This window comes from Ciconia boyciana, chromosome 8 (assembly GCF_034638445.1).
Source record: "Ciconia boyciana chromosome 8, ASM3463844v1, whole genome shotgun sequence".
Lineage (NCBI taxonomy): Eukaryota > Metazoa > Chordata > Aves > Ciconiiformes > Ciconiidae > Ciconia > Ciconia boyciana.
In genome coordinates, this window is record NC_132941.1 from 37,841,072 (window position 1) to 37,985,250 (window position 144,179).

Here is a 144,179-nt window from a genome sequence, read left to right on the forward strand (position 1 = left end):
CAGGATGCCATTGGCTTTCTTGGCCATTTGGGCACGCTGCTGGCTCATATTCAGCCAGCTGTCAACCAACACTTCCAGGTCCTTTTCTGCCAGGCAGCTTTCCAGCCATTCTTCCCCAAGCCTGTAGCGTTGCATGGGGTTGCTGTGGCCCAAGTGCAGGACCTTGCACTTGGCCTTGTTACACCTCATACAATTGGCCTCAGCCCATCCATCCAGCCTGTCCAGGTCCCTCTGCAGAGCCTTCCTACCCTCAAGCAGATTGACACTCCCGCCCAGTTAGGTGTCATCTGCAAACTTACTGAGGGTGCACTCGATCCCTTCATCCAGATCATTGATAAAGATATTAAACAGAACTGGCCCCAACACAGAGCCCTGGGGAACACCGCTTGTGACCGGCCACCAACTGGAGTAAACTCCATTCACCACCACTCTTTGGGCCCGGCCATCCAGCCAGTTCTTTACCCAGCAAAGAGTACACCCGTCCAAGCCATGAGCAGCCAGTTTCTCCAGGAGAATGCTGTGCGAAACCGTGTCAAAGGCTTTACTGAAGTCTAGATAGACAACATCCACAGCCTTTCCCTCATCTACTAGGCGGGTCACCTTGTCATAAAAGGAGATCAGGTTGGTCAAGCAGGACCTGCCTTTCCTGAACCCATGCTGGCTGGGCTTGATCCCTTGGTTATTCTCTACATGCCGTGTGATAGCACTCAGGATGATCTGCTCCATCCGCTTCCCCGGTACCGAGGTCAGGCTGACAGTCCTGTAGTTCCCTGGGTCCTCCTTCCGACCCTTCTTGAAGATGGGCGTCACATTAGCTAATCTCCAGTCAGCAGGGACCTCCCCAGTTAGCCAGGACTGCTGGTAAATGATGGAAAGGGGCTTGGTGAGCACTTCTGCCAGTTCCTTCAGTACTCTCGGGTGGGTGTCATCAGGCCCCATAGACTTGTGAGTGTCTAAGTGGTGCAGCAGGTCACTAACCATTTCCCCCTGGATTATGGGGGCTCCATTCTGGTCCCCGTCCCTATCTTCCGACTCTGGGGGCTCGGTACCCAGAGAACTATTGGCCCTGCTATTAAAGACTAAGGCAAAGGCGGCATTAAGTACCTCAGCCTTTTCCTCATCCTTGGTCACTGTGTTCCCTCCCCCATCTACTAGGGGCTGGAGATTCTCCTTAGCTCTCCTTTTGCTGCTAATGTATTTGAAGAAGTATTTTTTGTTGTCTTTTACAGCAGCAGCCAGATTGACCTCTAGCTCAGCTTTGGACCTTCTAATTTTCTCCCTGCACAGCCTTTGTAGTCCTCCCGAGTTGCCTGCCCCTTCTTCCAGAGGTCGTAGACTCTCCTCTTTTTCCTGAGTTCGAGCCAGAGCTCTCTATTCAGCCAGGCTGGTCTTCTTCCCCGCCGGCTCGTCTTTGGGCACCTGGGGACAGCCCGCTCTTGTGCCTTTAGGACTTCCTCCTTAAAGAGTGTCCAGCCTTCCTGGACTCCTTTGCCCATTAGGGCTGCCTCCCAGGGGACTCTCTCGACCAGTCTCCTAAACAGGCCAAAGTCTGCCCTCCGGAAGTCTAAAGTGGCAGTTTTGCTGACCCCCCTCGCTGCTTCTCCACGTATCAAGAACTCTATCATTTCGTGATCACTCTGCCTAAGACGGCCTCCAACCATCACATGGCTCACAAGTCCTTCTCTGTTCGTGAACAAGAGGTCCAGCGGGGCACCTTCCCTAGCTGGCTCACTCACCAGCTGTGTCAGGAAGTTATCTGCCACACACTCCAGGAACCTCCTAGACTGTTTCCTCTCTGCTGTGTTGTATTTCCAGCAGACATCCGGTAGGTTGAAGTCCCCCACAAGAACAAGGGCTAGCAATCATGAGGCTTCTCCCAGCTGCTTATAGAATAGTTCGTCAGTCTCCTCATCCTGGTTGGGTGGTCTATAACAGACTCCCACCATGACATCTGCCTTGTTGGCCTTCCCCCTGATTCTTACCCATAGACACTCCACCCTATCATCATCATCATCATCGAGCTCTAAAATATCTAGACACTCCCTGACATATAGGGCTACCCCACCACCTCTCTTGCCTCGCCTATCCCTCCTGAAGAGTTTATAGCCATCCATCGCCGCAGTCCAGTTGTGCGAGTCATCCCACCACGTTTCTGTGATGGCAACCATATCATAGTTGCGTGCATTGAATCAGATGAATTGTTGTCCATGCTGTGTGCATTGACTCAGTGAATCAGATGATAATGGACCTAAACAAGGTTCTACATTCAACTATGCCAGTTCTTCTAGGCTGCAAAATGGACTCTTTCATCTCTTCTTTGAAGTTTTTTTTTTTTGAGCATTAATGGCACAAAAGACAATGATTTCAACTCGCATTTAATTTTAAAAATGAAGAGAAGTTCAGAGACAAGAATAAAAGTGTAAAGTGACTTATACTGTTAGATTTTATTCTTCTCATAATGACATAAGTTAAGTGTAGATTGCTTGGCTTTTTTGCGCTAAAGTTAGATCTTTCATGTCATTTACCGATAGGGTGGATTATTTCTTTAGAGCGTCACCTGACCAGTTATGAATAGTATAAAATTGTACCTTAGGTCTTAACCACTGGACCCCTCTTTCTAGATGATGAGTTTATTTTTCTGTCAGATAAATCAAAACCCTGTTGCTGTACATAAGCACATCAATATAATTGGCTATAGTCTGGTACTGAAACATTTATCCTTCTCTCCAGTTAGTTTTAGGGTAACAGACTCAAGTAACAGCTTTTGAGTAAAAGGTCTGGGCTAATACAATTTGGGTAGATTGAAAAACAGGTCTCATAAATCAGTTTTCCAGTGGTGTTTATTTTTGTCATTGTTGCCGATTCTTGTCATGCAAACATTATTCTTGTAAGATATGTCAGCCTTTGCTACAGCTTTGATTTATTTCATATAAGAGAAAGTAACTTGTCATTGCATTAAAAGTTAATGGACTCTTAAAAAAAAATCTCTTTAAGTTTACTGTGCTATTTTCTGAAATTTGGGTCAATGAGGGCCCAAATCATCCTAGTCTGTATTGTATTACCATTTTTAAATATATATATAATTATATTCTCCATTAGTTAAAATATTAATTTAATAAGTTTTTCAGGTAAATGAAGTAGTTTTCAAAAGAGCTCAGATTAAACTACAATAAATGGTTGGAAGGAAGCTTGAATTGGAAGGAAGCTTGAAGGTGACACTGAATTTAGCTACCACAGAGATGAGAGACTACGAAAGGGCAAGAAAAGGCAGGGTTCCACTGAGTTCTGGGTGGCAGCAGAAAAAGACCTAAAGAGCCAAGCTTGATGGTGACCAATACTGCTGCAACTGGCAGTAGCAGTCAGATGTTGTAGTCAGTCTAAAACCTCGCTTACCCCATGGCAGTAGTAGCAGCAGCTTAACAGAAACAGTAGCAAGGCCCACTTCTCAAGGACTGGATGTAGGCAAAACGGACGGTGGTACCATTGCTGTTTCGTTTCTGAAAGTAATGTGCTACCTCAGGCAGCTGCTTCCTTGCTTCTGGCTAGGAACGGTTTCAGGACAGGTGAGTCTGTTTCTGGATGAAAACTGCCAGATGAACAGCTCTAGAACATGAATTCTTCATACATCTCAGGACAGGTGTAGCATATACAGTGGGAGTACAAGCTCCCTAAATGCTTGGAATGTAACCATGGAGAATCCTGGTTCTGTAAGTCTAATAGTTCTTAGTCCTATACCTTGTGCAGTGTCAGCTGTTCTGACTTGGTGGTTTTTTGCAATGGTTCAGATAGCTACTTCTGCATGGCATTCTGCCAAGGGCATGTGTGCTCTCAAGACAGAAGACCAGTGATCCTCTATAAATGTACATATTTGGGGTATACATCCAAAAACCATAATGACAAATTCACAAAACGTAAGGAATTTTTCTCTGGTCCTTCCTATTCCACAGTATTTATTTCTTACTATGGAAATTCTTATATCAGTAATACAAAAATACCATACAAGATTAAGTGATTCAAGTCAAGTTACCTGGCAAGGCTGTCTGAGAAATAGGAAAACCATATCAAATTCCAGCTTCCCAGTTAACTGAATAGACTTCTAGATTACTATAGATTCAGGTGTCGAGTATGCCAGGCTACCTTATACAACATCTAGATAAGCACATCTCATCCTGAGGAACTAATATTACAGATAGTATGTATGAGGAATGGACAAGTTCAAAGTCACATTTCTCAGCAGAATTCATTCGTACCTATCGTGTTTACTCTTCCTTCTAAATATTTACGTAAATCATTAGAAGTGCATTTTATAAATTACTTCAGTAATGTTAAATTTGAGGCCAACCAGCCAAAAGGAATAATATGCACAACAGAAAGGTACGTAGCCTCCAGGATTGAGCATACCCCTTCTGCATCTGGCTGTACATGAATTGTTTGTAACACCTCTGATTTAAGTTTGTATTAGTATCCTTGTTAGGTTTTCATGTCAAAATATTGATGTTATTTTAAAATACCATTGTCCTGAGGGCGTCCCTGAGAGTCCATAATACACAAAATTAAAAGGTCGATAACGACTTCCAGCAACACTATTGGCCTGATTCTCCAGGGCTGTTAATCTCCTATGTCTACTTAAATTTGTGCCAAGAGAATACAAAATGTTACAACAGGCATCAGCGAGTAGAGAATACTCACTGGGTCATGGACCATGAGCTCTTTGCGCAGGTGAATTACAGAGTTTTTGCATGCAATGACCCAAAGCGAAAGGGAGTAAAGAATAAGGCCTATTGCCTCTGATGAAGCAATTAAAAAGTGATCACGATATTTTATTTTGCTTTCCATCAATATCTGATTCTACTATTTAGCCTTGGAAAGTGGTAGCTGACCACCTTTCTGATTGCCCTATATAACTTGGACTTGCTCACCTAGGAAGCCCCAAAGGATATAAGGCCACTAATTCTGAAAGATCAAAGGCTCCCTCTATAATGAAAAAGCAAACACAAGAGTAATTTTACTGGCTGTCATTCTTGTTGGATTATCTTATACATTGAAGCCCTGCATTACTCTGTTTACACTGACAAGGCAACTTGTGATTAGATAGTAAATTTACTGTTTGAATAGGATGAGCATCAGAATGTCAGAAAATGCCATTGACTGCAGTTTCAAATTCCAGTAAAAAGTCTGGCACGCTCAGCTGCCGATGAGCATTTCTGAAGTAAAGCACTGTAGTTAAGCTTTCACCTTGCATGCTGGTCTAGAATTCATAGAAAGAACAGGAAAGAAATAATCATAAGAAGCCCTAGCTATTGTTCAAATTGTTACTCCTTTACTCTTGGTGAGACAACATATTTAGATGCTTCTCAGTATTCACTTTTTCACTCTGCTTCCTTTTCCTGACCCCTGCTCTTTTAAAAGTATTGTCTGCTGTGCAGCCTAGTAGGCAGTACTACGTGACCCTTCACACAGTACAGGGTGAAAATTTGTTCGGGTAAGAGGTTCAATGTCTTTGTCCAATTGAAACAAGCACAGTAGAAAGCAATCACAGCATACAAAACACCCTATTGCAGCAATTATAGTATAGAATAGTAAGAATCTTTAGTAGTTGGTAGTCACTGGAGAAGACAGTCACGTAAACACTATTATTTTGTGTTAAAATGTTAAGTAAGTGTGCATTCATGTTCTTCACATTTTCATATCTGGTGGCACGGTGGGGTCTGATGACCCCACACTGTCTTCAGGCTGATAAGGGGTGTCCTTCGTTGACCTCTGGTTTAGACCCAGAGATCTTGCTTCAGTTTCCATGGATAAAAAACAAACAAGCCAGGAAGTCATATAATAACTCCCTCCAAATCTCAACCCACCAGTATTTTAACTTTATTGAATTAGAATGTAGGCTGAAATGAGAACAGCTATGCAAAGTCACTGCTCATTAAGGTCAGATGGAAAAACATAATTTTCTTAATTATATTAAAAAAAGTTAACTATGAAATTAACTGATGGAAATTGTAGATGCCCCATGACAAGCACCTACAGTTATTTAAAGCATAAATTATACAGCTGAATAAAGAAAGCTCTGACATATCTTCTTGCATGCACTCTGCTTTTTCCAAGGTGACTATATGGTATTTCCCTCTGTTCTGGGATAGTAACTGGCTAGCAAAATATATTGGGTCCTGATACAAGGAGAGCAAAATATAACCTCCAGGTTAGAAGTTTGCATTTTAGAGTTATTTTACTTTCATTCAGGCTTCGGTTTCCTGGCATCCAATTCCATTAAGTCATTCTCCACTGAACAGCCTTTTCCTACAAAGTACGTTTTTATTTTGAAAATACTCATACATTGTAATGAATGCCCTCCCTCACTCTTCCCTGGTGGTCAACTAATCAGGCTGAGCTCTTTTGTGTCTCTCTATAAATAATAATCTCTAATTCATATACACAGGGGTTTTGTTTCTTTTCTGCACTGTCAGAAGATTTTCAATATTCTTTTGAAGAACATGAATACTGGAACTTTACAGAATTTCAGTGTCACTCTTACCTGTGGCAAGAGATGAAAGTCCTTCCCTTCTCACCAATCTCCACTGTAAAAAGCCAAGGACTCCCTTAAACCTCTTTCCATAGCTCTGTCTTGAAAGCTCATTTTTGTCTATCCACTCTGACATCTATGTTTCTTATACAATCTCACTTTTTTAGAGAAAATAAAAGACTCACATGGAGTTAATATTCACCATCCATACCTAAGAAACTGATCAAATAATTTTTCTGATCAGGGACAGAATAATCCGATGTAGTTCAGGTAATTACTAATCAAAAGGGCAGAAGTTGAGAGCTCTTAATATCCTTCAGTAATTTCTCTTTAGCACCATAAAATACTCTTGGCAGCGATGTCTTGTAAAAGTCAACATGTTAATAAGCCAGGGAAGGAGGAGGAAGGGAGGAAAGAAGGAAATGCTCTGCCATGAGGCTGCCAAGAGAAAGCTTTCCTACTTAAACATCTGCTTAGGCAATTTTTTTTTCATAGTCTCTGACCAAAACAGAATTTAGTGGGTTTCTACAAAGAGAGCTTAGAACTGGGTTGCACTGGGCAGAAAAACTGTGCCAGTAAAGAGAGGAACTCACATGGGTGAAGAAAACAGCCTGGGTAGCTTATTTCCCTGTAGAATAAGGAAAAAGTGAGTATCATATTGTAACAGCAACCATGTTTGCTTGCTACCTCTTTCTGAGACAACAAAACCTAGTATAATTTGGAGAGACCAAGGGTAAGAGTGAGTTTTGAATACTTTCAGTGATAGTGGTTTATTTAATTAAGAGACAACACCAGCATTTCTTAGCTCAATATAGCCTGTTGAATTCATCAAAAAAATTACTCTATAAGAGATGAAGAAACAACATCAGCTATCTTTTTGTATGTATTTCTCTTGTTCTGTATTCTTTTGAAAAACTTAGAATAGCAAGAAGGTTTCAGTATTCCTGCGTCTAAAAGGTCACATGGTCCCCCAAATCCATCACCTCTCTTAGTTAGTGTCTTCTAAATAAAGAAGCATAGGTTAGCTCCCTTTCATAACCTGTCACATGTTGGTGTCAAAGTTTCAAGAATTTAAGCCTTAATTTGAGCTCAGGGTGGAATCAATGTTTAAGTAGACCTCAACAGTTAAGTACTATGAACCAGGTGAACCAGCAGGGAAATATACTTCATGCACAGTGCTGTTGAGTTGCTGTTAAAGGTTGAAATGACTGAAGCATGGCATCAGAACCTAAGAAATATTTTTCTTTATTCTCTCTTTTTGTAAGAGTAGTTATTCTAAGAACACCTGTTTCAGAAACTTCCTAGCCAGTCATATTAATTCTATTGCTGCAGCTAATTGTCCAGATCTGCTACTTGTCCGTTTCTTCAGTAGCATGGACAGTTTGTGCTGTATGTGGCATGTATGAGGGCCATCTCCACATCATCTTACCTGCTGTTTTTCAATCAAATGGTTTTGCAGCTGCTGTACTAAGATCAACAGACCATTCTTCATTGAGCTGCTGAATACATAAATAAGTAGTGTCATGTTTGAACCTGTCAACTTTTTAGTCCCTCTAAGTTCTTTAGATGGTTGATGGTACAATAAATAGGGCCTGGATTGGACTCATCCTTTGACGTTTAACAAGTTATGTGGTAATGAAAAAATAAATAGAAATGATACTAATATTAATTCATTACAAACCAGGGATGATCAAGCAGGATAATCCTTTTATTATTCTGACATGACTAGACAACTTCATTGTTCTGGCAGACTCAGTTTTGTGACTGGAAATGGAGAAACAGTTTTTCCATATTTTCACCTGATATTTCTTTTCATTTTTCATTCTCCAAACAGCCTGAACGTATGTCTACTTTTTCATCAGACAGGGAAGAATAAAAGAACTATCTAAGCTTAAGCACTCATGGATCTTCAAATGTCCTTTTCAGCAGCCAAAAGAGAGGCAGTTTTTACGGAACTTCTTCCTCTGTGGTAGGAGGGCCAACAGGTATCTCGGCCAGGCATCACCCCTTTCTCAGTTCTTTGAATACAGTTGCAAATTGCACGTCAGCAAGTACAAGCCAGACATAAGAGAAAAATATTTGCATGGGAGGATGCCACAGCACTGGAACAGGTGACTAGAGAGGTTGAGGAATCTCCAGCTTTAGATCTTTTTTGAGACTCGGCTAGACAAAGCCTCAACTAGCCTGATCTACTGTTGGCCAAAGTCCTATTTTGAGCAGAAACTTGGACTTCATAATCACTAAAGATCCCTCCCAGCCAAAATTTCTATGATTCTGTGTAATTGCAGGCAAACCACAGGTCCAACAGAAATTCCTCCTTTGGCACATTCCCAAACCTTGGCTCTGACAGCTGTAGTGAAGCTGTAGTTTTCTGGTATAACCCAGATTTAGTATATTTAATCTACCAATTTGTGCCTCAGTTTCTCTGTGTGTAAATTGGGATTAATATATTGCCCAAGAGCAGCTGTCAGGATGACATGGCTAAAGAGTGTGAAGTGCTTTGATGTTTTGAGACTTTCTCCCAAAAGGAATTTGAAATCTCAACCTGCGTATGTTACAGCACTGCTATCATCATTACATTTTAATTGCTTGGGGAAAAAAAATATCCCATGAACAAAAGGATTTGAAGGTGGCAAACACCCTCTCCTCACTGACCATTGATAATACAGGAAAACGCAATTTCTGTTCTGAGGTTGGCAAACATCTCAGCATACCCACACAATCTGCCAAATTCCTGAGGCATGCATTGCACATACAAACATGCCCTAACACATTTTTTTGTTAAAGGCTTTTCTTAAAAGAAGATAAGTCACCCTCCCCCACAAAATAAAACCAAACCACAAAACAAAACAAAACAACAAAAATTGGACAATATAATTTGTTTTGAATTACCCCTTATTTATACTTGTTACAGTCTGTTTGCTAATTTACAGGCAGCCAATATAAAGAAGACAAAAGAGGTGTAATCTGCTCAGGATTGTTCAAAACCAGAGAGCAAATATGTCCCTGAACTCTGAGGAAGCATAAGCAGAGCACCTACTCTGTTGGAAGCCTGACTGAAGGGGAATTTCAATAAATGAAGCACTACGCTTATGAGGAGGATTTCTTGCAGTTGCAAGGTCAACATGGGACAAATAAGAGCACAGGATGACCAAAATGTACAGTTTGAGACATTTTCATACCATGTCCAGCAAACTGGGCTTGCCATAGAACAGATTTAGTTTGCAACAAGTGACAGGCAATTAGAAGAGGCTTGCTGCAATGACAGTCTTCACTAGTAAAATAAAGTAGGCACACTACTACATTCTTTACATACCTATAGCGTGACTACCATTTGCGTCAAGCAATTCTTGTGTCCTTGCAACACATTGTAAGCTTGTCTGGGCAGGGAACATGTGTTTATGGACATGTTGATAAAGACACCCTGAATGACCTCCCCTCAGCAGCCAGGCTAATGTTTTTATAAAACTAAGAACAAAATAATTTGTATGCATCCAGATGGCAGTGTCATGTAAGCAATTCTCCAGAGCAGAGACTAAACTCCACAGGGTACAAGATACACAGCTGTGCATTATGAGAGTGCTGATGTTATTCTATGCTATGTTAGGAAACAATTTTGTCTAGAGGCTTCACACGTCCTTTGAGCAACAAAGGTTTGGAGACAGATCCTTGAAACATGTCATGTTTCACACCTCTGGGCACCATCTCTGCAGTTTGATTATTTCTTACTGGTCTTAAGAGAGGATAAGTTCTGATATTCCAGTAGCACTTCTTAGTTGCTGAAGCAATTACCCATGATTAGTCGTATTGGATGTTGCTGAAACATCTGCTCTAAAATGCCTATATCTTTTGAATCTCCAGTTAGATGGAATACCTGCCTGAAAAGCTGCTAGTGTCTCAGAAGTGATGAGTAAAGAAACATACTCTCTTTTTCATGAACTGAAAAACCTAGGCAGTAACTGATAGCTCAACGGATGGTTTCTGAATAAAATATCAAGATCCTTGCTAAAAGCAGTCAGTATTACTCCAGCTCTCCATAATACATTTTTAATATATCATGACCACACCCATGTTTTCAAGCAGCTGAGGATAGACCACAATCAGAACTGCATGTACCATGTGTGTTAGTCACTTTCACTTCTTACTTGCCCATACAAAGTCAAGCAAAACTGAACACATAATAAGCAATGTGCTCTTGCTTTCTGTTACTGAGTATAGGAATATAGCTGACATTTGCAGAAAAAAGGTGTTAAAAATAATAAGTAAGATATCACAATATATGCACAGGAATAACTTGGACACAGCTGTGTTGTATTGTGTCATGGGCACAGTTTACACCAAAGTGGATGTGATATTCATAAAAAAGAGTGGAGGTAACCTTTGGGTGGAAATGCTGAACACAGACACATTTAATTGCCTTGTGGAGCCTATATCTTATTTGTGAAGTCTTATGCATATAAATGAGGATGTATGAAGAATGTTATTATTTACCTGCTAAGAATACTAGCATTCCAGTTGTAAGCATTTTCAAGTAACTGTCTTTCTTCTTTCTTTTTCCTCTTGAGTCTTAATGTAGAATATCTCCTACAAATTACACTGAGGAACTGTTTGCAGGGGTAATTATTCTTGGTTGTTATTCCTGATTCTTCGTATTCATCATCTGTCATTGGCCCTGCTCTTTTCAAGTAAAAAAAGTGCACAGATCTGAATTAGCTTACACTTCTTTTAAATAGAAGAACCTAATTCAGACAGTAGCCACACAAGAATGAATCAGGAATAATTAGCTCCTTTAAACCCAAACCTTGCTGTAATACAAATCAACTTTAGCAGATTAGACCTTCATTATGTTCAGTTTTACATCAATGACAACCCTAGGATCTCATAGCTTGTGAACCAGCAGGGGTGAAATGTGAGCATTCAACCATTGGAAATTGGTTTGACAGGTGCAGGGAAACTAAAAAAATGTAACTACAGTAACCACAATGTTCCTAGTCTTAAAAGTATTTCATACACTAGTACTTCCGCAGAATGACACCAAAAGTGTTGACAATATGTTGCTTGGGAGGCAACTACTTACAAGGCTGGGGCCAACATTCATAAAGACCACGCAGGTCCCCCCTGTAGGTTGTATTTTGCATCTGGAGCACAGGGCAAGGTGCTGAGAGGACTTTAGCCATCTTAGACTCTGTCCATAACTCTGTTTGTTGTACCATTACGTATTCTGTCAATATGCATGCAATTTCTTTCAACTAAGGAACAGAATTAGTCATTAAAAATATAATACAAATAGGCTCTACTCAGAATCAGAACGGTTTTTATTCAGGTAGCAGAAAGAAATGGACTTCCAGCATGAACAATGTGAGAAACCTTGTTGCCGTACAGTGTTTTTGCTGCCCTCGGCACTTAAAGTGGTACAACAACACCCTGACATGACCTGCCGTTTGAGACACATGCAGAATGCATCACCATGATATTAAAATAAAAGAATAATAATTAAAATTAAAAAAAAGCGGGGGGGAGGGAGAAATCGAGTGCGGAACCGGCTCTGCTAACATGGCAAGCTCAATAGTGCCACCTGCCGAGGGAAGGTTCGAGGCATGCGTGCCTCCGAGGCCGGGGCTCGTCCGCCGGTACCTCTCGTTTTACACCGCCTGCACTGCTCATGATCGGATCTGGTCACGGTCCTGCTTTGCATGACATACCGCTGTAAGGCTGCCTTCCCCTGGCCGGCTTTCGTCCTCTTTTAGAGGTGGACAAACACAAGCGAAGACAGCACCTGTCTGGCAATTGCCGAGAAATCAGTCTCAGTTGAGGGGCAAATGAGCTGTGGATTTAGAAGGTGGCATGTTATCCATCTGTCTCTTCCTCACGTTACAACAGCAGGTTTAAAGGATCTATCTTCAAATCATTCTTTATTTATTATTAATATGGTCTCCTTTCTTAGCTTCATCAGGCTTTGTCATCCTGTATCAGTAAATGCCAGCAGCTCAAGCAATAGAGGCTCTTTTCTTTGTTACACCTAAGGGACAAGGTATTTCAGAGAGAGATACAACCCCCATATGCATGAAGGTAAGGAAAGGAAAGGAAGGGAAGCAGACACAAAACATACAGTTTCCACTGTCAAGCTCATAAAAATGAAGAAACTACCAATCTCCTCCTGTAAGTGAATGCTTGTGTTTTCACATCAAAAGATCTCAATCTACATCAACACTGCTCAGCTTCTACACCAGTTAACACAACCTTTCTGTTAAACCTCAAAACAAAATTCTTACAGTTAAGGCCATGCACCAGCAAAGGGCAAATACTGAGCTGAAGATCTAAATCCTCTCTGGGGCTGGACTTATCTCACCATAGTGCTTTGGCCACTCAGAAAAAGGGAAGGATGTTTTCAAGCACCTGAAAGGAGTCCAAGCATCAGAAATCTTGCATACCTCCAGAAGACATGGACTACTGTTTGTAGGACATAGCCTGCTGTCCCTATATGCATATACTTAGCATTACCCTTGACATACATTGCCCTGGAACAGAGAGATAATTCAGGAGCCTGAAGTACATAAATTTTGCTTTTTCTTCCCTACAACATCTTCTTATGGTAAAGAGTAAAACAGGAGGGGAAAAACATAAACCACACATCTCCCTTCAAAGTAATGGAACCATAAAGAAGGAGGGCTAGTCTACAGACAGGGTGATCTCTTTCACAGTTTGTAAACTGTGCTTCCTAGTGTGGAAATGAAGCCTACATGAATAACCTGTTAGCAAGTCTAATTCAGGAAATGTTCTGAAGAGAAAAATCAAGTGCAGCTTGAACAGTTTGCAGTACAAAGCCTCTAGAGGTACAACAAGGAAGGACATCTTGACCCACACATTTTAAAATGAAACTGGTAAACTCAGTCAACTGCCAAGATCTATCATGTAATACAAACCAGCAGAAAGCACCCAGTTTCCACTGCACTGAACCCAGTAAATCAGATCTGAGGATTCTCCTTGAAGTCTTTGTAGGTACTTGGGAAAAAAGAAAAAAAAAAAAAAAAACGAAGGAAAAAAAAGAGAGAACATTCTGAACAATTAGAGGCTCAGGTTGCTAGGTTTACTTTGTCACTCATATTTCATTTCAAAAGGTATTAATTGGGCTCCATGCAAGAAATCTGCCATAATTTTAAATAATTTTAAATAATCATCAAATTACACAATGAAGTAGCCACAGGTGCTTTGATCTACCCTATTTGGTTTTGTCTGAATTTTCTATTCTAATCCCCACGATCTCTGAAAAAATGAAAACAGAATGCTACATCAAGCTTTCTAATAACAGCATTTCTGTGGGTTTTTTTGCTTTCAAATGCTGTGTTCCAGAAATCACATCACCAAAACTGGTAGGTCCCCTCCCCCACCATGGCACTTTTAAATTGGCATAGTTTACTACACCATTCAGAGAGAAAAAGTAGTTCTTTCCCATAAATATTCGAGTTCTTAAGTGGCAGTCATGTACATTGATGATGCCTATGAGTTCCTAAGTGACTTATCTATAGGAGGGCGCACTAAACTTGGCCATCTCTTCACTTACTAACAATTTACAGGAAAAAATAGAGTTCTCTTTTTTCCCTATGATGAAGAATGAATTACAGTCTGAATAGCAGATACCAGCAGTGTGTTAACTATTTATATCAACTCACAGGCAGACTATCATTGAGCTTCACAGTATTACCCTAGTCCTCCTTCCTATTTTTTTCCTTTGTGTAAATGTGACATTAACTTTCAGGGTACACACAGGAACACACGGTGTTCAAATGCTTTCAAATGTGACATGCAGAACTATTTTCATAAGTATTTTGAATTTTATTATCTCTAGTATGCCATATAAGATATCCTGTTCTACAAGCAAATTCTTCCAAAGGAGAAAAAGGTCCTGTTTTGCCATGGGTCTCCTGATTTCTTTCACCATATGCAAGGAAATGCAATGCTATTTTGGAGAAAGATGAATCTATTTGTCAGTTGCATGCACTTAATTTTCCCAGACATGTTTCAATCTGTACTAATTCTACCTTGATGACTATTCTGTCAAAATATAATTTCCCCTTTAGTTTCATATGATGAGGAAATTTTCTTATAATTATCACCAGGATGACAGTGTCAGCTGACTTCAATTTTGCTCGTGCAAATGTTAACGTACAAGTAAAAATGCAATATATGCACTGAAGTGACCAGCTAGGCAGGTAACCACTAATTTCTGTGGACTAATTTCTATAAGATGTTATCTCAAATAATAAACCAACATATCTATTCAGTTCCACACCAGAGGCAGCTAGAGCAAACTAGTGAATTCTATACCCTATAAATTGTGTGGTGGAGAGGTAAAGCTAGAACCCAGAGATCTACATTTCCCTGAGATTTAATACATCATATAAGCAGGCTGGTATGTGTAAAAGGTACCTGATATATGTCCTATCTAAAAAAAAAATTAAGCTCAAATTTTGGCTTACACTTCAAGTCAGTGTTGTTTTTCTTCAGGCTGTTTAGGCTTCTTCTGTAAGTCAGCTGCATTCCTAAGACAGTGGAATTGTGGTCTCATCAGTATACCTCAACTTGCTTTTTTATTCACTTTATAAAACCTTTAGAGTTGCATAGTACTATTCAGCCAGAAAAGGAGGAGAGGAAAAAGGGAATCATACCCAAAACAATGAGGACAGACAGAACAATCTCGAACAGATAATCATATAAAATAATTCCTCAATCACCTCTTCTACTCATTACTTTGTTTTCCCTTATACTTCTAAAGGGGACAATACGAATTTGCTTGAGTTCAACTTCATTTAAACTTCAGGCCTCATTAATTGCCAAAACGATGGCAGATTGAATGTTTTAAGCCTTTTGGTTTTGGAAAGATTTTTCTGCTGATAGGAATTTATGTGAAATTTTGCAAAGAAAAGCCTCACTCATTTTTCAAGATAACTTTTTTCTGCCTCTGGATGGTGCTGGCAGAAGGAATAAAAAGCTTCTCTCTATGGAATTTTAGCTCTCAGTGTTGGTGAGGCATGTGAGCAGCCTGATGAAAAGAGTCATGGAAGTGTCTGTTCTTATTAACAACTTTAACTTATTTAGATTTCCAAGAGAACACAAAAAAAACATAGTCAAGGGATGCCAGGGCTATCTATATAACAACATTGCCATGAAATGCAGATAGATGTTCTAATGCAGAACAGCAGTACCAATCATACAAACAGCCAGAAGGACCGTGCATAGGTGGGCATCCAGAGAGGGACTCAGTATCAGCTTCCTTGTCCTTTCACAACATGTGCTGCTACCTGTTAGTATTATTCCCACTTTACAAACAGAACCAAGCCATAGAACCTGAGTAATTTTCTAGAGGAATCAAACCTTTGATTACAACTCAAACAAAGGCTAAGCTTACTAAATTAGATTCCAGTTAGATTTCATCACCTCAGGTCTTACGCATTGCAGTTGGATATGGGGAAAGATACAGCTTTTGACAAAATTCTGTGCCTACTTTTCAGAAAGCTTCCCCTACCACCTGTCAGGGGATGGCTAATCCCCCCTTCACGTTCTTGGCTCAATGCAATTATGAGATAAAGTGTTCCAAAAGATTATTTTGGCCTGTGGTCCTTCATTATTATCCCAAATCAGGCCAAGACAATATAAATCATGGTTCTAAGGGCTAACCCACTTTCAAATGGAGCCTTTTTAAATAGCTGTCTATAACACTTTCCTCTGATCTGTTTCTGATCAGATAGTAATTTCATGGGCAACAACAACAAAACACTGTAATATTTAAATAATAATGGATGAAGGGACCAAAACTATCAAAGGCTCTGGAAAACAACAGCAAGTCAAGCTCTTTCTGGTATACATGTAAAGCCAGATACTCTTTACAAAAAAAAATCCAGATCCAACCCAAAACTCTTTACAGGAAGGAAACTCATTAAAGTTCTATTTCATGTCCTATTCTCAAGGCTGAAAGGCACATACACACTAAATATATATTGATCAGCAAAGTCACCCTGTGCAAAGAAAAGTGAACAGACCTTTAAAGATAGTAAGAATATTCATTTTGTTTGGTAATAAGAGCTTTTCAAATGTGAGGTTTCCCTGTAGAACTTTAATAGAGAATAGGATTCTATCTAAATGTTGTTTGACCTGTCCTCAGGATTTTAACTGAAACATTTATCCTTGTTATAAAATTCTATATGATTTTAAAACATCTTAATACATTTTGTCTAAGACCACAAGCACTGGCCTTACTGCTGTGTTTGGGATTTTGTCATTGCCTTCTGTAAGGACTGGCTTTACTCTAAATTTTATCAATAATTTTACAGCCATTTTTGTTCCATCACAATGAATACTGCAAGACTCCCTCATATTAAAATGTCCCAAATAATATTAGACTAGAATATAGATTTTAAAACTATGCTGGATACATGAAATGAATACGTGACTGGAAGAAGCCAGAATGTTCTCAGAAGAACTCATTAAGAAAGATGTGTCTCCGGAGCCTACACCCTGTGCACTAGGAAGGAGGCACGAATAGTAGTAGTTAAGAGTACTATTAGGTGTGGAGATCGAATGAGCCACGGTAAGAGCACCATGATACGTAGTCATGAATACTTGGTGTTTCTACTTACCCACTTACACTAAGGGGACAGAACAGCAATAACCCACTTCCTAGTTCATATGTCTTTCTAGATCAGGGTCTCCTGAGGAACCCGATCAGGAACACGCACCCACTAGGAATTTCACATGCATTCAACACACAATGTTCCCCCCACACATCCCAGTCTATATACTTCTGTTATAATAAGATTAACCATCAACATGGATTCCACTATTTCCACAGCTATCCAATCTATTATTTTGACAGACATGTAATCTGCCCAAATGTGCAAACAGGAGTCATTGCTCAACACCTTCGTAGTACAACTGCTTTGGCATTGTGTAAAGAAGACATTTACCCTACCAGTATTATGCTATGCCATACCACGCCATAAAACTATGGAACTCCTGCAAATACTAGAAAGGAACTAGAAACAGTATGAAATCACAACTACAAATAGTGATGCCTATGAAGGCAAGTATGCAATGATCAAAAGTTAACGTTACAAAATGGATTGTCCTTCACATAACTGGATGCAAGAAAAAGCTGCAATGTATCAGGGACATCTCATACAGTACAAGGTTTCATCTTACAAGTTCTTGTTGACTCTGCATTTGGGATTTCTTTGTTCTGAGTTTCCCCATGCTCGATGTCATCTTAGACCTTCATCAGTTTCCCAAATTTCTTTGGGAAGACTTTTTTCTAAATCTTAAGTCAAACTACCATGAAAGTTTAGGTTTTTTCCCCTGTATTGGTAACAGACATATGTTAATTGTTTGCTATATCTTTTTTTCAAGATTGTAACTGTGTTCTTGTTGAGCTGCTAAAATAAACAGCATTGTCCAACTGCTATTCAGACTGTTTTTTCTGTGTGCTTGCAAGGTGTCCACTGAAGTACAACAGTGATTACCTAAAATGCACAAGATTTTTCCTGATTTTCTTTCAGTTCTGTTGACCTCATTTTGCTGGGTGCCAACAGAAATTCTTGATGGTAAAAGCAGTAGAAAAGAGATTGCAAGAATTCTCTGTGGAAGGGCTCAGGGCAGCATGAAATCAGATACACAGGACTCCCACAGAATTGATTAAGGGTCTTGACCCTTAACCATGGGTATTAGAGCCAGATGAAATAGAGAAAAATAGCTTGATTACTCCACTCAAGTTCAAGTCCAGCAGAAGCAGCATGAAGCTATCTCTCCATATGGCAACTGTGTCACTGTAGTATGAACTTTATAACAGTTGCTTGTAAGCATGTGCTCCAAGAATATGGGAATGCAAATAGCCAGGTTCCACTACAAGTACTTGAAGTATCAACAGCTGCATGGCACTAGGAACTTCCTAGGAAGTTACCACTCATAACAACTTTAGTATATAAGAAAAAGATGCTGAGCTCCTTAAGGTATCCCCTTCTAAGTAACGTATGGTTTCATTCCAGTGCTTTAATGCCAGTTGAGCCAGCATAATTTATATTTTCAGTATTTTCATGGTGCATGTCTACAATTTCCCAATTCACTAACCAAAAAATTAACCAAAGGGCTCTTGAATGTTATTAGTCTATAGGTATCTTTCTGAATGATTACTCATTTGGCTCATACTGAATTAATGTTTAGCAAGGTGTAAGAAAAAAATCTAGCCTAGTTAGACTAACCTAAAGCATGGGACTCCTATTTTTATATTACAGTTGGGACTGTTGTACATACACGATTTCCTTTCTGTATTAACTACTAACACCATTCTCTAGGTTGAACATTCTCCCGTAATTGATTTTCTGAATAAGAGACACCAGTTTCATTTTGAGGTTTAGATAATGCACCTCTTTTAGAATAATGGAGGTTTCAGACTGAGAACAAGCAGAATTAATAATTCCACTTGCATGTCTCCAACACATGCCACAGTTGTCACTGCAGATTATACATGTTTACACACATGTTGTACAAGTACATGTGTGTATAAAACTAGAAATAAAAAAAGAAAGTGAGAGTGGTATATTCTAAACTCTAAACGGTGGTAACAGAAAATCTTGGTGCTCCATCAAATCACTGGGGATTAGAGAGTTTATTTATTTAGCTAGATGTACTCAATATGGTCCTCTCTGTCATAATGCTATTCCTTTTTAAGCTACTATTTGTGGTTTAAAACAATTCAAAACTACAGCAAGGGGAAAAAGTTACTTTGCAGTCATGTAAAAATTTGTATACATTTTGCTACAAGATGGAAAATTTGATACAGCTTTTCTGGAACCTCTCCTTTTTTTTCTCCTTCTTCATCCCACATACTTAGAAAAGTCAAAACCAATTTTTAATTTTTTTCAAAAAATCAAGGTTTTTGTTGGAAGCATCAAATAACCTTAAGAAGGCATGGCACTAATATCCACTTAGGGATAGTTAGATTCATATTATGAAAAATAAGTGAATAAGTAAAAAAGTTCTTAATAGTAATAGCAATTACAACAATAGGATGAAGAATTTTTGAAGTCCTTTTACAGTGCTAGGCCATCAAATCAGCCTCTAAAATGCACTGATAGCAAATCACTGAAATTAATGGAAGGACTCTTGAGACTTTGGTCGATTCAGACATAGATATTGCAGAAAAAATGGCACCAGCCCTTTTCAGCTTTCATTCTCTGTGTTGTTATGACGAGGGAGAAATAAGTCATGCCATAAAATTGTAGTCATGAGGTTTCTATTAGGAGCTAAAAAGAATGCATATAACAACATTCCCACATCTCCAGCATGAAGAAGGTCCTCTAGCAAACATGTGAAAATTAATGGTAATATTGATCTACCATCCCTAAAGCCATGTTAATGTTTCAGAGAACAGTAGGTTTTGACTTAACCTAAAAATTGAACACACGTGGCTTGTAACTTTTGATGTTACTAGAAAAAAACCCCAAAAAAGTGTTTTGTCTTCAGTACAACTATGCTCTTGCACCTATCCAGGCAAATCTTAGTAGAAGCACATTCAGTTTTACAAGAAACTTTAATTTCAAGGCCTAATGAACATGAAGAAGTCTCAGGCAATAAAACGTATCACAGCTTGAATGTGTTGTTCTTCTCTTTCAACGTATAAAAAGATGTTTGCTCCTCAGCTATCAGAAACATGAACTCCCATGGGCTAGAAGAACTACTTATTGTAGCTGTAGCCATTTATTCTATCAAAGAATTTCTGAAATGTTGGAAAGACTTTTCTCAAAGTTAACAGGGTGATGAAAGACCACGCATTGGGAGAATGGAATAGATTTTGGAATGAGGGAGTTGAAAAACATAGGCTTGGGAAAAAAATATTAAATACTCAAAACATTCTCTGCTTAGTATTAAAAACAGAAACAGAGCCTTTGGTGTAGAAATCAGTATTTATAATTAAAGTAGGAGGCTATTATTATCTTGCTTTCCTTTCTTAATTCAATCCTTTTGACTGAGCATTCTGAAAGAAAAATAACAACACATTATATCTGAACTACTAGTAAAAGGCATGATTATCCACTTTTAAGTTTGCTTTAATTGCTGCTTAATGTTCATTAATTATTTTCATGTTTAAAAGGCTTTTTCTCCCCTATAATGCTAAAGCTTAATTCCCAGATAAACTGTAGCTCCCAAAAAGGAAACCTGGCATGCCAATTTTGTTTATCTTACTGTCCATGCTTCTGTTGTTACAAGTCCATGGGAGAAATCCTCAGCTGGTGTACTCTGATACGATTCAACTTGATTCTACAGAAGCTGGGCAACTTGCATTGAAGGTCTGACATTTCATTATGAGAATTTGCAAAACTCTGTTATGTTGTGAAACTCCAACTGAGTTCTCAGTTTGGAATAGAGTATTGGCTACTTATAGATGCCTTGCTCCAAGCTGTATATTGATCACCTAATTGGTCATTCAGATTACTTCAAAATAAATCCTACTTTTAGAGTCTTTTGTCTAACCTTGTAGCAGTCTTAGCCTTCCACAAAGATTCTCACTGAAAGTGAGGCAATGCTCAGCAATATCTCAGGAAAAAAAAATACGTTGAGAGAGGTCTGCTCCATCCCCTTGCAACTGATACATTTCACCTGCAATAATCAAGTCACGGGGCTCTTGCCAGAGCTTCTTAAGGCCATACTTTCTTGCCATTCTGACATAATAATATTAACGAGTGTTACTCATAATTTCAGCACATTAAAAAAATCTCGATATTCAACTGTGTCAGCACATGAAAACATCAGGAACAGCGCTTTGAGATAGTAATCCTGGCTGAATGATGTCAATCTACTGTAGTGCTTCCTTGAGGTCTTATGCAAGACCTCTATTTGTAATTGTCCTTGCATGGAATTCAGAGATATGCTTTATATATCGACATCATATGCTTAACAGTTTTCCCCTGACCATCCCCGAGGACTTAGACATGCCCTGAATCATTTTCACCAAATCATTGCAGCAGGCTAAAATATACTGAACATTTTCTTATGCTTTTGCTTTCACTTTATTTGCTTGAACATATCCAGTGACAATGGCTGGGCTCTAACAATGCAGGCATTCTTGTTTCAATTCTTAAGTAAATACTAGCCAATAACAGAGCAAAGTTAGCTTTTGCAGTTGCTTAACTCATGCTTTATTATTTTGATACAATTTTCCACCATCTCATTAAATTGGGGACTTCCTGTAACATGTATTTCACTAAAAAAAAGAAATCTTAATTCACCCAGTAGATTGGGACCTATAATCAGACTACTAAATTATGGAACAGGCAAATAGTTGGTTGATTGTTGAGGGGGTTGGGGGAGTGTGTTTGCAGTTCCAAATTAATTTATACAAACTACACAAACTGTTTTAGTTTTGCTTAATAGTAAAAATCCTTCTATTACTGTAATTAGATAATTCAGGTTGGGACTATGGCTTTCCTGTGCTAACAGCTTCCAGTATTTTCTGCATGCTCTTATCCCAAGAAGGAGCTCTGGCTATCTGGTAGTCACAGTCATAGCTCACATTTTTCTGAGATACTTCTGTTCATTTCCTTCATAAGTTAGGATGTGGAAATGAAGAAAATAATTATCCAATGTTCTGTACCTTGCATGTTCACTTACATATTTGTATAATGTGGAACCTTAGCAAGTAATTCATCCATTTTACAGGGTACGAGTAAATTTCCATCTCTAATAACATTCCTTTATGTGTATTTTGAAAATACTGATATTGTGAGATAGTTTTTGAAAATCCTATATTGTTCTGTGGGCTCTATCCTGCTTTTTCTGAAGTCAGTTCTTTCATATAAAGATTTCTGGGAGTGTCTGAATATATGCATGCATGTGTATCTAGCTAGTGACAGCTAGGAGAGAAAAGCAACGAGCCTGCAAGGTGAATAAAATTACAGCTAGAAGGAGCTCCCCCAGAAACACAGGTGTATACACTTGTGCCTCAAGTTCAGAAACCAATCCTGATTTTTAGAGAAAAGTATTACTGAGATTGCAAAAGCAGAAGGGGAAAATAATACCTATTCTTAAAAGAGTAGAGGAGTACCTGAGAATCACAGATCACCCAGCCTTATCTGATACCCAGGAAGATCCTGGAAGACTTGCTAAGCATTCTGAGAATAGTGATAAGTAAATAAAATAACCTTCTCCATAATATATGGTCTTATCCAAAACATCTTACTAGAGCAGTTGAATTTCCTTCTAGCTAGCTTAATGAACAAGGTTAAGCAATAGATGTGCCACACCTCAACTTTACTGAGGTATTTAACACCGTGACATTGTAATAAACTGGAAATATTTGCAGAATAGCAAGCAAAATAATAATCTTAAAAACTAATAGTTTATAATTCATTATCAGACTAAGAGACTTTAAGTGAGGTCTTTCACAGGTCGGTCCTGAGATTATTTTTTTTTTTAATTATTCAAGCCATAATATCTGTAAATTATGCCCTGGTTTCAGCTGAGATAGAGTTAATTTTCTTTATAGTGGCTGGTATGGGGCTATGTTTTGGATTTGGGCTGAAAACAGTGTTGATAATACAGAGATGTTTTAGTCGTTGCTGCACTAGTCGAAGACTTTTCAGCTTCCCGTGCTCTGCCAGGTGCAGAAGAAGCTGGGAGGGGACACAGCCAGGATGGTTGATCCAAACTGCCCAAAGGGCTATTCCATACCACATGACGTCATGCTCAGTATATAAAGCTGAGGGAAGAAGAAGGAAGGGGGGGACGTTCGGAGTGATGGCATTTGTCTTCCCAAGTAACCATTAGGCGTGATGGAGCCCTGCTTTCCTGGAGATGGCTGAACACCTGCCTGCCCATGGGAAGGAGTGAATGAATTCCTTGTTTTGCTTTGCTTGCATGTGCAGCTTTTGCTTTCCCTATTAAACTGTCTTTATCTCAGCCCACAAGTTTTGTCACTTTTACTCTTCTGATTCTCTCCCCCATCTCACCAGGGGGGAGTGAGCAAGTGGCTGTGTGGTGCTTAGTTGCCGGCTGGGCGTAAACCACGACATTGAGTAATGAAATAAACACACAAAATTCGCACATGGCATTGTATTGGGAGAATTTGCAAGCATTTTGGAGGAGACTATCAGAATTTGAAATGACCCCCTGGTAAGTCAGAAAAATGATTTAAAGTCAATAAGATAAATTCAGTTAGTACCAGTGCAAAGCACTGCCCATAGGAAGGGGAAATAAAGAGCATAAATACAAAGAAGGGAAACAAACAATCAGATTATGTCAGGAAAGAGTCTGTTATTAAGATCAAACCTGAATAAGCATCAACCATACAGGGCACTTATTCTGAACTGTACTAACAGGAATACTGTAAATCTGAAATAGAGCAAATTGCTCTGCTTTTCGTCATCCTGGTGAGAGCTCAGCTAGAACACTGACTGCAGTTTGGCCAGTCTGCTTAAGGCAGACAAAAGCAAATTACTGAGTCCTGAAGAGAACATTAAGAGTAATAACAGGTTTTAAAAATGTGACCTAAAAGGAAAAGCTGCAGGAATTCAGAAGGGTTAGTCTAGAGAAGAGAAATCTTACAGGTAACATGACAACAGTTCTCTAATGTGAAGGTTGGTAAAAATACTATAGTGATAAATTGTTCTCCAGTCTCACTGGGAGAAGAAAAAACAGAAACAAACTTTGGTTGCAGCAGAGATTTCAGATAGATACTGGAAGAAATTTTCTAATTCAGAGTGTTTCTGTGTTTATCATTAGAGTGGCCAGGGAAGTTCTGTCACTGCTTAGACAATGAAGGACAAAACATCTGTCATTAATCCTATCTCACTGAAAGGAGATGAGCTAGATAAAAAGGTCTCTTTCTAATGTTACATTTCTAAGATTTGTATGCATTCTTTCACTAAAAGACACAAAACTAAATACTGAAAAATATTGTGCAATACTGGTATTTGCAGCTTTGTAGTCAACATATCAAGCAGTTGTTTCTCCATCTCAAAATAACTGAAAGCCCAGATGGTCCATGAAGTACTTAAATTGTATTGATCATCACGTGTTCTGCATACAGACTACGTGCTTTTGCACATTTAAACTGTGAACACTGTACACATTCATGCAGCTTTACAGTGTGAATGACAGGCAATAGTAATCTTTGACTGGTTAATGCATATGCCACTCCTGAATACAAATTTTGACCATAAGAAGCTTATTTGCTGGCTTTTTTAAGCTTATTTTTAAGTCATTGAAAGAGTTTAAGTAACAGCTAAGCCATTTTCTGCTATTCAAAACAAATAGCTTAAATCTGCCTGGTGTTTTGTAGGTGAATCTTGTAAAAAAGATACAAAATATTCACAGTAGACGTGTTCTTTTTTAAACCCTGATTCACAACGTCCATCGCTATCATACGTCTGGAACCCATGGAATCTAGTGCTGATACTGTTTTTTCCCTATTTAATTACTTGTATTATGAGGAAAAAAACCACTGTTTTTAATGTTGATTTCTCATGGAAATGTCAATACTGTATAATTTCTCTCTAATGATATTTGGGGGGAACAGTGCAATTTTCTTAATTAGTAAATGTGGTTAATAACGCTATGCTATTCAAGCCATTATGTCTGTAATTTAGCCTTGGCAGTGCTGTGGCGCACTAACATATTCCCAAAATTTAGGACTGCTTAGCAATCTTACTGTCTCTGCAAGTATTCGGTTAAGATATGCAAATAAGCATACAAACATATATACCTGCCTTCTCCTGATCACATGATAAATCACTTTTGTCACCCTCCATTGATAATTATCCTCCAGTTACTCCCTTGATTAACTTGATGAGCCCAGTTTTTCTCAGCTAGGAATCTCTTGCTCAAGTTGTGGGAGAAAGAAAGTCAGGAGAACATACCAAGAACAAACACGAAAAAGCCCCCCCAGAAACAACAAATCTATTTCTGATGTCTTAATCCAGTGTTGGTAGCACAGCCAGAAGGCTACAAGGTACATTAGGAAGATGAGTTGATTACACAAATTCAGTTTCTCTGACTACAGAAGTAAAGAAAAGCAAGGAAGGAACAGAGAAAAAGCTTTTATCCAAGATAGTCAAAAGCCTGCTAGTTATTAAAGTGGCAACCTGATGTAGGAGACTGAAATTCAAGTTCTTGTTTTAAGCCATCCCTCAATGGTCTTCAAATGGAGTTGACTATTTTCAATAGTCATCACAATTATGAAACTCTGGGTAATCTTCTTTCACATTTTTAATGAAACTTTCAAATACTAAAATGAATTTGAGATATCAAAAGAAAAATCATCTTTTTCATCCATCATAGTCTTCATGAAAAAAAGAAATAGGTTTCCTAATAATACTTACCTGGAGACCTTGAAAGCTTACATAGTTGAAAGGACAACTCTTTACAGTGATAATGTAGAAGAGAAGAAGCAGTAGCAACAGATCGTGAAAAAGGGACAAAAACTTTAGCCTGACTCCTAGATGAATTACTGCCTAGGGACTTGCTAGCAGGGATTGATTTTCTTTCCACTTCCTTTCACTCTGTGAGGCTTTTTACCTTGCACTGAAGTTTCCCATGCATTCCCATCAAAGGGGAGAGAGAATGAGGAGAGGTCCTAAATTTGCATTAACCAATTGAGATACCAATGGACTGGTGGAGCAAAATGGCACTCATCATCCCTCTCACCGGAGTACCAGGGGTCTAGAAGCTGTTATCCTCCAATTGCTTCACATCTACTGGAGGCTGAGTCAGCCAAAAGGGCTGCTGTATTTATTAGCATTCCTCTCCTTTGCAGGCAAACACTTTTCTGTTCCTGCACAAACAACCTCTTCTCTACACACCATTGGATCAGGAGCAGCATTTACTGTTCTGGCAACACATCCCCATATCTTCTCAAAAAGATGATGGTGCTCCAGATAGGAGCTAGAGTCTCTCTCTTGATTAGGCTGGCTTATAGCATTGCATCTGTGTGCTATATTTAACATATGTAAAAAGTATCCATCAAAATGGAGACCATCAATTGAGCATTCTTGTTGATAACCATATTCTGGACCCTTAATTTCCCTTAGAAGCTTTAATCAAGAACTGTTGAGAAGTGTTTTATCAAATAACAAGGAAAGAAAGATTGTTCAAAAATGACTAATGATTTTGGATGCCTCAATTTTTCGCCTGAGTTCCTTTGAAAGGATTTGTTCTGCAAAGCACTAGCAAATATAAAACCTTACAAAATGTCTCTAACTAACAAAACAAGACAATGCAAAAGCACTCATCACATTTGAAAAGTTGGGCTGTAGTATGTTCCCAACCAAGACTGTGCTTGAAATATACACGGAGATACAAATATATGAACTGCAGAGTGCTGTCTGCCAAGATGATCAGCCTTGTCTCTTATATTTCTTGGAAGAGCACATAATCATCCTAGTTCATAAATGGCTACTGTTTCTACACAAGTCAATTTTTGTCTTGTTCTCTTGCTTTAATTTCAAAGACATAACACCACATGCAAGTCAAAGTACCAAATACTATTAAAATATTTATTTTAAAAGAGCGTGCTGTCTGCTTGTCTCCCAAGTAGAAGGGTAATCAGAAAGTGAATTCACTGACATTTCAGTACTCAGGCCTTTTGCAGTGACAGTGACACACCAGCTAAGGAGGATTTTACACCTGTTTCAATTTTAGTGTGATCTGAAAAATTTTAAGTTGGCTGTGTCTGCCAAACTCTGAAAAGGGTTTAATTGTGAATGTCCAGACAAAACCAGAATGCAAGCTACTTTGACTCCATGCCTATCAAAACTACGCTTATTATATATTTATGATGAGTTATGCACCCTTGTCAAATCTTGGCAGACTATTGCAGCAGGAGGTTCCCTATCTTAGAAGAAGAAAGGCTCTATTCCAATATATGTATTTTACAAAACTAAGCCAGCTACAGTCACTCAAAAATCTCCTATTATACCAAGAACAAATGGGAAAAAAATTGATCTGACAGCCTAGTTCAATAAAATACTGTTTAGAAAGATGTGACAAGTAGCCAAAGTACTGGGATTGCATGAGTAGGACAATCCCACCCAATTCAGCAGGCTTGTCCTAGCGACTAAACCTCTTGAACATTTGAATTCATACTATCATACACAAAAATGTTTTTTAGAAGGCAGCTAAAACTTACAAGAAATATAGTAACAGAGAGTTGAAAATAATTATCACTGTTGAATTATGCAAGTTGAACAAAATCAAGTAGCATGTTGATGCACTTTAAAAAAAGGAAGAGAAAGTAAAATGGAACAACTCTGGCAAGATCTGTTTCCCCTTTCTTCCTTCTTCAACTTTGGCCCATTCGGAGTTTCCTGACTCCAGCATTACAAGTTATAGAAGATCATCAAGTTGAGCACAAAAACAATGAGCTAGGCTTAACAATTTGCACAGTGTCAGAGATGAGTTAATATATACTCACTTAGTTTAGGGTTTACTAGTTTGACTCAGCACTATGCTCACTGACTTCAGATCTCTGAGCATAGGAGGAATATATTCATGGCTGCTTGCAGCAGGAATATGCAAAGCAAAAGAGTTCACTCATATTTGCGTGAATAAGACTATTTAGACTATATTCTCATTTTCAGATTCTGTACACTAGGCTCAAAAGGAAAGAAGTTAGATATGCTGAGCTTCTGAGGGAGTCAGTTTTTCAAAGCCCTTCTCTTTACATCAGTTTTAATGAGGTTTTAATTACCTTTCTCTTCCTTGGGCAGTGCATACCTTTTCACAAACTTGATGTACTGTTTGTGTAACATCAAAAAAACCTTCTCAGCAAAGGAAACATTTGGCACCTAATATTTTGTATTGAAGTATTTAGTGTTTGGCTTGAAGTTGTTCCATCCTTAACTTATTGCTGTGGTGGACTTTCACTGGAATGCAGCCCATCATGTAGCAAACGCTCTTTCCAATTCTGTCTCCAGCCCACATCCAACTGCCTTGTTCTACAGGTTGTGGAAACACAGTTTTCATGGGAAGGCACCATTACAGTTTTCCCAGTATATCAACTCCCCCTGCACAGACTCTCAGGAGCTTCAAAACAGTACTTAAGATCTGTGTTGGCTGTGTGCCAGTCTTCTGAACAGGGCTGAATTTTTCTCTGGTAGGACAAGAGGACTAGACAATGTCAAGGAAAGAAAATAATCTAAATCCCCATGTAGAGAATGAATTGAAGCTGAGGATTATGTTCTTTAGAGTCATAATACCCAAGGCATAGACTATGGAAATGGCTTGACATGCATTTACTTGCTTTTACCTTAGAGGAGCTGTTGTGATGATCACCAAACCTTAAAGCCCCATTTTTACATCTTAAAGCTCTGCTTTCTACATCTTGAAGTGTGTCTAGATTATCCTCTGGAGCTTGCACGCTCTCTCTTCCTTTTGGATGGAGTTATTCAAGTAAGTTCAGCCCTCGCTGTTTCCATCTCTGCTCAAGTGTTGAATGAGGCATACCACTGCAATAGTCTAATCTATACCCCTAGCAGAAAGTGCTTTGAGATTCAACTGTGCAATCCACTAACTGTCAGCATTGCTGACTGCTCAATTATGGACCACGATTGGCAGTTTAGAAGGAAAAAGAAGCTGGAGAAAGAATCATTAAATACTTTCAGGAACCACAAGTTTGACAAAGAAAAGCTATGCAGGCAGTCCAGGCTTTAGTGAAGTAAACCAGAGGTCTACAAACTTTTATCATGAGCATGTGAGTAATATGCTATAAAAAAATAATATATATGTTTGAAACTTAGCTACTATTCATGAGTCTGATTTTAAAATGGTTTGGTATTTGAGAACAACTTTGACACACATTTGTGGCACTGTTTTACTCAGACTGGATCATTTCTGGAAGTCAAAGCTAGACAATTTTGATTCAAAAATTTGAGAGCTTTTTCCTTTCAAAAACATCTCTATTTGAAGACCTAGTACTGCATGTTACTGAAAGAATGTTTACTTGTAAGCAACAATATCTAAGGTGTAGCAGATGCATTCTACGAGATCATTTTCATTGTTATTCTTTTGGCAAAAAATTTACAGATCCACTTATCTCCTGGTAAACTTATTTTTTTACAAGTTGTATTTTATGAGCTCTCCTAATCCTTCACATATGATTGACTGGCTAGCAGCTTGCAACCAGATACCTAGACTTGCCCTTGTGAGTCATTTATTCAAGGACAGCTCAGTTCAGGCTGATGAGTTATAGAAGTTAATGTAAGATGAGCTGTCTTACGTTAATGGGATTCCCAGTAAACAGCTACCTAATCGCCAGTCAGAAAACCTCAGCAGGTAAGTCAAAAGCATAGAGTCTAATTCATGCTCCCAGTCTTAAAATCTACAGAACCATGATGAACTGTACAGGAACATGGTGCTGAAAGCCCAGCACTGCAGTTAAACAAGCCTGCACTCTTCAATCCAACACCAATGCGTATCGCTATGCTCACACTTTCTATCTTGAACATCACCACATTTTCTCTGACGGTATAAAATTTTCATAGTATTTTTTCTACTGACTTGTTTTCTTTCTCTGCTTCTCATATTGGTCTAACTCCTTTGCCAATGAAGTCAATGGGAATTTTACAGTTGACCTATATCAAAGAAATACTAGCTTTAGGCCTACTGAGTTACCATTTCCACACAAGTAACACTAAAGAGGTGGTTTTTTTCACTTCACACAAGACAGAGAGCTTTTAAGTAATATGTGTAAATGAATAAGGTAACTAAACATGTCAAAGACCAAAACCCTCAACAAGATTAATTTAGTGACATTCAAGCTAGCATTCAGAGCAAAGCAGTTTCATAAACAATAATAGACTCTTATTCAGAAAATTAATGGTATCTGAACACATACTAAAGGATTTTATATCTATTAAAGTGATGAAAGATGGGGAATTAAAAACATCTTTAAATGGTTTCATTTAAAACACTATTAAAATCAAAGTCCCTTGTCCAGCAGGAGTTCCTAAAACCTTTAGTCAAGTTCATTAGGTATGCAAAAAAACCAAAGATCCCTCTTGCATTAAACTGTATTTTGCTTGGTGCTGGTGGGACTGCTACAAGATAAAAGGTTTGTGAGGATATGGATTTAAAAGTATTACAATTGGCTTTTTACTGAATATCAGTGCCATTTTATTGATAATGAGGGATTTGCTGACTATTTACCACTGACATTTTGAGAAGTTGTTCTGTAATCCAAAATGATCTCCTACTGTACAGCATTCATTTTTAAGCTAGGATCCAGGGGGAAAAAAGTAGGCGCTCGGCACAGCATGACATTTTGATGTATTCTGAAGAGTTATTAAAGGACTTATCATCCGAAGTAGCAGGATAGATTAAAAAATACATAAGGACATTTTCATTAGAGATTGGCTGTTCTCAAAAAGTTCAGATGTTTTTATATGAAGCACAAGAGTTCAGACACTCATCTGAAATTGCTTCATGGAATTCAGGTCTTTGGGGTGCATTGGATTTATTCCTAGAAAGGTCTTCTTTTGAGACTTCCCATTCTTTATGTATCTTCTTGTATCAGATGTTTAACAAGTTGGAAAATGACGATGGAAGCAGACTTGCATGGATTTCCAGGAGTTTTGGATCAGGCAGGCACTAACAGAGGATCCTTTTAGCACTTAGTTCAAAACTAGTAAGAATCAGGAACTTAGGAGAGCCTAAGGGGAGACTGGAAGTGGAGGCACTGAGATTTTCTTAAACTTCAAGAGAGTTCTGGTATTGTTACGTATAAAACCAGAATTAATTCAGTTTGCCTGAAATTGTTTTCTTTTGTTTAACTACGTTGTTTATCTGAGTTTTTCTTCTCTACTTTTTCTACAATAACTATTCTGGCACAGTTGCCAAAGGAATGCTTCAAGCACACTTTAATGGTGCACTCCAGTGACTACAACTTACTGGCAAACACTAGACTGTTTAAAAAAAAAAAAAAAAAGGAGGAAGGAATGAGGAAGGGGAAGATATCTGTATCTCTGAAAAGAAGCAGGAGATCCTGGACCTGGAAAACTGAGCAACAAGAAGAATCAAGCAAAAACACTGAACCAGTTCATAGGCTGAGTTGTGCTGCAATTAGCTGTTTATTGTCCCAGAAAATGTGACCCATTGGCTCCTTTTATAGCCTTATGATTACTATTGATGAGGGACTCTCATGTGTGTCTAAATAGATTGACAAGAACTGTCAGAACTTTCTGTGCCTAGGCTCCAAATTTATTCTTTTGCATCTATATTGAATCATAATTTTTCCAATAACATGAACATACATTGTACATATAAAGTTATGTAGAATATCTGAGACTTTTCAGTTTGGCCACTTCTATTGTGGTGCCAAAATGTGAATTTTGGAGCCTAGCTCTGGATGTGCAACTAAGACTTTTTTTTTTTTTTAAATATAGTATAAGGTAATAATATGCATACTCCTTTAGGAAGTAAAAGAGTACAAGAAAAACAATAAACAAGATGTTCATTTCACACCACAAATTTACCGCCTGAAAGGAAAGATCTCCATCAAGGAAGTTAATAACACTGGTCTACTAGCCTTCCTGAGACAGGACATCACTCAGATGCTAATATAAATTCATTGGGTAGACATATATCTATTGCAATATTTATTCATTTTCCTGTTGTCAATAGTGACAAATTGTTTCCTTGCATTGTTTGGTTAGCAATGGGCTGCTTTTTTTTTTTCTTATATACCTCCCAACACCCCAGACACTCTCAGTCATATCCGTAGCTGTTAGAACTCATAGCAACAGCGTTTTACCAGACATGTAATGACAGCAGTCACTGTAAAATATCAAGCTTAAAGAAGAAACTCCAGCTGTCTAGGCTGAAATGAAGCCTTCAATAAATCCTGTGGTATCCCATCAAATAGTTTTTTAAACAAACAAAAAAACCAACACCAAAAATACCTCTATAGCTCTATTACATACATATTAAGAACTTCAATACTGCAAAAATGAAACATGAGCAAGAATTCCCAGCTGGCTTCTGTAAAATACTTTTCAACCTCTTTCAGTTGAACTTCTGCCCATATTCACACATAATGAATTCCAGCATCTCTGCTGTAATCTAAAACAAACAAACAAACAAAAGTGTTATGGCAAAAACTTTACTGAGAGATGAGCTCCACGAATGACAATCTAAAAGAAATTAATGACAATACAAGGACAGATCTGAAAATTTGTTGGTTGGACCAATAAATTAGTCAAACATGGTCCTCTACAGGGTGTGGTGACAAGGAAGGAAAAACAAAAAATGCCAGATGCTGAAAGATTAAAGAAAATTGAGCAAACTCCACACAAGTCCAGGGGAAGCAATCCTAAAATTTTAGTACAAACATTACTTCCAAAGACCCCCTAAACCCTCAAATTATTCTATGATTCTACAGTTCTCCCATTCCGAGTTAAAAGCAGCTTCCTTTCTTTCATGTCATGAAGTGGCTCTTTGACCCAGTGTTGTGCTGTGCAGAATGAGGGCAGGAGATTCTCCTTCAACTTTTACCTGCTGATTCTAATCAACTAAAATTACAGTATTGTATGTCTACATTTTATTTTCTCTGTTGGACTCCTTGGTTTGTTGAAAATTAAATTACCATGGAAAATACCCACAAATATTAAATAAGCATAAACATTTCATCTGAACTATTTAAGAAAACGTTAGCTTCATTTAGATGTTCTCTAGCTTGTTCTTCTGTAGTGAAAGGATGCATATTGAAATTACTTTAGAAAAAAGAAATCAAACCAAAGTAATTTCATTGTGAAAAACAGGCATCATTGTATTCTTGGTAGCTATTTACAGCGTTCCTTATTATGCAAAAGCTTTATTACATTACATTACTGAGCATTATTTCAGTATGTATTAAATAGTCCCAGTTTTTGAAATTTTATAAACTGTATCAAAGCACATCAGATCAACCAGAACATAGCTGTTTGCCACTCTACTTTCTCTACCACAACAACTCTATTTTAGACATTTCTTATTTTGACATTTTTAAGTCTTCAGACAGTTTTCCCTCCCCTGTATCTGAAATTGTGTTTAATGCTGTATGGAGAAAGGTGTTAGTGATAAAATTTAAGTTTACAATTTCAGAGACTGATACACTTTATTTCATTGAAAAGAAACAGTTCCATTAAGGGAAACACAGGCTGCCCTAATAATGTATGTTCCAGCTGTGACTGTGAAGGTGAGAAGGCAGACTTATCTTCTTTTGCATTCAAGGCTTGATCCAACACCTGTTGGAAACATTGGAAACCATTTACATTTTTGTAAATATCCTTGATACTGAACTAATATTTGTTTTTCTTTTAGTGATTCATGGAGATAGAAACATATTGGACAATTTTTTCCTTTAGATTCTTTCTAGATCAGACTTGAACTTTGGACTTGGTTAACAAATTGGGCCAATGAACACTAACCTCCTTAGCAATCACTGTGGGTTTTCCTATTTCAAAAATCAGCCAGTATCTTTCCTGCATTCCAGCACTGTTACCCTGGCAATTCTGGGAAGCTAAGCCAAAAAACAACAAAAAAATGCATCTTACCTACCAGTCCATCTCCATCAGGTGACTATTACTGGAGAAGAGGGCTCCTTCCCATTGTCTTTGGAGGCAATATGGCAGCTTCCTTCCTTACGGTTTTCCCATTTCTACTGTCCAGCCACAAGTAGCACAACTGAATAAGTCCTCTTCAGCAGATGAAGAGTCCTTAAACCAGGGTAGTTTGGCACTCCCCCATGTATTTCCTACTGCCATTTTTATCTTGTCAATCTGTAAATTATCTGCTATGTTCAGCCTGAGAGGAATCAACCCATGGAAAAAGTTTCTATCAGGCCTGCATTCTGGGCCCTGGTTCATAGGACTCAGTAGATAGGAGGCTTTTGGCAGATGAAAACTGCTATTGAAAGTTTCCTCCTGTAAAGCTGCAAAATTAAGCCCTCAAACTCTGAGCCTTCACTTTGGAGCACTGATGAGCAAACTAGGCCATGCCAGCTCCATCCCACATGCTCCTCCAGCCACCCCAGCAGTGCCACAGCACCTCTCATCCCCAAACCCACAGGGTGACAAGGCTGGGCTAGGGGACAGCTCCTCCATCCAGCTGCCGCACTGAGAGAGCGGGGCCAGGGGAGCAGGAGGGGAAAAACAGGGAAGTCTATCAAAACTAGTGACAAAAGGAAAGCCAGGCGATGAATGCAGATCAGTTCAGGTGAATTTAGATCAAGTAAATGAATTTTATCCAATGCAAAACAAGAAGTGTTGTTTGTTTGATACTTATCTCAATTTTTCTCTCATTTGCAAAGTTTCTTTTGTTTGTTTTTAGAATGGCTAAAAATTGCGAGATTTGAAGCATAACATCTAACAGTCTCATTTTGGAAAGGCCAAAACAAAGTGGCGTTTTTCAAAACGCACTTGTGGCACGGTGGCCGCTGCTTGCTGTGGGGCTCAGGGCCTGAGGGAGAGCCTGAGGGAGGGGACGGGCCGCAGCCTTGAGGCGTCCCGCCCTTTTCAGCAGACACGCCAGCAGCCGCGCGCAGGTGGGGCAGGGCGGGGCCATCAGGTGTGGCCGTTAGCGGCATCACGCACCAGATCGATAAGCTTTAACACCTGAAACCCAATTGTTCTAAAAAATGCGTGGGAGACTATAAACTACTGGAAGACTCGATTTGTGGGAAGGTTTAACTTTAAGGAACTCTCTAGAACAACTGATTGTCGTACCCACATCACGCTAAGGCCGCAGGCTGATTTTGCTTTCGTGTTTTATGCACTAAATTCCGCCCGTCTATGAGCCTGTGTCCAGTGCTGTGATCGCCTCTGTGATCTGCTTGTCGCTGGTGCCACCCAGCTTTACCAGGTGCACCCAAGGACAGACAACACGCAGCCTCGGCTCTAGCTATGCATGAAATTGCAGGCAACTTGCAGTACAAGCCTTGAGCAAAATTGTCAGAAAAAGGTTTATATTTCCTCCTAGTCTATTTAAGCTTGAGTGGAAGTAATTTTCTTTTGTCGTATGCTTTTTAGTCATCTATAGTAGTGAAAAATAATGTGAAATACCACATAATTAGTTCATATGGCTTTAGAGGACCACAAAGAAATCATTTCTACAAGGGCATAAAATAGTTCAATCTTTGCTGTGCTAATGGCTCCAAGACAACGTAAGAGTTGTTGGAGCTTCTCAAGATCTTTAAGTTTCTTAATTTGTGATAGACATAGCCTGGCAGGATTTATGCACTGAAAGCCCCAGTACTCTCTGTGCTGAGTTCACAGGCAAGACATCTGTACTTCACAGGCTGTTCTGAGGTGGGTGTAGCAGCTGATAATATTCCTGCAGTGCTGTGGGGTTATTCTGACAACCATACAGGCTCCTCCTGCAGTTTTGAAGAAGGGAACTCAATTCATGACCTTGTTGTACTTCCTTGTGCATGGTTAATTACTGTATTACCTTGGAGATTTTTAAACCACTTCAGATCCTCCCTGACTCCCCAGCTAGTATTCTAGGAGTTAGTGTGTTCCCTGCTACGTCTCTGTGGCATTTACATTTACAAGGACCCAGCCATCAGCTTCAAACCCCACATTTTTCCATTGTCTCTCACAGCACACTGCTAACGTTAAACTAAGTTAATTAATGCATTTAATCTTTATTACAGCTGATCACAAGGATGCCACCATTGTGCAGAAACAAAGTTATCAAAGAAAAAAATCTGAAAAACTATTATCCTTCTAAACTTTGAAAACTTCACTTGATATTGAAACAGGTAAAGCAACATTAATTCAGTCTCAAGTAGAGCACTCTGTTCCATTAAAATTTCATTGATTTGCTGCTGATACAAAATGAACCACCAAAGACATTGATAAAAAAGCTTTATAAAGGGATATGGCAAGTGATCATCAATTACTAAAGTGTAACTTGAAATGAATTTTAGCACCATGAGCAGGTGCAGACACGGTATTACAAACAGAATATTAGCCAGCAGGCAGGTTTCTCCTTGGTTGTTGTGAATATGGTTCATTATTAACAGGTCTGGGGGAGGAGGAGAGGAAAAAAAAAAAAAGCCCTGATGCCTCTTCATTTATCTGCAGACTGTGGCCCAAAGTAAAAGCATCCAGGGCTTTTCAAATCACCTTGACTGTCTCCTTGGCAGACAGAATATTTTTAGTCCATTGGATTTTGAACAACTTCCGAGAACAGATGGGTTAGCACTTCACGACTGTATGTGTGGTGCTGTAGAACACAATGAATAAAAAATGACCCAGCTGTGAAATCCTTATTCCCCACTTACTTCTTGTTGACTTCAACAAATTGTCTAAATGTCTACTCACCAACAGGAAAAAGATGTCTGTGGCAGTTTCACAAAGCCTCCTTTTTTTCCTTTGCAAACTGACTCTTATCTAGGGTGGGGAAGAGGAAGTATTTTTTTTTTTCTTATAATGGAAATATTTCAAGGTTTCAAAAGTTTTCACACTCTCTCCTGACCCCATGTCTCCTCAAAAAAACAGTGATCTTTGACAGAGGAGCTGATACCACACTGACCTGGAACTCTGGATGAAGTCAACATTTCTAGTCCAGCTTAAAGTGAACAACTGGAGTCCAAGCTATTCATTTTTGCTACATGACAATGGCTATTCTGTGGGATGTTTCCCATTTGCAGGAAACTGGTTCACTGCAAATGTTTCCATTTGGTATTTCAACATGTAGTCAGGACTTTGTATTTCTTAATCAGAGACCTTCATCCAGGAGGAGATTTCTGTTGTGATTAGTTACAATGACAACTTGGAATATTAGATCCTTTTTCCTGCAAAAGTTCATGAATAGGTTTAGTCTTTTACATAACCATAGGACTGATAGAATTAGCCTTTTTCAGAGAAACTGGAATAGCAGACAATTTCCATTATGTTATTTATTATTTCATTTAAATTAATTATTTTTCAGTGCTCACACTTTTTAGTACTGTATAAATGGAAATCATACCGTAAGGATCCAAGCATGTAACACAAAATATTCAAAATGTGAATAATATACATTGGTTCTTTTTTCTGAACTCACCCACCTTGCTAGCTTGATTTTTTCTGGAGAAAACATTATCTGGGGTCTTATTTAAACCTTCATAAATTTATTTTGGTTGTCAAATCAGATATTTAATGGGCTTGACATTTTGAATAACCGTTCCCTGTGTATTTCCATTCTCCCTTAAAAGGAAACTAGCATTAAGGGAGAGAATGGATACCTGATGAAATGTCAAAAACATTGAATATCTGTATTGACTTTGAAGCCTAATGCAGCACATTTTCTTTTAGGCAGGAATAAAAAATAGATTTTTTGCGTGTGTTAAATTTGTGCATATTTTTCATATTTTCTGCAGTTAAAAATGCCTTTAGATACTTTCAATCTTTTTTACTCTAAAAAATTGAAACAATTCATGAAGCTTTGCATTTTGAAAACAGAATGTTTCTCCATTAAAAAGTGTTAATGGAAGATCTTAGAGTAGCTCAATTTCTTTCTGGGGGAAGTGAAAAGTGATTCTGATGGGCAGTCCTTATAAATAATTCTCATATTTATCAACTAAGGATTGCCACATGAACTCCAGTGGATGTTGTGGGGGCTCAGCATTGGAATTGGGTGAACATTTTCATCCCATAGAACAGTTTGCTCACATGCACAGCTCTTCACTGTTTCGTTATTAAAAAATGTAGACAGGTTCCAATGTAGCACATGGCATACTGAAATTCAAAATGAATGAACCAGCATGCTGTGAGTACAGCACATAAAAGGTAACAAAATACTGTCTAGCAGTCAGACCAGAACTGTATGCATTTAGTCATCGCTCTTAGAAATTTTTTTTTTCTGGGATTCCCTGAGAAAAAATGTTAATAGTAAAAATGATAATGAAATATATACCTTAATACATCTTCCATAAAGTTGGATTTGAATGACTTACTAAAAACATATTTCTCATTAGCATCAGGCTACCACAAGCAAGACAAGTTTGAGAACCATGAACAAATATAAGTGCAACAGGCTGTCTTACTAATTGGAGAGCAGTGTTCAGTGTACAGATCTGAAATTATTTGCTATAATATTTAAGACCATTATTAAGCTTAAACTCCTAGATGAGAAGACATTTTCTTCTTTACAATATTGACAGCATTTCACAGGAGAGGAGTATAACCTAGGATAGCTTTATTCTTCGTTGACTTTTTAAGTGCCATAAAAATTACATTGAGAAGTTCATTATGCTTTATGTAGTAAGCAGTGTTTAGCTTCTACATTCTCATATCCTGATAGTGATGCATAATATATTTTAAAATTCTCTGCCCCAAATATCATACAATAATGCATATTAACTCCTGTCCAAGACAAGTATTTCTGATTTTCCTTTCAGGCAATCTATGTTCTATGAATTTGTGGAATAGGAAGTGCATTAAGATTGCCCATGTCTTCACATGCATTGACTATTAATGACAGTCATATAATTAAAAGAATTAACTTCTACCAAACAAGAATTTGCAATCACTCCTAGCTCTACACACCTATATACAAAATATGTCTTTACCATGTTCTTGATCTACACTACTTCTGTACCATTCCTGGGGCACTGTAATGTTACTCATTCAACTCCATTTGGGCCCTTTTCACACCCAGTATGAATTCCTTCCTGTTGCTGTTGTGTAAGGGAAAAGTAGTGACTATAGGTCTCAGTCTAGATCTTCTGAATGCTAAGGAGGAAAAACACTGCATCTCAGGAAATACTTAAATCAAGACTTTGCCTGCTGTTATATGTAAAATTATATGAAATAAGACAGTCCTACCTCCTCTCTTTTCTCTCCATTGCTCGTGAGCATATGACCTTCTCCCACATACAGTTCTCATTAAAACTGAGAACAGGGGAGAAATGGCAGCTGAACTTTAAAGGAGACATTAACATGCTAAGTATTTTCTTTGCACTTGGATCAAAAGAACACAATTAGGACCAAACTAAATGTCCAATCTCTTTTGAAGTTATTTCTCCTCCATAAGAAAAAAATCACTTATTGATGCTTAATAAAGATACCACAAAATGATGTTACCTTAATTTAAAACTACTGGAAGAAATTCCAAGAGAGAAGAAACCAAACTCACTGAAGGCTCCAGCCTAGTAGAAAATTTGCATTAGCTACAGGTCATAATGTAAATATACAAGCTACAGGACTAATTACTAGCAGTAAACAAATAGTTGAAGAAAGGGTTTCTCACAGCACTTGCATGGCAAAGAAATTAGCTACAAAAATCAGTTATGCATCATTATCATCAGACAGTATGTATCCAGAAGATTCATCTCAGGAAACACAAATCAAACATCTGGTCAAGTGCAAACATCTCATTCTGCAATTGATAGCCCAGCCAGGGACACATTATTACTTCTCAGAGGTCACTAACCGTATCCTCTTGGGAAGGGAAAAAGGAATCTTAAAGCAAAGTCATAATAAAACAGAAAAGAAAGTCAGTCCTTGAAAATCGTTGAAAAATAAACTCCAACCTGTAAATTATGCAAACAAATTTATTCATACAAAGGAAGAGAAAAATTTCTCCCACTGTGAATTACCACATTTCACCTGAGACCAGGTTTGTGTTGTGGCATTATATAAAGAGAAGAATTTAGAGTGCAGTGAAATGTGGTGTAACTCCACTAATGCTCTATATTCAGGTCTGTGGGAACTCAGGAAGAATGAGCAGAAGTGGATCCCTAGTCTGTACAAAACTGAATTGTTTTACTGTAATCAGTGTATTAATCTTGGCTCACCTCAGCAAATAAACAGGTTTTATTAATTTGGTTCAAAGTCATTAACATCTAGTGGAAATTCTCACTCTGAATCTGGTCTTTGGAAACAGTTTCTACTCAGTAAGTCTGAAAATAATCTCTGTTATAACTAAAATTTTTAGATTTACCTCTTTCTTGAGGCAGGAGCTATCTTCTTTTGTTCAGTACTTGTTCAGCACAATAGGGATTTAGTACTTAATAGTTGCCCTGGATTATTCTTTTATAAAACTAATATGTAAATACTCATACTACATAATTATTTCATTACAGTAATTATAAGAAGTAATAGACTGGCATCTACATTATTTGAGTAGCCTTGAAAATCTCATCCATGATTGCTGTCAATTTCTTTGCTTGGTTTTTGTTCTCTTTTAGAGAAGAGAGCAGTATTAAATTGGAGATGTCTATGTACAGTAACAGATGAAAACAAAATTAGAAAGAACGGATGCATCTGTGGATCCAGGAAGAAGCAAGAATAAATCCTTAAGAGCTGCTTTTTCAAAGACATGTACAAACAAGCTTGGGACCTTGTGTGCCATATTTTATTGCTGTGAAAGAGATACGAAAAAAAGTTCAATTAATTTAAAAGTTTAAAAGTTTTCCTTATTGCTGTAGCATTTTTTCTTATGAAACAGAATTACCATAATAGGTCTCTCAGTGCATTCCCGGTGGTCTCATTGACAAGAAATATTGACAGGATATCTTATAATGAAAATCCATAACACACACCTCTTATGACTCAACAATAGCTACCACTAGAAAAACAGATCAGAAAGCAAGACTTGAAGGTCACTGTGTAACAGAATAAAGCTAGCCATTCCAGACAATGAAACTGCAGCACTAAAAAGATTTTGTATACAGTGATGAACAGCTTCAGACAGCACTAAATGTAGAGGCAGACAGTGTGAAGCAGATGTAGCATTCAAGGCTGCAGTATGGATCAGCCCAACTCTTGCAGACTGAGAGTGTAAAATCTGGCTCCAAGGCAGATTTAGCTCAAAGCTGAAATCTTGGAGACTTGCAGAGCAAAAGGGAGGTAGCAGTGCCCAGTCTTCCTCCCAGAGTAGCAAAAATCCAAAATGCTTTCAAAACAATGGGATAAGCACATTTTCCCCTTTCTTATTTTCTTCATTTTCCATATTTACTCCTTCACTGTTTTCCCTTCTATTCTTCCTAACTGGTTACCTTTTCATAGTCCATTTATTTTCTGGAAGGCAACAAGAAGTATTTGTTAGCTTAGAAAACATCTCCATGCTTGTACTTCGCCCACAGCCCTCAAGTGTATTGGCAGCAGCTGCACATCTCTACCAAGGAAAGATTCTGTTACTCTTAATTTCTGTTTGCTATGATCTCCTTTTGTTTCCTTCAAAATTTATCTTCAGTTAAGTTGCACTGTATTTTATTGCTGCTGCTTCTGGTTATGCATTGTTGAGTTTTTCTTTCCTGGTAACTCTATGAATTGGCTGGCTATTTTTCATTATTTCTGTGGGAGTATGGAAAAAAAAAGTAATTCCTTTACTTGAGAATTCTGACATTTATTAGCATAATAAAACTCTCAGATGAAATTGCAGTTTTCCAAGTAATTTCATTTGCAGGGGAACTTACAAGGGTTTTATTTTAAAGCCAGGTAAAACCTAGAATGAGAAAAGGATGGAACACGGACAGAAAAATTTAGAAAATTAAAAGTAGGAAACGTGCTCCGAAGTGAAAATGATGATGCTGTTGTGATGTTAATTACATCACAAGAGGACACATAAGCTAAAAAGCTAATATTTCCAAGCCTTCTTACCGGCTAAACAAAATGCAAGCAGTTGCAGGGAAGTGTGTCACTAGAAATAAATAGCTGTATTATTATCAGTCTCTGAATGTGAATTCCTTATGGAACAAGTTCTTCAATAGTCTGTCTAGAAACATTCCCAAAATTGTGTACAATGGGTTGAGTAATCTTCTGAAAACTTTGGAAATTAAATCCCATGTCTTCTTTTCTAGCATGCCTAGCACCTTTTCCAAAGAGAAGGCAGCATTTTATGCCTTTTTTTTTTTTTTACAGTTCATAAAGGCAAAACACCAGTCCACAAAGATGTCTAGGTGTCTAAATACCACCTTAATTACTCAGTACCACCTTTAGACCCTCAGTCCTATGCAGCCAGCTGCTGCTCTCTGGCCACAGAGGTAAGTCTAGGGATATCTACATTTTTTAACTTTAAAATGTCCCTTTCCGTTCTCTAAAGTAGGGGTCCAGTTGTTCTATGATGGAACATGTGCAGCTGTAAATAACCTGAGGCTGAGGTGGTTCTTGAGATGCTTATATAGAGGGACCAAGTGCAGAGCTAGTTTCTCAGAAGAAACAGCTGGTAGATACCTGGGCTCTTTGGAGGAAGTAGATTGCGCTTAGTGAATGTTCTATTGGAAAAAAGCAACGTACTCTGTGATTATTTTACAGAGTCTGTATTTGAAGCACAGTGAATTACTCTGTGCTGAGCTCCACATTCTGTTAGCTGGATTCAATGTCTGTATATACCTGTACCAGGTGTATTCTGATCCTGGATCACACATACCACGCCTCTCATTTAATGGAGACTAGAGATCCTACTAGAGGCCTACATAAGTGCTACTATGTTCAGAATTGCAGAGCTGTGTTCCATTTCAAGAATCCAGCCCCTGGTGACCTGCAGAGGACCACACTTTAACAAAATTCCAAGACCACTTGGGTATCTTGACCTTTTATCTAGCTGCCAAGTCACTTTGTTTCTCCAAGTATCAGACACATAGCTAAAGAATGTCCTACCTCTGTAAGCCTACTTGCTGTGAAAAGCCCAGCTGTCATCTTATCTGAGCACTGTGCACTAAGAACAGCTGCCAGCTAATAAGCATTGCTTATTTGCTGTGTCCTGATTTGGTTTGTTATGAGGTGCTAATAGTAACTATTGAAAACCTCCTGGGCCAGTGTCCCAAGTGATTAATGCAGAAAATGTCCAGCTAAGTCTCCATGGAAAGTTCATTAGAATTTTCTTTTCATAGGTCACAAACATTGATGGATTAAACCACACAAAAAGCAATATTACAAAAGAAAATTTTCCTTAATGACAATGAAGTTTGTGTGCAAAAATCCATACTTTAATATGGGCTAACTGTAGAATTAATTGTGACTATTATTAGCACAGGTATTTACTATTATTGTAGCACCTTAAATGTATAGTGTGCTTTATAAGCTTGGACAAGACAAGTTTCTTTTCCTAGATGGGCTTATCATCTAGGTCAGACAAAGTATAGAAGGCAACAGTGAGTCAAGGGAAATGACTATTTGATGAGAGATGGATTTACATGGGGTTCGGGAGGGAAGTCTACACTGGGATTTGGAAGACAACCACATAAGAAATCAGAGACTGCCCAAAGCAGTAGCATATAGAAATATACTCAGTGTGCCTTTCCTATGTGTCCAGAGATTCCCAGGAAAAAAATAACCACGGAGGTGCAGTAACACATATGGATTACTCCACTTTACATCTCAAAATACACATCACATATGAAAAAAGTACTGAGAAACTGCCTATTAAAGGCATGACTAGGAGACTAACCCAACAGGTACACAACAACTTCCCTCATGTCCCACTTCACTCTTGAAAAAAATCAGTTGCATACAAAACCATCACAACCCTGTTATTTGAAATATTGCCCTGCAAAATTAATGTTTGGAGCTAAAAAAGAACACTTCTATACCCAGCAGTTTCTATCTGGTCATTCATCAGAATAGAGCAAGGAGCACAGGAAGGTAATAGTAACAGTTCTGCAACTCTTTCACTCCATTTCCTGAGTTGGTTGCCTCAGTAGTATCCAGCTTACCAGTGCAGGACTACATCTATACTGTGTGACAGCCCAGAGTGCAAGGACTGCTAAGACACAAATTTCAGGAGGGCAAATTAACTACTGTGATGAGATTTTTTTTATAGTCCAAACACTAAGCAACTGCTCCCATAGATCTAGGCTACCGGTCTGTTTTCATGGGGTTTAGGATGTATAACAAATGGATCAAGAACACATCGTGTGCATTTTTTTTTAAACATGAAATAGCCTGATGATAATGTAATTAGTTGTATCTTTTCTATGGATAAATAGACCACCCTCACCTTCATTCATAGCTCAGCTAAGGAAAATATCTTGTCCTATAGCAAAGTAAAGCTAGGAATCTCCAGCATGTATCTTGCACATCAGAAAGCAGAAAACATGACAAGGCCAGTGACAGGAGTTGTTGTTGCTGCAAATCAAACTGCTTTCATTAGAATAACTAGTTTAGAATAAACTGACCACTTCCTGTACAAGAATAAAATTTTTTCCAAGGCTGTTGGACTGCATGAAATTGTAAATAAAATGTGAATGACCTTATTCTGTCTCTGCTGTGGTGAACTTTGTAGGCCTGAATTCAAAAGCACAATGGCAAGTTTCCAGCTAAACGTAACCGTTTAAGCAATCACAAACTGCAAAAGGACATTTTAAGACTGCCTCCCTTGTTATCAAAAGTGCACCACTGAGTAATGAGATTGTCATCAGAAAGCGACAAACCTTGCTTTGGAAAAAAGAATCTGTTCACCAATGTTAGTACTTCATGCAATACTCTATGAATAGTTCCCACCCATACTTCTTGCTGCATTTTGCATTGTCAATCTCAGACATTAAGAAAATTAAGATAGGAACTTAGCTTTCAGTGCAATTCGCCACAGCCCCTTGAAAAATTTCTGGGAATAGTCCTCATTTGTAATTTGCCAGTAATTTCTCACCTTTAAAACGGTAGCAATATGAATAACGATGATAATTCAGATGCAAAACAGAAATATTCTGGGCCTTCTAATGAGGATACTTTTTGGCCACAAAACCAGTGGCTTTGGAAGTTTGTTGACTACTTTTCAGTGTTTACTTTTGTAGCTATCTATTACTACAGCTATCCAGAATGCATTCCTGTTAGTCCTGGATCACTTATTCAAATAAAGGGCTGTAGTCTGGTGGATTCTTCTGCTGTCCACATGGCTCCAGTAGTAGCTCCCCACCTGAGGATGTGATGATTTCTTCCTAGAAAGACAAAACCAATTAAAATATCATTCATAGATGTCTAAGCCTTTCCCTGTCTTCTAAGAAAAGTAACTGATAGCCATAAAGACCACCACTCCACTGTAACCGGTAACCAATTATGAATAAACGCTTGATAAAATAAGTACAGACCAGCAAAGGGATCCTATCAACTATTCAATTTCTTCATGCTTGTTTGTCTCATACTTACGCCAGTAGTAACTTGTGCTAGTATCAAATAGTGAAATCAAACGGTTGGTGTACAAAAAAGGCTGTGATTTGTACTACCTGTAAGCTGCTACGCTACTTAAGAAAAACAGCTACAGATGCCTATAAAGGATGTTCTCAAGCGTTAATTTAACAGACATATGTAAGTCCCACTATGCTACTTCCATAGTCATGGGGATGAAAGAAGCTTCTCCAGGCAGATTGAGCAAGAGCTCAATTTTGAGTGCTCACACACAACAGCAACTGCTTTCTGAGTGATAACAGAGAGGTGAAAGATGCTAACCTTGTTAGGATAAAGACAGTATTTACAAATAACACCTATTCTCATTAATTAAATACCCACATGCCAAGTCTGTCATTCCAGTAATTAATTACCAAGATTAATACAAAAAAACTTACAGGAAAAGTAGATAACTTGGTCTTTGCACTTATTCCTAGAGTAATGATAGTTCATTTTTATTTTTGTAGAAGCTTAAGATTTATAGATGCACCAAAATGATCCAGAATCCAGAATTGTATTGACTAAAATAGCAATCCTTCATCTGAAAGTTTAGATCCAAGTTATGGATCTATATATGGGCCTAACATTTTCAAAACTTATCTAGTTTCTATTGAAATTCAATGGAAATTTGGTGCCTGATTTCCTCAGAACATATGCAGGGTCCCAGTTGTGGTTCCTTCCCAATCACTACATCAGACTGAGGATAAGTTCGGAAAGTTACTACTCAAAGGCTTTTGAGAAGGTTATGAGGAAGTAAATACAAAGATTTAACAAAGATATTGGATATGTTATTGCTGCTTTCCACGCAGTATTTAAATGCAAATAGTAATAAGAGAAAATGCACACACACACCCTCTTCTGTAAGAAGTTTGTTCTTCCAGCTAATGGTTGCCACCCCCTTGTATCTGTGACCTGAGTTGCTTTAGTGACCTTTTCTTAATTTTTTTAAATCCAAATGAAGCAGGTTTAGATTAATAAGTATAAGCAACTAAAAAAGTAGTGATGCCAGTTATGCCAGCCCTGCTCATTTTGATTGAAAGTGAAAAGGACCCTCAAAGAGAAGTCCATGCAACTTTTGGGGTGAGGAAGTATACTCTTGCCAAAAATAGTCTTGAGGAAGCAGCAACTTTTCCAAACAATATAGCAATAGCCTCAAGAGACAGTGTGCCCTCAGCGCAACCATTTATATAAAGATTGCGTAGTTGGTTACCAGAAGGCTTTGGGACAATTGACAATGTACTTCACCACAAAGGGCAGAAAAGCTTCAAAGAAAACCATGTGAAAGACAGGATAAGATGCCTCCTGAAGTGATTGCCAAAGAGACCAGTTTTAATATAGCTATTAAGCTAGACAGTTAAAAGAGAATTGTGTGGTGACATTAAAGGTGAACCACTTTCTCTGATAGGCTTAATAGAGGGTGAGCTATTAACTATTATCGGGGGACACCTAAGAAAACTTTTTTTTTTTTTTTTAAAATGTCAGGAACTAAAAGCCATTCTGCTTCTGACAAGTGCCCTACTGCTGTCTGTAAATAGATGTGTTTCTAGTACAGTTATTGCCTAGGATGATCTGTGATGAAAATATAAGAACATAGCTGGAGTAGAGATGGTTGGAATTGGTTGTCACCATCACCCCTTTCCAGGAGCACAGGGGATATGATTTTCGCCAGAGCTCCTACATCCAATGCCTGATAATCTGCATTTGAGGTGGTGTATGTGTGCTTTTCTTTCCCTGACAAGGCCCTGGTTAGACTCTCCAGTTGTACTGGGTCTGGCTGGGATGGAGTTAACTTTCTTCACAGAAGTCTGTATGGTGGTGTGTTTTGAATTTGTGGCTAAAACAGTGTTGATAACACACTAATGTTTTGGCTATTGCTGATCAGGGCTTGCACAGCATCAAGGCTTTCTCTTTTTCCCACTCAGCCCCTGCTGGCAGTGAGTAGGCTGGGGATAAGCGAGAAGCTGGGAGGGGACACAGCCCAGATGATTGACCCAAACTGGCCAAAAGGATATTCCATACCATATAATGTTATGCTCGGCAATAAAAACTAGGATAGAGGAAGAAGGGTATAGGGGGTTTTGGCTTCCAAGGTCACCACTGAGAGAGAATTTAATCAAATTAGGGGAGGAGGTATTTTTTGGTCAAATGTGACACCTACTATCCTCCCATGTGGAAATATCATGTCATAGCAATCTGTGAGGGGACACTAAGGCAAACCTCATTTGTCTTAACTTTTTATTTGATCTTAAAATAAAGCCACCTCTGTGTGCACACATAGGAGCAGCTAAGATGGGAGAAAGAAGGTGAGGGAGAAGAGGCCAACCAAAATCTAACTTTCAGAACAAATTAATCATTTTCAGTGAACCTGAGTGAGTTTCAGATTTTCTGCTCTTGATTTATTTATTTTGTTTGGGCACTTAAAAATCCTATTTAGGAAGTGAACATCTATATTTTTATGAAGGATATCACATTATAATCTCTGTTCCTTCATGTAATGCAAATTCTGAGAAACTCAACTTCTTTTTGTTAAGCCAATAAAATCCAAAATAATTGACTTTTACTGTACTGCTAATAACAATTTAAATGTAAGGATTACAGCTGGAAGAAACAGTGTGCAGGTTTGACTGAAGAGATGTTGTAAACTAGCTGAAATAAGAGAAAGATTTAAAAGAGAAGGGAAATTAGAAGGAAAATAATCTCTGCTTAGTGTATGTGAGACTAAATACTGAAAAAATTAAAAGCTGTGAAGAAAAGGAGGAGCAAAAAATTAATAGAATTAGTTTGAGACAAGAGTGAGAAAAGGATAAAAAAGGAAAGGGAACTAGAAAAGAGAGGATGAAGAGAAATTGTACAGGATGCTAAGAAAAAAGCAGAATTAAAACTGATGAAGATGGGGAGAGATGCAAGGTGATTAAAACAACCTACACTATCAGAAACAGTAGTACTGTTTAGTCACAGCCTGGCAACAAGAAACACAAGTTAGAGGCAAGGTAATTCAAACCCATCTAAAGTCAAAGACGAGTAGTAAATTACTCTTGTAAGATTGTTTTGGATAATAAGGAATGACCCTTAGCACATCCCTAAAAGAGAACCCTTCTATGCTTCCTTGTTTACTGCAGGGCCCCACTCCTTTGCTTTTGCATGTTACAGCCCTCACATCAAAGGTCAAAAAATGCTGAAATTTCATTGAAAGCCCTTTCTATGGCATTTCCAATCCAATTTTGCACAGCAAAGAGGCTCAGAAGCTCAATAAGCTCTCTCAGCCCTTTTTAGTCCATTTTTAGCCCAGGAGAGCATGCATTGCATAAGAATCTGCTTAGAAGGGGACACAAATACATGTTGAAGCATTTGAAAGAAGGGGAAAAGCCTTCTGATTCACTGCAACAAAAGACACAAACTATAAATGTTACAACTAGGCTTACTGTAGAATATATACATATATTCTTTTCCCCACTATGGTTACTTCTACTTTCCCATGTGGTTTCAAATTACATGGTTTCTCTTTAAATTATTAATCCATTCCACTCAGCTATTGATTTTTACCTAGCAAGTGTTACCTTGTGAAAATCAATAAGATCTGTCAGTGTTGCATGTCGGTTTGGATCTACACCCAAGAAGCTGTAGAAATCCCCCGAAGCATCAACCAGGAAGTGTTTGAACCCACTTTGCTGGCGGTAAGACAACACATAGCCCCAGATTTTCTCACTGACTCGCACCAGGAATGTTCCTTCAGATTTATTCATCAACAACTCTTCTGCCTCTTGGCGGCTGATAATACCTGGCAAGAAAAAACCCTATGCTTATGCAGATAACAGGTCTGTCAGAGTAAATCAAATGCAACAAATACAGAGCAGAAGAGAAATTAAAATGACGTAACTTCTCAGGACTGAAATTTTTATAGGAGGAGTTAGAGCTATGGAGACAACGTTTATGCTGTTTGCTTCTGAAGGATAGCTATAAGAGTTTTGATGGACTCTGATGGGGTATGCTTTTTAATTAACAATTAAGAATTGCTTTTTCCCATCCTTACTGCTTTTTCAAAGGAAGTGCATAAACGCAACTGGCCTATCAGACCAGCAAATTCTGTACAAGTGATCATTTAGCAGACTAGCATGGTTTGGAATTGCAATTTGAATTTGCAATACATTGCTGATATTTGCAATTGTATTGCAGTACTTCTGACTGTGTTGCCTGACAACTATTTTATAGGTCCTAAAGAAGGAACATAAAGCACGTGCCGGGAGAAAAAGCATTTGTCTGCTTTTGTACATCCATACACACACACATCCATAGATGCATATAGATAAATTGGAGCACAAAGAAATCAAATCCTGCAACAGAGCTGCTAACAGAGATGGGTATGTTAGATTACTTATCCACAGGCTTGCATTTCTAGGGAACATTGTCACAGAGGAAAACAAGAAACCAAGATCATAGTCCTTTCCTTCTGGGACATATCAGGCTTAATATCAGAGTAATAGTCTCCTCTAGTTAAAACCTGTAGCCATGAACTAAACAAAGTACAAACACAACGAGAAGATTGAATACTGTATTTGTTGACTAGAAGTGAACTAGTCTTTCCAATTCATAATGAACAAAAATGAGCTATGCACCTTGCTTCAGGACAAGAAAAGACAAAATTAGTTGGGGCTTCTTGCAGTACATAACTGTCATCCTGTGGTCATTTTCTCTATGAGCCAATTTACCTCTCTGGACAAACTCTGGACAAACTCAACCAGGCAACAAACTCTCTCCCTGTATCCTGGTCACCAAGCAGTTGTTTTATAGGTGAATTCATTCCTTTGCTTATGACAAACTTATTTGTCAGGGCAAAAGAATCATAGAATCATAGAATTATTTAAGTTGGAAAAGACCTTTAAGATCAAGTCCAACCATTAACCTAGCACTGCGAAGTCCACCACTAAACCACGTACCTAATCACCACATCTACACATCTTTTCAATACCTCCAGGGATGCTGACTCAACCACTTCCCTGGGCAACCTGTTCTAATGCTTGACAACCCTTTCAGTGAAGAAATTTTTCCTAATATCCAGTCTAAACCTCCCCTGGCACAACTTGAGGCCATTTCCTCTCATCCTATCGCTTGTTACTTGGGAGAAGAGACCAACACCCACCTTGCTACAACCTCCTTTCAGGTAGTTGTAGAGAGCAACAAGGTCTCCCTTCAGCCTCCTTTTCTCCAGGCTAAACAACTCCAGTTCCCTCAGCCACTCCTCATAAGATTTGTTCTCCAGACCCTTCACCAGCTTCATTGCCCTTCTTTGGACACACTCCAGAACCTCAATGTCTTTCTTGTACTGAGGGGCCCAAAACTGAACACAGTATTCGAGGTGCAGCCTCACCAGTGCCAAGTACAAGGGGACAATCACTTCACTACTCCTGCTGGCCACACTATTCCTGATACAAGCCAGGATGCTCTTAGCCTTCTTGGCCACTTGGACACACTGCTGGCTCATATTCAGCCAGCTATCAACCAACACCCCCAGGTCCTTTCCCACCGGGCAGCTTTCCAGCCACTCTTCCCCAAGCCGGTAGCATTGCATGGGGTTGTTGTGACCCAAGTGCAGGACCCGGCATTTATCCTTGTTGAATCTCATACAATTGGCCTCAGCCCATCGATCCAGCCTGTCCAGATCCCTCTGTAAGAGACTTCCTACAAGAGACTTCCTAAAGATATTAAACAGAACTGGCCCCAAAACTGAGCCCTGGGGAACACCACTTGTGACCAGCTGTCAACTGGTTTTAACTCCATTCACCACAACTCTCTGGGCTTGGCCATCCAGCCAGGTTTTTACCCAGTGAAGAGTCCAAGCCATGAGCCACCAGCTTCTCCAGGGGAATGCTGTGGGAGACAGTGTCAAAGGCTTTACTAAAGTCCAGGTAGATAACATCCACAGCCTTTCCCTCATCCACTAAGCGGATCACCTTGTCACAGAAGGAGATGAGGTTAGTCAAGCAGAACCTGCCTTTCATAAACCCATACTGACTGGGCCTAATCACCTGGTCGTCTTGTATGTGCCATGTGATGGCACTCAAGATGATCTGCTCCATAACCTTCCCTGGCACCGAGGTCAGACTGACAGGCCTGTACTTCCCTGGATCCTCCTTCTGGCCCTTCTTGTGGATGGGCATCACATTTGCTAACCTCCAGTCAACTGGGACCTCCCTGGTTAGCCAGGACTGCTGATAAAAGATTGAAAGCAACTTGGTGAGCACTTCCACCAGCTCCCTTGGTGCTCCTTGGGTGGATCTCATCCGGCTCCATAGACTTGTATGTGTCTAAGTGGTGTAGCAGGTTGCTAACTATTTCCCCTTGGATTATGGGGGCTTCATTCTGCTCCCTGTCTCTGTCTTCCAGCTCAGGAGGCTGGGTACCCAGAGACAAGACTCAGTAAAGACAGAGTCTTACTATTAAAGACCGAGGCAAAGAAGGCATTAAGTACCTCAGCCTTCTCCTCATCCTTGGTCACTGTCTCCTCACCCCATGTCAAATAAAGGACAGAGATTCTCCTTGGCCCTCCTTTTGTTGCTAATGTATTTACAGAAACATTTTTTTATTGTCTTTTATGGCAGTAGTCAGATTAAGTTCTAGTTGGGTTTTGGCCCTTCTAATTTTCTCCCTGCATAACCTTGCTACACCTTTGTAGTCCTCCTGAGTTGCCCACCCCTTCTTCCAAAGGTCATAAACTCTCCTTTTTTTCCCCTGAGTTCCAGCCAAAGCTCTCTGTTCAGCCAAGCCAGTCGTCTTCCCCACCAGCTTGTCTTTCTGCACGTGGAACAGCCTGCTCTTGTGCCTTTAAGATTCCCTTCTTGAAGAATGTCCAGCCTTCCTGGACTTCTTTGCCCTTCAGGACTGCCTCCCAAGGGACTCTGTCGACCAGTCTCCAGAATTCCAAGGTAGCAGTTCTGCTGACCCCCCTCCTTACTTCTCCAAGAATCAAAAACTCTATCATTTTGTGATCGCCATGCCCAAGATGGCCTCCAACGGTCACACAGCTCACAAGTCCTTCTCTGTTCGTGAACAAGAGGTCCAGCAGGGCACCTTCCCTAGCTGGCTCACTCACCAGCTGTGTCAGGAAGTTATCTGCCACACACTCCAGGAACCTCCTAGACTGTTTCCTCTCTGCTGTGTTGTATTTCCAGCAGACATCTGGTAAGTTGAAGTCCCCCACGAGAACAAGGGCTAGTGATTGTGAGGCTTCTCCCAGCTGCTTATAGAATAGTTCATCTGTCTCCTTATCCTGGTTGGTTGGTCTATAACAGACTCCCACCATGACATCTGCCTTGTTGGCCTTCCCCCTGATTCTTACCTGTAAACTCAACCTTATTGTCACCATCATTAAGCTCTAGACAATCAAAACACTCCACAGGACTACCCCACCACCTCTCCTTCCTTGCCTATCCCTTCTGAAGAGTTTATAGCCATCCATTGCAACACTCCAGTTGTGTGAGTCATCCCACCGTGTTTCCATGATGGCAACTATATCGTCATTTTCCTGCTGCACAATGGCTTCCAGCTCCTCCTGTTTGTTGCCCATGCTGTGTGCGTCGGTGTAGATGCACTTCAGTTGGGCTAATGATCCTGTCACCTTTTTGGGGGGAGAAGCCCTCCTTCCTATGTGACCATTCTCAGATGCTTCCATGGTTTCTAACACACCCATAACCCTTTCATCTTTGCTGCTGCATGGATCTCCATCCCCTACCTCCACTGAGACAGCAGACCAAAGGACCTCGCTAGCACACCTTCCCTCAAACATTGGCATGCCGCCCACAGGCTTATCTCTAGCAAGCCTCTAGCAAGTTTTATCCCATTCCACCTTCAAATCTAGTTTCAAGCTCTTTCAATGAGCCCTGCTAACTCCTGTGCAAAGATCCTTTTCCTCTTTTGAGACAGGTGTACCCCATCTGTCGCTAGCAGGCCTGGTGTCATGTAGACCAACCCATGATCAAAAGGATCACAAATCCAGATTTTCAGAGTAAGCAAGGGATAAAGTTTAACAGGGGTAGAGCTTTCAAGAACTTTCCCATTTTATTCTTCTGTGTTGGAAAAATGTTCATCTCCCTTTTTTCTTTCTGATCCTAGGACACAACACTGAAGTTGCTTGTACTTCTGCTTGCAAACAGGGTATAACAGATAAACCCTATTCTGATCACAACCCACATGAAAGGTGTGATCAGAATTGTACCCAGCACTGAACCAGGTCTTACCATCCACCTAGAGAGCCTGGTTGCAATTTGTCTGGTAGGTTTAGAGGACAGTAAGCTCATGTCTCATAATTATCTGTGAAATACCAGATGCTTGCTTTAATCAGGAACAGATGTTGAATTAGGCCATCCTGAATGTGAACATGGCACAAATGTCAATAAATAATATATGTACATGTTCCAAAGTTACTCTCTGTGAAGCTAAACTTTCTCAAAAATTCTCATGTAATATTTAATGGAACTGCTTGTCATCGTAGAATCCTACACATGTCCTAGTGAGAGTTCCATGGAGTCCAAGTACTGAAAAGCCACATTGTTTTAGTGTAATAATAACCATAGCCCAGGGATTACCAATTCGTACAAAGAAGAGCCTACCTGAAAGACCAAAGTTTGGGATGCTCTAATTAAGCCCACAAGGAAAATTATGCCTCTGGGAGACATAGGAAGGGACTGAGGAGATCTGAGTCCAAAAAGCAAGCACTATGTGATGTTAGGAAAGAGAGACAAGCATCTCTCCTTTCACTTTTGTCTACTTTGAGGCAATTAATTTTTTGTACAGTTTTACTTGGTGCAATGATGAACATGACAAGGGCTCAATCTGATTGGGACTCAGAGGTCCCTACTGAAATATCCTCAGTACTAAGAAGAAACATACAGATATATACTCTGCTGAATGACGTATGGAACAATTCTCTTTTCTGGAGGATATTGCATCATCTTTGCACCAGACATGCAAACCAGGCAGTAAACATGCAAACATATGCATTTGTTTAGAAACAGCATGCAATTGCTCAGCCAACAGTGTCAATTACTGCACTTTGCAAAACTAAAAACAGTTTTATTGGAAGAATTCCAACATGAATTGTTAAAAATTCTTGAATTCTATTCAAATGAAAAGATAGTACTAATATGAATCCATATGATACAGCATATTATGTGAAGCTGTAACACTAGATCCCAATATCAGGTGCCCCGTGCCAAGAACTACACAAAAATTGATTCTGAAATCTCACTATTTGTTAAGGCAAATATCCAGTCTTCTCTCAAATTGCCCTAATTTAAATATACAATGAGATGTTTTATTAGTGATTATGATGCCTACTTCCTTGACAAATCTCTGCTAGAAACACAGGTAGATGAGCCACACTTACAAGCTCATAGCATTCAATACAGGAAAAGATCACCAGCAAATACTACCTTAATTCCAATAATCAATATTTATACTGTAATTCTAGATTGAAACCATGCTGGTAACTTTTGGGATAGGAACTGAGTGCTGTTACAACTACCTCTTTCTCTAAGCAGTGTCAGAACTGTTGTGCAGCCCTGCTAGGGAATGAGGTGGTCTAGACAATTTAGCACCTATAAAAATAGAGGGGTTGTAAAAAAAGAGGGTTTGTATTATATGGTGAACATTATTCTTAGGATATTTGTAGGGTTTGAATGACCATCACTATCAGGGATATAATATGAAATTCATTTAGCATTGATTAGTTTTATGCTAAACAATCTGTCCACCCGCTCTCAACTCCCACCAGTAGAGCTAAAACACTGCAGGCTTCCACATGATGTCATCTTCTTTGCCAGACCTTATTTTTGTTCTGGGCACTTTATATCATTGAGTAGGTGAGAAATGCTACATTGCTCAAGGCCAAATTCTTTTTTGTTTTAATTCTATTTTCTGCTAAAGATGGTGTAATAAATTGTCAGCCAGCTGCTTTCTTCCCTTTTTCTCTCCTGATTCTGTTAACAGCTCATGAGAAACCATCTCTCCCCCCCACCTCCTCCCTCTCTCTGCCTCCCAGTTATTTTATTTTTCTCTGGTTCAATTCTTCAGTGGGTGGTGATTGCAGCAATGAAAGTCTCCCTCCACCCTTTAAAAAACATTATACTGTTCTCAAGACAGCTAGAAAAAGAGTGGCACTGCTCACTCCTGAGACGGCTGTAGAGAAATAAACAACATCTGTGAAACCGCTACAGGAATATTTAAAATTGTTTGAACTGAAGTCAAGAAACTTTGGTTTCCCAAGGCTCTGGTAAGAGGTTTAGAATCACCAATGCTCTTATTTGTGCTAGTTAGGACATTAATTGGAAATATTATCTGGAAAAGAAACCACTGATGCTTTGAAAGCTAATTTTCCCCTCTCTCTCATTCTTGCTAATCTCTTAAAAAAAAAGAAAAAAAGGCAACGTCTTCACTTGGTGTAAAACACCACTGTCAAAAGCCGTAATCCTTTCACATAAGCACAACTTTGCAAATCAGTCATTTAAATAAATACCTCACAATTAATCAATCTATCATCAGTATCATCATTTTAACTCATCATGTGGCCAAATACACAATAGCGTATTTGGATAGCAGTTAGCAACCCCACTGAAACTCACATCTTCTACCTGTCATGCCAAATAATTTCCGAGTATACAAACTGCTGTTGTCTACAACAAACTGTAAAAGAGCAGTAGGGTTTTGACTGGGAGAGTATCAAAGGTGTAACTAACTCCTCTTGAAAGCATGAAACCCTATCAGCTGACTTGAGTTTTAGCCCCCCGCCAGGAAAATTTATTGCATGCATCTATGACATTACACGCATCTACCTGTCCACTTTAAACATTCTAGTTTTGCAATGCTTGTACATATTAACATTCTGGATTCTTAGCAAGAGAATAACATTTTGGAAGACAGTTATTTCAAATCATAGGACATTCATCATCAACTGACATGTTCCTAATTAACATCTTCATTTTTAAATACAATGTCTGTAATGAAAATTTGTAGATGATAGGCAAGTCTTAACATTTTTGTTATAATTATTTTATTTTTACTGCCACCAATCTTCCAAAAAGGAAAAACAACATCCTAACATTTAGAGTATATTAAGCTCACGTGGGAACTGAAGAGTCCATTATGAATTTAGTGGGCACAGCTAAGCAATGTTAATGCTGCCTTCCAAATTTACAGCAGCCTCAACAGCAGAAAATGCTATTCTGAAATATTATGCAATGACACTTCAGCTTCCCACTCTTCTCTCAGCATTATCCTACATACATCCTTGAGTGAAACTCAGGAGATGAAATACATAAATATTTGCTAAGAGAATGCCATAACAAGCATGAATCCAAACTAGAAAAGCTGATAAACTTTGCCAACAAGGCAAGACTATATACTAGAGGTCTCAAATTACTTTTTTTATTATACAGATAAAGTTACGTCATGTCCATTGTTGTAATCTACCCGTGGTCCAATGTACCACGCGTAATAGCAATGTCAATATATAAAGATAATTTGGCCTTTAATGATCAATATATTTTTAATATGCATATGTGCATTTATATATGCCAAGAGGTTGACTAACATTAGAGGGACAGCAGGTACAAACACAGCCCAGAAGCGTTCATTTACCCTTCTGCAATAGAAGCTATTTGGTTAGCTGATGTTTTCTGTTTTCATATTTTTTCATTAGCTTCATCTCAAACACTCTAGTGCATGAGGTTTTACTCACAGAGCAAAAGTGTCACAAACACTGGCATGAATAAATACTAATGAGAGCATTCATGCCAAAAGTGCTTTCATGACCATTATGAAAAGCCTTCTATTTCATGCAAAATTGGTTTGTTGAACAATTATGAATATTCACAGGTAATCAATGAAGAGGAAAGACACTCATCCTGTTTATACAACTTAAGACATCTAACCAGGGAAGTGTGTGATTTAGGTCACCGATCAAAATTAGGAGCAGGATCCAAAGCACAGAGAAGCCAATACCAGTATCTCTTGTTTTCAATGGGATTAGATCAAAGCCCATATGAATACGAATATTCCTGGCAATCACTACTTGAATAATTCACATGCTAAAGGTCATACAGACACATTACACCTAGAGCAAGTGTAAACAATAAATAAATGAGTAAACACAAGGAATTATGAGGAATTAGCAGATAACTCCCAAATAACGTAAAGGACTATATTTGTCCAATTATACAGGCAGATCTAAACAGTAATTTGAAAGATAGTGATAAAATGGCAGAAGGGTTAGAAGGATCAGTTTGCTAAGCACCAGCCAATCCCTTCCATTTTTTGGAACTGAAAAACTGAGCTAGACAGACATACTACTATAACTATACTATTTGGAATAAAATGTTTCCCAAAGGCAAATAAACAAGCAAATTTTCCAAAAATTTCCAAACAAATTTCCTCTCTCTGAGACTTCATTAGAGAGTCAAAAGTTGGATTACACCTCACCTTGCAAAAAAGCTGAAACAGATTTCGGAACAAACCACTATAAAAGCCTGAAAATAAATTTGTATAGAACAGATTTTAGGGTATTGGGTATTTTTAATCGAAACAGAAAAGTTCCAGTTTGAGGAGAGGAAAATACATCATAGGTTTTTCTGCCTACATCATTATAATAATAAAAATCATGTAGTTGGAAGTAAAGACCCAACTTACTTGGGACCAAAATATGAATAAAGACAATCAGTTTTGAAATAAATAATCATAGAATCATAGAAACATTTAGGTTGGAAAAGACCTCTAGGATCACCTAGTCCAACTGTCAACCCAACACCTCCATGCCTACTAAACCATGTCCTGAAGTGCGGCATCTACACGTTTTTTGAACTCCTCCAGGGATGGTGACTCAACCACTTCCCTGGGCAGCCTGTTCCAATGCTTGACCACCATTTCAGTAAAGAAATTTTTCCTAATATGCAATCTAAACCTCTCCTGATGCAACTTGAGGCCATTTCTTCTTGTCCTATCACTTGTTACCTGGGAGAAGAGACCGACCCCCACCTCACTACAACCTCCTTTCAGGTAGTTGTAGAGAGCGATAAGGTCTCCCCTCAGCCTCCTTTTCTCCAGGCTAAACAGCCCCAGTTCCCTCAGCCCCTCCTCATCAGACTTCTGCTCTAGACACTTCACCAGCTTCGTTGCCCTTCTCTGGACACACTCCAGCACCTCAGTGTCTCTCTTGTACTGAGGGGCCCAAAACTGAACACAGTATTTGAGGTGCAGCCTCACCAGTGCCGAGTACAGGGGCATGATCACTTCCCTACTCCTGCTGGCCACACTATTCCTGATACAAGCCAGGATGCTGTTGGCTTTCTTGGCCACCTGGGCACACTGCTGGCTCATGTTCAGCTGGCTATCGACCAGCACCCCCAGGTCCTTTTCTGCCAGGCAGCTTTCCAGCCATTCTTCCCCAAGCCTGTAACATTGCATGGGGTTGTTGTGACCCCAGTGCAGGACCCAGTGCTTGTCCTTGTTAAACCTCATACAATTGGCCTCAGCCCATCGATCCAGCCTGTCCAGATCCCTCTGCAGAGCCTTCCTACCCTCAAGCAGATCAACACTCCCGCCCAGTTTGGTGTCATCTGCAAACTTACTGAGGGCACACTCAATCCCTTCATCCAGATCATTGATAAAGATATTAAACAGAACTGGCCCCAAAACTGAGCCCTGGGGAACACCAGTTGTGACCGGCCGCCAACTGGTTTTAACTCCATTCACCACAACTCTCTGGGCTTGGCCATCCAGCCAGGTTTTTTACCCAGCAGAGAGTACACCCGCCTAAGCCATGAGCTGCCAGCTTCTCCAGGAGAATGCTGTGGGAGACAGTGTCAAAGGCTTTACTAAAGTCCAGGTAGATGACATCTACAGCCTTTCCCTCATCCACAAGATGGGTCACCTGGTGGTAGAAGGAGATCAGGTTGGTCAGGCAGGACCTGCCTTTCATGAACCCATGCTGTTTGGGCCTGATCCCCTGGCTGGCCTGCACATGCCTGTTGAGCGCACTCAAGATGAACTGCTCGATAATTTTACCCAGTACGAAGGTTAGGCTGACAGGCCTGTAGTTCCCCAGATCTTCCTTCCGGTCCTTCTTGTAGATGGGCGTTACATTGCAAGCCTCAATAATGAGAAAAGTAAACAGAAATTCAGAAGGGATTAATCCAGCTGCAGCCAGTATGGTTTAGGAAGAGCTGACAGGCTGTGCTAGCAAGCCAGCATTAATATAAACCACTGTCAGGAAGTGCAAGAACAGCTTGTAAGAACACTAGTCTATGAACCTAATGGAGGGGGTCATAGATTTCAGAGCCCACAGCAAAGCAAGATATACATGAGGAACAAACACAAGCTAAGATGAAAACTGAAGCTAGGGAACTAAGGTTTAGAATAAATCTGACCTTTTTTAGATCCCATAATAAGGTGGGACAGTAAAGGCTTGAAACAAATGTTCAAATGCATGACACTAGCAACCAGCTCTGGTCTATGAGAGGGTGAAAAATCCAGCTCCTTCAACCACTCAGAAAGATCAAAAGCATAAAAGCAGGGATGATGCAGTGATTGCTTCCCTGCAGTGCAAGAACTAGGGCAGCTATAGTTTATGCTCTCAAGGAAAAGCAGTCTCTACATCACTCAAAGCAATAGTTTCCTCAGGTTGACTTTTTCAATTCTCTCCCACAGGTGCAAGTCTATATGTGGACTCTTAAGGTGACTGAACATACTTATGGTTGTTCATTAGGAAGGACACAATCAATCTACAAAACTGTGATGTCTAGAATGAATACTTTATGTTATCCTTGAGACTATCAATGTCACATATAATTTAAAGAACACTGTTGTCAGTTATGGTGGTTTATGGACTGATCTGCAACTGAAATAGCCAAAAGATAATGTACATATCTAGGTCATACCTTGTAATTTCTCTGGCATTTACAGAGGGAGTAGCATGCACAATTAAATAAATGCACAAATATTTGCAGTAATAGGATCTTACAGTGTGCTACTCTATTAAAAAGGTTTCATCCTCTTCCTCTCCTTCCTTTTAGTCACAATACTTTTTTGGATAGTGCAACAAAACAAATAGTGAAAGAAGAGATCAATACTATTGTGTGAGAAAAGCTATGGCTGAGAGATAACAATAGCTCTGCCTCTGCTATTTCAGAATAGAAGCAATAAAGACTGAAAAGCAAAGCGAGGGAGTAAATCAAAGATGGCTGGTAATAGAAACAAAGCTGTTGAAGCTATTCACCATCTGCTGTTAATGCAGGATAAACTCACATGGAAGTAGGTTTTCAAAAGAGTTCTGTTCCCATTTAGGTATCAAAATAAATGGCCAGGTTTAAAAAAAAAAACAAACCCAAAACAACAAAAAAACCCAAAACAACAAAAAACCCAAAACCAAACAGCACAATGACTGGTTTTTTTTTCAAAACCTGGCCACAAGTGTCATGGCAAGAGCCCAAGAGCCAAGGGGTGTGCTGAGTTCCTATGAAATGCTTTTCCTACTTACAGCTGGTGAGAATGCAGATATTTCATGCTGTGCTGCAAGTTGGTAATCTGGTTTAAGTCCTAGTAAACAGCACAGTATCCATAAATGTTACTAAGGAGCTACAGGCCTCTGTGCTGATAATAGAGAAAAGACGTGCAACAAAACACAAAAAGCAAAACCTAAAATATGGGTAGATAAACTAAAACCTTCCCGTCTACATAGAACTGCAATGGGAGGCAAAGCGGGGCGTATTTAGAAATCAACAGGTTAAATGCGCATTTGAATGTGGATAAATGTGCATAAACACACTGGCTGTGTCACAGATAGATTATCTGAGTACTCAGTGGTCAGTACAGGGGCAGCCTCCTTTCTGAGCTACATAGGCAAAGTGAAGTGACATTGGTCAGGGAGCCTCTGGAGCAACCTTTCTTTGTTCCACATTCACCACCTTTTCTTCTGTGCAAGCTCAGGAGCCATGCATGCAGTAACATACCTAAGATAGAGATAAATCTGTGCTGTTGAAAAGCGAGCAGAAGTCCATTACCTATTGTTCACCATTCCTCTCCTTTATAACCATCCTGGTACATTTAAGATATATGCAGAATTGGGAAACAACACATCAGTGAATCTCAGCTACCTCCTCCGTGGGCCTTGCTCCGTACAGAAAGTATGCTCTGGGCTACGTACAGACATGTATAGAAAACCAAGGCCCAGAGGAATAATGTTTTTCTGATAGCAAGAGATCCCTTCAGGCAAGGATGAGGCATATTGATAATGCACCATGCCCTAAACCAGCTCTCCTCGAAGACTTATGTGGTGCATAGGACTATCTTGAGCCTCCATACACAGGACAAATACCAAGGAAAAGTATCATATGTAAAAATATATAGGCTTCTTTTGTTGGGTTCCCCTCCCCCCCCCCTTTTTTTTTTAAATAATATGGATTAATCTCTCTGTTCTGTCAGGATAAAGCAGTTCTTAGAATAAAGAAAACTCAGACCTCAGAAGCTTTCTTAATTCCCTAAGGCTGAGATTCTTTAAAGCAATTAAAAACCTACTGAAATTCTGAAGGAAATGGGTGCCTTACTCCCCTGGGAATCTTTGAAAATCCTATCTAAATGAGTAATGCAGTTATAATGGGTATTTTTCTTAAGGTTTACAGAAAATCAGATGTGCTACATCCATTGTTGCCAGTGTGGCTCACAGTTAATTCCCTATGCACGCTGCAGAAAATACACCTTAATTGTCTCCCTTAAAGTTCATTCTATATCCAAACTATCAAATACTGTAAAAACCCTTCATACTCACTGTCAAAATATTTACACCATATTCACTAACAAGCAGCGCAGCACATAAAAGATAGGCGTTTGCATTACGTTTCTGGATACACCACTGGTATAATAGAGCTATAAATTTTTCTGTTAATGTTTCCTCAAAGCATAGTCTTGGCTTCTTTCTTTCCTTTCTTTCATATCAGCCTATAGAATGCATTAGCCAGGAGGAAAACAAAGGTTTCAAACTCTCTCTTCTCCTTGTACATTATTAATTGTCACCTATCAGAGGAGAAAAGGTAGCACAAAAGACCTTTAACCTTTTATCTCATATATATATTTCTTGATTTTTTTCTTTAGAGATGGGCTCTTCTGACCTGAAATCCCTGCATTAAACTTCTGCTATTACCTTTTAACTTTTGTGAGTTTTCTCTTCTCATCTGAACAGCTTCTGAAAAGAAGCTCATTTAAAAAAATGGAACAGTTAACCATTCAATTTTCAGTGGTTTCTCAAACTACATTCTCTGTGTGTAGTTTACCATGTATGATCAGTAAGTTGACAGAAATTTAGGGGCAAGAATATTTAATTTTGTATTGCTTTCACTGACTATTGGAAGCCTCTATGTTCTAGTAACATAGGATGCCTTACATAAACAGTACAAATATTCTTGATAATGATGCTTTTTTCTTTGCTGATAGGATGACTAGAAAATAAGAAAGTGATTTGTTTAAAAACAAACAAACAAACCAGTAAATACTTCCAGGCCTAGATAAGCAACTGTTATAGATAGTTGACATTTCCTGCAAATAGCATGGAAAATAAGCATATTCATGAGGATGTCTGCAAACTCCACATACGAAACAAACATGCTTTGAGAAAATATCAGTACACTAATCCAAATAGAGAACTTTGTTACAAATATTATTCCTGTAGGATGTGTTCACCTCCTTACAATACAGATGAGATTGAATTTTTATTTCTATTATGTGTGAAAAAGATAGCCAACTATAATAGACTATCAATAAACTTCTGTGATAAGTGCATGATGTGACACATGCAAAGTAGACATTAAGACCTTACTGCACCTTCTGAAACATTAAAAATTGCTTAATCAGTAAAGCACACAGAAATATCTCACTAGAGCAGCCTGACAGGGCTAGAAATAGTACAGTGGTGTAATACAAACACATTGTAGAGCAAAGAAGCTGATTTAAGCTCTGATCCTGGTCCAGCAAAGAGAAGCACATCTGTTCTGGTACAATAGTCACTGATATTGTGTTTTGTGTGAAAACTGAAAAATGTAGCATTTTTTTATAAAGCTAGTGGCCAGTATTCACTATCCTTTCTCTAGGCAGACAAAATATTTGCATTCATTCAGTCTTGGTCTTGCAAGCAACACAGGAAAAAGAAAGGGAACTTCTAGCTTGTGGGCATCATTTGCAAGGACTTCTTAACCACTTCACTTGTTTACATTTCTCACCTTGTTACTTCTCATTTAAATCCTCAAATTTTGCTGAATTTGAAAATGAGAGAGAAAATCTTCTGGTATGCAAATGAGACCTAAATCAAGGAAAAAGATGAGAAAGCTGATCTGTGAGAGGAGAGGATGAGAAAGCAAAAGCCCTCCTGGGATCCATTTATGTTCTCATAACTCCAGCCATCGTAAGTCCTTGTTCCTCCTAAATACTTCTGAGGGCAGCACGGACATGAAAAAACATGGAAGACTGAGCTTTTACCAAACCAATTGCACAAAACAAAATAAAGCCCTTTAGATTTCTGTAAAAAGGCAAACTAGAAGAATTAGTTAAAGGTAGTCTCTTTGTAGCCCCTTCCTGGCTTTGTACAACGAATTCTGAGGCAACATTGCCAGATGACACTCCAGGGGGCACAGACGGACCAAAGACAAGAATAGTGCATGGAATAGCACTACTACTAAATAGTCTTGGCTGGGATGACATTCCTGCAGAGGCATGGTTTCAAAGAGCCCATTACTGGCTGATGGATAGTTGCTAAAGGAGACTTGGGAGGTACAGTTCTGAACACACAGAAACTGAGAAAAGTTTGTGAGGTTGGGGGCAATTCTTTCTTGAATCAAAGGCTCCTTTAAAAAAGAATTTAAAGAAACAGTCATATAAAAGTAGCAATTATTTGCAATTCAAAATCATCAATCACTGGACACTTTAAACACTGAAGGCATTAGACGCAGAATTGAGCGCAAGTTCTCTGATTTGCCATGCAAGCTGCATTTGGAACTTAAAACTCTACACACCTGCTCACTTAGTGCGTGTAAATGTTACCATTTCCCACTTTCTGCAAGTGAAAGATGAGCATGAAGAATTGCGAGCGTTAAAACTACTGTTAGTCTCAGAGAGCGCTTTTGAAAAAAAATCTCATCAGATTTTTATCTGCTTGCCACTTCTCCCTTCACCCAAGTATATATGTACATTTAACCACCAAGATTTTCTTTAAAAACCAGTGCCAGAAGAAATGCTCGTACTTGCAAATCAACAGGTGTTTAATCTCAACAAGAAATACAAGTCAAGCGCAAAACTTCTACCTAGAAGGATAAACTATGCAATCCTTTAAAACAGCATACATATTTTACTAGCTCCAAAATAAGCATTACTGACTGGAGTGTGGAATACTATACAAAACATGTAATTCCATAAGCACTATTTAAAAAATTAAATGCTAAAAATGTACAATATATTTATTTTAGCACCAAGTTCTGCATCTGCACTACACATTTTAATATACTGATGTTTCTTAAGGAGTAAGATGCTTCTTTCTGTCCTCAAATAATTTTGACATAAGAAAAACACAATATGCTAAAACCACTTATATATGGTTTCGCTTACAGTCTTACAGTATTGATATGTAAATCATTTTTGATGGTTCTGAATTGTGAATACATGGATGCTTAGGCAAACAATCACTTATGTTTGCAAATGCAGACTTGATCCTTTGTGTAACCAGCCCCTCTTCTATAAACGTGGCCACACTTAAGGATGTATAGAACAATAATGCACGTTCATTAAAAAAGCCCACTGTGGTTACCCCACCATTTGCATGCTCTATCATGAATATACCACTTCTAGAGGAAAACAGGGGCTTTAATTCAGTGCCCATGGAATTCCTAATGTCTAGGCTATGACTATGACATCATACTGAATAAATAATGTAATAAATCAATATAAACTCTGGCAGAACAGTTAGGGCCTGATTTGCTTTTGCCTTGTATGTTGTGCAGTCATTTATTCTGGGGCGGTTTTGTGACCCATTATAGCCATTTCTCCATCATGTAATTGAGAACAGAAAATACAGAGAAATTAAAAACTCAGGCCCTTGTCCACACAGACTGGACCGAGACAACCAGCTGCCAAAAAGCTTTCTAATAATAATAGTAATAAATTACTGAGAATTGTAATATGCTATGATTTCATATCAAAAGGAATAAGTAAGATGCCAATATTAAGTCTTAGTGCAGTTTTCCTATGCCACTACTGCCATAGCTGTAAATACCTATGAAACATAGCTACTGGATTTACTAAATGAAGAAAAGGAACAAATTACTTAGATAATAGGAAGCTACTGGCAAATCTCATCAAGCCAATGAGAAGTAGCAAAATGAACAAGAAGAAGATTCTTAAGTCATGAGTTAATTGCACTGGAGGCTGCATGATGCAGAGATTGACTATAAAAAGACAAACAAAAGCAAAGCAGCCCTATCTATATCACCACATTTTATGGGTACTCCTGCCTTTATCAGGGCATCTCCAAGAACCGTACAAAAAACCCAGGAGGGAAAAACAGCACATTCAGTCATGAGCTAAATTATAAAAAGCCTGCAAGTTTTAATGGTTAAAACTCAGGAAAAATCAGCGGGGTCACTTTCTCAAGCTCATCCCTACCAAAAAAAAAAAAAAAAAAAAGAAAGGAGTCATTCTCAGGCATTCTTTTCTTCTCCACATTGCCATAAAACTCGACAATATGTCTTGTATAAAAGCAATATAATTTCTTCATTACAAAAGCAAAGTCCATTTAAGAATATTTTCAATACATACTTAAGTTTTTCACAATTTTGGTGAATTAAGATAAAGCCCAACAATTCAAATTTGGACTTAGAAACTGAACTTACTGTCTTTATTAGAGGGCTGACGTATTTTATTTGGGTGCTATAAAGCAACCAAAAATATAGATTACAGCTTCAGGCAAACAGGAAATATACCGTAATCCTATTTAGAATAGAACTTAAAAAAAGAAATGAGATATACTGAATGAAAGCACATTTTAAGAACATCTGAAGAACAATGATCATGCTAGTGGTATAAAAAGGAAGAAAACTGGATTGGCTTTAGACTAGCAGACGTTACTGATACTTCTATACTTCAGTTTTCTATATGATGCATCTCTGCAGCAGAAATAATATTGAATAAATACTTAAATTACTTTCCATAAAGGTAATTAATTTGTAGTTCTACCTAAAACAAACAAGCTTCAAAATTACTACTGTGAAACAGAGAAGTAAGATTTTGGCATGAGTAAGGACTATTAGATATTCAAAATCTGCTTGTATGTAAACTGAAAGCCAAATCTCTCCATATACATCCATACTTAGTAAGTTTTATGCAAACGTCAAATTTCTGTGAACAAACATCTTGAATAGTGTAATACAAAATGCACAGCTGTGTGGGAAAGGGTTTGTAATTCTACTGGTTAACGACGGAGAGGTGATATCTAGGCTGACCATGTTTTTGAGCATTAGGAATGTTCAGAGCCTTCTTTGGGAGTCTTCCTGGTATATTGCTAGTTTAAATGGCTTTATTTTATGCTAGTATTGATTTGTCATTCAGTACACTGGGAATGCATTATGAATACAACTTCATTAATTTAGTGGTCTCACTGTAAGAGCATTTGCCCAGTGAATGGACACCGAAATGTCTAGAAGTTAATTGAGTTACATGGTAGTAAACAAGATATCACATTACAGCCTCTGTCAAGCTGCTAATTTGCTAGAGTTGCTAATGTTTTCCACTGGCCTTTTTATATTGATACTGATTTGTATTGATGTACCTATGCTATTTTAATTTTAATTTGCTTTTTATCTGAGTATTTGGAAGTTAGATTTTCATTCTTCATTGCATCCAACAAGACTCATTAAACCTCTTGTTAGACCTCCAGCTCCATAAGCAACAACAGTTGACTTTTTGATTCTGGGGTCCATTCTACTTCAGCCCTAGGAAGGCAGCCCAAGGCTCATTCAGGTGGGTAGAGACCAGAATGGCATCGTCACTAGGGTGCAGTAAGCTCCAGCTTCTCTCTTCCCATGGTATGTTTCCTTGTACTTTATGACATAGCTGAGGGTTGGTCTATGCTCCCAGCATGAAACTATTAGTTTCAGGAAGAACCTAGACTATTGTTATAAATTTGGCCCACAGTTTATAGGCAATTTGACACACTATCATGAATACACTGACTAGGTATCAGCTGATTATGGCAATTATATAGCACAACTGGCTCTGCAATCACCACAACAATTTGTGAGTATAAGGTATAAAAACTTTTCAGGAGGCTTTAATGATAACATTCTTGATTGTGAATTAGACGGAAGAAAAGCAGTTGAATGGATTCTCAATTTGTTTTTAAATAATAAAAAACCCCTTGGTTATCAACAAAAATACATCCCACACTCAAAAATAACCTATCAACCCTTCTCCTTTTTATAATGAAATTAATAGATCCAAAATGTAGGAAAACTTTACATGTATACAAATACATGCACGTGCCCATCATGGTCTTCAAAAGCATATATATCTTACAGCTTACGTAGAACACTATAGTCTCATAGGTGTTGAAGATGCCATCAAGATCCATTTTCTATAAACCCAAATGACAACTGTAATAGTGAATCACAGTGTCAGCAGAGCTCACTCAATAGAAGGAGAAAAATAAAAGTCACAGTTAACATGGAGCCCTGGAATTCGAATTTTACAGCTGGTGTTACAACAGATAACTAAGCAGAAAAATATACTGTGTTCTTTGCTTTTCATGTTTTTTTCATAGGTGAAGGAAAATGTTTTTGCCTCAAATATATTCAAGTTGTGTAAGGTTTAAGAATGCATACTTTATTAGGTACATTAGCGGTCAAATATGGAATCTATTTACATCTGTGTGAATCTTCCAGATGACATCACTGAGCTTAGAAGAAATCTTTCTACATGTTTTCTAATCAAGTAATCATTAGAACTTTTATTGCTAAAAGGGATACAAATTTAAATCATGCTATATCTGGAGTATTTTCCCATATTCAAATTAAAATAGCAGTTCCAGATAGATTTCTACAAAGCAGTTTGTTGTATTTTCTGTAAGTACTTAAGAAACTATTCTTCTTTACACAACTCGAAGAAAAGTAAATCTAGGGATAATATTGATAACTAATTTTTCTTCTCACACACTTGGCTAGATTTGGGAACTTTAAGCTAACTTTGTTAATTACAGTGCTTTCTAGCTGCTTGCCACATTCTTGCATATTGATTTAGTGTACTGTTCCTCAGGGGAAAAAGTTACCTTTAGTCACTCAATAAAGTGAACAAGACAGTGAAGCGCTGTTGAAAGTCAAATGAGAATAACATTGGGATAGTAAAAACTTCACGCCTAATGAGCAGCAGTATAATAAACACAAGCAGGTCTTACAATGATCCAGTTCTGGACATCCTCTGGGGTTTGACCCAGTTCTCAGTTAAGCCACTAAAAACCAGCCACTAAATAGCCTCATTTCCTACCAGCACTGGAATTAAGGTGAGCTAGCAGCTAAGCTCAAACTCACAGCAGGATAATCTGAATTAGGTGTTTGAAGCCACTACTTAGTAAGCAGAAATGGCTTCAATGGAGGGACCAACTTCATGTGAGGTTCTGAAAAAGTTACAAACAGAAGCAAACAGAATTTTTTATTTAATTTCTAATACAAAGTCTAGAATTAAGAGTCTTTCATTTATACTAAATTTCATCAATGGAACTATTCCAGTTTACATGATAAGAGGATCTGGACACAGACAGCAAGTGTGCAGAATCATTTGTTGCTACCACCATCTTAGCTCCCAAAGCTTCCGTCCCCACCCTGTAAACCGTAGCAGAGTTAAGAGAGAAAATAGGAGAGGGAGCTCTGTCCCATGACTAATGAACTATTACTTTCTTGTATCTTGAATTGAAATATCTATAAATGTTTGCAGCTCACTTCAAGTACAAAAGATTCTTTTTATCAAGCATACTGGAATGAATTTACAACAGCCACATGCACTCATGAAAGATCCATGCTGTGTTTAATTGTGAGAAGCAGTGGTAACAGCAGTGGCAGAATCTTCCATGGAATTATATATAATTTAGATCTGAGTCCTCCCTATCATGGATTAAGAACTATTGTTGTGCTGGTTTTGACTGGGATACAGTTAATTTTCTTCATAGTAGCTAGTATGGGGCTATGGTTTGGGTTTGTGCTGGAAACAGTGTTGATAACACAGGGATGTTTTAGTGACTGCTGAGCAGCGCTCACACAGAGTCAAGGCCTTTTCTGCTCCTCACCCCACCCCACCAGCGAGGAGGCTGGGGCTGCACAAGAAGCTGGGAGGGGACACGGCTGGGACAGCTGACCCCAACTGCCCAAAGGGATATTCCATACCATATGGCATCATGCTCAGCATATACAGCTCGGGGAAGAAGAAGGAAGGGGGGGATGTTCAGAGTGATGACATTGGTCTTCCCAAGTAACCGTTACGCGTGATGGAGCCCTGCTTTCCTGGAGATGGCTGAACACCTGCCTGCCCATGGGAAGGAGTGAATGAATTCCTTGTTTTGCTTTGTTTGCGTGCACAGCTTTTGCTTTCCCTATTAAACTGTCTTTATCTCAACCCACGAGTTTTCTCACTTTTACCCTTCTGATTCTCTCCCCCATCCCACCCAGGGGGAGTGAGCGAGCAGCTGTGTGGTGCTTAGTTGCCGGCTGGGGTTAAACCACGACAATTGTGTATTATATTACAGATGCTAGTCTTGGGTAGAAAGGTAAGGTATGATCCAGTCAGAGCCAATGCTAATCAGCGTGCTAATCTGCATAGCTCTTTTGGAGTTTTACCTCTTAAAAAGATTCATGAGTTTGTGATTTGACAGACCCATTCACTGAAAGGCCAGGAGAAGGAAGAACTGACCTTTCTGAAATCCAAGAGAGAAGAAAGGGAGCTGTCGTTCCCTTAACTTTTGCAGGGGAAGGGCAAATTTATGTTTCCCACACTCCACCTCATTCTGCCTCCATGCCAGCGTCACATGGTGAAGTTGCACATACAGGTTAGTTGCCTACAGAGTTGCAGAAATCTCTTCCCTTTGTTTTCGTATCGTCTCTTACTGTTTATCTCCTGTGGTGAAAGCAGTTTAAGTGTCACAATCTGCTCCTAACTGGATGAACTGGAATTAAGCTAAACCAACAACATAATTTTGTACAGTCGCGTGCTTTTCCCCTCTGCGTGACTACACACCATACCTGCTGATACCCTGTTTGAGAAAGTTGTGTTTGCTTAGCAGGAAAACAGCGTTATTTCAAAGGAGCTGTCAAACTAATAACCTGTAATCTTTTGCCTTGAGGCTGGATCAATAGGACTGCCGTTTCAATACTTTGCGTAGCAAGACAGAAGGACCAGTAACAAGGCCATCTGCTGAGAAACCAGTACAATTTTCTGACCTTCAGTCTGCAAGTATTTGCTGTGCTTTAAATAGAAAATACTGCAGATAAAATAATAAATATAACTTAGTCTAGCATAAGCTGAAGAAAATATATGGAAGCCTGTAAAATAGAAGGCATGTTATTGTAAGTGTGCAGGCAAAGGAACGAGAGCTGGAGGCATGGCTGATAAACAGTTAGATATGGACTAACAATAAGCAGAATATCATTAATTCATACCCAAGACTAACAAGGTTCTACACAGGACACCTGTGGTATGCTGGGGGGGTGATCAGGAAGCATCCAGATACAGCATTTAATACAGCGTATGCAGTATGAGCTGAACGTCTTGTGCATCTAACTGACATCTAAGTGCACCTTGTGCATGGATAAACTAAGTAACCAATTAACACACATAGAATTGACACAGAAAGGAGAAAGCATGATCCAGCGCATAAGGAACACACTACAATATATGTGAAAGGGAACCATAGCTCAGATTCAGGCTGCTGGACAGATGAACAAGGCCTTCTTGCGTTCGCTTTGGTCACCATAAACAGTCATTGTAATTTCTTCCAATCTTAGCATAAACAATCTTTGTAGATGACAGGGCTTTTTACTTGAATATAACGTTCCTTTTCTTTAAAATGGGTAAGTTTTAAGTCTTTATGTATGATTTCTTCCAAATAACTCATGCTCTTATATCACTTGGTTTTATAAATGATTATTCATTTCCAAACACTAACAGCAAGCTTTCCATTCAGGAACACCTCTCCTGTTTGTTTTATGTAATTTGATAAAGAAAGCCTGACTGAAGGAGCTGCAGTAATAAAGAAATATACTCACACACAGTCCAGTTCAATAAGGAGACAGAACACAGAACTGTAATGTAAAACTACAGGTAAATACATTAAGCTACCACGATGGCTCACTAAATTAAATCATAATTGCTCACTATATCATACTCTAATAGTAGCACATGGAGAAGAAAATCTTGAAGTGTTTTAAATAAAGGGAGCAGGAAGTCTTCAGAATGTAATTTTCAATAGCAAAATATTTTTTCATTAAGAGATTAGTAAATTCATCTGGAAGTAAACTATGAAAAAGCTGGTGCATATTCTTCACAAATGCAAAGAATTGTCTGGCAAAAACTTGAACTTGAAAGGGTTCTTCTTTTTCTTTTCTTTTTTTTTTTTTTAAATCTTTGACTAGCAGTGCACTGTATGGGCAATGCACCTGACCTGTTTGTATGCATTAAACCATTAACACTTCATCAAACTTGTTTCCCCTTTGTGGTCACATGCTCTTTAGTATCTCTCATTTTTAGTTTCTACAATACCTGTTCAGAAAAATTGCTGCCTTCTATCTTTAGAACATGCCTAATCTTTAGAATATAGCTTCCAGTTAAAAAGCAGTCAAGAAGGACAATGTATTGTAAAAGAATAAGAAAGCTCATTTCACATTAGCAATTAGCCTATTTACATTAATTATTCAATTGCCTCATTCTACAATTTCCCTGTTGTTCTTTTGTGCTTCCTTTCTCCTTGGAGCATGTTACAGCTCACATTACTTCACTTTGATACTTTGCTCCCTTCTAAGGGGAGCCATGAGTCTAAAACATTTATTTTGTTTGCTAATAACCTGTCTGTGTAGACACTTTGGAACTGTAATGGCACTAGAAAAACAATTCCAAAGCCTTCAAAAGAACTGACAGACTGAAACAATCATTATGACCTAAGTGGAATGACTTAGTATATGAAGGATAATCTTATTTCTCAGAAAACAGCAGAGCACCTCTCATTTCTTAAGGAAGAAGCTGAGAACTGAATTAGAGCTGATGAAGTATTTGGGTTTTGTTGGATGTTATGGGTCTGACTTGACTTGAGACATCCATAATCAAGCACCAGAATCTACCATAGGATCTAAACACTTACCTCTAAAACTGTACTATCTTTGAAAAATACTATCAGAACATCCAGTAGATGTTTTATAGGAATATGTTCTGAAAATATAAAAAAGTGTTCCATCTCACAGCAAGTAAACAGATGATCATGGCTCTAATAACAATGTGTAAATCCACCCATATAGAGAATATATATAAAACTGCAAGGAAAAACTGGTCTGTGTATAGGGCCCCAATAAAACCTGTATGTGTAGGTTATAAACATTACTGCCTTGCAATTATTTCAAAGTAAAGTACAATTACAGTATTATTACTATTTAAAGGCCATGGTGCAAAACCAGAGTGAGCCTATCATCAGTCCTTCAAATGCTAGCCACAGATTTTCCAGCCTGACTTGTTTCATTCAGTGTTTAGCAACCCCTTTATGTAATACAACAGAGGGCTCTCATTCATCCTGAGTAACCATTGTGATATGAATATCATTCATCTCTGTGTTTGAATTCAGCAGTGATGAAAAGCACAGGACTAAGCAGCCTTGGAAACTAATGCGCTCTGTTTAACCACAGAATAGGGACAATAGGGGTGGCAGCAGTGCATGCCTCCCCACTCAGGCCTAACAGTATGCGGCAACTCATTTTCTAATATAGAGTTATGTGATGAGAGCATAATTTGGTGTCCAAGCTTGTTCCATATCTGTTTTTCCTGCCAAGATTCCCAGCAAAGGTAACACTCATTCCTAACAACATTTTTGGAGAAATCCACACAGATCAGGAATGATGATTAATACTAAATGACTGTGGCATTACTTGTTTTACACAAAATCAACCAGGTGGCAATAACTGTGAGCCTGTGTTGACCTGGGTGTATACCTGCAGCAGTCACAAGCCACAAAGTCTACAGATATTTGAACTGCTAATCACAACTGTGTCCGCCCTCTCTGAGAACAGGCTGGCAGAGCAGAAAACAGAGAAATCTACCTTTTTGATAAAGAGAGTAAGACATAGCCTCTTCTAAATCTGTCATCTCGAAAGTCGTCTTTTTTTTACTTTTCCCAGACAATTGTTCAAAATAAATTTTGATATTCTGTAACTTTTTTAATCTCACACTACTTCTTCTTCATTTACTTGCATAAATTAGAGACCCAGAGCTGTCCTGCAAATGTGTGCAAGGCAGCAGGTACATTGTAATTGACAACTTTTATTTTAGCTGTTTTTATCATTTGAGTCAGGAATTCTCCGATTCCATTCCACATGTTTCCTAATCACAAGGTGTTTTAGATACCAAGCTTTGCACATAGCTATTTTTTGGATGCATCTTTCAAGGCCTGTGGAAGACAGTGGAAAAGCTCTCAATGAATTCAGGAGATTTTTAACAAGATCTTGTATCTTTTTCCCAAAGTACCCCATCAACAACAATTCTAGAAGGGAAAAAAAATCCCAGACCCCTGGGTCTCAGTTTACTTAAGCAGAGAATCTATCTGTGTACTTTCTCAAATAGAAGTAAAAGCTAGATAACGATAAAGCAGTGAATTAAAAAATAGATCATTAATATCAAGAAGGTTGTATTTCTGCTGGGTTTACAACTCTTGCTTTACATCTTCCTAACATGCATTTATTGAATGATTGGAAGGTTCTTCTTCAAGAGCAGAAGAAAAAGGGTGCTTTTATGTTCAAAGCAGCAAACTATATTCACTGTTAGATGTTTTTCAAACCAAACTACCACCATTTCTCTGTCCCTTAGAAAATATTACAATACAAGCTATATTTTATAAGATATTTCCCACAGTTCAGCTATACCAATATGCCCAGTATTGCCACTGCTGTTGAAGGACTCAAAATTAGTAGACTTTCAGAAATATTAAGTCTTGAATCCTTTAGTGAGAGCACCTGATTTACAGAACTGTTGTCACTATTTAGGTCTGCCAGATTTTCCTCTTGAAAACAAGTTTCTTCCTGAAAACAATATTAGCCATCTGAAATTAAACCTTGATCTATAAACGTTTGCAACATGATCCTGTTAAACTGAAAATTGTCTTCCTTGGCTCTCCTGACCTCAGGGATTACTCAGCTTCTGCTTCTCTCAGCATTTTGCAATCCATCCTTCAACTTGCTCTGATCAGCTTCTTCACAGCTTGCCGCTCCCTTAGCCAGTAACTGCACTGCCACCCTGACTTCCCTTGAAAAAATAGTTCTCCACAATAGGAACCATGCTACTGCAATTACATTTTAAAGGTACAACCTTTAGGGCAACTACCTCATGTTTCCAGATCTGTGATATCAGCCTCTGAACTTTCCTTTCAACCTGAAGGCAAGTAGAGATCTGATAGTGCTACAGTAGATGCTTAGCAAACGTGCATACAGCCACCTCACAGACAGGCAATGAATAAATTTCTCATTTTGTCATGCCGTATTATACTCACTACATATCCGAGAGATTCCTTTTATATCATAGATAAATAACATCAACAATCATAAAACATTGGTCTCAACTAAAGCTGAGGAAATATTTAGAGATCAGCCCCCCCCGCAAACAGCAACACTCTCCTGTGTTCTGAATGGAAAATAATCAAGTGCAGAAGAGAATATGTGAGAGTGAAAAGTCTAACAACGGAAGTTAAAAAAAAAATATCAAAAATATGGAAATATTATCTGTTTCAGCCACCACCATCCTTTTGTTAAATACGTATGGGAGGAAGAGGCCTCTAGTTTTATTGCCATATGGAATTCTATTCCCAGTGTCTTATGCCTGCAGTAAACTGAAAACTACAATTTGCTAATGTCTGTGATAGAGTTTGGCAAAACTCTTCAACATATAGGGAAGGCTGGTAACTTTTCCTTTACTTGGCATGGGTCGCAAGGAGGTTTGAAGAGAAAATTCCAGTTCAAAGCTAAACTTGGCGAAAACAATGAGTGTGTCTCCCTTTCTAGCCCTTTTGAGAGGCAGACCTCCCATCCTAAACACCAAATTACTTCTCAGTTTTTAAAGTGTACCAGCAACTGAGATCTTGGCAAAGAATATTCTGAATTCAGATTTACAAAAAAGTTTCATACATCTTGATACAACATTAGGATGCTCTTGTAAAGTTAGATTCATCTGCCCACATTCATCAATTAGCAGGTAAGAAATCAGAATATGATTATGAACTTTCTGGTTATCAAAATGATCAGAATTTACCTTTGACTAAATTTAGACCAATTTCTTAGTTTTCATAGTCAAAAAACTGAAGGTGTAATTCTTTTTACTCAAACCTAAGGCAACTATGAAACAATACAAAAGAAACATCTGGGTTTTGTACAAAAGATATAGACACCAATTACCTTATATCCCAAGACAGTCTCGGTGACACCTTAATTGCTTGTTCTGATTCTCTTTCATTTTAGCAGCTTGAGAACTGAGCATGATTGCACTGTGGCCCCTAAGTGAGCATAAGCCACTTAAAAAAAAGGTTCATTGCTTCCCAATCCAAATGAAGTAAAGATCATATAATTTTATGGTTTCTGAAGGGATTAAAGATGGTTTTAAGTTACAAATAACATTTTAAAATAGATATTTAAAAATAACATTTTTTTCTTTACAAACTTAAAAAAAATCATCCTATATTGAAGGGGTAAATTATCTAGGTTTTAGCAGGGATCTATTACTCAAACATAGCAAAGATAATAGAATTTACATCCAAAACTCAGCTGAATATTACAGTTTGTATCTTTAACATGTTCATTTTTTTAATCTAGAAAACAGTAAAGCCTATTCAAAATGAGCTAAAAACATCTTAGTGGAGTTCAGAGAAGTGATGATAATTTCAAGAGACAAATGGAGATGAATGAAGTTGAAGCTGATATTCGTTTAAGAAGTAACTTTTTGTGAATAAGGAAGGAAATGCTCAGATTTGAAAAATACTTTTCTTTACTACATATTTTACCACTCCACTTCGAATTAAACATTTTGTAGTGATTCTTCAAATGAAGACAAAAGGAAAACTTCAGGTACATTAAGTATGCCATACGTTACGCTGTTTCACATACCATGAAAATGCCCTAGATGATATATATTTTAAAACAGAAGCCAGTTTGATGACTTAATGTTGGAAACATGCCAAATATATGAGGGTAAAGACATTTTTGCATTATTATTTGGACTTCATTATTTTAGCCAAACACATCTGTCTCTAACCTTCATCTCTGTATAATTAGAAAATGTCATATGTCCATAGTAAAATTTGATAAAACAGTGAATCTGCTAATGCTTAACTTTAGCCAGAAAGCGGAACAACCTTACAGTCAAAGCAGGTAAGCAACGGTCTACTGACCTTGGCAAAAACATGCAATTCTGTAACAAACTAATATCTACTTTTTCAGTACTGTTGTAATAGATAGCTCAGTGCATTGCATTCAAAAAGTCCTTAATGTGAGGCAGAATATTATACTCCCATTTTATGGTCCAAAACTGGGATATAAGAAAAAACAGAAGTTGTTCAAGGATGTGAAGGACCTGATTATACCTGTTTTGAGAAATGCTTGAGGTTTTAAGAACCTGTCATCATAACACTAGACAACATTAAATACTAGGCAGCAGTTCTTTCTGCAGAAACATCCACCTATCCAAATGATGATTATATTATTGCCCCATTGGCTCAAGTGGTTAGCCATAATTCCGGGCTTTGCAGAATGGCTTTCATTTGTATTGCCAATTTCTTATACAAGTCAGATATATTCTGCTATATTTTTGTTCATACACAAAAAACATATATAATAACCCGGTTCCCTGAATACAATAAAAAACAACACACAGCAGATCCTAAATAGGCCTATACAATAGAAGTCACAATCTTTATTTTAATAAGAAGTAAATAAAGAATAGAAAAAAGACTTTTGGCTGGATCAAAACTTTTTTGGTTGCCTTCCTCTCCCCACTCTCCCCGCCCCCAAACTGGAGGCCAATTCAGTGAAGAGGAGTTTTTTTCTGGAAAAAAGAAGTTAAAGTATGTCAATACTTTGTAATATTTTGCTCCAGGTTTTTTGCTTGTTTCTTTTTCCTCAAAGTTTGTCTGCATTACAAAATGTAACATAGACACTACATAACACTACAAGACATTGACTACTGCATCTGTAACAGCCTGATGTTTAGCTTCCACCACTCCAGCAGAGTTACAAGGCAGCTGAGTTGTTCACTAAGGATTATGATGAATCTGACCAGAGCTGCAGAAGCTAAAACAGCTAACCCAGCAGATACGTACCAAAGCAGCATTCATGTGGATCTCTGCAAAGAAAACCACTGAGCTTTGTGCTGGGAATCTATCTTAATTATCTTTGTCAGGCTCCTTGAGTGGGAGGAGGACAAGCGAGGTACTTTGGTCACTTTTACAAATGTCATTGGATAGTCACAGTTTCTTAAAATATGAACAGCATGATCTGAGAAACTGAAGAAAGATCATTAATTCCTCAGTTCTTGCGGTGATTAACAGACTAATCCAAAAGCCACTGAAGTCAGTAGAAAGACTGCACAGGCTTTAGCTCAAGTCCAGATGCCTTCTTAACTTAAGGTGTGAATTATGTTCATAACTACTCATGTCAATTTATATGGATGTGAACTTCCCACAAGCAGAGAACACATTTACCATTGGACCACACAGAAAGATCATGGTTGAAAATACTTTTGAAAAACGTCCACAGATGAAATTTTAATCAGTTTGTCTCTCAGAAAGAAACCACACCAAAGGTCTTTTGTAAGAAAACAAAAACCCCTGTCTGCATCATTGTTCATAAGAAATGGAAGTATGTAGCATTTACAAGCTATTCGTGACTGACTTCATTGTCTTTGACTAATTAAGCCAGTGAAAATAGCAGCTTCCTGATGTCTTTTAACACATAAGGATTTGTGTATCATAAAAAGGAATCTGAAATAAATGAACCACTAAACTTGTTCAGAAATCTTCCTTGCGTGGTTCAGTTTAGAACACCCACACATCTTCATCTTATGCTTAGAGAATCATGAAAATAGGATCAGGGTCAGCTTAGTGCTTTGAACAAAGAAATATCAGACTCACTAAAAACAGCAATGAAAAAATACTGAGATTTAACTTTAAAGTGTTTCCAGTCCCTCAATTATGTCAGCTCTTAAGCCAGAATTCTTTTTTTCATGTTTAACAAATATAAAGATCATTGCTAATACCTATGAATATGCCTTACCTGTGAATTTGATATCAAAGATTCAGCTGCATAGCAAATGCTACACAGAGCAAAAACCTCAGAGATGCTAGGAACTCCAGCAGATATGACAGCAAATTATGGATCTGAACAGGAATTGGTTTTCCCATTTCATGAAAACTGCCTAAAATCATACACTCCCAAGTCTTTTTGAGAAAATCAAGATCTTTCAATAATTTTTGTTTGCAAAAGGAAGTGAGAAAGAAAAAATTCTACCCTGGTTTAGAAAGTACAAGGAGTAAACAGATATGAGTTCAAGTCTTTCTTGCAAATCAGGCAAAGCAAAAACTCAGTCATCCACATACCATATCACTATGGTATTTGCCAGTTTATTTTGGAGTCCTCCTCAGCCTATCTTGGTCTCATTCCTCCTGCTTGGCTTGCTATTTTACAGCAAGTATATTTTGGCCAAAATACTCCTGAAAAAAACTTTGGTGATATGAGTTACAAATTAGTCTACTTAATCAAAAAAAAAGAAAACAAGAAATTCATATGCTAATAATAGGAATGATGCAAAAATCTTGTTTTAACAGGCACTAGGTTTCACAATGTCAGTAGACATTCCTTTTTGTGATGAAAGCTGGCAAGATTTATTTCCTGAGTGTATGCTTACAGCTCTATTATATAAGAAATGAAGGATCAGTGTATTACCATGAAACCACTGAGCAATCCTGTTGGTGTTCCTCTCAAACCCAGCACGTCGAGGGATCTGCTCTGCTTTGAACCAGCGAATAATGACATCTCGGGAAAAGGGTCTAGAAGGACGTTCCCAGATGTTACTGCATTGAAAGGCAAGTAATTAAAGAAAAGAGTCAGACAGAGAATTAGCAGTGCATGAAAGGAAGGGACAATACAGATATTAATCTCTTTTTTATATATTTACAAATCAGACAGCTACAAAATGGTGAGTATAACTGCTGTTCAGTATAGCTCAATGAACAATTTTAACCTTTTTAAAATTTGTTTAAATTATTTGAGGTTTTATGGAAACCAGAATATTTTGATTTTACATTTGGAATGGAACCTTAAACATTTTCTTAAGCACAGAGCTTAAATTGAAGAACAATTTACCATAAAAGATGCAATGGACATTTCAGTCAGCTTTCCTTTGCCACCTCATTTTTATTCCAATGTACATATTGACAAGCAATGGTTTTTTTTTTGCTCAGAGTATACTCCTTTTCACTGGCAAGATGTTCTAAATCAGAATCAGCTATAATAGGTTGTGTATCCAAACCATTGAGCATGATAGAGGGAATGTTTTGTTTAAACTCTTATGTTCCCTTTGCATTCTCTACTTCCCAGCCTCCCTCACTGTTTCTACTACTGTCTATGCATTTTAGATTATTTTAGCTAGTAGGAGGCAAATCAGGTAAAATATGTGGAAAATCCATTCAGCTACCCCACATAAGGACTAAGGTATATTACATCAAATGAAAGTATGACTGCATTCCAATTAAGCATACAATCACATTTACCCTGATAACAGTAGTAAAAGGGAGGTTTTACAATGGATTTCTCTATAGTTTGAAATCCCATGGGTTTCTGGGTGCTTAAACTGTTAATGCAAGTTACCACACTTTCATTACTGTTCTTCTTCAGATAAATAGGATGAAGGCTAGTGTGGGTATGTCTACTTGTACTATAATTTCACTTTCATTTGTTGAGACATGCACGTCACAGTGCCCAGTACAGTAGCTGGCTACATACTTCTAGCTTTCCTTCTCCACCTGCCATGGAGCTGCCAGTTAACGCTGTATATTTCTACACAACATAATGGAGAACTATTAGTAAAATTAGGACATCAGCTCAGAAGTCACCAAACAGCATTAAACGAATTTGTGAGATAATCAAGAACCCTCAAAACCAATCAAGGTTCTACAATTCATGACAGCAAGGTGGTCTTTCGAAAGGAATAAAAGCAAAAAGATAGATACTGTCTGCTCGATGATATGCAACTGAGTCCTCCTTTCAGCTTGCCTTACTATTACTAAAACTAGTGATTGATTCTGTTGATATCAAGTGATGAAGCCTACAGTGAATGTAACAGTTACTGCTAAATTCCACAAACACATGTGAGTAGATCTGACCAATAGGCATCATAAAATTTGAAGATACCACCATGAGTGTGGGGAGAAAGTGAGAATTCAGTTATAGACACACATTAAAAAAAACAAACTACATATGTTTGTTATTTCTGTTTTTGAATATTTTCAATAAACAAGAAACAAGAAACACTTTGAATTCCAGGGCTCTACACTCCATTCTTGTTTCTTAACCCATTTCTCTCTAATTCAATTTAGTTTTGAAAAACTTGTCAAATCCATAATTTTTTCTGCCCTGGGCCAAATCTCAAAATTACTCTGTCAGTTTCTATACAGCTACCGTGGTTGAGCTTGTCCAGTAGGGGCAGGAAGAAAGAAATACAACCACAAAAGTAAAAACAAAAAAAACACAGTAGGCAAAAGGATAAAAATGAGTAAGCGGGCCAATGAGTTTCATCAGGAAGAGAACACTCAGCAAAATAAGACAGACAGTAGGGAAAAAAAAAATGAAAACTTTCTAAACTATATAGAAATTGTAAGAAAGAGAGATCTCAAGTAAAAATAAGACAGTACTATTTTCATGCGACTTTTTAAAAGAAAAGGCAAGGCAAGGTAAAAACTACAGGAGCTGTGCTTCATTCTGAAAAACTTAGACACATAACACTGAACCCACATTCCCTTGAGGCAAAAAATCTGTCTCATACTAGTGGTAAATAACAACATACTGTGCACCTCCTCCTTGACCTCCCAGGCCACTGGCAAAGTAAAATTTTAGATACACATCTGCTCCTGCTTCACCATACCAGTGTTGAGTGTGAGAAGTTGAATTATATACATTTATGTATATTCACTATTAAAGCACATGTTTAAAGTCACTTTTATTTTTCTTGATACCTTCAAAATCAAGTCATGGACAGACAAAGAGGAGCCTTAAGAGATAAGAAAAATAAATACTGCCTGGTTTTTGATGTATAGGCATAGCTTAGAAACAGATAAATAGTACTGAACATGAGCTGGATAATGACCAGAATATTTTTCTGCTTTTTTTCAGGGCCGTTTTGAAAAGGATCACATCTAGCACCACCAAATTCTATAGTAAATAACCTCACCTCAGAAGCTCAGAACTTTAGGTCAAAGTTATGGACTGTCTTTTTCAAAATCTGCCACTTTTACTAGTGTTTTTGTTACTTTGATTTGAAGAAAACTTTAAGTAGTTTGGAAAAATAATGAGAGAATTCCTTTGACAAGTTGATTTGGTGGTAACTTTAAAGATCTTGCTCTCTCTGAGAGTAAAATTCTGATTCTTCCTCAAACTGGGAGTTTTGGCTGCTGTTACCAGCGAGTTTCTGTCTCTCACCACAGCAGAGCAAAGAACTTGTCAAAGCAGAACACATTTCCAAACAACGAGGGACTGATTCTCTCTGGTGCTACACTGACTGGTAAAGAAAAACAAAGTAATGGAACTCTTTCCTTTCTGAGCTTGGATATGAGTTCTTGGGATTATTTTTTTTTTTTTAGTATCCAACGCTACTATCCTGCCAGGGCTCACATTGCCTTTATCACCACATGAAGCCAAATTAATGGTATAAGAAATAATCAGGAAAAGAGTAGAGTGACTAGTCAACTTTCTACCATACATCTGTCAGTTTGGATTCTTTTCCTCTTCTGCAATTCATGGCACTCCCTAAATAGTCAGATGAAAGATTAATAAACACCAAACACACCTGATTTTGCCTGAAAAAAAACTTAACCCCCCTGAAACTTAGGAGTATGACAGATCTCTGTAAAATGTTTCAGAGAGCTATTAAGCAGCAGGGAGTTTTAGGCTTGAGGCTTAAGACTTGCCTATGAATTTGTCCATTTGACTTCTCCATACCACAGCCTTGTGTACTAATCTAATACTGACTTTTGAAGGACCCATCTCTCTCTGTGTGAACTCTAAGAAACCTGTCTGAAAAATAAATAGCATTAGTTTACATTAAGTATTCAATCTGTTTTCATTTTTCTTTAAACTTTCTTTTTCTGGTCTTAGTGAAAGAGCAAGACTGAGAATTTCCAGCAACTGAAGAAGAGCTTGTTGAAATAGTGGGGGCTGGAAAGGGAGCAATTCAACAGAAAACTATTTTAAAGTCACTCCTGTACAAACCAACCTTGGTGCTGCAGCGACAGGCAACAAAGGACTTGCACTATTATTGTTCAGTTTTATCTCCTGATCGTTATTCAGGCTTGTCCCCTGGAACAAATTACTCAGGCCAGCCACTCTTCCCTTCTGGATGGCACGCAATGATTGTTGTCGGTATTCATCCCGGGCCCTGCGTGCTTTGTGGCTCCTTTCCTCATCTGCAGCTTTGGAGCGGCGCACTGGGTGGAATGAATGGGAAGGATGGGGAGGAGAGACTTTAGCAATACAGCCATTTACCCCTTTCCTTATACAACAGCTTACTATCTTTATTCCTTATATGACCTGATTTTAAGAACGTATAAATTACAATGCACTGTCAAAGAGATGGCTAACTGGATGACTTCCCTGATGCTTCAAATACAGGCCCACCACTAGATGAAGCATGCCAGACGAGCTATCAATGAACTGATCGCTGGCAATAACTGAGCCTTCTACATACTGCGATTACATCTGACACTTGCTTTGGCTGTAATAAGAGAAATTTTGCTTCAGGACATCTTTTCCACTGGCAGTGCACCAAGTTTTATGTTTCAAGGGAGAATGTTAACTAGTGCTTAAAATTAAGTCTGTGTTTAACATAATTCTTTGCAGCCATGCACATAACTAGAACTGCAGGAGCTACTCCCAAAACTTACAATTATAAAAACTAACATGTAGGTCACACTTTTTGTGGTTAATGTTGCTTTCTTTCTGAAAGGCATATGTTATCTTTGTTACAGTACTTAAAGTCACAGAAGTCTCTATCTTGAAAATTGCGGTCTAAAAACGGTTTCAGTAACAATGGAGAAATTAATAGCCATTGGAAAGGGCATGCCAATGCTATGGATGGGGAGGTTGTCTCACACTTCAGTCTCTGAAATTGCATATAAAGAACCAGAATCTGTACTGGAAGATTTAATACATACCTACCTATGGCACTGACCAGGAAGTTACATATTTCCATAACCTGAAATGAGACTGCTGCTCTGGCCACTGCAGGTCAGGCACCTTTCACTAAAGCTTCTTCATTTTAAAACTAACGTACTAACAATGTTTTCAAAATGGTATAACTTAAATGCACCAAGAATTGTACTGCAAATACTCGTCATCTATCAGCTCTTTTCTGGTGCCTCAAGCCCCATTTTGATGATTTTTTTTTTGAGACACAAATAACTTCAGGCAGGCAAATTATTCCAGTGCAAAACAAACCTTTAACATCCAGTGAAGCAAATATTAAAGAAGCAAGCTATTGCCTCCAGTAGCAATTATCAATCCTGCCGTGACTATCTTGGCTTAGATCATACCCAATTCATAAAGTGCACACACTATTTCTTACTCTACTGTGATTGTACCTGTGACTAGGAATGCATGATATAATACCAGACAGCTGCATTTCATTAGGTTGTTTGCATGCCTCTGGCTTACACTCCTGATTTAAAGCAAGCAGAAATATAAATGGATTTGTCCAAATTATGAAAAGGTTTAATGGAATCAAGAAATAAAAGCGCTCAAAGCAAAATGAAATGAAATAAAACTCTCTGGGCAAATGAGGGAAAAAGAAAAGACCTTTAAACTTAGAGTTATATAATATTATCATAGGTAGAAAGCTATATGGGACTAAAAGCTCATCAAGATAGCATAATAAACAAGTCATATGTATACAACTGGCAGGATTTCAGTTTCATTTAACTACATACCCTGTATTTTTAGCTAAACACAATAACAAACAGCTGTACAGCACAGAAAATATGAGTAACAGGTTTCACTATTTATCTTACAGGTAATTTTTAAGGGTAGATAATGTAATCTAAATATACTACTTCAACGGGTCAAGTATATTAGTTACAAAATTTCTGTGATTTATCCTTTGTAAAGCCACTCAGTAATGGCTGCTTTAAATGTGTACCTTGTGTTTGCAACAACATGAGAGACAGCAAGGAAGATGAGTGCAATGCAGGTTGGTAAGGCATTCAGAAACCAGTCATTGTCACAATAACAGTATACAGATCAAGGGCAGACTGCCCGGAGCTTTCTGGGGTTCTTTTCTACTGATGTACAGGCTGCCTGGTAATGAAAAAGGCAAGGTATCTTCATGCCCCACTTTTCTCAGCAATAGATACTCTTTTCAACAGACATTCCTGGTGTATTTTTGCTAGCTAAGAAATCTATACCGTCAGAAGCCAGTGACCTGGACCACATTTTCCCAACCCGTATCAAATTCTAATATTTCTTATCATTAAAAAAAATGGGGAGAGGTAGCACAGTTTGCAACTGTCAAATATTAACATTCAGAAAACTTTTGGAAAGGATGTATGACATGCAGCCTTCCCTATCCATCCATCCATATGTATATGTGTTTACATGTATGCACATACCCATACATGTGTATATGTGTCTGTATATATGTCGGGGTGGGAAGGCTGCATGCCATAGATATCTAAATGCATGCATATAGATTTTGTATATACATATATACACACATATATAGGCATCTGTTTCACATTATGAAGAATTTTTATTGAAATTTCCCAACTGAGGTATCTGAAGAATTGTATCATTGACCATAGGGACACATAGAGTCTCTTAATCCTTTTTTTTTTTTTTTTTCATTACTGGAGTCCTGATTTTCTTCCTATCCCATTCCTTATAGTTATTCTCAGAAACCTCCCTCTCTTTCCTCACATTCCCCTATCTTTAGGAATTGTCTAGTACCATTCCTACTGTGGATCTGTGTAGCTGTATTATCCGAAGTTTCTTTTAAAACTCTCTGACTGGTCAAGGGACTTTGTGTCAGGTAAATAACCAAAGTCACTGGCATCAATAACTAGTTTTGGTGACTGGAAAGAGTATTGTGGACAAAGATTCATCCAGCCATTGCGGTCAGGAATCTACAAAAACTTTTCCATTACACTCCAGACAAGACCATGTGCGTCACATGAACCTTCCTCCCTTACCGATACCTCCCACAAACTTATCTATCTTGAGAAAGTCGCACAAAGTCTGAAGGTAAGTCTGAACATATTTCTGTAGCAGGTTTTTCTTACAATAGAATTTAATGAATATTCATATTTCTCTCTTTGACTCTGAACCATTTCACTAGGAATAAGAACTTTATATCTGGATCAAGTGTAGCACAAATATTCTAAGATCGAAGAGGCATTACTTGATTTCAGGACACATCATAGCCTTTCTCACAATAAGCAAGCAAAAATAGTCAGGACTTCTAGTACTATCTTAAGTAGGAACAGATTACTTTTCTTGACTTGCTGTCCTTTTACAGTAAATGTACTTCTGGCATGACCCCTGTGCAAAGCATTGAATTCAATAGTCAATATTTTCAGTAGGGAGCCTAGATACCTGAATGATGTCTCCCATCCTTAAAACCTCTGAATTATCACCATAGGTCCATATATCTAGCATCAAGAATTACTACAAATAATAATTTACATTTTCTTCATCTTACTTTTCTATTATGGAATAATGTCAGGACTGACAAGACTGGGAAATGAGGAACTTGATTGATTTGTCAAGCTCACAGGAAATCTACAGTTCAGCCAGTTCCCCTAAGTCCATCTCCACTACTAGTTTTCTCTTCGGGTGCTGGTGATACCAACAACAGGTACATCCTGCTTCAGCACTCGTAAAATTAAACATAATTCTGCCCTGATGGCACTGTAATTTGTGTAGAAATGCCTGAGCTGTTTATATAGGTTAGGTGCCAATATGATTGTAGCTGCAGTACAGCAGGCCAAAAATGGGTTACCAAACCCTCCTGGAAAACTGGTAAAAATATTGAGACTGAGGTCTGTGCTGTCATGATTATATGGTTATCATTACCAGAAATAAATAGTTTGAAGCCAGCTTGGACATGTCTACATGACCTGCAGTGTGAATATACTCTAACAACAAAGAAGAAACCACAAAGCTTGTGTATGCAATAGCTCTTATGATCTTATAAGTCTTAATTTCAGTTTGCCCTGTTTACCTTGAACAGTTTACAAGAATCTATTATTCCTCTATGCTAACTTAAGTTGTCTTTTGAGTGAAAATACAAGATTGCCTTTTATATTTTCACTTAGGATTGGGAAATCCCTATTAGCAGTTATGGCAAAGTTCTAACACCAAATCTTTTGATACAGATGAGGATTAATTCATGCTGTGCTGCAGCTGAATGTGATCACATCATTTGTGAAAGACTAGGAACTCTCCATTTTGTATAAACTATTTTGTGCTTTTGAAGAGCTGTGAGTTACAGTCAAAACTATGTAAAAGCAGAAAAAAACCATGTGCCATGAATATGCATTCTCATTTTTAAATTATTTTGTTTCAGCTTTACCCTTGTTAATAATTCTTGGAAGCTTGTTTATGAGCAATTCAAAATGACTACTTAATAGATAAAATTCAATCTTCAAATTTTCTGAGTGCACATACAAATCACACGATGTTTTTCCGTTTCCTAATTGGAAAATAACTTCCCACAAATACTCTGCAATATGGCTTCAGTTCAGCAATCTTCTTATCTGAAAGCATGTGAATAATTGCATCCCTATTCAACAACACACTCTGAGACCTATTGAAGTTCAGTAAGCACATACTTAAGGTTGAGCACTTGCTTAGTTAATGCATAGCTGAACTGGGGACTACTCACTTTAAAATTCAGCATTTTATAAAATGGTGCTGCCAGTAAACTCACTCACTCGAATTTCTGTGGAAGATAAGTACCAAATGAACATACATTCCTTTAAAAATCAGACAAAAATAAATTCATAGACATAGTTTGTAGAAGAACATAAAAATATAACAATATAAAAGAAGCTATGAGTCAGCTTGGTATCGTACTTCCAACAGAGACCAAAAGTGGGTGCTTAGGGAAAGGCATAAGAATAGATCAAGTCACTTAGAAGGCATAAGAATAGATCAAGTTTACATTTTTACTGGAATAATTTTTGTCTGGAGATGAGTACAGCTGGTCAGATGGTATCTGAGCACTTCATTGCTTGATGCAGTTTGCAGGGGTTTGTAAGTGTACTAATGGAATGCCTTTTGCAATATTCAATCAGATGAATATTTATGCTACAGTTTTTCCTATTATCTTTCGCAGATTCCTTTTCTGCTCTCTCAGAGAGAGGTCACACTTAGAGACTGTGATATAGGGTATTGTTTATTGAACACTCTAGAAACCTACAAAACAGAACAGCCTGTAGAAAGGTCCAAAACTAATCAGAATATATACACTCCTGTATCCAAGCTTAGCCTTAGTTCTCATTTCTCGATTTCAAAGAATAAGAGCTTTGAACAGCGGACTCTTTGAGTCAGTCTTTTCCACTATTCATCTTCTCATTTGCCAACCAATATACTTGCTCCACATATTAACTCACAACTGCCCTCTAAAATACCCCAATATATATCCATTATCTGAAATCAAAGTGTAAGTTACTCTTACAACATCATTTTTTTCCTTTTGGTACTGATTTCTCAAGTTATTCTACATTTGTCATTTAGTATATTAAAAAGCACTAAAATGATGTATTTCAATTAACACAGCGGTTCTATGGGCTTTTATTGTTATTTGGCACAATCAGGCAAACAGCAGAAGGAAACTGAACCAAACAACAGAAACTAATATTAGCAACACTTTGCTTATTGCCTTGGCAATAAACAGCTGAGGGATAATGTGATGAGGAGAGATGAATCCTCATCACATTCTAAATTCCATCTACTAAATAAATTAGTAGTGTCATCAATATCATTGCTACATTTGCTCTCCACAATAGCTGCTCTAGCACTGCTGTTCTTCTTCAGTACTGACCCCCCAGCACCATTGAATATGAAGGGCTGACTTCAAGGAGGTAAGATACAAAGGAGCCTGGCCTTGTTCCTAATGGGCAATATGGTTTCCATTGCAGGTGTGCAGAGACAAAAGATGTCAATATTACATCTGCTTGTAATTCTCTTACAATTTACTTATTGCTTGTAAAAGATGAAGAGGGGATAGCTTTGCCTAAATTGACTAAATTTCCTCTCGGTGTTCCAAAGGAATATTTAAGGACAAAATTAAAGGATTACCATAAAAAGGAAAAAAAAAATCTGGAACTTAAATCAAAAGTGAAAAATCCGGTGAACCTGAGGTACTAGTTCATTCCATAGCAATTTCAGATGTCCCCACTTCCAAATATTTGTTATTGCCTGTCTGCTGGAGGTTCTGGCTTCTGCAGCAAAGTTAAGGAAACGGAAGATGTTAACATTCCTCAGGAAGCTCAATGCAAAGTCTGATGCCGTAGTCTAAACCAGCCAGGAACTGGTTTCAGATAAGGCACTAAACACTGCATCTTCATATCTTAAGTTGTCACACCCATTTGCTAATGGAGCACAGTTCTAAGCCCTCAAACCAACTGGGATAAATTGAGACACTGAGATAAGCATAAGAGGATAAATAAGGATGTGATACACTCTAGTCATTAGTCTGCAGTTAGTTTAATGCTAAATCAATTACTGATAACAGCATAAACTCTGGCAGCACAGAATTTATAGTAGACTGCAAAACCCAGTTGCGGTGCCACCAGCCAGAAGGTGCTGAGCTTTTGTTTTGCCACGGCAGCACTATTATTGGTAGCCAGGCTAGATAGCTTGAAATTACGTGGACTGCAGTCAGTCACCCTTTTGACCACAAGCAGGCAGGTCTATAGGTATTGAGGCACAGAGACTGAAGGTGATAGAATTCCTTCAGAGCATACAGAATACTCCAAAGGTTACACAAGCAAAAATATTGGTGGTAGATTACATCCATCAGCATATGATGCAGTCAAAAGTGTTTTGACAGACCAAGAATGCCATTACAGAAATCATGGTCAAAACCTTTCATAGCTTATTCCTTTCCTCTCTGCCTTCTCCCATAATTCCTCTCTTGCATTTCTGATATCTGTCCCTGTACAACCAGCATTCCTTGAGAAAACTGAGACAACAATTTAAAACCTCAGTTAACTCTTTAATGCAATAGTAAGAAAATGATAGCTGGTTTTAGTAATGCTTATAGTATTTTGTTTTGATGCAAATTTCAGTGTAAAGATAGGCTGGAATTTTATTTTTTTTTTTAATGGTTGCAAATGTATTTTCTTTCCTTATCTGCCATCAAAGAAATGCTAAAGTACGTAATACCATCCTCTATGCTAGGTTGCCAGCTGATGCTAATTGACAATGCCTCATTTTCTACAAAACTAAAGGGTTATTTTTTCCCCAACTCTTTCTGCTCTTAAACACCCAAAATACAGAAAGCTACAGTTTTCCTTTCCGAATAAACATGTACACCTGGATTTAGATAATTCTCCAGGAAATAATTACCTTCTCTTTATTGACAGTGTAATATACAAAGGTTTTATTGATCAAAAAGGAGCATAGCCTGCTATGAGCTTAGGAAATGGCACCAGTGTGTCTTATATAGATTTAATTCATGTTGTACGGAATGATTCACTATCACATCAATTTCAGGTAATAGGACTTCAGTAATTAGTCTTCAGGAACTCCTGAAGTGATGACTAAAACCATAAAATAAACTCATTGCATATTTTGAAACATTTCTTTTACTTCTGTCAGGAAACAAGTAATACTACAGCAATATTTTATTCCTACTTCATGAGTTATTTCATGCAACACATACTATCAGCTCCCTAAAACTCAATTTTTAGTATTAGCTGATTAACCTTTGTGCTATATATAATTAATACAATAACCCCACATGAGCTAAAACTTTCCAATTGTTACCTTTCCTTTTTCTGCAGAGTAATCAAATCAGTATAGATGTGAGAAATAAAAAATATTCTTCCCCCAACAAAAATGCACAGTTCTTACTGCAAACAAATTTCTTACTTCTAAAGCCAATTATACAATAGACTCCAGATGGAGCAGACGTACATTTTATTCACAATAACCTATTAAGTCTTATTTACTCATAATATGGACCTTTACTTACCTACAGTATGTATGTATACATATATAGAGAGTAATATATTTGTTCTGTTCATTATAGGCTTTTAAAAATCACTAATGTATTTTTAAATTAATCAAAATGATGATATTAATGAAGAATTTCAGGGTGACTAAAAAGGAACAGTACCTCCATAGAGTGAGATAATCATCATAAGGATTTTTTTCAGGGCAACAATCTAAGTATTATTTACTGTAATCTTTTGAAATGAAGTGAGTTTCAGTGCTGATATCATAGCTTGACCCCATCACTATATGGAAGTAATTAAAATACAGATGAAGACAGGTCTTACCTCTTCAGAGATAGCTGAGGACAAGTTGTCAAAATAACTGTGTCCAGAATTATTATTACAAAGCCAAAACTGTTAATTAATTACATTAGATAAAAATTAATTATCTCAGTCACTGTACATGAAAAATTTTCTATAAGGCATTGACATGGATTCTTATTCAGAAAGAAATGTGAAATCAGTAAACTCACAGTAACTTCTGTTAGTAAGGTCAGGCTGGTAATTTCCTGCAAAATAATACAGCATTTTGCATTACTCTAGGTAGAAGAGATTTTTGGCAACACCTTTTTCCATTCTACAAGTCTCCTTTTATTTGCTTTTAGAAATACATTAATCCTGTGAAGGTAATTTTACTCACACTGTTCTTCCCACTCCTGGTCATCGTCGCTGTGTTGACTATGCTGCTGAGCTTGCTTGAGGCTCAGATACAACTCTTTTGCTCGGATTTCTTCCTGCTGCCTTATTTGTTCTTCACCCTTTTGTCTTTCCTCTTCTTCTCTTTTCTAGGCAAAATGAAGTAAAACAGAGGTGATGAAAGAGGAAGAATGTGCCAAAAGTTAGGACACTGTTTCAGTTGCTTCCTCCCACAGAGTAGCTACGTTACCTTGGACAAATCACTGCCTCTTCTAACTTTGGGTTTCTCACCTATCACAACAGGCATAATAGAAGCTTCCCACCTCTTATGAATTTCTGAGAAAGGTATGTTTTGAGATGCACAGGTATCAGAGGAATAAGGAACATGTAAGTATCTAAGACCTGAAATCTATATGGAAAACACATTTTATCATGTGGCACCAAAGCCTGTGCTATCCTACAATCCATAAGCAGTACTCGTTTTAAGTCCACATGGACTCCCATTGGAGATATCACTGTCACTCAAGCTGTATACACATCATCTACAGAATCTAGAATTCAGTAACTGATTTACCAGTGTTCTTAGTTTAGCAACTGTCACCATGTGCCATCATAACCAACACAGAGAACAGTGTTTTCCAAATATCAAGATCATTACATTCTGGAAGAAAAGCTAGATCCTTCAGCCCACACCAGTAACTTTGCAAAATGTAGCTAAAAGTAACATACAAAAAAGTTCCCTTCCAAGAAGACCTTAAAGGAGATGGAAATCTGATAAAGATCGCCTCTACAGCTGGCCTTCCACATACTATCAATAACACAGGAGCTTGATTACTGCAGAAATAGGAATCCGTATCTGTTTTCTAATAAATTTTCCCAATTTCCTTAGGTAACGAAGAAGCAGATTTAATTTATTGTTCAACTGAACCCCCCAAAAAACCCAAAACTGAACTTCATGAAGTGTTATTCATGTTATTGAAATATTTTGAATTATGAATAAGAACAGTTTTTTATTTAATTTTATAATGTAACCAACACTATACCCTTTTGGGTAACAGACTTATGGATAAGAATTTTGTCACAAGTCACTGAGTAAAATCACCCTGAATTACTAACCTAGTTACCTAACCTAAACTATAAGTATGGGAAGCCCGAAGTAGATTGTGAGTTGTTGCAAAATGTTAATCCTATCAAATTTCTAGGGTCAAGCAACTGACATCCATTTGAATAAAATCTGGTGAAAGTCTGCTTTTTACATTAGGAGGTTTGCTGTCTTCCTTAAATAACTTTCATTTATTAAAGGTCAGAATGGGATTGCATTTTCCTAACTTTGCCCCCTTTCGGTGGGATTTTAATGTTTCATTGCAATGGGACCAGCAGTAGTTGAGCACAAGAAAACAAACAAACAAAACCCCATGATTACTTTAAACTGGAAAACAATTTTCTGAAATGCACCAACACGTTCTATCAATCAGCGCAGCTGATGTATTTGAGCAAACGTTTCTTAGCTATAGACTTTAGACTGGTAATTTTTTTTTTTTTCTGAAGACATAGTATGATGTAGAGTGAAAATTATGTTCAGGTGGGATTGCTCCTGGTCTCAAGGAGGAATCAGACATATTTAGCTTCCTTTTTATTATATCGTACTTGTGCACTGTGAACTTTGTGGAAGGGCATATTTTCTAAGTTTGAAAACAAACTTTCATCACAGCAGGATTCACAGCATGACCAAAACAATCCATGGTCTATTTTAATAAGTACTACGAATATGAGTGGAGACATTTAAAAAATGGGCCCAAAATCTGACTTCTATTATACTCTAAACTGAGTCTGTTGGTTCAGGAGATGCAAAACTGAGCTTTCATGATGTTGCTCATAATCCTGCAAAGAGTAACTTGCATACCTATTTTTTTAACACGTAGGTTCTTCCCGTTCAGTGTTTGAAGATGCTACTTACATGAAAGTTCACACTATGTAAAAATGTTTGTTATAATTCAGCTTCTTTTTAGGCTGAAAGGGGCTGAACTATCCAAAACCTATATTAATTCAGTAAAAGTATTTATGAATTTATTAACACTTCCCTACAGTAAATAGTTTGTATTTTATAATACATTAGAAAAGTCCTCATTCAAAGGTTGTCTGTCCTATCTTAACACCTGCCAGGGCACAAATACCAAAAGCAATCTGAATATAGTAATATGAATGTCCAAATAATGTTGTTGGTTTAATGCCCCTAAGAGGCTCATACATATTTTCCCAATAGTGAAACAGGTGTCTGGAATGTCTGTCCAGAAAACAGAAAAAAAACCTTTTGTCCACCATGGGGAAGGAAAGGCTCTTTTTTCTCTCCACCACGCCACCCCCTCCCCCACCCAGTTCTCTCTAGCTCTGTAGAAGTTATCTGTTGTTAACTAGAAATCTGGAATTAAAGGAAGACAACTCCAATTCTTTTCAGAAGGTAGCTTTCCAAAGCAAACAATATTGCTGTTTGCAACCTCTAGAAGCTCAGTGAGAGCCAGAAGCAGCAGAAGGAATCAGGACTCTTTGGTTGTACTGGTCAGGGATCACACAACGGCACATTTAAGTAAGAATGACAAAAAGACTGAAATGAAGTAAGCAATTTAGCAGTGACAAGCAACACCATCTTCAGAGTGGGAAACCAGAACAAATGAAAATCTCCACCCTTTGAAAGAATTCAACCGCTTTTCCATTTCCCTAAGTAACATAAATCAACATTTCTCCATTTAGCACAGCTGAGCTCCACCAGTTTACACCAGCAGAGGATCTGTCTCTTGATAATACAACAAATCAAAAGACCTGAAATATTGGGTATTAATAGTGATGTACCTGTGTAGTGAATAATAGTTCCATAACACACATGATGAACAATACATTAGGCTGCTCTTATTATTTCTGAGAAAGAAAAGCCTAGTATAGTTCTTCAGTCAATTTTAATGCTAGTATCTTTGATTATTTCGAACATCATCCTTCCATGGTTATCTCCTGAGTCCTAAAAAGATTAGTTGAGCAGACAGTTCATTATTTTTGAAAAGCCAATGCTTTTAGGAAGCACTGATTTCAAAGCCCAGCAGCTTCTTCAGAATAAAAAAAATAAATTAAAAAATAAATTATCTTTTCAAATACCCCATAGAATTAGGGATTCCATATTTCAGTTGCTAGTAAACGGCTCTATTCCCTTCTTGGAAAAAGTATGCAATCAGCTATTCTTTATTCTTATGAGGAGAATATTTATCCACTTAGCTTCACTACCTAAAAAAAAATCCAATACATCTAGGCTATCTTTTCAGGGAGATGGACAGACACAGAGGTAATCCTGGGTTATCAAAATGTTTTCTATTCAACATCTCAAACCACAAGGTAAACTTAAGATGGAAAGGGAAACAAAAAAAAAAACAAACAAAAAAAATCAATCTCCCAGCAGTTTCCCTGAGGCACACAAGAGTTTTGTCACAAATTAGGGTTTTTTTAATGTAGCTATTGTTGAAGCATTTGTAAAAGATGAACGTAAAAAAAAAAAAAACACAAAAAAACCCCAAACCAACAAACCCCCCCCCAATCAAAAAACTAGAATTCAGGTAGAGTTTGAGTTCGTAATGGAAAGCAGTAATGCCTACTAAGAAAATTCTATCTTTTTTTTTTTTTTTTTAAGTGAGAAGAGGGAGATTTAAGTCAATGAAGAGACAACAACAAAAACAAAAAACACTGGCACTTGATTCTGAATTCACAAAAGTTTTTCATATAATTTTCCTTTTTAAAGGAAGAAAAATTTTAAATTCTATTTATTCAAATTAGCACATGGATGCAGGTGCAAGTATATTCTACAACTCCTTAAAGGTGTGTGTGAGGAGAAACAACCCTTGTTAGTATGACACAGGAAAGAAAAGTCATCCTTTTGTCAAGTATGAGTAAAAAGTGTATGTTTGTATTTAAAATGAACAATTGAACTTTTCATATTTACTCCACTGGAAGAATACAGCCACCAGTTTATCTGCTTCTCCCCGTGAACCCAATCCTGCACATCAGAGCTGAGAGTGCAGAGCTATAATAGTCTACAAACATCACCTTCTGCCTGATGGGTGAGAGAGATTGTACCGTGTGCCATGACCCTTTCAGCTCTTCCAGAATAATTAGGAAGGTGACAATTCAGTACATAGTTGCAAATTGCAAAGAAATACCAACCTGCTGCAACAAATCACACTGGCAATTCAATGGGCAGCAGTAATCCTGTCCAGCTTTAACTCCACTGGAGAATTTGAACATGCTAAATGATCTTATCTAGCCTCTGGCAGGTAAGCATCTACCACAAACTTGTTACTTGGAACTGTAAATGTGTGCCTCACAATGTTTGATAGCTCTACTATAGCCAGCTCTAAATAATATTTAGTATTAGCCATGCTTAGCTTCTAATGTTTCAGTCCAATACAGGTGAGAGGAGATTAGATCAGCATTTAGCTTTTGCTGCAGAAAGATTAAAAAAAATGCACTGAGGAAAAGGCAAAATACACCAGCTGATTTTTTTCCAATGGAAAATTGAGCTTCTGGCTGCCATGGCTCTCAGGGTTTCTCTGGGGAGTCTTATGGGATACAGGGCAGCTGAATGACTGCCACCCTGCTCAGGGCAAAACCTGCAAGACATATTTGTTACAACAGTCCTCTCCGAAGCAGAGGATGCCTGGGATTCCCTCAATGCTCCAGGCTGGCAGGAAGTGGCTTTGGCAGCCCTGAGAGCTGCAGCTAGTCAGCTGCATTACAGCTGCTGTGAATCCCCTGAGACCCCTCAGCAATCCTCCCTGAGCCAGGGCAGACATTCAGGCTACCTGCCACAGAGCCGAGAGCACAGCTCGTCTTCAGATCTGAGCCCTTAGAACTCTCTGCTCTGAAGAAGGGAATCTGGAAATCCCAGGGTCCCTGGCTCCAGGACAGCCTGTTCTCAGCAAGGCTGACACAGCAGGCTGAATTCAGAGATCAGCGTTCTCCACAAACGCACCTGACAGTTTCCAACAGAGCTGTGAATATCATCAGAAATTTGTCCAACCCTTCCCAACCTTTTTCTGAGAAAATTCTCTCACTTACCTCAGTAAAGAAAGTGTTTGCAGAGACATTATTTTCTTCTCTACGACCAGTGTCTCAAAAGGAACACAGGGTTTGCATCACTTCACCGGTCTGTGCATGTATTTGCACAGAGACAAATGTATGCAATGCAGTCATGCTTTATGTAGAAGTTGCATTTCAGCTATGGATATGCCCCAGGACATGCTGTTCACACATGGCTCGTATAAGGAGGTAACAACATACTCTGGTTCACAAAGACCCTCTTTTAGATGAGATAGAAAAGCTAAGGACTATTCCTGATTGGGAGAGATCTGAGATTGACTGCATGTGCTGGAGCAGACTCTGCTTGGGTAACTTGCCATAGATCCAGTGACAATCTACTAAGAGTTTGTCTCTGGATTTTAGGGACTCCTCACAGCTTGAATTCCTGATATGTAAACTATCTGCATTAGTGGCTCAGATTTTCCCATTTACCCATGGAAAATATCAGAGCTCTGCTAGTTTTTACTAGCCATCCCTAATAAAGCCAGTGGCTTCAGCAGTGCAATCATTACTGATGTCACTGGGGAAAAGAGTTTTTCTTTACAATTAATATCACAGTTCCTCACAAGTAGGATAGAAAAATCCTGAAGACCTGATTCCCAGCAGAAACTAACAGCTGCCTCACTTCCAACATTGTCAGAGAGACAACTGCATAGAAAAAAAGAATTTCTGAACTGTGGTCGCACAAAAGAAAACAAAATGAAGTATTACTGAATTATTGTAATTGCGATTGAATGGACCCACTGAGACATTTTCAGAATGAGCTGGGTGCCAAACCCCAGAAAGAAGGTGTTGTCATATTCCTGGATTCTAAGTATGCTGCCCTTGGGAAAGAGTTCAGTGTTTTCTTGGCACAGCAAAGCACAGAGCTGAAGTCACAGCTTATTTGCACTTAAAGATAACAGGCCCACTCAAGTCCATGATGTTTACTTGGACACAAGAGGTTTTTTTCAGATCAGGACAGAATGCTCACTGCTATATCATAAGAAGCTCACAGTACTGTAAGTGGTGATGGTGACATTTTACCGTATTCCTAAACTCTACACCTGGCAGCAACTGTCTGAAGAATCAGGTCCACAGCACTTTTGGGCACAGTAAAGCACTCAGACATGTTGAAAGCCCATCTAAGTCAATAAGACTGAAGTGTGTTCTTTCTCTGAAGCATAAGCTGTCCTTATTAGAGATTTCCTGAACTGAAGGACTAATTATTCTGTTCTTCTCTGAAGGTGGATTCTAAACCTGTCTTTGATGAGAATGGAAACAGCCAGTAAAAAAGCTCACTTCACTTACCACAATCCCTACTGGAATTAAAGGTCATGAACTTGCATCAAAAAAAAAAAAAAAGTGGAAGGAAATTTTAATGCACTGTTAGTCTCTTGTTGCCTATCAAGAGAATAGGGATTATTTCTCCTTAAGTGCCACTCTCATTAAAACTCTTACTAAATTTTTTTTGATGCATGAAGAAAAACAATGCCCATAGAAGTTTATGTACAGCTTTTGGTTAATGCACATTTCATCTCCCAAGGAGTTTTTAAGAAGCAATCTAGCTTTACTGTCAGCTGTGCTTATATTATTAAATTTGGCAAGTATCTGATGTTGTCATACAGATAGTACTTTACTATTAATATTATCTTCCTTTATGTAGACCACATGAAGAACGAGCTGAGAGTATATCTCTGTTATTTTTAAATGTAGCTGAAGGATACCATCCTCCCCTGCCTAGCTGATGCTCATACCTTTAATTTTCCCTAGCTCTGCACATTGTTCAAGACTCTTAATGACAGCAACTGATAACAGTAGGAAATTATGCCTATGATCTCATAGCCTTTGTGAATTAGCAAAAAGATTAATGATAGTAATTGGCTCTCTTATTTGTCCTTTGCAATAGGTGCATAAAAGACTAGCTGTCCTTAAACTGCAAAAATAGAGCAGTCAACATTTATATTCTAGCATCATAAATTAAAAGCATTTCTGCTTAAGAAACACCAAGGAAAGCAATACTTTTCTAATAGTATTGGAAAAGGAAACAGGGATCATCATTCACTTTGATATGTGAGATATCATTTATCTAGTGCAGACAGCCCTGAAGTCCCATGATAGGTCAAGAGGAATAAAAGCATTTTAAAAAGGAGTGTTTGTGATACAATATGGCTGGAAATTAAACACATCAGCAGAAAGGACAGAGTTCCAATCTCCCAAGTCAAAATGCTTCAAGAGGATGAAGCATGAGCAGAGACTGAACTTTTCATACCCCAGTTTGGAGACCGCTTTAAACACGGTCTGGTCATCATCATAGAAGGATGATTACCAATGCATTAAATATTTTAAACCTTTTAAAGTGGGCTTGCTAGCTGATCTGCATCTCATTCCACACCCTGAATCATTCATTAAAGGTACATTTCTTTGTGATTTCGATGATTGCAGTCATACATATGTAGCTTCATTAATTCACCTTTTTCCCAACACCTTAGTTCTATTCAATTTTTGTAGTTGGAGGTAGATGCCAGAAACATAACTTTCCTATTTTCTTGTCTAGGTACCTTTCCACTCATTCAGCGTGTAAATATTTCATGTATTTCTTCCACTGCACAACAGTAGTTATAAAAAGAGTAAAATGGGAAGGAGAAGGAAAGCCAAGTGAGCTTAAATAAGCCAGTGGACAGAGAAGTTAACAACTCCCCCATATTAGCCTGCGAGATTCACTTGCCTTTGAAATGCTTTACCGTTTTTAAGTAGTTCTACAGCACTATGTATGAGATTTGCTCTTTCAACACCAAGCATAAATAAGCTGCTTTTCTGAGTAGCAAAGGTGTGGTGTTATAGCACCAGGGATCAATCCTGCCTTTGGATCTCTGCTGGTGGTACCCTACGTTAGTCCAAGTCCTTCCTAACAGATCTCAAAGTACAGACCTAATTGAAGACCCAAGGCTAGAAGTGTAATTAGACTATGTTGTTGAATTAATACAGCAAATGCTGGGAGCACACTCAATGAAGGGGCATTTAAAAAATAATCGCAGCATAGTATCTTGTTTCCAAACTCATTTTTGAAGCCAAAGAGTTCATTTCTGCTGGTTCTTGTCTTAAAAATTGTAGTCCATTTATTTAAATTTTTGCAAATATTCTCTTCAAATGCTTGATTTAAAGGAATCCATAGGGGGAAAAAAGGTTTCTGTTTCTTTGATAAAATAAAGATGTTGGCAACTTTATGAATAGGGCTAAAGAAATCCTGGCCAAAGGTTAGTATTTGAAATTCAAAGTAGAAACTGAACCAAATTCTCACCCCACTTACAGCAGTGCAATTCTTCCTCATACCAGGCACACAGCTGGATGTAGGATACCTCCTCACTTCCCGAGAAACAGTGGGAACACAGATCACTGTGACATTACCTTTCCATCAGTATGAAAATGAGCAGTATTTGGTGCCGCTCCTTTTAAATTGTATCAACAACTGAAAGACTAGTTTTACTTAATAGGAAATTATGACTGCTGTCCACTAGAAGTCTCACAAGTTGCTCACTCTGCTTTTTGAAAAAGTCTCTTTGAAACAGACGAACAACAGTGAGCTTGTGGACATTTACCCCATCAAGTGCACTGTAAATCAGCCACAGAGATATAAGTGAACAGGCCTGTATCGGTCTTCGTTCAAGAGGGCTTTGCTTTCCAGAAAGCAGAGGAAAGAGTGTTTAATTAGTTGCTCTGCTCATTATTCATACATTAATAAAGGCACTTGAAAGGTATAGTTTCATTACTCATTGACATCAAATTTCAAAGGCCCCGTTCTCTCCTGTGAATTCAAATTAATTGTGCAAAGGTAAATCAGCAACTCTGCGCAGAGGAGCCTACAGGAACCACCCTTGCTTCGTGCTGCGTAACCACCCTCAAATCCCAGTCCCACAGTTTATAGAATGACAAGTAACTTGCTGACTCTAGTTTGTAATCGAACCGCATAAATTTAACACTGACTTTTTTAGCATTCCTCCCATCATGGAGGGACAAGGGGGGAGTTTATCCACGCTTTCCACACCTTTAATCACCATCCCAGGAAGGGAGAAATGGCATAGCAAGCTGTCAGCAGGGAGAGGTGTGTAGATCTGGATGCAGATCTCCTAGGAGTCATATTTTGCTACAGGCTTTCTCCATGGAAACCCAGCTTCACCAATCTTGCGCAGTCCCACAGTGCACATCCCAGACTCAGATGACGGTGGTAATTTCTCTGCACACTAAACCAATTACATTTTCTTTTCTCATTTTTAAACAAGTTTTTATCTTTATAAAGTAACATGGAAAGGGTAGACAGAGGCCTCCTTTTCCTGTTTAGTTTTCAAATTGTTATTTTCAGCAAGAGAATGTGAAAAAAATATTATTTCAAACAAACATTAAAATATTATAACTCAGTGCATAGAAAATTCATGATGAAGTCAATAAAAATCAGGCAAATTAACTTCTCCCGGCAAAGCCAACTAGACTTTTCCCATATGTTGAGTAGGAGAAGGATCCACCCCTCATTATCTTAAAGAAAGTAGCAACAGAATTTTCAAGTTAAATATGTGAACAGCTCATCCAAAATACACAGAATATGTTCAAGCAAACTAACTTAAAATGAGGCATTTCACAACTGTACATTTTTTCCCCCCAGTATGATTCACTCAGCACAGCTGATGGAACAATTCTGTTAATGTGTGAGCTGAATAACCAGTTTGATTGTCCTGACACTTTTGAATGAGATATGTAATTTTTACGCATCACTCACCCAGCTGTTCTAGTGAACACCACATAGTTATTTGTCTATTCCAGGATGAAAAATTACAACTCTGGGTTTTAAAGCTTATTAATAAACATGCACTGAAGGTGACAAGAACTTTGAATCTATATAAAAACCCTATTAAAAAAGCTAAATTATTCTATGCAAACCTTCAGTTCCTCCTGAATTTTTTCCTCCTCCAATTTGGCAGCTTTCCGATCTTCTATTTCTATTTTCCATTTTTCTGCCACTATTCTGGCTTTTTCTTGAGCCATAGCATCCCGGAATTTCTTTGTAATTTCAGCCTCCTTTTGTCTCCTTCAGAAAAGAATTTGAAAATAAAAATAATTTAAGATACTGATTATTTTTTTAAATTGAGAATCAATACTTGCTCACTGGTTGCAACCAGTAATTAGCATAAAACTTCATGGAAATATACAACGAAATTGTATATATGTATAATGTTAAATATACAACAATATTTAACAAGAGACCTACCACACATCAGATTTGAGGAGACTATCCAGAAAGCAGACATTTATAATTTTTGATAAATGACTAATTAAAATAGCACCTTCTAAATTAGAGAAGTACTTCTTGGATGTCTTCGAGTCATACCCTATATTTTTCCTTCCCTGGCTGAAAAAATAGATTTTTCTGTCAGTCTAGCAAAGCATGATTGGGAATTTATTGTTTCTCAAATATCAATGCAAATGCCTGCCAACTTCTTACGCTAGGTTGTTTGTTATTACTGACAATGTAAAAGGTACGCAGAGCACAGGCTGAAGCTTTTAATTTCTGATTAAATATGCAATCACTATAAGCAAGGAGAATCCCATATGAAAAGGAATAACATCGAATCATCTGATATTTAAACTGTCACTTTTCAGTGCTGCACTACAAAAGGAAGTGCAGGAGGCAGGTGGCCTACTTCCCAACGATATCAAGCATCAAAACACTTTTGAATCGCTCCCAATGCTGGAAGAGGCCCTGACAGAAACACCAGCACGGCACTTTGTGTAATCAGTTTCCGAACTGCTAGGATAAGAATTAATATAAGCAATATGCAAATAAAACCAATTTCAAAAATGATTTTATGTACCAAATCCCATTGTGGGCATAGACGTGCGATACAACAAACAGTTCTAATTCAATAATCTCAAAACCAGATTGTTTCATTTTTATTTATTTACAAATTGGTCACTGGTTTAGCAAAATTCCCCAAAAGAAAAATGTTTGCTTCCCTTTTTTTATGAAAGAGGGTTTTTGGTTTTCAGTATTCAATAAAAATAAAATTACATTTTTCACATGCTGAAAAGTTACCAGAACAAGGGAAAGCAAATATTCACAAAACATACTTACCAGTTTTACCCACCATTACCTGCCGCCTTTCTACAAGGCCATATCTCCCATTATGCCAAGTGGACCCTGAATTCAGATTCTTAAATCCTCACCATAGTTCTTCTGCCTCCTTCTGTGCTTGCTGCCTGGCTCGCTCTGCTATTAGCTCCTCTGATATCTGTTCATATGGCTTGTCACCTGGGGCTTCTCCCATAACCCAGACCCAGACCTCACCATCCTTCCCACGTAGCCACTCCACATGTTTGCCATTACCTGCAACAGCCACCAAAAACAAAGCAAAAATATAAATACTGGGTCAATTTCTTATGTAAATATAGATGAAAAGATGGGAAATCTGCAATTTAGAAACATTAAGCTTGCAATTTACAATTCAGAATAGAACACTACTAAGAGGTTGGATGAAATCTTCAGATTTGACCAGTCTACCACGCTGGGGGAAAAAAAGGGTTTGTACACTCCAGATCACACAATCTTTAAAGACTCACTGTCCCACAAAAATAAGGAATTATTAATTCTGACATGTATTTCCCAGAATTTAGATATTATGATCCCTTTTCAATTTTTATAAGCATATTTCCTTGTTTCACTCAGCAAGAGACAAATGAAGAGAACAGAAAAAGAGATAGGAGTGACAACAACCAGTGACATTATGTGATGAGCAATGCTTCAGCGCACAGAGAATGTCGAGTGTCAAGCTTATAGGGACTTCATTGGAACCCCTGCAAAAAATCCAAGAATTTCCTCCTCCCACTGTGTGAAGGAGGAGTTTCAGATAGCCTAGATACTCAGAGCACTCCACTCAACACTGCAGAAGCTTTTCTGTTCAGGTAGGCAATTGAAAGGGATTAAGTTTCTGGTTCAGTTTTCATGAAAGATACCATGCAAAAATCTACAGTTACTGTGTTGACAGAGTGATTTTAAGAACACCAAAACAGCCTGCGTGCTTTTTACAAAATAGACTATGTTTGGTCAATCTTCATGTCCAAGAATCAACCATAGGATTCCTTCTGACTACAAAGGGCACTAGATTAGATCCTATCTGAATACATTTTCATAGTCATATACACTGCCTCACTTAGTGTGGTTTGGTCTTTTCCTTCTGCTTTTATATGTATAACTCACAGATATTTTATGCACTTTAGAGGTTCATAATAAGGAATTGGTAGAAACACCTCTTCTGCATCCATTTTTATGTTTTATTTCTTGCAAATTTGTTGAAACTGTTCTTCACAAAAGGAAATTCCACCACAAAGAAGATTGCCAAGATGGACAATGGATTTATTTTAAAGAACGCAGACTAAAAGGCCAGAAAGGCTTGGCTGTTCATCTCACTTCCTGTATATTGCAGTCCACTAGATTTCACCCTCTTCCCCAAATATTGAGGTTAGTAAATTGTGTGTGGCCACATAGCTTCTAAAAGGCATCCTGTCTCATTTGAAAACATGAAGAAATGGACAGTCCACCATTTTTCTCGGTAGTTTTTCTCTGATGTTCCCATAAGAGCTAAAAGAAACCTTGTCCTATTTGAATGGCCAGTCTTTGCTTCTGCTCTTTCCACATCTTTCTCTACTAGCGTCAGCTTAGCTACTCTCACCTTCCACTACCTGTTGTTCTACAATAGGACAGTATCCATTTAACCAGATTAAGTTTCCCAATGCACAATCAATAAAGTGTTTTTGACATCCCAGACTGAAGAGAGAAAACTGCAGGAGGGAATGAAGTGGGGCTGTTGACAGCAGGCAGTGCCAGTGCCAACCAACACTTGTAAGTGTTGACCATACAAACTGATGGCAACGACCATATCAGATCTCTCAATGAAAGCTAATATCCTATATCAAATTTGAAAATGTGATTTATACGAATTCCCAGTGTTGGCCTAATGGTACAGACTTCAAGGAGGGGTGGAAATTTAAGCTAATAATGTTTTCCTTCAAGAACTCTCAAAAGCATTTGCTCTTTCATAGTCTATCAGATTATGTCTCAGGTTATAAATGTAAATATATTTCATTGTGGTACCTATTCTGTACATTTCTGTGTCTCAGCACATTTGTGTCGTGTTTTTGGATACAGCATTTGAACACCATCTGCCAAGAACTGACTGGCCATACCAGTATTTGCCCGCAAGGTTTTCACCCACTGCATTTCATGGTAAAGTATCTCAAGAAGTACAGAATGATTTCCCAGGAGTATTGATCCCACATAACCAATGGCAACTTTTGTTTTAAAAGTGGCCCATGTCCTCCTTCCTGGGAGGAATCTGGATATCCTAGTTGTTCCCCTTTATTTAGTACTTTAAAGAAAACATTGCAAACAACATGCCTCATGTTAATTTATTTGTATCATAACTGGTAGATACCAAATACTTCTACTGTTCTGAGGCAACTTCACTACTTCTGCTCATTTATGAGCTTATCAGATGGAAAGAATAAGAAACCCCTTTTCTGGTAAGCCGACAAATTTTATCTTTGCTTCTTTCCAGGTTTTCTGTGCCAAAGAGTTACTAATATGTTTCTCAGAGGCACCATTTATCCATTACTACCCAGCCCCATAAAACAAATAGTTGATTTGTAGACATGTCTTGAGAAATTGTTCTCTCTCTTCCTTTTAAAACAAGGGATCTCTCTTCTAAAGCTATAGACAGTAGATGTATAAACTCTTTTGAAAACATCAGTATAACACAGTTGGTTCAGCACTAACTACCATATACTACAACACAGTATACTACTGTATACACATCCATAGTTCAAGTTGAAAGATAAAAGCAGTATCAAACAATCTGGCAGTTTTAAGCTTCAGCATTAAACAGACACACCTCCACATGTACAATCCTAAAACAATTCAATTTGAGGGCATATGCCTTTATTCAGGTTTCTCTTTGGAACAAGATAAGGTCTTTTTCACGTCCAACCACCTTTTCTATTTTACTTTAAGAAGTGACTCCCATGCAAACCTTCCCTTAAACCTACGTGCCCATGAAGTTGGAGATGGGCTTTACTGTACAATCTGATCATAAAACTTCATAGTTTCTTAGCACAGAATAACATTCAAAAATGAGTGTTCTGGAAAAGAAATAAGCAGCTCAGGGAGAAAATCTGGCACTGTGAAAATGGAATTCCTGCCATACAAAAAGTCTTTGCAGCCTGCAGAATCAAATGCACAGTGGTCAGTGTCAGGTCTTCTAGGCTAACGACACTGGGCTTGCACTTATAAACTGTAGAACCAACTGCAAGATCTGAGCTGAATGTACAGAAAATGATTTTCCTTAATATTTATAGGAAACTAGTGTTGTCTGCTTTGCAAGCAGAGAATTACCACCATTGAGGGCTGATTATAATAAAATAATTTCTGCTTTAAGATGCCTCTCAAGTATTACATTTTTCTGCAAAATAAGATATTTTGTTAACACGCTTTATTTCCAAATGAAACAGAAATAGAAAAAAAAAGAAATAGAAAAAATCAACTAAATCTAAAAGGAAGAGACAGGTCCTGACTAAACAAATTTGAAATCTAGGTGAGAAAGAGGCAAGGGAGCCTCATGTTTCCTCTTCAGAAGCAAGCTTCTGTGCCCAGTCACAAAGCCTAATGCAGAGTCAGGAAATAAAAATTAAATCTCTTGAGTCCCAGTCTTGTGCCTTGACCACAAAAGTACTTTTCTTTTCCTGGAGAGACTGTGGCAGGCTGCAAATAATTACCATTAGGAAGTAGTGGACATCAAAATTAGTCTGGATTGGAGAGTAGAAATGAAAGTGTTTTAGAAACAAACACTGCTTTATCCGGAAAATGTACTGAATAATTTACCAAGTCTTTTCCATCTCTACTCTTCAGATCAACGATTTATCGGCTGTAGTATTCTATCAGGTTTTTTGTCTAAAACAACTCTGTAGCACCACAAGAAGGCAACATTAATTCTTGCAGCTCTTTTCACCTGTAGCTCCTCCATGAACTAGTATCTCCTATGGAGTTCCCCTAAACCTACATCTATACTGCTTTGCGACCAGTAAATTGGTTTCTGGATATTGCTCCTTTCTCCAGACAAATGCAAAATCAGGTATCCCAAATTTGCAGCACAAAGAGATCACAGTAAGAACTTTCTCAGAGACCTACAGCCTGAACCAACAGCAACACAAATTTGCACATATAAACACACGCAATCAAAAATAATACCAAATCATGTTTTCTATTTGTTTGTATTTATGCAATCAATTCTGTAACAGCAATAAAAGTATAAAACAACACCCTAGAGAGCAATAGTAAACTCAAGGCTCTCACCTATAAAAATTACTAGTCTCTACCAGCAGCACTACTTATCTCATACACACTGCTGGGGTGCAACCATGAGTTGTGCTACATGGCACCACAGGCTGCTCTTGGCCTTTGTGCTACCCTTAGGAAGTCCCTGGTGTAGGCAGGGTATCATTACTGCCACAGCTGAATGCTGCCAGAAAATCTGAACACTGTCAGCCACCTTGGGAGAGAGAGAAAGCAGCACCTAAAGGTGCATGGGAGGGGGAATCCTGGCTGCAGGCGATGCTCAGGCTAAATCAGGCTTCACTTCCAATCAGCTCAGACTTTCACATTGTGACTAAGACAAAACAAATGGAGTTACACAAAGGAAAACTGGGCCTTATACTGCCTCTGCTAACTGGGACAGAGGAGCAGAACCACAGACTGGCTTTGGAGGTTTTATGGGGTTTGGTTGGTTTTGGGTTTTTTTGGGTTTTTTGTTTGTTTTGGGGGTTTTTGTTTTTTTGGGTTGGTTGTTTTTTTTTTAAATGACAGTTTGGGGTTATATCTGGATTCATTTTCATGCATGCTTCTAATTAAAAGTACTTTAAAAATAACAGTAATCAGAGCAAATGGAATATTGCTGGAGTCAGCTTCCTTCCTCAAGCTTGTTCATCATTGCTTTAACAGACAATTCCCATTTGTGATCCATCTCCAGTGTTTACAAGGGAACTACTCCAAGGACCATTAGAGGGCTGATTTGGTATCAAGTCTCCCAGCTGTGCTGTCAGCCACAGCCTGCCTGTTTAGTCTAGCAAAATGATAGAGAGTGCCAGTAACCCCAATTGCCGTTCTATCATAGGGCATATTACAGCTGTGTCAAGTGTAAATTCAGAAAATTAGAAGATCACTGATTTATAATCTCAGAAACATGGAAAGGCATTCAAAGTCTGCTTAAACTTTCTCAAAAGAGTCTGCTATTTCCATGAACAGTCTTGTTTCTCTGAGGTTGAGCTTCCCACCATAGTTCTCCTGCTGGGAAGCTACAGATCTCTGCAATAGCAATTGACTCTCCTTCCTCACTCGCTGGAAAGCTTTGTAGTCATGCAAATATCCTTTGACTCTCTCTTTAGAAAATATTCCTTTTCTTTTCTCTCTCTGCGCTAGAAAAAGGAGCATTCACTGCTGACATCAAGCTGATCAGCCTGATCTACTTTTGTCATTCAGAGATAAACCATAGCTTGTGGAGTTTGGTGTGTTTGTAGGGTTGTGGGTTTTTGTTGTTTTGGAGTTTAGATACTTGGTATACTTTGGTCTAAGCACAATGTGTTTTACATGAGATTTTACCCTTGGCTTTCTGAGCAAATGATTTTTATGGCTTCTTTAAAGTAGAAGCTTAAATTTTGACAGTCTGCAGGGTAGATGAGGTTCCATTCAGACTTTTATTAGCTGCAAGACATGTGTTAGAAGCACATTGATTAGGATGAAAATGAGAATGTGAGCTTTAGGCTGTTCTCAGTTCCTTGAGCCTACCCAGTACAAGTATTTTATTTAATTATCTTTTTATACACACACACACACAATTTCACTTCTTTCTAAGGAGAAAACCTAGGAAATTACTATGTATGTTTCTGAGAGACTGTTCAAAGGACGGAATGCACTTTTCCAAACATTAACTGCCATAAATCCATTAATACACATATAGAATAATTAGGTGGTAATGATGAAAGTTATGAAAATAACATAATCCCCCAATAAGCTGAAGATCTGCTATAATGAATTCTGTGGTCTGCCTGTGCTAATACTCACAGGACCATGAAGGTCTTCCAAGAATACCTTCAAAAAACCCAGTCACTTTAATTCTTAAAACAACAACAAAAAAATGAGGAAAAAATATGAACTTCTTAAGCATCCCCCCAACTTTTCAGTTTACACACCCTCCAGTTTCAACACTGTGTTGTGTGCCTTTCTATTTAAAGGAGGATTTGCAGAGGGAGAAAGAAATTCAACTGATTTACATTAATATATCAATAACGGTTGCAGGATCTCAGCATTGCTGAAAAATCAGCCTTCATGGCGCTCCAGCTGCTTCCTGATCATAGAACAAACTCAATCTTCTGTTTATGGAATTACAGCCTGTTACCATGGAAATAATTATGCTGCAATATACCCCTGCAGGATCAAATAAAGGAAGAATGACTGCAAGAGAGCAAACACTAAGGGAGGAAACAGTTACTCAAATAAGACTGTGGTAATAAACAAGTGTAGCAAAGTTAACCGTACATAATATTCAAAGGTGAGTGGGTTTGCATTATCACATGGTGTGTATATATGCAATATGTATATACAGGTTTGCATATTGTCAACCAAAAAAGAAGGGAAAAAAAAAGAGAAACACAGAAATAAAGTATCATTTATGTAGTCTCTATCTAGTATGTCCCAGATATTTTCTTGGCTCCCTGGCCAAGGCACGCTGTTACACATAATTTCGTAATTTGCCCACTTTCAACTGGGAGATAACATTCAGAACTCATTCTTAAAGACATTGTTCTAACTCCATGTACAATCTAGAGGTAGTCTCTTGTCTAACTATTTTAATGACCCTTTCACTGTAAACAGTATAAAAATGCAGGTACACATCAGATCAAAGTCAAAGGTTGTAAAATCATTCACATCAATATCATTCATTATTTTTTTAATGAAGAAAAAAAAATCAAGTCAAGAACATAGCACTATAATTTCTGATTCCTGATCCCAATTGTCTCTTGTAAAGAGTAAAAGCTGTATACAGGGCTTGGTTTCTCACACACAGCTATCACAAAGCATCCAGGTTTTCCTACTGCTGGAGAATAAGCAAAAAACAAGTCTGCATGGCTAATTCAGGGTCTGCTGGAAACTCAAAGCAGGAGGATAAGGGTTCTCTGTCACAGAATGAACAGAAAACTATGGATCACTTTCTGCACCAGACTCCTCTACTTAATGCAGCGTGGCAGGTTTGTACCAACTCCTTTTATTAGGCACACAGGGCCACAAAAGCAGGGAGAACTATATCACTACAGCAAGATTTTCTAGCATCACAACACGAGTGGACTTGAAGGTTAATGAAGCACCATCAGCATCTAGCTAAATCCACCAATGACTGGAATACATTGAGTTTTCCTATGTCTTCCAAATCCTGCTATCAAAACCTGGTGCTTCTAGCCTTGAATGTTGTAGTCATTTATGCTAAAAACTGGCAAAATCACCAAGGAAATATTGAATTAGCTTGGGTGAATCCCATTCTCCCCTTGGCTGCAGTACTGCTCTCTTTCCACATCAAGTATTCATGAGCTTGCAGACAGTCACAACCTCCTATCATTACCAGAGCACTAGTATGTACAAGAAAGCCCATCTAACACCACTGTGTCCAGACAGGCTGAGGAACACAATGCCACAGAGAAACACAGGAATGCTCTCCATGCCAGTGGCTCAATTAACCCAGTAGCGCCTCTCAGAAAGTGGCTGATGCCAGATGCTTCAGGAGCGCTGAGGATCGCACGCATGCAAGAGAAACCTCCAGTGTAATAAGGCCCAGGTAGCCAGCAATATTCTGCTGTCACTTTTCTGCAAAACAGAAAAGTCAGCTGCAGGGCTGGATATGAGACTAAAAAGCACAGACTTATGGCTAATCCTAGGCGGGCAGAGAAGTCCCTCTGGATTTGTTCCATCTGGTACATATTTAGGTCATATGGTGGTTGGGGGTCTATTTCTAGCCCCAGGTTCAGAGAAGTGAACAGACAGTTTAGAAGCTGCTGTTTAATTGTACCTCAGTACACAGCCACACTGAGCACGAGCTCTGAGCAGCCGAGTTCTGGCCCCAGGGTATACAGTACTACAAAACTGCATCGTATCACAAGCTGCTATACATGTTGTGAATGTTACATTAAAACTTTTCCAATGACTTCAAATTAGTTGGCTCAGTCCCCTAATAAAATTATTCTAACATTCTCAATAATGTTCTCCTGTTGCTTTTTCAGTTGTATCTGAATTGGAAACAAAAGACAGGGCTAGACAGAATTCAAGACTACATACAGCCAGAAATTTCAGAAATACTCAAGTCTGATGTCTCTGGTTAGACCCATATCCAATGATACAGAGAAAGAGACAATGAACACTGCCAGGAGCACATCTCTGTAGAAGAGAAAACCTCACTAAGCATTACCAGGGTGGGTAGAGGCCTTAGTATAAATGAGGAATACATTTCTGAGTCCAAAACCATAGAAAAAAATGTCACTGCATGTACACCGACTCACCCTTCATACACACACTGAAACACACGCCCACGCACTGGCCTTCACATGTGACACTGATGTATCCTCCAACCATCCGCTTGTGATATTTGAAACACTTCCAAATAGCTTCATCTATTCTCTAATGATTTTCTAACACAAATGCCATTTAGATAAATAAATAATTTTCTAGCCACACTGTGATAAGCCTACCTAATTTTCTCCCAGCTACTCTTGTTAAGGACAGGTAAATAAGCGTGTTTACAAATAGCTCCTGTCTGAACATCATGAGCTGCAGTTCACCATGAATAAGTGTCAGAATAAGCAGCAGCAGACCAGCATTGTCTTCCCTCCCACATGGCTGTCCTTCAGCTTCCTAATGCTCAATAGTTTTTGAGATCTCATTTTGGGTATGCTGACAGCTCTGGATACTGCATCAGAGTCAAAATCCAAACTGGCAGGGTCCTTCGCTTACTCCCAACTCATCTATACTGGTTAAAGGGCTCCTGCGTAATCAAATAAATATGTTTCTTTGCAAATTGCAAAGCTGCCTGTCAGTCAACTCTCAGCAAATCCCAAAGGGCTCTTGAAATTTTGAGGAGACTTCCCTTAGTGATTTTAGCACAATAAGAAAAGGCAACCTGTTTTATTACAATGAAAATATGTTCCTGAAAGATCTGCCCAGGAGTAATTTGTAAATGAACTGGAGATGGACTTCCAAGAATTCAGCTCACTTGTGGAGTTATTTCAGTACAAGTCAGCAGTCATGATTTAATTAAAGCTACCAAATACTTTTTTTACCCTGAATAAGTTCACTAAACACTGCAGTTTTGGGAGGACCCAAATTATGCTCAAATTCTACTAACATTTTTAGGCAAGGTACAAATGTAGGCTAGGTACAAACAGCAAAAACATGGGAACAGTTTATTCAATGCAATTATTTATTCAAATCTCAATTCAATTCTAAAGGAAATATTTCATTCTGAAGTGATGTTTATATATTGCTCCCTTTTAGACAGCGATCTGTGTTTTTAAAAAGGCAAGTAAATTAAAACTGTTGAATAATCTGAAAACATTTTATTCAACCCCAAGTGTAATAATTGCTTTAACTTGACTCAATCTGATGCATATTTCAATTTTAACCTTCCCTCTAGACACATGAAACCAAACAATCCAAATGGAAAAGCAGGCGCAATTTAGCATTTACTGAAGGTGACTAATATTAATTTTCTTTAGAAATGAAGAATAAGACTAATTACACATAGACTGTTACACTATTTGGCTTGCTAAACACTCTCAACAACTTATACCTTACTTCATGGTTTGGACTTGGTTTTGTTTTTGAAGAAGAAAATTTCATAGTACTGAATAGAAAATTTATGGACAATCTGCATTCAGTGGCACTTCTATAAAAAACACTGTAGATTTTGGGCCTTTGCTAGTTAGTTTCCAGACAATTAAAAAATGATCACACTGATGAGCATTCCCTAAACCTGCTGATGATTTTAACTCTAGCACAAGATCAGTCTGACCTGCGTATGCCACTTTTTTCCTCCCCAGCTCTGCACTTGTGGTTTCCGTAAGACAACACATCTAAGCCTTCCACAAGAACCCTTCATCAAGTCACTGTAGAAAATCAAAACTGGATTCACAATCACTGCACTGTTTTGAAAAATCCAACCCTTTTGCTATGCTGCTGGGTTCACACATACCATTGCAGGTAAGCTCTTGAACTGATGGAGAATTGTACCAATTGGGGTATAGGACTCCAGATCAAGCCCAAGTACTTTTTGGAGCATTTTTAATTAGAGAAGTGCCTATTGTCATTAATTCCTTTTGTGCTATCTCACCCTATCCCATCCCAAAGAGGTGGGGCAAAGTTTTCATAGGTAGCTATTCAAACTATAAGGAAAACACAAGGATTTGAAAGGTAGTCCTATAAAGATAATTCCAATTAAATTAGTGAAAAATTATTTTATACAACAAATGTTATGTCGTATTCACAAACAACATACACATTTTTCTGTCAACTAGACAATTTGAGAAACCCGGCACAACGTTAGGGATAGTAAAGTCTCCCCTCTGTTTTCTACTCTATGTCAGGCCACAAAGATCTCTATAAAGCCAGAGTAACTCTTGGCTTCAACAAAATAGCACAAACATAAAACCTGTGTCATGCAGTAGAGAGCCAAAACCAAAACATTGCAGATGAAATTGCTCAAATCCCTTCGTTTCAAAGGAATAAAGAACATGTAATTGTGGTAGCTCTAAATTTCCTGGTAGCCACTAATTTTAAACAGAAATAAAAATACGCCACATTCTACACTGTGTAGCAGGGCGAAAATGTTTAGAAATTCGCTTATACATCAATGGAAACTGAAAACTAAGCAGCTTCAAGGTCCAAAAAAATGTTGATGCCAAATGCCTTGGGGGGGGCGGGGGGTGCGGGGAAATCACATATTTTAAGATAAGAAAGGATTATTACAGTAATCTACTCTGACCCTTTGAGTCATACAGGCAAAAATATTGCACAGTAATTCCTATCTTACACCCATAATTTCTCATTGATTTTTTTCACCTTTTTTTTTAAACAAGAAACTAGCTCCACTATGAGACCATTTATCATCATATTACAGAACTGTACAGTAGAAGTATCTGTAGAGTTACAAGTATCTGTATAGTTAGTGACTGGTGTGCCTGAAAGACGGAAGTTATCTTTTGTAACTCTGGCCCACATCAGTTCATGGAAGTCAAAATATATTTTCAGCAGGACCAAATGCCTGACTTGCAAATCTAATTCCAACAGTTCTTTCTACAAAAAAAATCGGTAAGATCAGTTCTCTAGTACAGTTCTGAAGGAAGTAGAAAGTTTCTAACAGTGGGCAAAAGTCAAATCTAAGCAATACCTTAAACTGGCAATTTAAGAAGGTAAAATGGAAATGGGCTATTGTGAAATTTAACTCCATATGTATTTGTGAATACTTTTGTTAGAGCAAATATAATCTATAGGTTACTCTGCTGCTCTCCTTTCTCTTATTCTTTATAAATCAGAAAATTAATTACCCAGAAAATGGTCTCCTGTAGTAGGAAGCTGAACAGGTTTAATGTATAATTTATATATGGAAATGTAGGTGTCAACACTGTGACAAATCATCACATAAATATTTTTGCAGTTAGATTTTTCTGCACCTGTCTTCCTCAAAGAATGAGCATAATACAGATTATCTCAGTGATATAATGTTTTGGCATGTGGAGCTGAACTGCATTTTTAATTTTTTCTCAACTACAAATCAATCAAAATGAACAAGGTTTTCGTCCTGTATGAGAGAAGCTATTTTGATGCCCTTCCTCTTAGTAGAGTGCCATTCATAGTAAGAACACTAACATGAATAAAATAGAAATTAAACAGAATGAGGTTTTCCAATGTCCACCTTGCCATCTGTGAGGGGACATTTTAAACTCCTCTTACGGCTGATTAGGGTGTTCTGTACACTCTCCCTTTATTCTAAGGCTACCATCATAACTTACTTCAGAGTCATTTCATAAAGACCTTTGCTTCAAGTGTGTCTTGGAAACTAGTTTTGCTTTGAAACACATTTCTTTAATAATAGTCTTTGAATTGTTAACTATCTAATGGGCACTTTGTAGGGTTCAGAGGCTCTAAACATTTTAAGAAGTCTGACAATTGAATCCAATAATCTATCTGTACCGAGGTGCTCCAAGTAAAGCTTTCTACCATGGGTGTGCTAAGATGAGCAACACTTTAAACACTCACTGCAGAGTCACATAGCTATTAGAGCACTTTCTCAAAATGAGCTACCCAAAGTTATTAGAAATTTTGAATATTCAAGTTTTAATAGATTTAAAGATAGGATAAAATCTCTGGTATTTCACAGGGAAAGGAGCACTTGACATGTCTCTGTGACACTTCCCTGTTGAGTGAGGAGTCACTGCAACTACATTTCCAAGATGAAAATGTTTTCTGTCTTGCATCTGCCTAAACAACTTTACCCTATGAATGGGGAAAGAGTTCAGGGAAGAGAGCAAGGAAATAAGTATTTCTGTTTATTCCAAATCACTTGGACCCAAGACCAGACACTTGGCAATGATATTTGGAGTTATTTTTTAAAGTTTTCTTCCATGATTTTATTTGCTTTTTAAGTCAACGCACACATTTAGCATCCATAACAGCCTGTGGAAGGAGCTCCATAGTTTAACTACATATTGCATGAAAATACATTTCTGTTTTTTTCTGTTTTGATTTTGATTGTTGGATTTTTTTATATGCTTGCCTCACTATTATCCTATTCCCTAGACATAATCTTTTGGAGAGCGTTTACTAGTACAGTTGGAAATTTAGTCTCATATGGTATGGCTGTTCTGACGTCACATCTTATTCCCAAAGAGCTCTTCATAACAAGCTCAAATTTATGAATTTATCTCCTACTCCAGCCACTTGGAAACATTCAATGCCAAGTCAAGAAACCTCAACAGCACAGGCAAGACTGCCTTTTGCCTGACTGAAGGTGAGGGCTGGGGAAGGCAGGTGAAGAAAAAAGCCTTAGGAGTGGAAGGGAAACTTGGTCATGGTCCATCTGTTACCACTGAGAGAATAGGAGCAGTGACTCCTGACTGAAAGAGGCACTTCAAAACGATTCCCCTCACTCCTTCACTAAACTATTCCCCTGGAGAAAGAACCAGCCATGAGAAACAAAGAGCAGGAACATGGTGCTTTTGCTGCCCCAGGCTGTCTTTTTGCCTATGGGGACAGCTGGCACTCTTCCTTGTAATCTCTTCCAGATGCATGCTGCACCATAGCCAGTTGCAAGCCCACCATCCCCAGCTCTTAAGTACAGAAGGAGGTCACAAATCTTACTCTGTTTGCACCTCGCTGTCTTTCTCAGCATGGCCTCCTCCATTCGTGCTTTTTCTTCCCTCTCCTTCCAGCGCCTCAGCTGCTCTTCTCTCATTTTGTAGAACAAGATCTGCTTTTGCTCTTCATTCAGCTCTGCCAGGAGCTCAGGGTCAATATACATATCACGCAAAATTTGCTGCAGCATGACGACTCAAAAAAAAGAAAAAGAGAGATAAACCTGCTTTCGAGATAAACCTGCTTCCAGTTATACTCCCTACAGTGACAAAACCCCACCGACAGCACTCCAGAAACCAACCTGCAGCAAAGGAGCTCTCCCACACCTGCCTGCCCAGGAGACATTTGATTCTTGCTCTGGCCCTCTTCATGCAGACATATTCTGCTCCTCGTCTCTTACAGGGACGGCGTTCTCTGCTTATTTCACCCTCCAAAGGTAGGGACAGCTGTCAAGTGAAAGGAAGGGGGAGGAACAGACAAGGATAAGGAAAAAAAATGAAAAGGCCAGGAGAAAAAAATGTCACTTCAGTGCTCCTGTAAAAATAAGGGATTCTTGACTGAACCCATCAGCTTTGCTCCCTTGAGCAGAAGGAAATTCAATGTAGAGAAAGCCTCAGACTTTCAGCTGAAGCGGTTCCCTTCAGCAGCAATACACTCCCAAGGGTGTAAGTGTTGCCCAGGGGTTTAAAGTGAAGTCATGGTTAAAGGTATCACCTACACCAACAATATCTATGTCACTTTGGGAACTGATCTCTTCTAATGAGAGGAGAAACAAGTTTGCATATTATTTCCCAGTCTAGCCTGTTAACTAGTCTCAACAGGGTAGGTCATATTAGAGATCCTATGTACCTGGTGTTGACAAATATTGTCATGCTGCAAACCGATTAAAATGCCTCAAATTAAAAGCAGACATAACAAAAGCCACAAGAATCTTGTTATCACTTTATAAATAGTAAATTAATATTAATTAAACAAGAGTAAGTTCTCAGCAGTTCATGCAGATTATGCAAGTCCTGCTGTTAATTCATTTTCCACTTTGTTACTGGAGAAAGTTACAAGCAAATTGTGGCTTTTCACTATGTAACAGAATTTTACCAAAATCAGTAAAATAGTATTATTTCAGCACCAGGGCCAACAGCCACTTAATTATGTAAAAAAACCCTACAACACACCAAAAACCAAACCCTCTGGATTCCAGAGCCAGCTTTTACTGAGCAGGGGCCCAGCTCCTCCGGGAAGAGGTGGCACTTTGCGGGAAGGGGGCCATCTTCTGAGGAGAACCAAGATGAGGCCACTCAGAGTCATAACAAAACACAGATCACATTTGCAGGCTGAGCTGCATCCCACTGCATGATGTTTACACAAGAATGAATAGCAAAAGCAGATCTGTATTTCCTCACAAGAAACCTTTATAGATAGGTATCTGTCAAACTTATGACTTCCATGATTCTCAAAGTCAAAAACTTATACTGTTAATGCATCTATTCACGTAACATTCTTTTGAGGTGTGCAAAATACTATCATCTTAATTTAGGCAGAAAATACATCTGATCTAAACTAAAACTCAAGAGAAGACGTTGTATCACCTAGAAGCATGAATCCAAAGATTATACTTGAATGATGCCTTCAGCTGAAACAGAATTTTAGAACCCATGATGTTTGGGCTTTACAGAGTTCAGTTCACGTGCATGCTACTCTGCAGTTCAGGATCTCTCTTATGTACAGATTTTGTCTCCTAAAATAAAATGCTTCAATTTTTTTATTTTTATTTTTTAAGAAATACAGTTTGGCAAGAAAAAACCTAGGGTAAAAAAGATTTTGTTACTGCTTCTTTCTTCTATTTTACTTGGTCAGGTATAGAAAGGGGAGAGCCTGCAGGGGGTTGGCCTTTGTTTCTCTGCTTTTATTCAATTATATTAGAGCTGTGGCTCCACATTTTGGCACTAATTGAAAAAGACTGGCTTTTGCAAAGGCTTCAGGGCAAGCAGTTTTGCTGTTCTACCCATTTGTCATCTTTCTTAATTTATTTTACTTGACTTCACAGAACAGAAATCAAATCCTGATCAGAAGCTATCACAGTGCAAAGAACAAACTCTTCATCAAGGGTTATGTGCATTTAAGCATGATAAGAACCACCATTTCTGAACTGCATTTAGCTCCAGAAGTAGCTCAGAATGGAGACGCAAGATACAAGACAACGTACAAAAAAATTTTCAGACAAATGTTCAATGAGCGATCACACAACAAAAATAGCAAGAGCAAGGAGATGAAATGAATACTTTACAAACAGCCCATTGCCTGAATATTATTCACCAAAAGTATTTGAGAATGGTAACCAAATGATCAAGTGGAACTAATTAATGTGGGAATTTTTTTTTTTAGTCACACATGGAAGCGTTATCATCTAATCACAGTAATGAATCTGATCAACTTCCTATGTTGTAGCTTTTCTTCTTTGGATCATGGAAACCCCAAAATAAAAAATTGCGGAAATGCAAAGGGGAAATAGGGAAGATAAAGAAATACTCTGACATAAGTCAACATCCAACAGAAATAGAAAGATACGTCAAAGTCTGCCATTAGTTTCTTGTCCAAGATAAAAATACTCTGCCTCAGAACATTTGGTCTTCGAACTCTCACGTGGGTGGCAGTTTTTCATCAATTCTCTCCCTTTGCTTTCACTGGTAGCTAAGTTTGTTTTAAGACTTATGTTTCTTTATAGGGTGGAAAACTCAAGAGGACCAAAGGGAAGAATCAAGTGTTTTCACCAGACCCTTCCTTTCCCTTACTAATTAACATTTGATTTGATAACAATTTGGGAATGGAGTGAATGGAAGGAGAGAGATGGTTACCTAGCTGCTGAACCCAAAGGTACAGAGAACCTCAGTCAGGTAAGCAAATACTAGGCATGCTTAAGAAGCCATCCAATGTTCCACTTATCAGAAAAGACTGATGGTGGACGGTGTTCCCAGAAATACAAGCTTTGAATATTTTGGGCCAATGAGGTATTTGGCCCAAACTAGGCCTAGCCTGTTGGCTTCATCAGGAGCAAGAGCTCCTTCATCAGGAGCTGGCAACACCCAATCCATCTATGCTGAGCACCTTGCAGGATATGAAAGAATTTGACAGCAGGTCCACCTTCCATATACCCTCACCAGACTAGAAGTGCTAAGGAGCAATAAATAATTCAGACAATGAAGCGTAGTCACTAACCACCATTCCAGTACCTCAAATCTCTTCTGCATCTGACACAAATCCTTTCAGAATCACATTTCTCCTCTCTGAAGAAATACTCTAATAACTATTAGAAAGCAATTAAATGACCTGTCTGATACAGGTGGAATGACACCAAACATGCACTACAAGGAATGTAACAAGCCTGACTACACAAAATGTAGTCATCTGCCCCCTTGTAATAACCATCATGGGGAAGATGGACTGCAGAAAAACTCTTCTCCTCATTTTTTTTTCCAGCCCAGTTTATTTCCAAGCCTCTCCACTTGCTTTCCTGCCCACTGTGATGAAGCTTCTTGAGAAGCCAGCTGGCAGTCCAAACATAAGAGCCTTCTTGACTAGCTGTGCCCCTTTATCCTGAATGAAAGAATATTTGTGTAAAAACATTCTCTTTCTACACTGTTTGTCTTCCTGTGGGAGACATCATTTTAGATGTTAATGCCCTCCTCGCATCTGGCCGTTAGTGATCTTTAAAAGTAGACTGTTTTCACAGCCCACTCCCATAACACACAGGGGTGTCAGGATGACCAGTGAGACGCAGGCACCTGCGTAGCTCTGCTTCCTGCTCACCCTCTTCACTAAGAGAAAGCCAGACACGCGATTCCTCTATGAATGACGATCCCTAGAATTACCTCAGGTAAAAATTAACAGATTCTGATGAGAGAGAGATGTCTGGCAATCAAAATTTCAAAGAAAACACTCACCATAAAATAAAAAAATTAGAGGTCACAGATTTCCTTGCATAACCGAGAACAGAAATTGCAATTCTAAACCTAACCTGTCAGAGGGAGAGGAAGCTTCTGTCTACTAGAAAATGATTTTTCTCTTCATTGAAGACATAGTCCTTTTAAAGAGATAAAAGGGCTGTTTATCTCTTGACTATCTCAGTGAACCTGTTGTCTGTATATGAAATGTTCCCAACGGTATGCTATACAAATCCAAGACTGGATTTTTAACCTAGTAGACACTGATTCTCATTATAGTTCACCTTTCCATAAATATTCCAAATGAATAATCTGAATTAACACAAAGAAATTATCATGAACTTTCCTGATTTCTCAGAAAATTTGGAAAATCTATGAGGTCCAAAACTCAAAAGGCAACCTTGAAGAAACACCAAACCTACTTTAAAAACTCTTGCTACTTCTAGCATTAGCTCATATTTTGTAATGGATGAGCTTTGCATTTCCAGCCAACCCAGAATCAGAAAGCTGAGGAACAGGAGATAACTCAGACAAAACACAAAATAAAACTTTCTATTGCAAAATAAAAATTCTCTCTCTTTCCTTCCTTTCCCAGACCTGATTAAGATATGGATGAATTAATGACTCAGAAGAGCAGGGAAATTTGAAGTAAGGGTGCCCGCTTCCTGATTGTGACCATTCATCATCTTCCCAGCCTTTCTAGGAAGTATTTTGAATAGTTTAGAAGGACAATGACCTCTCCACTGCTCTTCCATCTTGGTTACCCTTAGTCCTACAGCCAAACTAAGATAAAATCATTACAGAAAGACATTACATCTCAACAGCCCATACACAAAATAAAAGATCACTATTAATGCAGTTCTTTGTTGGCAGTCATTACCTTACAATAACTGCCACACAACTTGATGCTCTAATTAGCGACAGTCTCTGCAAGGAGCTCAGAGCTGTTTAAAATTTAAGTTTGGAATTTCCTTTAATCTTTAACAGTATCTTCTGGGACTAGACACACTCTGTCCCATCTCTGGTATAGCATCTTTCTGGCTAAGCAGTCCTCAGCACTGCCACTAGAATTCATCTGCTGGGGAAGGGGGAGGGAGGGAGAGGAAAAGGCACAGAAAACATTTTAATTTCATTTTTAAGAAAAGGGGAACTGCTTAATTGGCAAAGGCCTGCAAATCTCCTCATCTATTTTCCTCTGAGCATGTGCATCCTCCGTTCCCTGAACTGAATAGCTCACTGGCAATGCTGATTAATGCTGAGCCAGCAGAAGAGCATTTTCATTTGGATTTTACAACACAGCCATATAACCTACTTTAGCCATGTCATTTACATAAAAATATTCTGCTATAATCTACATATTACAGGGAAAGAAAGGGGGGTAATGCACCTCTCTCCTTAAAGAAAGGGATACAACTAAGAAAAAAATCTATAAACAGAAAATGTGGCAATCTTATGTTTTCCAGACTGTGAACTCTGTAGCCTTAATCAATTTTTTGTGGTTTGTGTCTTTTTTTACATTTTTCATTTTTAACAGGAAGAAGTGTACAGTATCTGAATTTTTCAAGTCCTGCTGTGTCAGCATCAAAAGGAGAACAGTGGAATATGGAATTGAATGGTGTAGGAGGGAGCTGACAACAGGAAAGGGGAAAGGTAAAATTAACATTTGTTTGAAGCCTTCTAAACCCTACAAATCTGTCACTAGAAAAGCAAATACATTAGGGCACTCACCACAACAAACCAGTCTTGTGTCCGGTTTGCACATTGCTGTCAATAAAAACTAGAAAAAACCAAAAGCTATTGAGGACCATTCCCTCCCCACCTCCTCCATCACAGATGGATGTAACAAAACCTGCCTTTTATTCCTCCATTTCCATAGTCGAGTCTGTGGCTCCCTCTAAGGGCTAAAATGAGCTCCTCAACAGCACAATCTACAGCTGGATCAGAACGATCATTTCCCTAAAGCTGCTATTCCATTACAAAGCATCACACAGAGCAAGAATGAGGGTATGTTTTTCCAGACCTTCCTTTTCCATACGGGGCTAGAATCCATAAATCAGACTATGAAGTGTTTTGGAGCATGCACTGGCTTTGCGAGTTTGTCATCTTCTCTGTATTGGTTAAAGACTGATATTTCTACAAGGCACTGCCATAATTAAAAAAAAGTTAAGAAAAAAACTTGAGGTCTGTATAGCAAAATAGAATGAAATAGATTAAAACCTCATCTTAAAGAAATGAAATGCAGCAGAAGAGCTACAAACCAATTAATGAGAAAAGATGTCTTATCATACTGTCAGTCACATAGCTGTAAGTGAAGCGATGCTAACTTGGGATTTTAATGGCACAACGATGATTTACAGTGGCAGGAGTCTCATCAGATAGCTAGGGGGTTTTTTTTTTCAAAATTCAAATCTGTTACTCCTCAGCCCCTCACAGAAATTAGACAATCCCAAATATAGGTAGCACTGACAGCAGGGAAAGAAAAGGGACAGGAACTAACTCAGAGAAAGTGGTATTTGAAGTCCAGGGCCATAGACAACAGAGCAATCTGTCATTACTCCACAGAATTAACCTTGGGAGAGTGCTCTGCAACACAACTTGCCCTTCAGAAGAAGTCACATCAGTGATTATTTTTGCCTGGCAGCGTGGCAATCCTACCCAGCAAGATTACTATAGGTCTGTCCCTTTGTGTTCTGTGCTACAGCTGTTGTACACACGGTTACACTGGAGCCTGTAATGCCTTCATGGTTCAGCACAATTTATCAGAGATTTGGGAAGCTGGGTAGAAAGGGCAGCACTCCAATTTTGCTTCAAGTTGATAGTAGATATTTGAAATTCTGACCTACATTACAAAGGTCTGAGGTTAATACAAGTTTGTCAACTTTGTTTAGACTTGTTTTAATACCTCTATAGTAATAGACATGGATGCAACCCAAACTAGAATGTTACATACTTGATGTTTATTGCTATTAATACACTCACAATAGCAAGATACATCAAAGAGCTGGCAAGTCCCATCATAATTTTTCAAATGAAGAATGAAACATCCACCGTTAAAATAATTCCGAGTGAAAGCCACTAAAGTAAACCAAACAGAAAAAAGTCAAGCTTCCTTGAGAGAGTTTGTCTGAGAAAACATGGTACATAGGCTTGCAAGCAACAACTAGCATCCTGTCAGCCAAGCACTGTAGAGAGATACTTCGCAGGGGAGGGGCAGAAATAAAGGCAAAACGCTCACACACACTGCAGTTAACTAAAGGAGGGCTCTCTGTACCCCACCATCCTCTCATTTGGATTGCGCTAATTCAATTGGTGTAGATCTTATTTACAAAAGAGTAATCAAGCTCTTCAGGTCGGACCCTCAGCTACGAGTAGGGTATACTTGGTTGGCAGGCAGCACGCTCTACTTAGGAAGCAATTACAGCTCGCTAAGTGTCTGTAGGGATCTAGCCTTAACATAGATTAAAAGGCCCACTGGCAACAGTCTCCAAGGAATTTTTTAGTTCAAAAAGATATGCAGAATGCACTGCCCCCTGCTCTCCTATTTACACTTCCTTGCTCATGTCAGATCCTGGTGTTGTACCTCACTGTATTAAACGCAGCATGGGCTTACACTGCACACTGCAGTTCAGCTTTGTGCTGTTTAAGTACAAAATACATCAGCCCATCTGTTTCTCAGCAGAAGTCTCCGTAGCTGAGGGAGGCCATCCATGACTCTTCAAAGCAGAACTGGTTGCCTTTCAACTCCTGAGTGATAGGCTTTTCTTCAGACTCTACACACCTTTCCTTTTATTGATTTACCTCTATCTGATCTTTATAATGAACTGTTAACCTAGGATGAAACTCCAAGTACAGACAGCTACCTAAAGAATACTGGTATAGTCTGCTTTTCTTCCCCTGCCCCTCAGCACACACCTTTCCAAGACCCAGCTGTCTGCATAACAACAGGATACATATCTTCAAGCAGGAATTCAATATTCTCCTTTACATGAATTATTTGCTTTGTGTATCTGCAAAGCCCAAGAGACCTTTGGATTCCATGACCTAATTGCTACATGAAATTATTCCAGCATTTGGTACGTTTTCAATGAAATTCATTACAATAAGCTACCCAAGAGATATCACACTCTAAATTATGTGAGTTTCTTCTCTCAGATATATATTAACTTATGAAGATGCTCAGTAAGTTCACCTTTTTCCATCTAACTGTAAGTGCATCAAAATGTACCATGTGAGAGCTAATTTTCTTTAATATACTCCCTGGTACAATTTAGCTGCATTATGTATAATGCAGCAGTCATATCATATCAACTTCACATCATATTAGACACTGCATTGTGGCAGCTAAACTGATTACTTGTGTAATTGAAGGCCACCAATAGAAAATTTTTAATCATTTAAATGACTCATCAGTTTTATATACAAAATGTCTTGCTTTAGTGGCATCATGCAAGTGATTTTCATTCAGGGCATAGCATTTTGCCCATTTAAGCCACTTCTTATTCTTGTCATCTTTGTTAGCAATAAAATCCTACAGATTTACAAAAGACAGAACATATTCTGCATGTAGACCATATAGGATTTATTTTGGTTATCAGACTCTTTTTTGCAAGACCTGATCAACAATCCAGACAAAGCTAGTTGCCATTCTGAATTGCATCAACAAACTTTTTATGATTTCTGTTTTGGGTTTTGTTTCTGGTGGGGTTTTTCATGGATTTGTTTTGTTGTTGGGAAGGGGGGTGTTGGGGGGGGTGTTTGGGGTTTGGTTTGTTTTGGTTTTTTTTTTTAATATTTCACTCATCATAAGAAGCCAGACTTTTCTTTGTTCTCAAGGGTCAGGTAGAAAAATCCACAAACACTTTTGGCATCATATTGTTCTTTAAAGCCCTTCAATTTTCAGCTTCACTTGCTGCCCACCTCCTAAGGTGGCAAAAGACCCCTCACTTTCTGCTGCAGATCATATTCAGCACTTCCCATGTCTTGACACTGAGGTGCTGTTCAAAATGTTTAAAAAGCAGTACCTAAAGTATTCTGAAAATCCTTCTCTTTTACTTTATAGCCTTTTTAAGACCTTCTCCACTCCTGTCACATACTGTGGGACAAAGAACAGCTCAGGACACTGTTGAAACTTACTTGATTTTTTTTTTTTTTTAACTCTAATCATCTTCACAGTTTCAAACCACAAAACCTGGATTAAGCCCACTGGCTCATTTTCACAATACAAGCCTTAGCAGCTTTGGCATTCATGTCTGTGCTCCGTTCACCTGACAGAAAATACACTCTTCAAAGCTATTTGCAAAATCATGACAGATCCAAGTTTCACAGTAGGGATGTGCCTCTGTCAATCCCTTATGGCGGACTTACGAAGCAAGAGCAGCTCTTTCTCTTCATTCTCTCTTCTCTTGTCATATCCTCAGTCACAACAGTCACCTCCTCATTCTTTTCCAACAGTGCCACACAGTGCAGTTCTTCATGCTTTTATTTTCTCCTTTCTTCTAGGCTTCTGCATTTTAGATTTCTACTGCTGCTTCCTGCGCTAAGGCTCTACCCACTGTCAGTACCTACCTCCTGAGAAAGAGGACCAGCTCAAGTAAATTTATCCCTGCTCCTCTCACTGCGACAGAGGACTGCACTGTCCCTGTGGTATCCCACCTTTCCCCTACCCCAACAGGAAGATGAGCCGCTCTACATTTCCCATAACCCAAATATGCAGAGGTCATACACTTTATTAAATACATTATAGAATATGACCACAAAATGACTAAAGTACTCAGGTGATTGAGGAATTTCTTCCTACAGAAACTCTTGTTCAGAAAAACTGCCACTGTACTATACAAGCTAGTTCCTACAAAGAGACAACTACCATATATTGGCCAAGTTTTCTAGCCACTCTTGAGTAACAATGGATTCAAGCAGGTTACGGCTATTGTTCCAGGTCTTTCTTTCCTTTTACTAGGTCATCTCAACCCACCTACATGCCCTCAATGGGATATTCTGAGATTTCAAAAAATAAGATTATCTCCAACTGCCAAACAAAATTATTTTCATGCTCATCTTAGAATTCTTTAAGTACCTCTTTATCTTACCACCAGGCAGCGAGTGTGCCATCCAGACAGGAGGCAGCATACTACTACTGTTTCACATTTTTCTGCTCTCTCACTGCTACCCATATGGATTGTCAGCAGTTCAGATCTCTTGCATTCCCTGCAACATATTGAATGACAGAAAGCGCTGTCAGCTGTCCTCAGAAATCTGGAGTAGACCTCAGTTAGCTGCTACACTTGTTATCAAAATGTGCTCCAGTCATGGGCACAGTCATGCCTGTAATGATTAGAGTCTCCAGTTGAAAGTCACTCACAGATGACTGCAGCTGCCTGTAGGTCCATCTCCATTACAGCTGAAATGACCAGAGCTCCTTAAAGTTTGTTAGCACATCACTGGTTCAGCTCCTGTGATATTTTCAGGATTCTGATGTCTCATACCAAGGCTTACTTACCATACTCCATCCCAGTAGTTGCCATCCTAATAAGTCCTGCCTTCTCTTCCACAGACCAGTTGCCCTAACTGCACAACCAAGTAGCTCAGAGGTCTCCTCCAGCCACACTGCCGTGAACTCCAGAAGCCTTAACTAACTGTTCTACTCCAAACTACAAAGAAACTCATTTTTTCCCTTAGCCTTCTTTCAGTCCTCTCCTCACAACTCCAACGTCCAGGCCAGGCTGGCACTCAACCTTATGACCTTTGTCTGTGCAGCCTGTGACTCAGCTCTCCATACTAGCCACAAGGCTGGCCCTTCCATAGAAGCTGGGCCTACACTGTCCTTGAGCACATTGCTACCTCCCAGCTAAACCTGTTAGGTAGAAAAGATCATTTATTCCTCATGAGAGCAAGCAAGTAGATCAGATCAGTTTATAGAAGTAAAGGTGAGCCATCAGGGAATTTAGTCATTCCTAAGTTCTCATAGTTAGCATAACAAACTGCAACTGGCTCAGTCTGAGCTATGGAGGAAGACCTAGTCCCTCTGATTTGACAGGTAAAATGTGATTTATTTACTAGAAGAGGGAATTTTTACATTAATACTGTTGGGAGTTTCAACTGAGTCATCCAGTAGGTTACATCTTATAGATACAAGCAGCTCCTTTCATTAAATTATACTGATAATCATTAGTCTCACAGACCCTAGTGAGACTAGTCATACACTAACGTGAAGCTGAAGGCCCAGGTTAACAGGAAGTTTTTAATTTTTCTCTACTGGCACCACAAACAGTTCTTTGCAAACTAAATTAACCATCAATTCCGAGTGCTAGAGTGCTCCAGTAATCCCTACGAAGCCACTCTATTTTCTCCTATGGAATTCAGAAAGGTCATAGATCTGTTATATTCAGCCTTAAGAACAAATGCTACATGGTTAACTGGGTGAAGTTTTAATGGCCTATGATGATCCAGATGATCTAATAGTTCCTTCTGGCTCATTTACTATGGATCTACAAACTTACCCAAGAGTGAGACAGACTGCTCCCAAGTAGAGTTGTCACCAAATAGCACAAAGAAGTTAGCACTGAAACATAACTGCCAGAAGGCACTGGAATAATGCAGTACTTGTCCTGATAATTTTATTTAGTCTTTACTTTGATCATATGATTACAAGGATTATTACTTTATAACTATTATAGAAATGAAAACAAAGCAGCTTTCTATCCCTCTCTAAAATTTATAGGATTTGCTTGCGGATTTGTCACCAGCAGAGTCTCCTTCCTTTGTTGGCCCATCTGTTAATGAAAATACAGACTGAAGCAAGCACTTAACTTTATGCTCTATAGTCAACTCCAGTAAAATCAATGGGATTAGCTAGACTGTGTAATATTAAAAAGCTTTGCAGGTCACTGAAGAAATGGGATCAGACACTGCATCTTCCATGAAAAAAGCCCAGTAAGTACAAGGGACTATTATGTGATATGTAGGGGAATAGGGAAATACAGGCCAAAGTCTCGTCCCCAGTACAGCTCTTTGGAAGCCACAGGGACCATACAACCACCTTAGCTAGTTTCCAAAGGACTCCCTATTCCATAGGTTGTGTTGCTCTGTACAGTCTATACAGAAGCTCACAAAAACAAGCAAACATATCAGCTGAAGGGCAAGCTACAAGGCATCGGCAGGATGCTATAGAACAGGTGGCTTATTTAGAGAAAAGATGCATATATCCTGGTCCCTTTGGGTCAAGAAAAAGTAGGTAGAGCACTATAACAACCTTGAGGCTTCTCTAGGCTACACAGGAATTTGAATTGCCTCAACTTCGCTCCAGGCCCTTCCCACAGACCCCAAGTCTATTCAAAGAGTTCAGCTCAGCTAAACTGAAGACTAGGTCCTTGAGAGTGTCATTTATTGCCTTTTCTTTCTATTTCAGCCTCGTTTCATATGATTCTAGAGAAATATTCAGACACCATATTTCTTTAGCTGTTATTGTTCCATTACAAAAATACTGCATTAAAACTTATTTTCTAGAAATAAAATCCATCGGAGAGCAAGATGGACAATATTTGCGTTCTCTAGGAGTGATACTACAGACATTCAGTATGTAGAACAGGGACTAAATAGCCTATTTAGAAAAAAAACAAACTGCAGGAAGATGCAGATGGTTGATATGGGAAGTCATTTTAGAAGTCAGAGCTGCATTAAAAGAGGGAGAAAGGAAGAGCAAACAGCTTTACAAAAAATAAAATAGACTACACCCTGGTTTAGCAAAGCAAGATCCCAGATTTTAACCACAAAAATAATATTGTAATCTAGATCTGCAATCAGAAACTTTTCTACTAGAGGGGTCCCTTCGTGGCTTAAGGGCTACAGGTGCTGGATGGGTGGAAATTCTGAAATTGCAGCCAAAATCCAGACTTCCATGATATTTGCCTCCCAGAAATTCATAAACTTCTACACTTACTATGGCCTAGTCTCCATTATGAACAAGTTCTCTTTTTTTAATTCAACAGTGGGTTGAATACAAAGGCGGTTCTCCATTACTGATATATCATTGTATTTTGCTCCTGTTACATTTCAACAAAATAGCTTGTACCATTAATAATACCTGATCTTCTTGTGAGCGAAGATATTTTGTGGACTTTGCTAAATGTTCAATAAGCAAAATCATAGATAAGGATATGTTTGTGTGTTTACACACTCCTTTATCATACAAGTATTGTAAAAAATTATATATCCAACTCCACTCTAAAAGAAAAAACCCTAATCTCATAACTTATGTCCAATGATATATTGTCATCACTGAAGTGGAATGAGATTAAGAAAATCCACAACGATCTCAGAAGAATACAAGCAGTTCTGAGCATCATAAATACTTGCACATATCCTTACTTTGCCTTTTCTCTTTTTAAGCTCATGTGTACCAGCAACAAATCTTTTTTGTGGATTTACAGTGCATTTTACAGGCTCATCTATACCCTACAATATCAGAGTTTCAGGTAGTTTCAATCATTTCACATGTTTTCTTTAAAAAAATAAAAAAATTGTATAGGTATTCATATAATTTCCAAGCAATTTTATAATACGATAAGCATAATGCACCAGCCCTTTTCTCTGAACAAAGAAGCTACTGGATTGCTTTGTTGCTCTTCAGATACCTATTTAAGAATAGGCAATTCTTCTCTCAAATGATTTAGAACAGTATTTCATTTCAGGAAGGTATCACAAGGAACAAGCATGGTTGGGTTCTCTGTATCTTCTAAAGTTCCTCCAAAGGTCAGCTGGAATGATCCTCCAATACCTCTACAGCAAGGACTCTAGTCACTTTTTAATACAGCTGAGCTATAGGACTTACCTGCTTCATTCCCTTGATGTTACAACATTCACTGCCTCACGAGGCAGAGAGATGGGAATAGAGCACCTCAAGTCAGAATTCGCTCAGTGGGCTTTGAATCTGTCTCTTGAGCCTCAGCATGCGCAACTGAGAACCAGTCTAAAAAAACCCAGCTATTAATGAAAATTATAGGAAGCAAACCCTCAAATACTCAGAGGACTTAAGAAAAGAATTGACACCAAAAATTAATCTCAGCAGTGAAGAAGTTCCTCTGATCTCCATTATAAAGTGAAAAAGAACAGCAGGATTTATATAACAATAGGTAATTAAAAAGTGGCATAGAAGATATTGAATATTTCACTAATATTACTTATTACAGTCTTGTTTGAATTCTGGAGTCGAATTTGTAAGTCCTCTGAGCCTGACAGAGATAAAGTACAAACAACTGAATCTAATGTCTGCTTTTAAACATTTTCCTTGAGCAATAAATGTACTAATTGTAGAAAGCAGGATCTAGCTTTCCTTTTGTGCTGTACATGCTGTCACACATGGATGGAAATAATTAGATATTATCAGAATGCTTTTGACTTAGAAGTTCTGTGAAAGCCTAAATGTTTCAGAGACTTCTCAATAAACATTACGTTAAGGAAGGGTGGTTGGGGCTAGGTCAAAGTATGAAAGCGAGACATTCTCATTGCACTGGCCCTAATATTGAAGTCTTTGATGTACCTGGATGAATTCTCATTTAAAACCTACTCTCAACAGATAGCAGGCAGAACAGAGGTGTACATTTGCCCATTCCCAAACCAGCTTTACCAGCCTAGCTGGATATGTATGCACAGTCTTCTAATTGAAATCCCAAAGTTTCAATTACAGAGATGACACTCCAGTACAGCTCTGGTTGTGGAAACAAAAATGAAGCCAAAATCTTCCCAATGTAGAAGAAAATGAAATGTCAAAACCTCAAAAAACTTTTCTGAAACCAAGGTGGTGTTGTGTTACAATAGCAGCTGGCTACACATGTTATGAGACAAATTATCTTTTTACTGAACCAGATGGGAAGAATGAAAAATCTATAGCTAATTTAAAATCTGCCTGGTACACACAACACCTAGAATATTTTGCAAATGCATAGTGGCAGAACAGTTCTCCTAAACAAGGGATTTGCTCAGTTACCCTCCAGATCATCACTGATGTTCCTTTAACTATTCCTTAGTCTGTGAAAAGGAATAAGAAAGTTCATTAATTTTCTTTCAGAAAGTTTCTTGAGCAATATCCTGAGGGGAAAAAGGATTTAAAAGTGAGTTATATGGAAGGACATGACATCTCCCAGCCTCAAAACTAGGGAACTTATAGAAAAGTTAATATCCCTTTTTTTTTTTTTCTTTCTTTTTTATATGAATAAACTCTCACAGTGAAGCAATGACAACCTAGGACTTCGCCTATACTATACATTATAGCCAGAGAATCAAGGAATAGAAATCTGACCTGTATTCATGATAATAAAGGATTCCTAGGTAAAAGAAAGTTGTACTAGTTAGTAATTATACTTGTCCTTTGGTCACACAGATCCACAGTTCTTGCTCCACTGAGCAGAGCTCAGGAGCACACACGTTAAGATTGTGTAAGTTTAACTACTTTAATGCAATTCACAGATTTCTGACTCACAACAAGTCAGTTTATTCACTGCCCAATTAGCAAGGCCTCAATATTCCAGAAAGAGAGGAAAGTATTAACCCTGTTTTAACCCCTTTAAAAACTGCAAAGAAATAACTCTTATCACACAGTAAGTCAGAAACAGCTCCATATGTGCAAGTCTATGCAATGCCCTTTCAAGCAGCCTGAGGACTTCCACTGGCAGCCCCTGTACAAAACCACCAGACTTCCAAATAAACATATACAATAGCAAGAAACAATATCACAATAAAGGCTTGTCCTGGTCCACTATGACAGAAGTACAAGACTGCCAAATTAGAATTGAAACTCGAGAGTGTGAACGACCTTCTGGACTCAAACCACAGCAACCATTTTGTCCCAACACCACTCCTTAAAATGTCATGGGAGTGAAGGATAATAAATCCAGTATGCATGGAACAGAGCTACTCTTTAGCACACAGTAATTTGGCCATCATCCTAAGACTAATGATGCTTATGACTTAGATAGACCTAATCTGAATTTCTTCCATGACACTGCTACAGCACCAAACAAGGCTAGGAATAGTGTTTTGACAACTCTGAGAAACATTAGTATGTGGGCCTCATAAAAGTGACTCACACAAAATAAGAAACCAGAGCATTACATCGTTACCGCCAACTTGAGTCTTCACATGCAAGCTTCCTGACTAAAATTAAATTCAGCCAGGATCACAAACTATCACATCTATTCCTGTTAGCCATTTCTTTGCCTTCCAGAATCATCTCTTAAAAATAAGGACTGAAGTGACTGGTATTTTTCATCTGCCGTTTCTTAAAAAGGGGAGTATTTCTGGTCCCCAAAATCACAGACTTCAATTCTTTCAGGTTTCTGTCCATCATAGAAAAACATAGAAAAGCTTCTTTGAAACAGGAGTCAAGGGAAAGGCAGGATAATGGTGGTGTTTTTTTCTCAGTTGAAGATATTCACACTGACAGGCATCTGCTGGTTTTCCATTTTCATTCGATATTTTTATTCTGTACTAAAAAGCATAAAAATCTTTGGGTGTATGTATATTTTTATTGCACCAGCACCACAAAAAACAGGACGCAAAAAGTGGTACATAAAAATTGCAGCAAGGGAGAACAGACAAAACTATTGAAAAATGAATAGGCTTGAAGGATCCAGGTACTTCATGAATGCATAGAAAAGGACAACCCTCCTGTCTCTGAAGTACTACAGATTGCATTCAAGTAGTAAAGATGGGACAGGAAACAAAGACTGACTTGAGTAGTAAATCCAGCTTTTCACACTTAACACATTATTCACTAAAAGATATCATCCTTTTCTACATCTTATTTTTCATCATTTTGGTTAGCACACTTTTCCTTGTAAAGTTTCCTGATTATTCATTGTCAAAACATGAACATTGAAAGGATTAGAAAAGAGTTTTTAACATCAGCCCTTACTCTTCTCAGTAGACACTCATAAGCAGACTTTCAAAAGTAATCTGATCTTCAGCAGAGATGTTGCCTAGAGGTATTCTCTAAGGTTCTCAGTTAGTTTACAGTAGGTATAGACACCTATAATTTGAGAATATGACCATTAGGTACATCCCAATACAATCCTGACCAAATTGCCAGAACTCCAAACGTGGCCCCTAAATATGCACAAATCGGGTCTCCCGCACATGCATTAGGACCAGAGTGCTCCAGATACATAATGGGAATTTGTCCTGCATTTAGGGATGTCTGCAGCCCACTCAGGGCTGGAGTTACAAGAGAATTGTAAAACATCAAAAAATCCAAGACAAACAGCATGCTCAGGCCACGTTCAATGTTCACAGGAGCACGTACAGTAAATCCAGAGCACAGTAGATGTGTGTGCTTCTTTCCAGGAAATCTTGGACAGAACTCCGGTAACTGTGGTTACTTGTTGTTTCTAGAGATAAGAATAAATAATCATTTTCATAATAAAAAGTGGACCTCTAAGCCCAATAATGGTATTTGATAATAAGGATTCTCCAAAGTACTTCAGAGTAATCTGAATTGCAGAGAGTAATCAATCTTTAATGGCCTCTACGCAGCTAGAGCAGCACTGCAGCACACTGGGAGAACTGCAGCCACATCTCATAGCACTGATGTTGTGCAGTACTCCCTGTGTGATATGCCCCCATGAAAAGAATGGGACTTGCTGTGGATCTTAATGGGATGTTGTAGATCAGCTTATTTCCATTTTTTTCCCCAAAAAAGTTTGCTGAAGCATGACCACAGGCCCTAGCTCTACTCTGATATACTCACCCTCTGCTCTAACTCCTGCGCTTTCCCTTCTGTTAGGTTTATTTTCATCATAGTTACAGAAATTTCATGCTAAGCAAGTAAGCTGCTGATAGTTCCTTTTCTAAAAACCTTTTGATTTTCCCAAAATAACTGCATCTACTAGACCTGTGAACCAGACTAAAATATCCTTTCACCAGCATTCAAAGGCAGAGAAGAAAAACAATACCATAATATGGAAGGACTGTATATTCCCCAGTGTAGAGTCCTTTCCAATAAGACTTGATCTGAGCAGTAAAATACCAGAACACCACAGGTATCCACTGTCCACTTTTTTCTGAAGAGGCTAGTTTATTTGAAGCTGCCATCAAATAAATCACATTTCCACCTTGTAAAAAATTAAAGCAGTAAATTAACCTTCAGATGAGATACACATCACAATGCAGAATATTAGATTAACTTAAAACAATCCATTAACTAAGAAAGAAACAAACACTCCTGCATTTATTCTAGATAATTTATTTTGCTCAAAGGAAGTTCTCATTGGCATCTGCAGAGAAAATGGTTTCTCCATGTCTGTCAGTCCTGGGACATGCCTATTAGGAGGAGGCGTAAACATACCTCAGATCCACCAGGCAGAGTCCTTAATGACCAAACTTTATTTCAGAAGCTGTACAGGCACACGGTCAATCTCAGACCCAAGAACACTGTCCCTCTCAGCAGGGCTGGCTATCTAATGCTTCACCAGAGCAGAGCTCGGGCCTCCCTCACCTGAGGAACACCGCTGGGTCTTCTCACTGCCTCTGCCACTGACCCTCCACCAGGTTACTGACAAGATATTTTCTGATTTTTCAGTTTGGTTGTAAACTTTCCCAGCACAAAAAATCGCTCACTGTGCATTTGTACAGCACCTAGCATAATCAGCACCTGATGTTGGTAAGAGCCTTCTGCAGTGCGCCTCTTACAACAGGTTTGCAGGATTATATTCCAACAGAAAAAGCATTTTAGCTTGACAGTGCTGTTCTATAAATTTGGATTCCCATACTGTCTTATTTTGCCATAATCTTTGTAACTGATTAGTTTGCATATAAAATCACAGTTCATTTGGCACAGGATTTTCATACCTGGCTGCTTGTCAGTGCTTGGTGCAATATTATGAACCTCTGTTTTCCCATTAGTATTCACTGCAGCAAGGTGATGAATGACACTGAAGATGAGTTTATCTGATGTGATTTCTTACTTGTCTTCACCCATTTACTGTATACCTCATTTTGTTTCCTTTGTTGTCTTCAGTCTTTTAACAAAGGAAAGCTGTTAATTTTTTTCATTATTACCATCTTCTACATATCCATGAACCTGACCCAGTGCTCCTTTGAAAAAATTCCCATTGACTTCAAAAGACACTGGAACTGGCCCCTGTGGAGGCTGAATGCTTCTGACATACATCATGCTGCAGTAACACCATGTGCTCATCCCCTCTGTACTTTGTATTTTGTCTCTTTTGGGGCTTCACAGTTTACCATGTCTGCCCATAAAATGCTAACATTTACTACTCTTGCTTGCATTTCAGAAATGTTGCAACCTCTGCCATGCTGACAGCATGTGGCAATCCTGCTTAAGACTCAGTCCGCACTCTAACTTCAATAAACAACAGTACCTTTAATACCCAAAAGTGGTCAAGAACCAATTCACCTTGTCAATCCCTGAACCAGCAGGAAGGTCTCACCATTTTGTGACATGCAGATTAATCCATGACTGATCTTGGCCCCTTTTAAGCAGTCAAACATACGTGCTATATTTCTCCAGTATCTGTAGAACACATTTTTTCTGCATGTGACAATGCAAACAACTGATACACACATAAGCAATTTTCCCCATTACAGGATGTAACATAGCAGTCTTTACCTTAGGACTTTTATTTTCCATTTCATTTGCAACTTTGCAAAACATGCCATTACAACTGAAAAAAAATCCTGAAAGCATTCAGCTCACCCTCCCTCTCCATAAGCCCAGCCAAAGGGATCAGCTTTTTAATTATCTAGCAAGAGAGACAGTAAAACATCCCAACCTCCTTAACAGGATCCTCAGGCTCCAAACTCATTATCAGATCACTTTTTATCTTTAAGAGTCAGCAATTTAAACTCCCTCCAGTGTTATAATCACCACAGCGATTATAGCTCCACGGTGCAGCAAAGTTTTAGAACACTACAGACTCGGAGCCCACTGCTACCACCACAACCATCACCATACACAGCCACGGCCAAGCAGCACCACACTGGGAAGCTCAAACTGCTTACTGGAACAATCTTTAAATAGTATTAACTGGTAGACCGTGTTTCCTCTAACTCATACTGCAGCAACACTAGGGGGTTGTAATGCATCCTGCATAGAACACAGCACATACTTTGTAAGCCATCCTATGACTGGCTCTTATTTGTTAGAGGTTCAACTCTCCAATCAAGTGGGCTGAAAAAGGCAACAGAAAAAAAAGTACATTTTTGAAACTGTTGCTCGAAAGACAGCATTGTTTTTTCATAACAATTACAAAAAAATTGAGAATATTAGAAAAACATTCTACTTGATCAAAAATAGTAAGCCAGAGATGACAGCTTCAGGCTCTAATGCTATTTTTACAGAAGAGAAAAGAATACTACCAATATGTTTCAGCCACACAAACTTGAAAGGTGAGTGCGAAGCAGAATAAGATGAGTTTGGATCAGGCTTTCTCAAGTGCTTAGCACCCACCAGGTAAGATTCAGGCATTGATATAGTTTGGCTAGACTTCAGAATTAGCTTCTAGGAGCCAAACACTTTTTAAACCTGGCTGGTGTACCTAGATGCCAATGAGGGATCTGGTCTCTCTTGGAAATCTGTCCCTTAGATTCAATGATCACTCTTCTGAATGACAGTAGAGGGAAATTCCATATAAATTATTTTGAAGATCTGAAAGGTTCTCTCCCAGCATGATAATTACTGTGCTTCCGTTCCTGTTAATGACATCTAAGAACTGGAAACACAAGCAGCGGCAGAGGATTAAGTAATTATGGAGTATTAGATGCATTTGAAGAGCAGGGTCACAGAAAAAGACAGAGAAAAGAAAGTGAACGTGCTGTGGACTGCTCACCAGCTTGAACACTATAAAATATCCCCCCTTATTCACAGCTTGCTAGCTGTAAAGGACTAAGGCTCACAGTACAGATCAGCTATTCTTCATTGTCCCCATTCTGGAGAGCTACAGCTTTTATGGGTAAGTAAAGCTCTTGTTAACTATAGATAGATATCATCTCTAATATGCGATTAATTTTCTCTCATATAGGGATTGCAGACGTATGTGATAGAAACGGAAAACTAATTTAGGATCATTTAAATATAGAAGTGTAGTTCTATGATAAATGCAGTACTACAGGTGACCTGAAATTGTGTGTCCTATTTCAAAAAATACTTAACACTTAAAGTCATATGAAAATTAAGGTTTGTTTAAAGAACACTAGCAAATGAGAATGGCAATAAAAAATGAACTTAAAGCATTGGAAAATTATGAGTTCTTATGAATTTAAGTATTTTGAAGGGAACTAAAATTCATCATTGTCTGTTGACAGTACAACATACAAAGCAAAGCTGCTCCCATATGCCTCTGCATACTTATTCCACTTTGTCAATTGCTATGGAAAAGACTGGAGCTGCATTTAAGTGGTCCAGCCTTTGAATATATTTCTCTATGACTCAACACTCAGCCTAAGTAAAGCTGGAGTGTAAGCCCTTAGCTACGATTGTTCCATGTGTAAAGAGTGACATTCATACTGAATTTAAAATACACCTTTGAGATTTTAATTTCCATTATTCTCCAGATCATTTAAAGGTATCAGGTAACTGGATCAAAGGGTTCAACCTTCCACCTTCATTCACATGATGGTAACTTACTCCACAATTAGACCTCATGACATCAGTGGAACTAATCTTGGTATTAGTCAACATGTTTAAAGGTGAAATAATCTGTCTCTAAGTGGAGTATGACAACTGAGCAGCCATTTAGGGTAACTACCTTCCTAGTCAATTAAATAATTATTCAAGTGAAGTTAAACATCTCAGTAATTTAGGGAGACTGATAAAAAAGCAGGTCAAAAGTTAATTTAAAAGCATCTTAAAGAGTCGGAGAGATGGACACAAAATGTAGGTGGACTAAACCAGTATTACACAGGTATTGCTTCTGGCTAAACCAGCTCTATTTGTACAGAATTATTTCTGTAGGACTGACTTGCTATTGTGATTCAGGTGGAGATAACTGAATTTGGTGGATTGTTTCTTCTCCTATTCCTACATTATTTATGTGTACCTGTCCTATTTTCCAAATGTTCTGTTCAGAAGTCTTGTTCTTTTGAGATATTTGCTGATTGTGGCTCAAAGTTTTTATTCCCACTTTTATTAGTGCTCTTTACAGCATGCATGTGGTCACACAGAACTGTTTCTGCTCCCCAAGTATGAAACTTTGGACAGGAGAATAATAAATGACAAACAGAAATCCATACACTTCTAAGTACAGATTTGTCAAACTTTCCTTTTCAAAAGAAACATTCATTCATGTAAAACCATGTAAGAATTCAGGCAATTTTTAGATGTAAGCTGTGTTATCTTCCTTACAACTGAAAATATTAAAGCCAGCCTGGACAACATTACAAATTCCTTGTGTGCACGGTTCTCAGCATTCCCCAGCACCTTGCTATTTGCTTCAACAGCATTACACCCTTAATACATCAATACCATAGGGAAATCCCACAGCTGCTGCTTTTAAGTCAAGCTTTTTTTTCTTACAGATTTTTAAAGCATTGTGTCAGATGCACTTAAATAAATTGGAGTCCACAAAGCTTGTTGCTTTCCAGTACCTAATAGAAATTCAGCCACTCTTGTTCTGTAGAATTAGAATCTAGACTGCACAAAGTCAATAAAGCTATTCTGACCTGTGCGGGCTGAAGAAGGGGGAGACAGGCTCCCAAACAGCACAGTTTTGAGCAAGCTCCTCAAAGTCTCTCAGCGTTGTTTCAGCTAGATGTTCTTTGTGAAACAAAGCTCTTGCACTTGAGGAAAGACAGTTGTTGAAAGCCCATGCCCAGTAGCACTTCACTACCTGTGTTTCCATCTTTCCTCCTTTGTTTCCAAACACTTGTTTGCATCACAAGGTCACTGACAACCTGAAAAAAAACCACCTCTTTTTGCTCTGTGACGATCCAAGTAACTTTTAATATGCATTCACCTAAAACTATTGTTCCTGTGTTTTGGGATCCCCCCACCTTCATTTAAAAAAGCTAAATTAAGTAAATAAAATACAGTGCCACTTGGAAAGAGCTGAATTATCTTTTCACTATTTTAATATAAAAATCCAATTTTTGGGGAGCTTTTTGCTAATGAAGAGCCAATTTAAAATAAAATCTATACAGAAGTAGTACTTCATTCAGGACTCAGTCCAGCAAAAGTATAGTGACAATATATTCCTACTTATGAAATGGTACGGGGACTTTGCTAGGGTCCTATGTGCAAATGGAGTGTAAAATTACTGTCTTGTTTAGTCTAAAAATATTTGGGGATAAAAGCTGCTAAGCTTTACTGAAAGACCTCTAGAAACTCCTTCAAAGACACCAACTCTGGAAAGAAAAAGTAAATACTTATCCATTTAAGAGAAATTAGCCCATGTTACAAATTAGAGAATATTTTCCTTCTAAGACAGTAAGAAATACCAGAAATAAGTATTTGGAATCAGCACTGTCCAACCCATTTGTTGAAACATCTAGTACCCCAAAACTATTTCATCAAAACCATTTTATCATTCTTCAACTTATCTGTGCAAGAAAAGTAGAACAATAGGAAGAAATCTAGTCACAAAGCACTTAAACCAAAATGCTCAAGCTCACCACAGCAAAAGAATTGTATGACTTGTTCACAGACACTTCCTTCCCCCCTTTATTAAATGTTTCCTTTTTTCTACAAATCCCCTCCCATACATTTGATATACATTTTGATACTAAAAAACTCACTTAGATAATTTCTAATGATTGTAAGCATTTCTTCCAGGCAAATAAAAGTGACAACACTTGCAAAGACTTTTGAACCTGATAGTTTTAGGTACTCTCAAAAAGCTTGTATAGCATTATGTAAACACAAGTTTGTGCATTAAAACCTTATTGCAATATTCAGCCCAGGAAAAGATACCCAAGATAGAAGTTATTCATGTTGCCTTGCATAGGCTGAAGCTATCGTAGACATGAACTCTGTCTAAAATGCCTTACAACTGAATGTGTGCTAACTGCTTTATTGAATTTATTTCATTAATACAACCAGGTTTTTCTCAAGATGTCAAGCTGTATAAGCCTGCTCCCTTTCAAACAGTAGTTTGATATAATCACCCTCTTACATTGGCAGCAGAGAACAGCTACTGGGAGGCCCAGAAGCAAGTCCTCTGCAGAACTTGGGCTGCTTTCCAGTCCTCCCTGCGTGCCCCGCCTTCAAGGCCCAGGCAACGCCAACCCACTTGTACAGCAGAGCTCAAACCTATTCATACATCACAGGTAATACTAGGTCAACATAATTAAGTTAACAAACAAAAAATTACCCAGATTGAATTTTCAAAAGTGTTAGGACACCTGCGCCCACCTACATACCTTTAAAATCTGATCCTTCTCGCTCCACTGGGAACAAACACAAAAATAACACTTTATAGGTATCGATAAAGTGATGTACCAATAAGCAGATTCTGAGCAACTCAGGTTTTATAGCAGAGCTCTAAAATATAAGTCATATTACAGCAACATGTTACTTGTATTAAGCACTGCAAGATCTTGTAAGGCCATAATTTTTAAAATGTGTGTCAGACCTCAGAATGATCTGGTTTTCAGTATGAGGTATCTTATACTGCATAAAAATAGCCACACACACACCCCCACTAACTAGGAAAAAAATATTCCTAGCATGTCCATTATGCAATCAACTTCAAGGCTATCTTCCAAGGATGATCTTCACATCCCTATGAAGTTATAAAACAGGCCAAATACGTGTTAGGATTGACACTATAATACTGAGCACTACAAAAGCTTCAGACAGCGCCCACAAAAAATTGCCAGAATTTACACAAGTTCCCACTACAGTCTGCTTTATTCTGGAAACCTCTGAGATTAATAAGGAACCTCACTAACTGCACTGTAAATCATGCGACATGCTTATCTTCCTCAACAGTGCAGAGACAAGATCCTCCTCTGTCAATGGCTTTTTCCAGATCTTGAGTGGAGTCATACAAGCAACTAGGAAGGACAAGACAGGTGTAGGTGGAGGATGAGTTGCCAACAAAAGCTCTGCCCTTTCAAGAATTACAGAAATACACTTTTTTTTGGCATGGTACCAGAGATGCAAAGGAGAAAAGAATGTCTTTTCAAGTCTGACAACATAGCTTTGTACTATAGCCTCCTAAATCTACATGATACACCTACCTCAAACAGCATTTGTCACACAAGTGGAAGAGACAAATGCTCAGGCCTATAAGTTTCCTTGCACAGACAACAATCATTAATTAAACCCTAGAAGTTCAGGAGTTTTAGTCTGGACTGTGGGACCTTTGTGCTGTGTCTATTTAGGTGGAGTCCAGGCACAAAAGGCCAATAATTGCATTTGCCTCATTATTTGTTATCTGTCCACGTAGCTCCCACACCACTGGGCTTCCTGGTGGGGCCTCCTTGCTCCATCAGCCATGCCACATGTCTGGGTTTCCCAGTGCAGCCAGTCCTATTCTCTAAACTCTACCTGGTGATGCTCTCTTCGCTGCAGTCACACAGTCCAGCTTCAGTTGTGCATCACCATGCTCCAGCAATACCTATATGCCAACCAAAACATCTACAGCTAACCAGCTCGCTTTGCAACAAGTCCCTGTGGAGAACTGGATTACATGTGCTGCCGCAGCCAGCAATGAGACTTCTCTGCTTCACTGCAGAGGCAGCAGACAGCTGGAAGTCAGGGATGGCACATCTTCCTAGCTAGCCAGCCTACCATTCTGCGGTCTACCTCCAACACCTGTGAACATCTTTTCTTATGACAACACATGCTGGGGTCTGGGTACCACCAGCTTTATTGTCACTGTCTATAGTCTCCAACATCCACCTATGCTCCCAACAGACTATTTAGCAGGAATAACTAAGGACTGGGCTGATGCTTTGATATCAGCGTAAAGGCTTATTTTTTCACAGCTGTTCTTTTACTTGGCTGAAAAACTGCTTGTAGGAGTTGTCAGCCAAAGGAAATTAGTGTTTTCTCTGCTATGGAGTCTAATTGGTTTTTCCTCCACTGACAGCTCTTCAATCTAAATTTAGGGAGACAGGGAAATTAAGCTGAATGCTATTTGGCTGAGACTATGGCCTACTTCCCATACACACATAATGACCAAAGGGAAGGGTTCCTTTAATTCACTTTGTGCTGTAAAACTACAGAATGTGAGCAAATAGCAAGCCCATCATATAAAAGATAACCTACTTAAGATGTATATTAACTGTGTGATCAAAGGTACCTTTAGAGACCAACATCACTCATAACAAATGCAGAAAATAGGTCTCCAGTGAGCAAGACAAAGGGATTTCATTCATTTCCATAAATGAAGTCAGTCAATTCATACCCAGCTGTCACAGTTTGTCCGATTACTTATCTGCCCACATTGTTGTAGTCAGCATGTAGCTTTGCTAGCTCTGACAATTTTCCCCTGTGTTTCACAATACTTAGTGAAATCAACATCTCCTGGAAGTAAACAACTATGGAAAAAGCTGAACTTTTATTTAAACCAGCAAGTTTCCTGACCTCTTGTTTACAAAGAAAAACCTGAAAATGACCCAAACACAAGTTGTTGTTCATGGAGAAAAAGTAATTTAGGTGCATTACTCATTGCTTTTGAGCATAGCATATTTGTTGCTATTCCTGCAAGTCTGGCTTCTAAATGCGAAAGCTGGTGTTCCCCTTATCTTGCGTAAGGAATTACAGCATCTTGTGAGCTCAGGCTCAGCATTAGCCTATGAAGCTGGTGTATGTCAAACAGACCTATTCCGTAAGCATCAAGTATTGCAGTTAAATTATCAGACTCGTAAAAAGGCACATACTTGTACACAAGTTTACAACATTGATTCCTTTACACTAAAGTAAATTTTATTCCTATTCTCCATCCCTCAAAAAAGGAATAAGTTTAGGGGAATACGATTAAGCTGCTTTTCGTGCTATGGGTCATCTCTTCAGCACATATGTTCTCCCTGACTGCGCTCAGCTGGCTTTCTTCCAACTTATCTCACTGACCTGTTTTAAGTTATCCTAGGATAATAATATTTTTCCTCTTATTCATTTTCAGTCAGGGTTCTGCAGCCATTTTTCCTGTTGACTCCACAGGGCACAGCATCAGCCACAGGCCAGTAGGATCTGCTTTCTACCTCTAGCTTTCCCCTGCCACACACACCCTTTCCTGTATTCCCTCCTTGGTGGAATTCAACTATCCAAGAATAAATTTTCCAAAAAAAAAAAAAAAAAAGAGTTGTTGTTTCCCCCCCCCCCATCAATCTCCATTTCACAATCAATTGCCATTTTTCTCACTGGTGACAATGTACCAATTTGTGTTACCACAAGGAATAGCAGTATCTCCTTTTACAAGGGCCTCTTCTTCTGACCCTGAATTTCTCCACTAGTTTTCTGCAAATATCACCTTCTGATCATGTGAAGCACAGCTGCGTCTCAACTGTTAAAGAAAAAAGCCTTTGTTCATGCACTTACAGACTTGTACTTCAGTCATTGCACTGTGAAGTTTTGACCATGTAATTCCCACCCCAAATAATAAATTTCTACATCTCCTTTAACTGCTTACATTTTCAAGCTCTTCACTCACTTATGTTTTGCTCAAGTTAA

The 144,179-nt window shown here is 38.4% G+C and overlaps 1 protein-coding gene across 1 annotated transcript; it reads right to left on the minus strand.

Moving 5' to 3' along the window:
• Window positions 1-44,756: 44,756 nt before the first annotated feature.
• Window positions 44,757-117,027, minus strand: SH2D4B (SH2 domain containing 4B). The gene is made up of 9 exons (XM_072870718.1): window positions 116,920-117,027; window positions 116,625-116,841; window positions 103,349-103,508; window positions 102,065-102,212; window positions 92,043-92,187; window positions 83,404-83,614; window positions 79,860-79,987; window positions 49,185-49,405; window positions 44,757-45,401 (listed from the first exon to the last, which is right to left on the minus strand). Exons 2-9 carry the CDS (start codon window positions 116,806-116,808, stop codon window positions 45,309-45,311), a joined length of 1,290 nt encoding a protein of 429 aa, XP_072726819.1. The 5' UTR covers window positions 116,809-116,841; window positions 116,920-117,027; the 3' UTR covers window positions 44,757-45,308.
• Between the last annotated feature and the right edge of the window lie 27,152 nt (window positions 117,028-144,179).

Excerpts from the sequence above, each read along its gene's own strand:
- SH2D4B (XM_072870718.1), bottom strand. The coding sequence starts at position 116,808 with ATGCTGCAGCAAATTTTGCGTGATATGTATATTGACCCTGAGCTCCTG. Across the intron at positions 102,213-103,348 it reads AAGGAGGCAGAAGAACTATG|GAGACAAAAGGAGGCTGAAA; the intron begins GTGAGGATTTAA and ends TCTTTTCTGAAG. Across the intron at positions 45,402-49,184 it reads ATCTTATTGATTTTCACAAG|GAAGAAATCATCACATCCTC; the intron begins GTAACACTTGCT and ends TTGTCTTTCTAG.